Source organism: Polypterus senegalus, chromosome 11 (assembly GCF_016835505.1).
Source record: "Polypterus senegalus isolate Bchr_013 chromosome 11, ASM1683550v1, whole genome shotgun sequence".
NCBI classification, from domain to species: Eukaryota; Metazoa; Chordata; class Cladistia; order Polypteriformes; family Polypteridae; genus Polypterus; species Polypterus senegalus.
In genome coordinates, this window is record NC_053164.1 from 114,430,375 (window position 1) to 114,537,867 (window position 107,493).

The 107,493-nt window shown below is 39.5% G+C and overlaps 1 protein-coding gene across 1 annotated transcript; it reads left to right on the forward strand.

Annotated features, from left to right (window-relative positions):
- Positions 1 to 211: 211 nt before the first annotated feature.
- On the forward strand, positions 212 to 91,617 carry LOC120538598 (cystine/glutamate transporter-like). Its single transcript, XM_039767987.1, has 12 exons — positions 212 to 395; positions 27,843 to 27,969; positions 34,541 to 34,656; positions 37,567 to 37,692; positions 39,754 to 39,853; positions 65,260 to 65,304; positions 69,377 to 69,500; positions 75,111 to 75,214; positions 83,244 to 83,340; positions 83,661 to 83,810; positions 89,582 to 89,759; positions 91,186 to 91,617. The coding sequence occupies exons 1-12, from the start codon at positions 212 to 214 to the stop codon at positions 91,248 to 91,250; spliced, it is 1,416 nt and encodes a 471-aa protein (XP_039623921.1). The 3' UTR covers positions 91,251 to 91,617.
- Positions 91,618 to 107,493: the final 15,876 nt, after the last annotated feature.

The following is a 107,493-nucleotide window of genomic DNA, read 5'->3' on the forward strand; positions in this document are numbered from 1 at the left end:
ATGGGTATCACTGAAAAATTTTCAAAAGTCTGTTCAGTTAGTTTCACAATTTATTTCATATCCTTTTCTCTGCATGTTTTTCAGTTTCTTTAGAAAGCATGCAGTGTGTAGGGGGCCAAGTTTTTTTCAGAGAGAGAGAGAAAGGGAGAGAGGGAGGGGTGGGAAAGTAATTAAAAACACTGTTAACACAGAGAGTAGCTGCCTTCAAGAAATGGCAAGCACAGACACTGTTTACTTGAAGAGAAAAGTCAACCTTCTGGGATCAGTGTGCCTTATTGTAGGCACAGTGGTAGGAAGTGGGATTTTCATTGCTCCAAAAGGTGTCCTGAGAAACTCCGGCAATGTGGGAATGTCTCTTGTCATCTGGTTGGCCGCAGGAATTTTCTCTACATTTGGTAAGTAAAGTAACACTTTGGTTTAGAAAGCTAAGGTTAAATCTCATGCATAAGCCATAAAATATTTCAAAGGTACATACAGTAAATATTTTATGAACATTTTGTAACCTGCTGAAATGAGCTATAAACTTTTTAAAATCTGATTAAAGAACTTGGTGAATTGGCAGTCTTATTTTATTTGTTTTTTGAACAGCAGAGTCTGCGGAGAGAGTGTCATCTTTGTCGAGAGGTTTACTGACCTTGGCAGTGACATTCATGTCTGCTGTTTTCTCTTCCTATGAAGTCTGTAGACGGATTGGGAGAGCATGGGGGGTCATGAAGTTGCTGGAAAGGGGTGTATGGTGCTCCCAATATCCATGTTGAAGGACACGGGTCCAAGTCTTTAGTGCCCTGTCTTGCTCTATGGTTGTGAAACATAGACACTATCCAGTGACCTCAGACGAGGACTGGAATTCTTTGGTACTGTGTCTTTCCAGAAAATCCTTGAGTACCATTGGTTTGACTTTGTGTCGAATGAGCAGTTGGTCATGGAGTCCCGAATGAGGCACATTACCTACATTGTGAGGGAGCGTCAGTTACGGCACTACGGTCATGTGGCGCATTTCCCCGAGGGTGATCCAGCTCGTAAGATCTTCATTGTTGGGGATCCGAGTGGCTGGACAAGGCCAAGGGGTCTCCCACGTAACACCTGGCTGCAGCAGATAGAGGGTCAGTTCTGGAGGGTGGGACTGGACCACTTGTCTGCCTGGGGGTGTTGCCAACTGGGATTCTGAGCTGTTTTGCTGTGTAGTGGGTGCGGCAATGCACTGTACCAGTGCACGCTCCCCAACTTGACTTGACTTGACTTGATTGTTTGATGCATTGTTTAGTGTTGCTGCTTCACAGATCTAGCATCCTGAGTTTAAATTCTGTGCCTGATCATTGTCATTGTGGATATTTCATGTCTGCATGGGATTTCCTCCAGGTACTCTGGTTTCTCTCTCACATCTCCACATGGGTCTGTTAGGTTCAAATGTTGTGCATGAACTAGTTCAAAAGAGCATGTTCATTGAACAAGCTAATTTTTCTAAGAACGGTGAACTTAATGTAACGTATTTTCAAGTGGAGAAATTGAACGTGAGCTAATTCAGTTTAATGTGACATTCTCGATATGGTTTAGGTCCAAATTAAATGTTTTGCTGTACCATTTAATGTAGAGGTGGAGCCAAATCTGAATACAGTATTTGGATTAGCACAGTGTATTTTTACGAATATCAATTTTGTATGAATTTGTGTTTGGAAAAAATAACGTAAAAACAAATAGGCAATGTCTGTGTCTGCCTGCTTGTGCTTAAGCTGCACCCCCGCTGACACAAGCATGTGGTGAAGCTCCGCTTTTGCTTTTAGGAAAACGTTGAACTTCACGAGGCCACTTTATATTTTTCCCTGTTGGCCATGCAACATGTGACGCAAATTTTGACGGGCAGCGTAATAGGTTAGTTAGTTCACCTACACGCTGGTTCCACAATCACCATTTGTGTCACACAGTTGGAAATAGAGCCGTAATTTATATGTATACTTACATCTATTTAATTTCTTTTTTGACCTCAAGGATATTAGCATATATGGTCATGCATGTTTGTTGCTGGGTATAACTCAATAAAGTGTATTTAAATTAAAAAAGTCTTCATAATTATTGTATTTTACTCAAGAACACTGTAATAGCCTAATATAAGGCATGCAAGATTGAAAAAAGTAAACTCAAGGGTCATTTATTCTCACTCCTTAAAAAATAAAAAAATAGCTGAACTTGAATTAGCTCAAAATTGAAATGGTGAACCATGAATGTGAATTTATCTATTTTAATCTGTGCAAACTGAACTTTGAGCTAGTTCTTGTGAGGTGTGAACTGGTTAGGTTAAGGGGCAATTCAAAACTGACCTAAGTGTGCATGTGTGCTTTAGCCCTGTAATGGAGTGGAGTTGTATCAGGGCTGTTTCCCACCTTGTGCCAGTGCTGATGGGATAGGCTGTGGCACCACATTACCCTGAATTAGATTACGTTGGTTTGAAAATGTTATTTTCTAAGTGTTTTTAGCACCTGGTGGGGGTGTAAAACTTTTTTTTTGTTATTTTTTTTGTAAAAAGGGCCATGAATAATCATACAAATTATTAACCTCTCTCATTCTCACATTTCATGTCCAAGTTTTTTCTTTTTCCTGGAATCATAAAATAAATCATTCATGCAAAAATATACAAAATAACATTTTCCCATTTAACCAAAATCAGAGTTATGAGGAGATAGCGTACATTCCTGCAGCATCAGGAAACAACTTTGAACAGGGCAGTAATCCATTTTAGGGCCTAGTAGAAACATCTATGTACTGTATCTTCTTAAATGATACCTAGAATTGATCACACAGTACAATTCATGTTTTATACACAATACATTTACAATACTTGTTACAATATACAGTATAAAGTGAAATATATGTCTGAATATATTACAAATATACATTTGAACTATGTATACTTTATATTGAGTAAGTTTATTCTGTAATCCTGAATGGAATAAACAGCTTTGAAAACCTTGAATTGTTAGCCACTTCCACATGTAAAACCTGGAACATTAACAAGCTATCTAATCTTAGTTTATTCCTAAATCACTCAATGCAGATTTAGAGTCTCCAGGCACTGTAGCCTTGAAATGAAATCTGGCTGGGGCATCAGTCCAGTTTGTGTTGTTCGAAGATAGAAATTGGGAAAGTCAGGAGGACTGTTAAGTATAACACAAAAACTCAAACGTCAAACATGTAAATTATTATAAATAACAAATAGCAGTGAACAGGAATACATATGAATAAATGAAATATTATTGCCAAACAATACAGTTACAGTTGTGCTTGAACGTTTGTGAATCATTTAGAAGTTTCTATATTTCTGCATAAATATGACCTAAAACATCATCAAATTTTCATTCAAGTCCTAAAAGTAGATAAAGAGAAACCAGTTAAACAAATGAGACAAAAATATTATACTTGTTCATTTATTTTTTGAGGAAAATTATCAAATATTACATATTTGTGAGTGGCAAAAGTATGTGAACCTCTAGGATTAGCAGTTAGTTTAAAGGTGAAACTAGAGTCAGGTGATATCAATCAATGCGATGACAATCAGGTGTGAGTGGGCACCCTGTGGTATTTAAAGAACAGGAATCTATCAAAGTCTGCTCTTCACAACACACATTTGTGGAAGTGTATCATGGCACGAACAAGGAGATTTCTGAGGACCTCAGAAAAAGAGTTGTTGATGCTCATCAGGCTGGAAAAGGTTACAAAACCATCTCTAAAGAGTTTGGACTCCACCAATCCACAGTCAGACAGATTGTGTACAAATGGAGGAAATTCAAGACCATTGTTACACTCCCTAGGAGTGGTCGACCAACAAAGATCACTCCAAGAGCAAGGCGTGTAATAGTCGGTGAGGTCACAAAGGACCCCAGGGTAACGTCTAAGCAACTGAAGGCCTCTCTCACATTGGCTAATGTTCATATTCATGAGTCCACCATCAGGAGAACACAGAACAACAATGGTGTACATGGCAGGGTTGCAAGGAAAAGGCAGCTTCTCCCCCAAAAAAACATTGCTGCTCATCTGCAGTTTGCTAAAGATCACATGGACAAACCAGAAGGCTATTGGAAGAATGTTTTGTGGATGGATGAGACCAAAATAGAACTTTTTGGTTTAAATGAAAAGTGTTATGTTTGGAGAAAGGAAAACACTGCATTCCAGTATAAGAACCTTATCCCATCTGTGAAACATGATGGTGGTAGTATCATGGTTTGGGCCTGTTTTGCTGCATCTGGGCCAGGACGGCTTGCCTTCATTGATGGAACAATGAATTCTGAATTATATCAGAGAATTCTAATGGAAAATGTCAGGACATCTGTCCATGAACTGAATCTCAAGAGAAGGGTCATGCAGCAAGACAACGACCCTAAGAACACAAGTCGTTCTACCAAAGAATAGTTAAAGAAGAATAAAGTTAATGTTTTGGAATGGCCAAGTCAAAGTCCTGACCTTAATCCAATCAAAATGTTGTTGAAGGGCCTGAAGCGAGCAGTTAATGTGAGGAAACCCAGCAACATCTCAGAGTTGAAGCTGTTCTGTATGGAGGAATGGGCTAAAATTCCCCCAAGCCAGTGTGCAGGAATGATCAAAAGTTACCGGAAACGTTTAGTTGCAGTTATTGCTGCAATAGGGGATCACAGCAGATACTGAAAGCAAAGGTTCACATACTTTTGCTCACAAATATGCAATATTCGATCATTTTCCTTAATAAATAAATGACCAAGTATAATATTTTTGTCTCATTTGGTTAACTGGTTTCTCTTTATCAACTTTTAGGACTTGAGTGAAAATCTGATGATGTTTTACGTCATATTTATACAGAAATATAAAAAATTCTAATGGGTTCACAAACTTTCAAGCACAACTGTATGAGGAAATTATCTTGGTATTACAGCCATAAATACAACAGTAGTAAGATTTGTCTATAATTACCTTATAAACCCTATAAACCTATCTAAGAGAAAGTACAATGTACAATGTATGACATGACCACAACATTATATGCAAGAGAAGGGAATGGTAATATAGTACACTTTGCACATTAAATCCACAAAACAGTACAACAGCATAAAGAATTACATTCATTACCAATGCTCTAAAAGAACACAATGATTGAATCATTAGCAGTATCACACTACAAAACTGAAGATAACGCGCACATACTGTGAATGACTCAAGCTTGCTCTGATTTTCTTAAAATCGTGCAACTGAATACTACAATTGAAAATTGCAGGATATGTTGCGTAGTGTGACACCTGCTTAAGACAGAAGGTCTTCTCTTGAAAACTGCTTTTGTGTTCGGAGTTAGTTCATTTGAGTCTGTTTCTATCACAACATATTTTAAACTCTTTTTAAACTAACCCAGGTCCTTCATGCTTGTCTCTTGAGAGTAAATAATCAATAATCATTTCTTTAGTTTATAAAATATTTTGTGATTTGTTGTAGATCATATATGATTACATCTTGCCTGAAGAAGGGCCCTGAGTTTCCTCGAAATCCAATAAAAGCCAATAAAAAATGTCATTTTCCTTGACTTCTCATTACGTCCATAATGGCTAATATGGTACAACACCCTAAAATTGTTGATCATTTAAAAGAAAACTTTCAGAATAATTTAATTAAGTTGTTAAAATTGTTATAGTAGTTGCCGTGAAATTGTATTTTTTTACAGTACTTCCCTAATCTAAGATGACTGAAAAATTGATTATTAATTTAACAAATTTTTAACTTGTTTATGCAGTTCAAAATCATGTAATCAGTAGTTTTTTACTGTTAAATACTGTCAGAAATGCATTCATTTACAGTTTAAATATGTGTCTGAACATATGATGAAAAGAAACATTTCAAATCAGAAGAAACAATTTAGTCAATCAAGATCACAACATATAGTTAATATGTCCCCAATTTAGGGTTTGGGTTTACCTACCTGGTGCCTTATGCTCCTGGTCTGTGTTTCTACTTCATGACTTGTTTGTTTATTTCAGATTGCTTGCTAAATATGGTTCCCTTACATTAGCAGTGATGTCTCTGTGCTAAGTTAGGTACAAGAATTAAGAGGTCTGGTGGGCATTACATTTTTTTCTTGGAAATGTGAGCCCAACACCAGCATTGCTATCTATGCACCCTTAATGTGGTGGTGGGGGTGAATCAGGCACATTGGGCAGAAGGTTGTAAAGAAGACCTTTGGGGGGGGCATGGTCTGTTGCTTTGGTTTTGGAGGGTTGTCATGGAGGATACTGTTAAAAAAGGCTGCAAAAAGCAAGAAGGAGAGGAAAAAAAGAAAAGGGAAAAGGTTTTCAACATATACTGATATACGTGAGAAAAAAACAGCAATCGTTGACTATCCATGACCAGAGGAAGGATTGCCTCACCTGCTTACAGAGGTGGCCACCTCAAAGACTTTGCCAGCCGACCCACTCTAAAGTAGAAACGGATGGGACAGTCAGGAGAAATTATAGTGGGTGTGATAAGAGTAATCCTTGCTTATCTGGGGTAGCACCTTTGGAGACTCTGGGGAAAAAGAGAACAAGAAAAATGGACTGATATCATCATTAGTGTCTGCAAACTGCCTGGATTTTGGGGTTTGTCTGGAGCAAAGGGTTTTCTTTCTTTTAAGTTATTTACATACTGTACTTGGTGGGATGTGGGAAAGGGAGGTGTGTTCAAGAATTTGGCTACTGCCATTTATGTTTGTATAGTTTTTTATATACGATTAATTTAATAAAGTTATTTTCACCTTGTATGTTTCTCATGGTTATTTTACTGAGATTGTGTAAGTTATATTATTTATCATATCAGTATTGCAGGAAGGGGTTTGAGTGCATTTTGAGGTTGAACTGCTATCTGACTCACATACACCACCTTTAGTGGTGATGTTTAGCGATATCTGCTGGGAAAGGTCGAAATGTTATAAACTCATAAGCCATCTTAAAGTCCTTAAAGGGCCACATATCTTAGAAAGATTATGGGCAATAATAGGCAGCCTGTTCACTTTTAAGTTCATAATCGAGCTTAAATCTGTCATGTGTACACCGTACTATGAGATTGTTATTTTCATAACACCCACAGACTTTATAAAGATGTTAGTACATTACCAATGAGAAAGAAAAAACATTAACTGAAATGAAAGCTATAATAACAATGTGCTGTGCATTAACTGACAGTATAACATTAATCCTTTTATAAGCTGAGAAAAGATTCTCAAATTGTATCTGCCACATAGCTGTTGAAGTGTTGTAACCCTGATGGTGCAGAAGAATAGGGAAGTACATGTTTTGCAAAGTGCTGTCTCTGTAAAACTAGCAATAGCTGAATTGCATAGCCTAATTTGGATGGGGAACCTGGGACTTTGGGCGTGCTGACTACCGTATACTTCTGCACGTACTGATTTAATGTGTCATCTTAAGCTATTCACAAACTCTGCGTGACCTCAAATTGAACTGACATAATTCCTCTTTTTGTTTAGTAAACAAACTAGTATAAAATTGAGCTAACTGCAATTTTTTGAGTAGGGTGCATGTAACAAACTGAGCTGTCAGGATCTGCTGCCTCCTCTCACCAAGAATAAAGAAATTGCTTTTTATTTTAATTGATGTTTTTGACTCCCATTTTTTTCCGATTCAGCGTCCACAGTTTTTGGTGGCCCGTGCGGGGACAGAGAGGGCCAAGCGACTCCTTGAGCGTAATCATCCAGACAACCAGCAAAAGGACCGATTCCGGCCAGATCAGGAGGACCAACTCCGGGAAAAGTAAGAACTGGCCTGCATCTGCCAAGTCCCACATGAGGAGCCCTTGACCTCCTCTGATTTTTCCTGAAAGTTGAGTGAACTGGTAACTTCCAGACGGGGGGAAAAATTCTTGGTGAGTAGACTGAGGGAATCTGACCGAGGAAAAATGAAACCAGGCAGAGAGTGGACTGGAATGTATAGATAACCTCTCGAAAATAAAACAGTGTGAAAAGATTATGAATGTTAAGTACACTCCCTAGGAAAAGGAGAAGAAGTTTCTTCGTGGCTTAAAAAATAAAATAAAGGAAGAGAGTGGGAAAAATAGATAAATAACTGAACATTTCGTGATCTGGAAAAAGCACTGTTGCGGGAGGGCAAGACTCTTTTCTGTAACGGTCTGAATATATCCTGAACTCTATGGGTCACTCAGGGAAATGATCACCTAGACAACGGTAACCAGCGGCCTTTGGGTGAGATTGTCAGTCCACTAATCAGGTTGATCGTCCCAGTGGACCGGGGGACAGGAGGGACCGGGAGTAAAGTGACAGTTGGGGCTGGTTTAGCAAAAAGAGTGCGGGAAACTTACTAATCATGGGGAAAACTAACAATGGTCAAGATTTCATTAGGAAACCAAAAGCCACTGTTGGAAGGATTATTTTCGGGATGCTAAAAAAATTCAGACAAGGGCCAGAAGGGGGGGCTCGCCTAGACACTTAATGGGGTTAGACTTTAAGAAATCGTGTAAAAAGTGGAACAAACAAATCGGTGGTAGATGGCCAATTGAGGAAACTGAGGATATTTCAGAAATCCAAGAAATTAGAAAGATCCTATGCAGAAACACCCAAGGCTGTTGCCAAAGGGGTCCCTATAGGATGGATATGTTTGATAGATTAAACTAGTAATTAAAGATTGACCAATTGTGGCAATGCAGAAGTACAATGAGACGCTTTCTGCTGAAGTTAAGACACGAAAAGAAAAAGAAAACATGTTGTTAGCATTACAAAAGACTAAGACAGAACCAGACCCAGAAAATAGGCAAAAGAAATTGGAAAAAAAAAGGATCCCCTTTACCCAATCATTCACTCCCCACCTCCTTATCAACCCCCGTTGTCTACTCTTCCTGCTGCAAACGCCCCACCGGCTCCTCTTGTAGCTGATGATCCATCCAGAGCAAACTTTATAACCAGCAGTTTAACTATTACCCCTCTTCTCATTCAGACCCGGATGACGAAGACCGAGACACCCGGTCTGGAGGCTATACTGAACCCAAGCCACATACGTCACTCCAATCCCCGATTTCTAGCCATACAAGAAGCCAAACATCACAATCACACACAGGCTCCCAATCGGGATTTAGCTTTATTTCTCCAAAGCATCAGAATCCCGAACCCAAGTTTTCTTGCCCTTTAATACAAGTCCCCAACCCCTGGCACAACCCTAATCAACCCGCAGGAGCTAACAATCCTCTATGGTCATGATACATCGAAACTGGGACGTCCAAGAATTAAAAGATGTGGTGTCAGAACTGCCAGATCCTAAGGGAGTTGACGGCTTAAAATTCGTGGAATCGCTTCAGCAGCTGGAAGACATGTATAAGCCAAATGCTGTAGAGTGGACGCAGGTGCTGCGCCGAAAACTAGGCACCACCTGGGCAACAGTAAATCATGGGACCAGAGGGGATTAGATGGTCGATGAATGGGCTCATAGAATTCAAGACCTGATGGCTAATCATTCTGGTCTGTGAGACATCGAAGATCGAAACAACGCTGCCATTCCCCCTTTCGTTTCGGGATTAAGAAGCGACATACAGAACAAAGTCCGAACGTCTTGCATAGGTTGGGAAAGTGCTACTTTTGAGGAAGTTAAACAAGATGCTGCGCATGTTGAGAGACAATCTAAACAAAAAGAATCTGATACACAAACTAAACTGATAGCGGCACAGCTTCAGTATTACACCAGGGAATGAGCAGGGGCAGATGATTCCAAGGCCGTGGCCGTGGCAACTCCTTCAGAGGGAGAAGGTGAGGAAGGGGACGTGGGCTCCAGCACTCCACCAACCCTTTTCACCCAGATGCCTAAGTCATCAGAAAAGTCCCACACACCTTACACCTGCTACAACTGTGGTGAGCCTGGCCATTTCCGATGCAATTGTCCAAACAAGCGTCCACCTCCATCACCTCCACTCCCGGAACCCAGTGACATACCCAGGTTCTAGGAATTTGCAGGGACCCCCAGCCATCTTTTCCAGTTTCCTTTGCTCACCCATCATGCTGATGCAGACCCTTTACTGACTTTGATAGTGAATGGCAAGGAAACTGTTTTCCTTGTGAACACTGGAGCTACCCGCTGAACTCTATTGCTATTGGAGGTCCCTGCCTCGAAAGGCACTGTGAAGGTCCTCACTGCCTCAGGACAACCTCATACTCTATCAGTATCCAAGCCTCTTCAAGCTCAGCTCTCCACTGATAGTTCTTCTTTGACACATCGATTCCTGATAAATCATCTGTGTCCAGTTAACTTATTCGGAAGAGATCTCATGACCAAACTTCTTTTCAACTCCTTATCTGAACAAGAATTCTATTGCTCCATTCCTAAGCTCCTGTGCCAAACTCTCCGATCCCCTTGCCCTTCTTGTGCTGCCTGGACCCTAAACATCTCCCCACACACCCTCCTCCTTAAAGCCCTCCATACTTTCCCTTCCTGCCTTTTTCTCCACCTCCAAGTCCCCGACACTCTCCACTGTACTGCCCAATTTTTCCCCACTGAAGGTCCCTTGGTTAGAATCTTTCCTCTCATCAGCTATTTGCCCAGAGAGTCTTTATATCCCTTGTATTTTCATCTCACCCACTAAAGCTGCTGCTTCAGGTCACCTCACACACTTACAGAACAATTTCGATTTAGGAGGTGCAGTCCCTCATGTTTCCCTGGCAAAATCTAACACCGCTCGTTGGGTAGAAATAGGGGAATGGGTTAAAACATGTCAAAATAGGACTGATTGGACTTTTGTTGCACCAGGAATTTTTGTCAACCCTGATCACCTGGGGCCTCATGTATAACGGCGTGCGTAGAACTCGCACTATAACATGGCGTAAGCACAAAAGCCAAAATGTGCTTACGCACAGAAAAATCCAGATGCAGGAATCTGTGCGTACTCCAACTTCCACGTTCTTCTGCTACATTAATCCCGATCAGCGTGAAAAGTAACGCTCGTGCACATACTTTATGTAACGCCCCAACTTCTCCAAGAATTACGCCTCTTTGAATATGCAAATCAATATAAATCGCCCTTAAGCTCAGCCTTCTGTGAAAAGACAATGGGAAAAGCACGGGGGAAAATATAAGAATTTCAGCGAATACCAAGTGGAGGCAAAGGAAAAACATACTATTTGTTCAAATAAACCATGGTATAATCAACAAAAAGAAGTTGATCAAGTGACATAGTGTGTTGGAGAAACATGAAAGCTCACCTTCACAAAAGTGCCGGAAATAAAAAAGAAGTCACATATCAAAGTCGCCGTGAAAAGGCGAGTTGTAGCCCACTGTCTGAGTGTCATATGAAAGCTTATTAGGGTACAGAGAAAAAATGGCACACAGTGGGGAAAAGCACAAAATGTCAACTTCAATCTCAACATTTCCACTTTAATCAAGTAGTTTATTTTGTCATTAAAGTAGAACATCATAAACTTTATCTTAAAATCGTTTAATTAACCAGTTTCTCAAATCACATCGTAATTAAAGTAGCACATTAAATGCTTTGTTTTGTATTTGATCTTCTGTGTGTTCTTTGTGTGTGAATCACTACTTGCTTCTTAAACCGGCTCTCTTCCTCCAACTGGACACAGAATCCATTACATTTGTGATATTTCAGCTCTCTAAATAACTAAAATACTGAGATGTATACGTGATATCATTTTTATGATAATAGGAGTTAAAGTACGTTATTAAACATGTGTTTCACTTCTATGAAATAATTTATTGCAGCAGTACTCAGGGGCGGCTCTAGGCTTGTGGTGGCACTGGGCAGAGGAAGAATCGGTGGCCCCTTTGCCCGCCAATGTCAGTAAGGTATCTTATGCACGATGGATGGTCACGTCCGTTGCAGACACTGCATAGCCGCCTCGTGCTCATGACACAAGCATTTAAATTTTGCCAAAATTTGTTGCTGCGTTGTTAGCTGTGTTGTTATTTTCTCTTTCTGTTTTATATTCAGTATATATTGGCGTAGCCGCCACTGCAGTCCTTGCTTTTCTTTCCCCAAGTAACCTATCACCACACAATCAGCTCTGTAATAGAAGTTAAGCCATCTGTAAGCTTAGCGCCGATTCTTCAAAACGTTTAAGGAACATTGAAATATCTTTGTAGTACATGTTTAATTATTCTATCCTTCACGACACTCCAAGTGAAGAATATAGATTATTTAAATGAAGTTAAAGTTTTATCTGTATAATTTAATAAACATATTTTTCTGCATTTCACCTTAAAAATGATATCGTCATCATATGTAAATACGCGCTTTATAAAGTGGCTCAGGTTGTGCGATATTATAACTATAGTGCAAGTTTACAGTGGGGTGATTGTACTTATAAGTACAAACAGTTCTACAAGGTGCAATTGATTGAGTGCATTTAAAGTTCTTGTTTCTGAACTGCGAGGTCCATACGGGAAAGGCTTTAAAACATTTTGCAGTGGCTGAGACAGCGTGTCCTTAAAGCTGTATACCGATAATTCTCTTTCCGATCAGCTGCTGCTGGGATTCACACTCAGATACAGTGATATAAATACTCCGAGTGGTGCAGTGAGAGTAATATGGAAACTGTGGCAACTCCTAACGGGAGGAGCTGAAAGAAGAAGAAGAAGAAGAAGACGAAGAACAAGAAGAACAAGAACAAGAAGAACAAGAAGAAGAAGTGAGAGTAACAACGCTAAAGCAGTTATGGTATTTGGAATACTATGGCTGTTCCCTGGACCATCATATTGTTACAAGTTAATTACAATCAGATGCCTTACAATAATAAACAATATGCGGTTAGTTTTAGTGTATTTATAAAGCCGCATCAGGAAAATAAGGTGTAACCACACAGGAATAGTAGCACTGCTTTGATGCTGGGTGCCACCAGTCTGCAAAACCGAGCGGAGAACTTGCATACGACAAGGTATGAGGTACTGTGGAAAAGTGCATGGCTTTACGCCAAGTGTAGGTTTTATACATCGCGATTTGAGCATGGAAAAGTTCTTACGCAACATTTCTGTGCGTACGCACCGTTTATACATGAGGCCCCTGGTTACTAAGGTGTCAATCGAAATCAACCTTCCAGTCATTCGTTCCCTTTGTCACTCATCTCCTTCTCTGTATTCCCTGCAAACCGACTCTTTACCTTGGCTGTCCACAATTCCTGACACTCTGTGGTCTCAGGGAAAAAGCGATTTTGGCAGGATCGCAAATTGTGAACCCTTAGTGGTCTTCCCAAAGTCATCCTTCTGTCCTCGCCGTGCACAATATCCTCGTTCTCCCGAGGCTGAACTCGGAATTGCTGCTGTACATGAAGATTTAGTTAGATGCTATTATTCCAATTAAGAATTCTCCTGTTAACTCTCCCATTCTGCCAGTAAAGAAAGCGGATGGATCTTGGCGCTTCGTCCAAGACCTCAGACAAGTCAATTCTGCTGTCTTCCCTGGAGCACCGATCGTACCTAATCATTCCACTATTCTGTCTACATTCCCTCCATCTGCATGTTATTTCTCAGTTATTGACCTCGCAAATGCTTTCTTTTCTATTCCTGTACACCCTGATTTGCAATTTTGGTTTGCTTTTACTTTTCAAAATCGCCGCTGGACCTGAACCGTTATGCCACAAGGTTATACAGAGGCTCCTTGTGTATACGGACAGGCGCTTGCTCAAAACCTGGAAGGCTTTTGGCCTAACAGGGGAAGTGAGTTAATACAGTACGTCTACGATTTATTGCTCTATAGCAATACAGGGGAAGCATTCGCGCAAGATACGGAATCATTATTAACTCTTTTAGGGCGGATGTCGACTTTTGTCGACAGGAGGGGTTGAGGGCGCATGTCGACTAAAGTCGACATCCAGGGATAGAGGGCGATAATCAGCTGTTAATGGCGACAAATCTCACTGTCACGTCACAGGCATTCCCTCTGTGCTTGGAGGAATGCTAGACTCGTTGACTCGCAACTAATCCTTGCGTGCGTGAGTTGCGAAATGTAAACAATGGCAAGATGGCATCCACATGTGATGAGGGAGCGAAGCGAGTGCAAGAAAAGAAAACACTCAGCAGACAATGTTTTGTGCATTATTGCAGAGTCGAGATCTGATTTTTAAGAATTGGATTTTATTGACAGTGATCAGGAGATCGAGCAAGAGAGTGAGAAGCCGGCATCAGCTGATCAAACACCAGCCGATGCTGCGCCAGCGGATCTGCTGCCAGTTGAGCGCCTTAGCTTAGCTGATGCATCTACGGCAAGGTTCGCATGGGATAAATACACAGATATTGATCTGGCTGCTGGAGATCTGGCTGCTGGACTTCACAAGACGGCATGGCTTACTGTTGGACACAACAGATCACCAGCTGCAGTACTTCAGGCTGCTCTCTCCTGATGCTGCTTTTCAGCTACCGTCAGACGAGACAAACAGGTAGGCAGAGAAATTTTTTGAGTCGCGGGTTGTGTTTGCATTGCATTTTTGTTTTTCAAAGTGTAAACCCACAACAAAAGACGAGATGAAGCGTGCTGTGGTATTACAAATAGAGATGGGATAGAATTGGTGATATAACTTCAGGGAGCATTGGTCCAAATGTGCTTTGTCCCCTGGTGGCTTTGGACAGGTTATGCAGCATGGTGATAGGTACGTGCTGCTGCAAAGTTTTATTCACTTCTGTAATAAACAGAAGAAAATCCCATGGGGTGAGCCAGGCTATACTGCCATGCATAAAGTTCATAAAGTTTCAGAAGATGAAAAGAGATGACAATACAGTTTTCATGCGGGCAGAAAACTTGGTGGCAGTGTAATGGCACAATGGCAAAAGGGTGACTAGTCTCTCTACAGTACACACTAACAATATATGTGAGAAAGTGCAGCAACAGATAATTGAAAAGTAGGCACCAAAGCAACACGTATTGTAAGCAGTGCAATGTGGCAATGACTGAAATTGGCTGCTTTGAGCGAGATCAGACTTTGCAGGACTTTGCTGTGTAAAATGTATGTGATATGTATGTGAAATCATAGAGTATGCAGGCTCATACAACATGCAAGACAGTAACATTTGTCAAAAGTAAATATTTTTTATCGATTTGATATGTTAAACAATTGCTTTGTGTTCTTTTTTTAAAAAATGTTAGTTTTTGGAAAAATATTCAGCCCTGGGAGATAAGAAACAAAAAAAAAATTAGCCCTAAAAGAGTTAAGATATCTTGCAGAAAATGGCCACAAAGTCTCTAAAACAAAGCTGCTGCTAATTCAAACCTCTGTCAAGTACTTGGGGCATGACATCACTTGTGGTACCAGAGCTCTGTCAAAAGACCGTATAACCACTATCCAAAATCTTCCAAGACCGGTCACAAAACAACAGATTATATGTATGCTAGGCATTCTTGGTTATTGTCAACAATGGATCCTAAATTTTTCTGTACAAGCACAGCCCTTACAAAATCTAACTCACACTGTTGACCTTCCTCTTTCTGGTCACATACAGTGGAATGAGCAGGCTGATAAGGTTCTATGTGATTTAAAAAATGCCCTACTTTCTGCGCCTGCTTTAGGACTCTCCGACTATTCTCATCCATTCACTTTGTTTGTGGACGAAAAGGGGGGATATATGAATGCAGTATCAACACAACTCCATGGAGAAAAGCAAAGGCCAGTAGCCTATTTTTCGAAAAAAAGACACACGGTGAAAACACTGGCACCAGCCCAGGTGGAGAGGACCATTCCAGGTGTTGCTTAGCACCCCACATGCCGTGAAAGTTGAAGGACTCCTTTCTTGAATGCACGTCTCTCACTGTAAAAAGTGGACTGAATCATTAAGCTGTTGTTATTTTTTGGACTTTCTGTGCTGGGACTCAAGGGATTATTCCCTCTTACCTAGAGGGTAATCTGTGGTATAAGTGGTTGAAGGTTACTGTTACACAATTAAGAACAGATTCTTGTTATGCATGTGCCACTGCTAAACCCTATCTCCTAGTTGTATCCCTTCCCAATAACCTTTTTCAATTGTGATATTTTTAAGGATGCACATAGCTTTTCTAGTTGCCCTTTCAAGTATATCTTAATGTCAGGAAGTACACGCTAGAAATGCTCCTAACTGAAAAGTGAGGATTGTGTGTGTTGTGTTCAGCAACAATTGCTAACAATTTCTAACAAAACTTCCCTGGATGGTTCCATTACCCATGCTTTAGCTGGCATCACCTCCCCATCTATCAAATTAGCAGAAAACTCAGGAATAACTAACCCTCTTGATGAACTCTTCCAAAAATTGTTCGGTTCTTGTGCTGGTTGGATTAAGACAAGACTATATTCACAACAGCAATTCTCATGCTTTTTGGTTGTTGTCTTATCCCGTGCATTCGAGCCCTCCTACAAAGGTTTATTAACACCTCCATTACTAGGGCTTATCTCCTCAGCGCTGACCCTGACTCCCAGTACAAGCTTTTTCTCTCATTCCCCGACCTCTTTCCCAACTATGATGATGCAGAAGTCTAATTAACAAAGTGCACATTTTATGTGCAAAGGGGGGAACTGACAAAGAAAAAACATTATTAACTGAAATGTAAGCTATAATAAGAATGTGCTGTGCATTAACCAACAGTATAACGTTAATCCTTTTATAAGCTGAGAAAAGATTCTCAAATTGTAACTGCCACATAGCCGTTGAAGTGTTGTAACGCTGATGGTGCAGAAGAATAGAGAAGTACATGTTTTGCAAAGTGCTATCTCTGTAAAACTAGCCATAGCTGAATTGCATACCCTAATTTGGATGGGGAACCTGGGACTCTGGGCATGCTGACTACCACGTACTTCTGCATGTACTGATTTAATGTGTCATCTTAAGCAATTTGCAAACTCTGCGTGACCTCATATTGAACTGACATAATTCCTCTTTTTGTTTAGTAAACAAACTAGTATAAAATTGAGCTAAGTGCAATTTTTTGAGTAGGCTGCCTATAGCAAACCAAACTGTCATGGTCTGCTGCTTCCTCTCACCAAGAATAAAGAAATTGCTTTTTATTTTAATTGGTGTTTTTGACTCCCGTTGTTTTTCTGACTTCAGCGTCCACACCAACAACAGACAATGAATACAAAACAGAGGATATCCTAAAGAGATACTCATGTAGTGATCAATAATCTTTTGACATGGGAATATCAATTGTCACTTATTCTAATGGTGTGAGGGCTAATGGTCCATGTACATGTTGACCAAGGTCTCTAATAGTACTGTTTGTCTCTCTAAGGCACTGTGTGATATACAGTGATCCCTCATTATATCGCGCTTCGACTTTCGCAGCTTCACTCCATCGCGGATTTTAAATGTAAGCATATCTAAATATATATCACAGATTTTTTGCTGGTCCGCGGATTTCTGCGGACAATGGGTCTTTTAATTTAAAGTACATGCTTCCTCAGTTTGTTTGCCCAGTTGATATCATACAAGGGACGCTATTGGCGGATGGCTTAGAAGCTACCCAATCAGAGCATGTATTACATATTAACTAAAACTCCTCCATGATATACGATGTGCTTCCCGAGCGGATTGTTTGCTTTTCTCGGTCTTTCTCTGACATTCTCTGCGCCTGATGGATGGGGTGTGAGCAGAGGGGCTGTTTGCCTAGAAGATATGGACGCTCCTCTAAGAAATACCGTTTTATCGCGGTGGCCCAAAAGCACGTATTGATTTTTTGATTGTTTGCTTTAATCTAGAGAGGTTGCTCGCTCTCTGACGTTCTCTGCTCCTGACGGAGGGGGTGTGAGCAGAGGGGCTGTTAGCACAGAGGCTGTTTGTTTAGGAGATACGGAGGCTACTCTAAAAAATGCTGAAAGATTACCTGCACATTGCTCCCTTGTTTGCGGCTGCTTTATCGCAGTGCTCATACTTAAAAGGCCAACAGCACGTATTGATTTTTTGATTATTTGTTTTTCTGTCATGCTCTCTCTATCTCTCTTGACATTCTCTGCTCCTGACGGCTCTCGTTTGAAGAGAAGATATGTTTGAATTCTTTTAATTGTGAGAAAGAACTGTCATCTCTGTCTTGTCATGGAGCACAGTTTAAACGTTTGACTAAAGGGTGTGATTTCATGTCTAGAGGGTTCTAATGATGTTAACAATGTGGGAAAGTTTATAAGGGCTTAAAATATATAAAAATAACCATACAAACATATGGTTTCAACTTCGCGGATTTTCACCCATCGCGGGGGGTTCTGGAACGCAACCCCCGCGATTGAGGAGGGATTACTGTATGTGTCAGTGACAGAATGGAGCTGAGTCCTAATAATAACTTAGAGTCAGCTTAATGCTATTCTGTATTGTTTGAGTGATTCTGAGCTCAACTGCTTTGGGATACCAAGGTGTTGAGCAGCCAGTGAGTATGAACTGCGATGCACAACAGTTGAAATTGGTAAGCAGAGATGTAGACACGCAGTCTTTCCTTAGATGAAGAATTTTTATGGGTGCAAAAAAATGTTGCTATATGGGTTCAGGTTGGGTAATGGGTTTAGGGGTGGCTCTGCTGAAAGTGAGTATTTAAAATGCTTCCATCAATCCCTCCATCCAAGAAACATGCTCTTGTTCATCCAGAGACAGTCATCTTAATCATATTTCTCTATTTTCTGTACAGGACACTTGCCATAGTTTTTTTTTCTTTTCAAGATGCACTCTCTCATGCATATAAAAAGGTCCCTCAGTCCATGTGACTTTCTATCACTTCCGGGTCAGGTAAAAACTTCTTTTCTTCATGAGCCCGGAAGCACTTTATTTCTTCCAACCATGTGACTGGGATTTATTTCCGGGCTTTATGGAAAATAAGCGTCTGTGTCTCCCTGCAGCATTCCCTGGTGACTCCGACGTTATCCAGCAGGGCTGTATATTAAAACTCCATAGTCCATGATGCCCTGCTGGAATTCGGGGCATCTCCACGTTGCAAGGAGGGCTCCACCTAGTGGCCTGGGGGTATTGGCCGGGATGAATGGCCGGCCATATTCCAAATCAGATATTTCCATAATTTATTAATAGTGCTCTAATGTTGTAGCTTTTTTGAGCTCAATGAAGTATCTAGATATACATCTTAATAATGGATTGAAACCCTGAGAAACACAAATTACTAAAATGCACTTTGGCTCTGCATTCACACAATACAGGGTGGTCCAGATCTAATTATGCAGATCCAGATCGTCTGGATGACTTTGATTTATGCGGGGACGATTCCAGTTCGGCGCGAAGATGATTCTTCATTGTGTCAGTCCGCGCATTTCTTGATGGTCCAGGATTTTTTGGATGATTTTGTATCTAATAAACTTAATAAGTTTTAGCATAATGGAAATTGCATTCCAGATCTGGACCACCCTATACAGAAAAAAGGGAAAAAAAACTAGAAAAAAATGGAAAGATATGAAATTAAACCTGAAAACACACACAAAGCAGATTGACTTGATAAGCTGCAATATTATGTAACCCATAGAACAATCAGAATTCATAGAATTCCTTTTACAATACAAAAAAGAAGAAGGAGTAGGATAAATCATAGAACTGTATGAACTCTAAGACCACAGGCTGGCCACTGGAACTAATCCCAAGGGGCCTCATGCGTAACGGCATGCATAGAATTTGCACTATAACATGACGCAAGCACAAAAACCGAAATGTACTTACGCACAGAAAAATCCAGATGCAGGAATTTGTGCGTACTCCAACTTCCACATTCTTCTGCTCCATAAATCCCGGTCAACGTGAAAAGTAACGCACGTGCATGCGCCTGCTGTCCCGCCACAATTCTTCCCAGAATTCCCCCTTTTTGAATATGCAAATCAATATAAATAGCCCTTAAGCTCAGCTTTCTGTGAAAAGACAACGGGAAAAGAACGGGGGAAAATATAAGAATTTCAGTGAATACCAAGTGGAGGCAACAATAGGCAACATACTATTTGTTGATTTAAACAGTGGTATAATCAACAAAAGGAAGTTGATCGAGTGACATAGTGTGCTGGAGAAACTTGAAAGCTCAAGTTCACAAAGTCGCACAGTGCCAAAATAAAAAAGAAGTCACATATCAAAGTCGCCATGAAATGGCGAGTTGTAGCCCACTGTCTGAGCTTATTAGGGTACAGACAAAAAAAAAATAGGCACACGATGTCAACTTTAATCTCGAAACTTCCACCTTAATCATGTAGTTTATTTTGTCATTAAAGTAGAACATCATAAACTTCATCTTAAAATCATTTAATTTACTAGTTTCTCAAATCCCATCTTAAAGTAGCATGTTAAATACTTCGTTTTGTATTTGATCTTCTATGTGCTCTATGTGTGTAAATCACTACGTGTTTCCGTTCTTTCTCTTTCTCCAACAGAACACAGAATCCATTACATTAGTGATATTACAGCTCTCTGAATAATTAAAATACTGAGATCTATACGTGATATAATTTGCATGATGATTGGAATGAAAGCATGCTATTAAATATGGAAACACGATGGCACAGTGATTGTTCATGTCTCACACAAGATGCTGCTGCGCCATACGCGACCTTCGATGAAATAATTTATTGTAGCAGTGCTGTCTCTTTCAAATGTACTAACCTCCATTTCCTGTCCTTACTTTTCTTTCCCCAAATACCCAATCGCCACACAATCAGCTCTGTAATAGACGTTAAGCCATCTGTAAGCTTACAACGACGATTCTTCAAAACTTTTAAGGAACATTGAAATATCATAGTATGTGTTTAATTATTCTATACATCTATCCTTCCAGTGTCGTGCCAGCCTCAGCAAATATACAGCGCAAGGCAGGAACAAAAAGTGAACTTGCTAGCGCTGCGGCACCGTGTCCTCACATGTTTAATTATTAAAAATACAAATTGTTTAAATTAAGTTAATGTTTTATCTGTATAATATAATCAACACATTTTGCTGCATTTCATCTTAAAAATGATATTGTCATCATATGTAAATACTCGCTTTATAAAGTGGTGCAGGTTGTGCAATATTATAACTGAAGTGCAAGTTTACAGTGAGGTGATTGTACTTATAAGTACAAACAGTTCTACAAGGAGCAATTGATTGAGTGCATTTATAGTTCTTGGGATGAAACTGTTTCTGAACCGCGAGGTCCGTGCAGGAAAAGCTTTGAAACGTTTTGCCGTGGCCGAGACAGCGTGTGCTTGATGCTGTATCCCGATAATTCTCTTTCCGATCAGCTGCTGCTGTAATTCCCCACTCAGATACATTGATATAAATACTCTGAGTGGTGCAGTGAGAGTAATATGGAAAAAGATGATCCGCTGTGGCAACCCTTAAAGAGAGCAGCTGAAAGAAGAAAAAGAAGAAGATGGTGCAGTGAGAGTAACAATGCTAAAGCAGTTATTGTATTTGGAATACTATGGCTATTCCCTGGACCATTATATTGTTACAGGTTAATTACAATCAGATGCATTACACTAATAAACAATATGCGGTTAGTTTCAGTGTATTTATAAACCCGCGTCAGGAGTGTGGTTCTAAGAAATAAAGGGTAACTACACAGGAACAGTAGCACCACTTTGACGCTGGGAGCCGCCAGTCTGCAAAACCGAGCGGAGAACTTGCTTACGACAAGGTATGAGGTACCATGGAAAAGTGCGTGGCTTTACGCCAAGTGTAGGTTTTATACTATGCGATTTGTACGTGGAAACGTTCTTACGCCACATTTCTGTGCGTACGCACCGTTTATACATGAGGCCCCAGGAAGTTTTGAACATCCATAGTCCAGAGGTTTTGAGGTGATTGTGGGCTGGGAGAGGGGTGGATGCAGATATATACTTCATTTTATGCTCTTACAAGTAGCAAGAATTTGAGATTACACAGACAGACGGAAAATATTCAGGCTGTTGGGGTATTGGCCTAATACATATCTGCCAGCAACAAACAGAGAGCTTTCTGACAATCCAAATAATATGTGCACATATTTGCTTAGGTCCCCAGAGTAAAAACTTTTCCAAGAGAGGCCTTATCACTCCTTTTCCTTATCTGTTATTGTTCATTTGCAACCTTTGCAGTTTTACCAGTTTTGCAGTAAAATAAACTCATTGCCTTGCTAATAAAGCAGTTGAGATACCAAAATCAGAGATGTTATGTTATATTATGCCTAATATGGTGGCACTGTAATTATCTCTTCTTCCTTACAGGTTTAGGAGTTTGGCACATTTTACCTTTATGTGGATGTATTAACAAGTGTTCTGTTAGTCCTTCCCCATATCTACTGTAAAGTTTTTAAGGCTACACTGGTCTGGTTTGAGTAACTTTAAGCCCTCACTGGTTTTATCTGCTGTTGGCTAGATATACTGTGGTTCCTTGTCATCCTGTAACAGACAAGGCAGGCTTAGAAAATGAATGGATGAATTGACCGTACTGTGTGAAAGTTAAGATATTGAATGAGTTGTATATCCGAGTGAAGACACCCCATGTAATTCACTTCAGTTGTTCATTTCACAATTTCTGAGTCACTGTTAATTGGTTGATGTAATTGTTTAATTGCAATTCATATCACTGAAAGACACTGAAATGTTTTCAAAGGACTGTTCAGTCTCAGTTAGTGACTGGCAGGCTTTAAAGAGACATCCAGTTTTGTTTACAACTTTATAAATTAATTAATTAATTTCCTTGTCCCAGACTTTTTCTAATTTACTTTGGAGATGAGGGGAGTTTTCATTTAACACTAGGCAGTGTATTAAACAGAGAGAGAGAGAGAGAGAGAGAGAGAGAGAGGGATGGGTGGGGTGGGAAAGTGCCCAAAAGCACTGTTAACTAGACAGTAGCTTCATTGCAGAAATGGCAGGTACAGGAACTGTTTATTTAAGGAAAAAACTCAACTTGCTAGGCTCAGTGTGCCTTATTGTAAGCACAATGGTAGGAAGTGGCATTTTCATTGCTCCAAAAGGTGTCCTGAAAAACTCTGGCAATGTCGGCCTGTCTCTTATCATCTGGTTGGCTGCAGGAATTTTCTCTGCTTTTGGTAAGTAAAATAACACTTTTCTCCAGAAAGCTTGGGTTAAGGTTCATCAGCAGCCGTAAAATATAGCAAATATATGTTTGATCTTTGAAAAACCATTTTACAATTATTATAAATGAGTTATGCAATTTTCTTTTTTTTTCAACTAAGGAAAAATACTACTTGGATGGAAGAAACCAGAGGATGGAAGATTTTTTTGGCTTACAAAATGTCCTAGCAAGCGCCACCATTTTCCATATTTGTTTCATAGGCATAGCTAGTCACGTGAATTGTTGATGAATGGACACAGGATGTCATCATGTCACCATTATGAAAGGTGACAGCACATTCAGACTAGCACCAAAGCTTTGGATCGGCTGGTCTAAAAGCAATATTTTTATGAGAGTAGAGAGAAAGAATAATACGTACATTTAGGACACTTTAGCTGACTTTTGGCTTTTGATTTTTACTTTGACACTGTTTTTTTTTTGTGTTGTTTATTTGGAACTTGTTATCGGTTTTCCACGTAGAAAGCCCTTCTGTTTCTAGTTGATATTAAAAAAAAGTTATCAGTACTGCCAGGAATGGGCTAGACTTTTTGCCCCTGGTCACTCTTGTCTAAGGCTGTTGAATGGTAACATTTGCCGTGTCACAGCTGCATGATAGGGTAGTTGAGAATATATTGAAGGAATTCAGTAAGTAAAATAAGTCACTGACACTTTTATTCTTCAGTTGTCCAAAGCAACAATATCTTTATTGACACGCACAGACCCTAGCTACAATGTTCATGCGTATGTGTTTTGCTCAGTTGCACACAAGCCTTTTATACAATTTGCATTACCTTTAGCACCTCACATGTTTGATTAGTATGTACCTCATAAATTCTGATTAGACTCTAAACAAACAACTCTGTTTTCAGATAAACATCACATCCTTGAGAAGCCTGCAAGTCCATTTTCTGACTGTACTTGTCAAACCCAAAGAAGCAGACACAAGCTAAAGTCTGCTTCATTTCCTTCCATTTAGAAAGAGAAAGGGGTTAGGAGCAGGCGCTAATACAGGCATTGCTGCACCCGCCACATGACAAACCAACTCAAGATCCCAGATTAGGACCCGAGTGCAGCCATGCAGCGGGTGACACCTCAGCACCACATAGTTCAGATGGAATGGAACAGTGTGAGGTTTTTTTGTGGTGGCTAGAGTGCCAATTCTGCCACCAACCCCCAGGTTTTTCCCTGCAGGTTGGAGGGCCTACTTGCAGGGCTAAATGCAGAATAACGTCATACTATTTACACTTATACTAATTAATTAAGTAAAGAATTATAAGCATGGGTGTTATATATAAAGATGATATATATAAAGTAAAAATCAAATGCATGAAGTAAGTTATTCTCCATTAGCTTGAGAATCTGTTTATTATTATTATGCTAAGCACTGACAAATTAACAACCTGCCAGGCCTGCTATTCCAAAATAAGAATAAATGAGTAAATATACTCTTCTTCCTATGAGTTATTATATGATCACAAATAGCAAGTCAAATACTAAGCTTGTGATCCACTGCACCTACACACAGACCCTTGGGGGATCCCAGAATTTCCCAAACCATGTGAGGATCTTTCAACCAGACCCCACAGTATAAAGGAAAGTTTTAGTGTGAGTATTTATAGTCTAACCTTTACAATAGACACTTCATTGAGCTCCCATTGAATTTGTAAGTTTGTTTAGAGTTTAGTGTTTTTTTTCTGAGTTTTGGATTTGTGCTCCTGGATTTTCGAGTTTTGCTTTATAGTTTTGTTTTTGTCTTGATCTCAGTTTCAGAAATAATTGAGTCATGTTCTGACTACTATTTTAAGATTTATCCTTTGGAATTTTTTAAAGTAAATGTTCTTAAGTCACTGTGAAAGGTGAAAGACAAATAAAAAGTATTAATTAATCCTATAGACTATGGAAAGGTACTAGAAAAGTTAGAAACATACACAACTTGTCACATAATCCAAACTGGTGAGGCTAAAGGAGTCCCTTTGTTCTCTCATGGTAATATATAAATAAATGCAGACAAATACTTACAAAATAATAGTCCTTTTCTGGTTTTGAATTATGTTTCAGTCTATTGCTTTTTTGCATGAACATGTTCATATATTTGATTCTACTTTACCCTGATTTGCATTGTTTTCTGGGTGTGCACTGTCAGCCATGTTTTACAAAGTGATGTTTATTACCATGTCCCACCGGGTGTGGAGGAGCTGGTCCTGCTGGCTGTACTGTTTGGGCTCCAGCTTTTGTGTGCATACTGACCTATCACATGCCTGAAAAAAACTTGCCACTTTCCACCTTAGCTCTAGTACTGATATGAATATACATGTTCAGGTTATAAAACAGGACATAAATGATCATACAAATTGTGTACTTCTTTGACATTAATGTTAGCTACACTTCAAATATAACTTTTCTCTTCTCCCTACAGTGCTGTCAGGCTTTTGACTTCCCTAGATCAGGGGTGTCGAACTCCAGTCCTGGAGGGCCGCAGTCGCTGCAGGTTTTCATTCTAACCATCTTCTTAATTAGAGACCAGTTTTTGATGCTAATTAACTTCTTTATCCTTAGCTTTAATTAGCTTGACTCAGGCCCCTTAGTTGTTTTTTTCTTAATTAGCAGCCGGACAGTAATGAGACATAAACCAAGCAGGACGTGACCAGTTCACCTGTACCCATCAAACAAAATCTGAAAATAAAGATGAAGGTCTCAGTAAGGCTAAGGTTGCCAAAACATTTTAGGAGTTCTTAGAAAAAAACAGAATATCGGCAGTTTTGGAAATGTCTGCTGTGGCAAAAAGAGATCCAAAAGAAATCTATGGAACTGAATAACGGGGTTAATTAACAGCAAGAATCAGCTTCTCATTCAGGAACTGGTTGGAGTTTGAAGCCCCAATTTAGCTGGTCATCTGTTGGCTCGTTTCAAGTCTCATTTCATGAGATTTAATGAGGAAAAGAATCAATTCAGAAGACTTAATCCTTAAAAACAGCGCTATTAAAATAGAGGGAAAAGACGTTAATTAGCAGTGAATAGTGGGCACTGTTTAGGAAAAGGGTTAGAAAGAAAACCTGCACCCACTGCGGCCCTCCAGGCCTGGAGTTTGACACCTGTGTCCTAGATCTATAAAAATAATTTAGTCTTAATGAAAAAAAATTACCGAATATTCTCAAATACATTCTGCTCAATTCAGGATTGTGGATATTCCAGAAATATAGAATATTGGATATTGAAAATGGATAACAGAGAAAGACAGGAGAGCAAGAGTCACAGCAAGAGCACCGTGAGACTGAACAATGAAACTGAAGCATGGCTAAGCACGGTGACTTGGGTTTGGGCACTGTGTAATGAACTGTTAATTAAGTCCCACTTTTTATACTTTTTTTTGTTTCTTTGCATACCACATTTGTGTACTGCACAGGCTGAGAACTGCTGTTCTTGTGCATTTCTGCATTGAATTTTGACTACTTTTATGTAACAATGGAAAACCATTTCAGTTACCTAAATGTTTATATAAAAATTGGGCAATTTAAAGACAACCTTTAAAATCAGAATTAATTTTTTTAATAATGTCAACCTCGCTAGGTCCAAGGCCCCTGGTTTTAAAAATAAGGAAATATAATACGATATACCTTTAAAAATTAATCACATAATTTAAAGCTTTAACTTTGATAGCTCTCCTTTGAACACATAATCGAATATGACAGCTTTACAGATGTACTTACACTTTGTGCTTTATAGGGTTTTGTAACTTAATAAAACAGGCTAGATGTAGGGAGCAGGAGAGCTGGGAAAAATAGGAGTGAACTGAATGCTCTGAATGATCACAGTGACTAAAGTAGGAAAGAAAGGACTGACATCATGAGTTATTGTTTTTAACAACATGTTTAATGTCATATCAGAATGTTTTGAGTGCAGTTTAAATGAATCAAGTGTAAATGTTCTCATATAAGACATAAGCTAAGTCTGTAGCTATCAATTAAAATGCATATTTTAAGAAGGTACAGTATAGACCAGCTTTAGGAATGAAGAAATATTTGAATTGGTCATTTTTTATTTTATTTTTTTCTTGTTTTCTGTAAGCTCAGTGTGAGTTTAGAGTATTGACAGATTTAGGTTCTTATCATTTTACTCTTTCACAATTTTATTCATTGCATTTGTCTTAATAACTTTAAGATCTAAAAGATTATAATTAGATTGACTCAATACACTCAATACAACTACAATAGAAACATCTCATAAATAGCTTCAAGAACAATTACTAAGACAGAAGCCACACTGGTGCAAAGTGTTTCTGTGTTCGCCCAAAACTTAGTTTGAGTTTGATATCGTCAAAAGATATTTTACAGTTTTGGCAAGATCTGCTACCTGGTGTTTCATGGCTCATCACATAAGAATGAACATCTGATAATACTGTGTTTAGTTTAAAAGATTGTTGTAAGAATTACCATAGATCATTCAAAAGAAACCACTATTGAAATGTCTAAGGAGTAATAAAATCTAATATTGTTTAAAAAGATTTGATTTCTGCAGTGAAATTATATTTCCTTTTTGCTTCCCGAATCTCAGAAAAAAAATATTGGTCATTATTAATCCGTCTGTTTTACTAACCTGCTTATCATTCATTTTAGTATTGTGTGGGCTTTGGTCTTTGTTAAATGTTGCTACAGATGTCATAAAAATGTAAAAAATGTTAACATAACAGACAAAGAGAATGAGAGGAAACAATTCAGTCTATCAATCACCTTTGGTTAGTTAATATTTTATATGCCCCAAAATCATATCGTACCAATGTGTTTTCTGCTTTAACAATATGAATTATTAATTTGTTTATATTTGTGAATATTTTTCCCTTTCATTTACAGTGATGTCCTTTATTTTATGCTTGGTTTCTAGGAGCGCTCTGCTATGCTGAGTTGGGCACATGCATTAAGAAGTCTGGTGGGCATTACATTTATCTTTTGGAAACCTTGGGACCCATGCCAGCATTTCTTCGTCTCTGGGCACAATTTATTCTTATTCGGTAAGTTTCTGTGAGATGAGCATGCAGATAATATATTCTGTATTCTTTAGTCATAGTGAGTAAGGTTTGGCAAGTTTTAAATTTGAGAAAGACTGATAGACTGACATCATTGTTAACACAAAGATTTAGATTTTATCTGTGGAGATAAGATGCTGGTGCTCAATGTGGTCGATGGAAAGAGAATGGTCGATGCCTACCACCTGGTTTATTTCTGGGGTACAAAATGAAAAAGGAATACTCTATACTCTCATGAAAATTTAGAAAAAGATGAAATTCTTCATGTTGTGTTTCTGTACATCAGAAAATCAACCAGCAGGAGTATTTGCTGACATTAGCAAAGAGATTAGTAGAATAAAATGTGCTATTTGGTGTAGTCACACCTTGCATTATTTCTGTTAGTAAAATGCTTGTGAGGATTCCTCAAACATATTTTTTTCCATCTGGACATATGCTGAGGTATCCTTCAAAGCAAAACAGAACACTTTGTTTGTTCTGTGAGTATTACTCAATGATAAGAATTATTTACCATTAGAATCTCAACTGGAACAGATACTTGACCCTCTCAGCCATTCTTCAGAATTGCCTTTGAAATACTCCAAAAATGTGACACGTCTAGAAGGTTCATTAACAGTTAAAAACAAAGAAAAGTAAAACAACACGCAAAAATTTTAAACCTAAATATTGATAAAAAAATTGCTCTAGGAATTCTGCTGTGTGATGTATTTTGGATAGATAGATAGATAGATAGATAGATAGATAGAAGTTTTGTTCGAGTCAAGGGAGGAACTTAGCTTTTTGAAAACGTTCAATTAATAAAAAAAAAATTATAACAAAACAAAAACAACCCCTCTCAAATACACATCACTGTTACTAGAAAGAAAGACAGCTTCTGATATTGCCAAATATGAAAAGAGCAGTCACAGTCACAGTGACTCATTATAATGGTGTGAAGGAACCCCAATAGTGTAAACTCTACTGACTAATTCCTCAGGTAAAGGTACTTAATATTAGTATGTCAGAGACAGGATGTGTAACATTTCACTTAATGGCCATCAAATTTGTCTTTACGTTCTCCTCCACTACTACCTTCAGGTGGTTCAAAGTGCAACCCATAACTGAGCCTGCCTTCTTAATTAGCTTGTTGATTCAGTGGTCCTCTCTTTAAGTGATGCTACCAGCCCAACACATCACAGTATAGAAAATCTTACTGGCCATCACAGAATTGTAGAACATGCAAATGATGTCACAACCCACATTAAAGTAGTGCAGTCTCTAAGAAAAAAAGCCTGCTCTCCCCTTTCTTATAGAGCTCCTTTGTGTTGCGAGACCAGTCCAGCCTGTCATTGATGTGGAACCCAAGTACTTGTAGCAGTGTACCACCTCCACATCTATAGCGACCAGGCATAGAGGCTCTTCAGTGCAGTGGAAGACAATAACCAGTTTCTTGGTTTTGACAATGCTAAGCTGCAGATAATATTTTCTGCACCAATAAAGTTTTCCACCTGACCCATATATTCAATCTCAATACAGAGGTGTCATGCTGTCAATACACCACATTAGTGCAAAATCATCAGAGAGTTTTAGCTAGACATATGACCTGGTGTTACATTTGCAGTGTGAGGAAATAGAAATGGTTTTCCTTGTGATGCTTCCATGTTGTTCCCATCTTCATCAGAGACACAATCCTTAATTAATAAAATATATTCTCTATTTTCATATGCCTGACAGCTTTTACAATATCTAGGACATCATAGCATCATCCATCTGCAAATTTCTGAGCTTACTGGATGGTATTGAAAACACTATAGAAATCAAAAACCTGACAGCTTTGTCCAGATGACAATAGGCTTTGTGATGCAAATAGATAATTGCATTTTCCACTTCAGTCTTTGTTAAATAAATAAAATACAGTAGGTACAAGTGATCGTTCACAAGAGGATTCAGGACCATCCTCTTGAAAGGCTTTATGATGCGTGATGTTGGAATTGGAAAAATACAGGATTTTTTTTTACAGTAGCAGCACATTTTGGAGCCTTAGTGACAGACTGAATATGTGACGGAGGATATCACAACCTCTTTTTCACTAGCTTTGAATGCTCTCTTTTTCCTCATTCAGGAGGCCTTTTAGCGTCTTAGTAATCCAGGGCTTGTTGCTTGGAGAGCAACGAACTGCCTTTGAGTTTATCACAGTGTCGAAACAAAAGTTATTATACATTGTGATGCAGTGACTGAGTTCCTTAATATTGTCCTCATTTTATATGCACATCATTTCCCAGTCTGTCATTTAGAAGCATTCATTCGGAGCCATTTCAGTCTCCAGACTCCATTTCTATTCTGGTGGTAACAGGTTTCCTGCTAATAATGGGCTTGTAGCTGGAAATAAGATGAATCAAGTTGTGGTCAGATATGCCTAAAGGTGCCAGTAATTTACTTAACACTAAAATTACCAAAGTCTCCGAAAAAACTCGTAGTCCCGTCCCACCTTAAATCGCTTCTTAAAACCGTTCTCACCTCTCCGCCAGCCTCCTTTGTCCTGTAAATGTGCTGATAAAAACAAACTGCAAGCAGCCGGCTATTCCATCCCCCCCACTGACTTAGAACGTGCACGAACTTCTTCCAGCTCATGCCTCGATTATCTGGGAGTGAAGTGGAGTTTTAGAGTGGAAATAATAGATTGTTATTTGGAACACACGCATTTCATGTGTATTCCATTTCTACAGTAATCTGTGTAAACACAATGTTAAAACAGAAACTTTTTCATATTTTAGTAATAAATGTTACAAAATGTAGGCATAAACTATAAAATGTGTGAAGCCTGAAGGCCAAAGATCAAATAAACACTTTCATAAAAGGTTCAAACACAGCACATCAGCTTCTGTGGTGTAATGGTAAAGTTCTCGCACTTAGAGTGCAGTGGACTTGCTGTACCTCAAGAGACCTGAGTTCAGTTCCCTGCTGGGGAGAAAATTATTTTTTTATTTAACCTTCGCCGTTCTGCCTGCCTGAACTCCCTGTCTATCTATATAGTAATAACAGTAATTTTATTAATATATAGGAGCTTCCCTGTCTGCCTATCATATAGTGCCTTTCCTTCCTATCTATCTATTAGCTGTTTTTTTTATATATCTACTAGCAGAATACCCGCACTTCACAGTGGAGAAGTAGTGTGTTAAAGAAGTTATGAAAAAGAAAAGGAAAAATTTTAAACGTACTGCGTTGACAGTCAGTTCATGTGATTACGTGGGAGGCGTGATGATGTCACACGAAACTCCGCCCCCCACGGCTTTCGAGCTCAACTCCATTACAGTATATGGAGAAAAATAGCTTCCAGTTATGACCATTATGCGTAGAATTTCGAAATGAAACCTGCCCAACTTTTGTAAGGAAGCTGTAAGGAATGAGCCACCCAAATTTCAGCCTTCCACCTACATGGGAAGTTGGAGAATTAGTGATGAGTCAGTGAGTCAGTGAGTGAGTGAGTGAGTAAGTGAGGGCTTTGCCTTTTATTAGTATAGATTATACAGCACCTTCCCTGTTTATTTATATATCTAGTGCCTTCTCTGCCTGTCTGTCTGTCTGTCTGATTGCATATAGCGCTGAACTTACTGCTCTGTACTATTCTGTCCTCTGCATGTCCTGGAGTACAAAAGAAACACCACCATACAGCAACATGTGCGAACTGGCAAGATCTGGGAAAAAAACATGTGGTCACTGATTACAAACTGCAAGATGAATGAAAGAGACAATATATGTGAAATCATCATCGCACTGATGCAATATTATTTGAAAAAGAACAGCGTCAGATCGGTTGTGAATATGCATCTGATCTGACGCTGTTCGTTTTCAAGTAAAATTGCAATAAGCTGATGCCTTCTGTAACAGTGTCAGTGTGTATTCAAACCCGATCTGACAGTACATATTGCATGTACTGTACTATTTTAGAATAAAAACATACATTTGATTTCAGTGAGTCTGTAAGACCCAGTGTAAATGCAAGGTTAGCTTTTTTTTTTTTAATTCAGTTCCATTCTCTCAGTCACGTTCACAATCTCCCTCTCCCCATCTGACAGTGCTGTTTTCACATAAAGACAAGTTATAGCTTAAATGTGATTTATTTGGAGACGCACTATAGCTTGAATGTTATTTATTTGGAGACGCGCTATAGCTCGAATGTTATTTATGTAGGGAAGAAAGTACAGTGTCAGGTGCTCATTCAGTGTAATAGGAACCATAGCACAGAGAGGTGTGTACACTGCAACAAGTACACATGTCGTAAATGTAGGAAGGGTGTGTGGGGATTGTTAATATTTGAATGTGATGATTTTATATAAGGTAGCACAGATCGGAAATCAGCAGTTATTAGCATTGCACCACGCAAGCTGTCGTATCAACCGCCTACTGTAACTTGCTTTATTTTTTCTTCACTTATAGTCTAGAATAAAAGTGCACTTGTTTTGTTATACTTGTACACCAACATATGTTCCTGTGTTTGAGCAACACGGGCATGCTCAAAAAATAGACATGTAATGCCACGAAAAGTGCAATGCCACGAAAATGCCCTTCAGTTCGCAAGCATTGGTACAAGAATGCAGTCACAAGTACACTGCAGAGCTATAGCACATCCTTATGTGAAAACAGCAGTGTTAGATGGAGGGGTTAGGAGGATAGGGAAGGATCCTCAACACGACTGAGAGAATGAAAAGTGAATAAAAAAAAACAAACAAAGTTAACCTTTACAAGTATCATAGATTACACTGGCTGTTACACACTGAAATCAAATGTATGTTTTTATTCTAAAATAGTAAGAATAAGAGCAGTTTACTTCTTAAAATTGAGTCATGCGGGATCAAACTCATGACCTTTTCATTACTAGTCAGCAGCTGATACCATTATGCTACCGTAGCAGTTGTAGTAAGTGTGTGTCAATGTGGCATGCTAAGGCGGCTTTTTTTCTGCAGTTATATTTTTGAATAAAAGCATACTTGTTTTCTTATATTTGTACCTTTTGTGAAAGTGTTTCTTTGATATTTGGACTTCAGGCTTCATACATTATATATTTTATGCCTACATTTTGTCATTTACTACTGCAATATGAAAAACGTTTCTGTTGTAAAAATGTGTTTACATGGATTACTGTAGAAACGGAACACACATGAAATGCATGTATTCCAAATAATGATCTATTATTTCCACTCTAAAACTCCACTTCACTCCCAGATAATCAATCAAGGCATGAGCTGGGAGAAGTTTGTGCACGTTCTAAGTCAGTGTGGGATGGAATAGCCGGCTACTTGCAGCTTTTCTTTATCAGCACATTTAGATTACAAAAGACACTGGCGGAGAGGTGAGAACGGCTTTAAGAAGCGATTTAAGGTGGGACGGATCTACGAGTTTTTTCGTAGGCTCTGGTAATTCTAGTGTTAAAGGCACCTTTAACATTAGAATAGTGCAGGTCCAGCTTGTTATTTTCTTGAGTGGAAAGTGACACAAACTTATTGAAATGTGTCATTGTTTCTAGTATGCATGGTAAGAATTACTTGGTTGGTGTTGGTTGATAGAGTAAATCATTTCTATTGCTGAGTCCCTGTTTGCAGAGGGAGGAATATAATCATAATTAAGGATGATATAACACATCTGCTTGGACAATGACCAACAGCCAGAATTTCAATGTCCGAATTACAAACTGTAGTTTTATTTGCTTTTACACCATTGATGACCAGTCCCCCTCCTGTCTTTTTTCAACTTTTTTCTTTTTTTTCCTTTTTCTCTTCTGTTTCTTTTTCTGGTTTCTTTGTGGTGGCGGCCTGCGCCACCACCACCTACTCAAAGCATCATGATGCTCCAACATTGATGAACTGAAAGCCAGAAGTCTACGTGACCATCATCATCAAGTCCTTCCATGAAAACCCTAAATACAAAGAGGACTGTTTGATTTATGTTAGGTAGATTGCCCAGAGGGGACTGGGCAGTCTCTTGTTCTGGAATCCCTACAGATTTTATTTTTTTCTCCAGCCTTTGGAGTTTTTTTTTTGTTTTTTCTGTCCACCCTGGCCATTGGACCTTACTTATTCTATGTTAATTAATGTTGACTTATGTTTATTTTTTATTGTGTCTTCTATTTTTCTATTCTTCATTTTGTAAAGCACTTTGAGCTACATTTTTTTTGTATGAAAATGTGCTATATAAATAAATGCTGATTAATTGATTGAACAAAGCACTGGTTCTCTGTCTGCTTGAATAATGTGAAATCTATCCAGCAGTAAAACAGTGCTGAACTCTTCACTACAAAGTTACAACCACATACTGTATTTGTGATGATAAAAATGTTAATTAAAAGTGCTTTTATAAATTCTGCAGCTTCCGTAATTATAGAAGCTTTGCAACCTGTAAAGTGGAGAATACACCCATTTCGTGTAACAATACAGCAGTTTTGTTTCTTAGCTGCCAGTTGCAGTATAAATGTTGGGCAATTTGTGGTCAGTTACTGTGCAAAGAATTTACAAAATATTTAGAAAAACAACTGCATTACCTCTCTAACTTTAAACCATTTGTTGTCCTTTGAACAATCTAGGCCTGCTGCCTCGTCTGTGGTGGCTTTGGCATTTGGCCGATACATTGTTGAACCTTTCTTCAGCCCCTGCTCAGCACCCAAAGTACTTGTTAAAATGGTCAGCATACTTGGAGTCTGTAAGTAGTCATTTGACTTTATTATGATCTTTTCTTCATGCCTGCTTTAATCTAAATATCAATGATATGTACACTGGTCATGCATCTTTATTAAAAATGAAAATGGCACAATATTTGATATAATATCTTATTATTTTTATATACACTTATGTTGTAAAAACACAAAAGAAAAAAGAGAAGTTTTTATTTTCCATTTATTGTCCTCAATCCAACAGAAATTTAAGAAAATGATTACGGTGGTCTTTGTGGTTATAGTTGCTCCGGAGAGCTGTTTGTTCTGAAAAAGTACTACATCAGAGTCAGAGCTCTGTCCTCATCCCCAGTAGGTCTCAGATGAAAACTCACTAGTGCATCATATACACTAGAATCTCTGAAGCATGCAAATTTTTTCGTTGCCCCGGACCAACTTAATTTTTATCACAGCTCTTTATCACCATGCCATTTACCCAGTGATAAGCACTTTTGTTTTGCAAATGTGTCAGTTAGCAGCATGCAGAATGCACTCACCCCTCCTTCATTCAGCTAGCTGAAGTCAACACACAGCAAATTTCTCACCACTCAAGTCTGTTTGGATGTTTTTATCGGGCACTGAGTTGTAGGGAATTATACTGGGCTATTGAAAATGAAGGAGTAGATTTCAAAAATTTATTTCAAACAAACTGTATAAGAGAGAAACACATTCCACACATCACTGGATAGAGGAAAGTTCAAAGTTTGGTCTTATGGTCCTTGAGGTTGCTTGCACTCCTAATGAGCACCATGTGTAGCACGATAAACATCAAAACGGTGAATATATGCTTGCCCATGATGTGGATTTCCTAGGGCTCCATTCAAACACACCTCAGATACGCTAGGAATTTTCATCTGACGTGTGTGGACGAGCAGTGCTTTTTACGTTTGTATATGCAACCTTCTTCTATGAATGTTTTATGCCACTCATAAATTTGCTTATCACGAGGCGGCTGTTTGTTGAACGTCGGTGGAATTCACGTTGCACTTAAACAATGGACTCACACTTCGCAAATTGCAACATGCAAAATGATTTCTCTTGTGGTGTTGTCGCCATTTTACCATTTATTTATTTATAAAGTACTTTAAAAACAACATCAATGCTGACCAAAGTGCTGTACAATAAAAACCCAACATATCAGACACACAATAACTAATGAAAAATGAATGGGTAAATGAAACAGAAACACGTAAGAGCTGAAGAGATTCATAATTAAAAGTAAACAGATAACCAACATATCATACTGGGTTAAAAGCCAGTGAGTAAAAATGTGTTTTTTAAATAAGATTTAAAGACAGCTAGTGAAGGAGCCTGCCTAACGTGCAACGGCAAGTCGTTCCAGAGTTTTGGGGCTGCAACTGAAAAAGTCCGATCACCTTGGAGTTTGCATCGTGCCGTGGGAACAAGTAAAAGCATCTGGTCTGCTGACCTGAGAGAGCGAGGCAGTACATAAGGGTGCAGCAGTTCCGACAAATAAACTGGGGCACAACCATTAAAGGATTTGAAAACAAATGCAAGGATCTTAAAATGGATTCGAAAATGAACTGGAAGCCAGTGAAGCGAAGCCAAATACTATAAACAAGAAACAGCGCTTGGTGGTATTCACTGGTACTTTTAGGTGGGCTTTTAAACTTTGAACTTTTCTGTATCCAGTGATGTGCAGAATGTGTTTCTGTCTTATACAGTTTGTTTGAAATACATTTTTGAAATCTGCTCTTTCATTTTGAATTGCCCGGTATAAGTAGATATTTGAATACGTGTGTGTTTCATAGTGAAAACGCGCCTGTTGTGCAGATTTGCTCAGGTGGTAGAGAGGTACAGCTGCTGCATTGCAGTGAAGTGATTTCTTGGTTCAAATCCTGGGTCTTCCCTGCATTTAGCGCTTTGTGTAGTGAACTGCTGTTATTATCAACGATTCAAGTGTTAAGAATAACCTCTGTTGATTTGTACTCCATCATGCTCTTAGCCTAATCTCACATGTAATGGGAAAACCTAGTAACTGTCATTTTTTTCAAAATTGAGTTTTTTTTAGTTTTTAGTCTTTGCTGATGTTATAAGGTTATAATGGCCAAATATGTCTTCATTTCGGTCATAGCACGATAGAAGAAGCTAGTATGTACACAGTATTTTACATACTGCAAGACAAAAACCTTGCAACGCCACTGACCAATGAGGAAAGACCACCTACCAATGAAACTGTTGGATTATGATCACATGATTTAAATGCTGAAACCGTGTAATTTAAATGTGTTGATTTGTGACAGATATTATAATATTTATATATTATAATATTTAGTAAATAAAAATGTGTTCATGGATTCTTGGTTGAAGTAAGTAAAACTAATTTGAAATGCTTCAAACATTCATATCAGGTAACTTATTCACCATATACACCAAACTGTTATGCCATGCGTACAGTTTTAAACTTGTTTAGTTTTGTAGTGCTAAGTCACTAAAAGTGACTACATGGTGACATCACATGGCGCACACCCTTTACATCACCCATCACGCCAATGTAACTGGTAAAAGGTGAGGTATCTAATAACAATATTTGTTGCCCATGAAAATAATACAGAAAATGGCAGTACACATGACACAAAATGAAATTCAAAATGGTAAGTCACTGACATCACCCAAATTACAAAAAAAACAAAATAATAATATTCTGATGGAAGAACCAAAGTAAAAAAGATTTCATAATGTTCTGACATTCCCCCATGACAGTGTTTGGTTCGCTTCTGTACTACATTGATGGTGATAGATAGTATTTTAATGAGTAAGGACTAGAAGACAAGACATAGTGAAATTCATTGCCTCCTGTTGGATACAGAAACTTTGCCCCTGCCATTTTATTTCTCACGTTTACTTAATCACTTTTATCTTTCTTCATCTTTACCTAGCATTTGCTGTGGCTGTGAATTGCTGGAGTGTCACGGGCACCACACAACTACAGATAGCACTTACCACTGTCAAGATGGGGGCCTTGGGTTTAATTATTGTGCCAGGAATGATCAAGCTTGCTTCAGGTAAAATAAATGTATTGTTTCAGCTCCTGTGATCCACAATTTTGCACAATTTGCAGCATGCATTGATTGTTTATGCCACAACTCAAAAATGTGTGGTGACTCCAAAAGCATGTAGTTGGCAGAATTTTTAATTGACAACTCAGTTTTCTGTGAGTGCTGCCAATTGGTACTAGGGAAAGGCTGAATGAGAAGGTGTAGCTAGGTGTACCAAATACATTTTTATTAGGCCGATGAGCAAGCAGATAGTCAGGACATCTAGACAATCCAATCTTGGCCATAGACATAGCGAGAAAATGAATTCAGACTATGGATGCATTAAATAGGAAGTCATAACCAAGAATAGAACATTTTAATGCACTAAGGCCAAGAGATGTATCCAGAATCATTGTCAAAAAATGGCGTGAAGTAGTCAAGATTCTAAAAAGATACAGAGCCAAATGTTAAATGAAAATCATACTTTAAGGTCAGAAGAAAAAAGATTGCAAAAAGAAAGCTTAGAAATAAATATCAGAATAGCACTGTCTTTTTGTTTTAAATCCAAGATTGGTCAATGCAGACATTTAAGTTGTCATGGTAGTGACATAACCTGTCACACACTCCCAGTTGTCTAACCAAGTTAGAGGCACAGAAACCATCAGCAAAAATGGTGGCAAGGAAAAGGAAAATGAGAAGGTGCCATGGGAGAAGGCAATTCTTTTATAACAGAATCAAAAACATCTGTAAACAAAAATTAAGTTTACTACACTTGATTTGTTGGCCTCAGAATCCCTAAAAAACATATCAAAATAATATTTAGAGACCAAAGAATGGTCGAAAAAAATTTAAATCATGAACCAGATCATGCCATGCCTGGAGTCTATCTGTGAAATTTATTAAAAAGGGATCTGCTTTAACTCAAAAATGGTCTTCATGGCTGTAGCACCGGCAATGAACCAAACATCAAATTCACATGCCATGATGTTGTCAGTCCAATATCCTTTGGATCATATATTGCTTGTTCGCCTCAAGTTTAAATCGAACTAAGAAATGTTATAAACAACTCTTAATTGTGAATCGCAAAATTTTGGAGAAAGTGAACAGAATGGGCCAGGCAATAGGAGGCTCAACTCACTCTTTTGCAGACGACTTAAGGACCAGTATAACTTGGCATCAAAACCTAACTCATCTTTAAACCAATATCTGTAATTCCTGTTTACTGTCCATATCAGCATATTTTGAATTAAAGCAATCTTTAACAATGGCAAAGACTGGAGGTATAAGCATGTTGTTATGTTAACTCTGTTCTGCCTTGTCTGTGTATCCTACTATGGAAACATATTCCTACCATTCAAAAAAAAAACAAAAAAAAAAACAGATTGCATTATTTCATAAAAATATTGTGTTATTATGCAAAGGATATTGCATACTGTGGTCTGTATCTTTGTGCATGCACATGCTCTGGACATCTTTTAATGTCATAATCTATCCCATCTATCCCTCACTAGCCGTCAGAGAACATCCAGCACACACATACACAATGATACTGACCTCTCCAGGCAATACCTTTTGTAAAATAAAGCAGTATTTATTGTGAAATAACATAGTACATTTCCATATCTAACACTGTTTTTAATGCTTCTTTTAAATATAAGAATTGTTGCGGTCCTCTTATGCTGAATGTTTCAATATTAACGATCAGTGTCTGAACTCACGCAATACATGTTATCAATGACAGGCTTTTAAGAGAGATAAAATAGAATTATTTTTAATTACATTGTAGCCTATATTTTTTTTATTCTCAATAATGTTTACTCTGTGCCCTTGGAGCCCAAGACTAAAAGCTTTGTGTTGCTGGTTAGTAGATTGCTTTGCAGGAAAGTTTGCATTCTGGATCAATGCCCATATGGCCTCTACTGTAAGAACCCAAAATATTTCCCCATTTGCCTCTCCCATTAAGTTACTGTGTTTAGGATTCCTGAAAGATTTCTTTACTTTAGAGAAGGATGCGTTTTAAGTAATCATGTAGTAACAGTGGTTCAGCCACCATTTGAAAAGAATGAAATACTGTTTTTATCTTTGTAGGACAAACTGAAAATTTTGACAGTGCTTTTGACACCAGTTCTTTGACACTGGACAAGCTGCCGTTGGCTTTTTATGCAGGATTATATGCTTATGCAGGATGGTAGGTGTCTTTTCTTACTATCTCAAAATGTTTCTTTTTCTTGCTGGTAAAGTTTTTCTTGAATATGTTGTCCTGAGGCAAATAGCTTTAAGATCTCTTGTGAAAAAAGAGCAGATCTATCTAATATTAAGTTATCAGCTGGATTTATTAGATAGATAGACAGACAGACACAAACAAACCCGTAGACAAGACGTCCAGACACCAGGTTCAGTGGAGCGGGTGTGTAAATGTGCTTTGAGATATTTCTGGCGTGTGAAGGTTTTAAAGCAGTGTTGACACTGAACAGAATTCATCAGGGAATGTGTTTTGAGATGGTTAGTAAGGTATCTGCGTGCGTGAAAGTGTTTGTCGCAAATTTTGCATACAAATGTTTGCGTTGAATGGATCTGCATATGGTTGTGGAGATCCATCACACCTGTGAAGTCCTCGTTACAAAATGTGCAATTGAAGGTGAGAGTGGAATGAGTTCGTAAGTGTTTTTTGAGAGCGCAAGTTGTCTCGAAGCATTGTTGGCAATGTCCACATTGCATCATTCGGTTAGTGTTATGTTTTTTCAAATGTGCGTTCAGATATTTGTGCACTCTGAAGCTTTTGGAACAAAAGGTGCATTGAAAGTCCTGTGTGGAATGCGTGTGTTCAGGGGAGGGTGTCTTTAAATGTTTTTCAGGAAGAGGAGAGTGGGCAGGTGACGTCACATTAGTGTGGCGAGCAAGTGGGTGTGCACGCTGTGTGCACATACCGACAGAGTCAAAAGATGTCACCAGAAGGTAATAACATGGGTATTTGAGAGGCATGAGAACCTCGTAATGCCCATGATCCAAAGGACTGCTAAAGAGCAGGGATATGAAGAGATGCTGGGCCGGATTGTAAACTCGAGAAGAGGCATGAGGACGTTCTTGGAAGTAAATGCTGATAGTAGCTGGAAGGATTTGGGACATTGCCACAATTTCTGCCTCGCCACCATAGACTCCGGACGTATTCATGTAATCAGCGTATTGTTGGGCAGACTGTATAACAATGCCTCTGTGACTAAGAACAATGGACACCACGTCACAGAAGTTATCCCAATGTTGGCAAACAAAGCTAACAGCCATGTTACGAAGTTTGCGAGCAACAGTTTCGTCAATGACATTTCTCCAAAAAAACCCGACTGACAGAAACAAACAGTGACCTGAAGCAGGAATTTCTATAACATTGAAAGAAGTGTTGTTTCCATAAAATACATTTGAAGCGGTAGCCATGGAGGGCAAAAGAATAGTCAACGTGGCTCACAGCTGGGTTTGGACCGCAGCACAGACCAAAGTGAGTGAGTATGTGTTTGATGAGCTGTTTGATTTGGCGGGCAGTGGTCTGAGGTGCGTTCCTGAGCACGTGGGAGGAGGGGTAGAGTTTCTGGGCGGGGCTTCGTTGTTCCTTTCACATGGTTTTTCATGGTGGACGCTGTCGGGTGTCGAAACCGAAAAGAATAATGAAAAGTCAACGTGGTTCAGACGTGCATGTGGACTCCTAGGACAAACGAAAGGGGCTAACTGGGTGGTCGGTGAGTTTTTGCATCTGGGCACATGGGCAGGCAGTGTGAATGCCTGGAGAGCGAGGGTAGAAGCGGGCCGGTGAAAAAGGAGTGTTAGTGGGCAGGGAAATGTCTTCCATATTTCTGCAGGAGCATCTAAGAAGACGCATGTTTGTCGTGGATGCGAATTGCTGTATGTAGCTTGTAAAACAGTTTGCTATGGTGCACGCGGTCGTGCGTCATAACCGAAAACTAGGTTTTTAAAGACTGCTTACTTCATTGTGTTTTAACCTCAATTGTAAAGGATTGTTTTAAAGATCCCATAGGATACCCCTTGCAAACCGTTTTACACGCTGCATATGGCGATTTACCTCCGTGAGAAACATGCCTCTATGAACAGTCAACGTGCAGGTACATGAGGCCTCTACGACAGACGAATATAAATGACGCCGTGTCTTCTGTGTCGTCGCGTCCGAGTTGGTGGGCGTGGCTCTGCGAGTTATCGTCGTATCCAATGGTCTTGGAGTTGGTGGCCGTGGCTCCTTCCTGCGTGCGCCATCGGTATCTTACTTGTCGGCTCAGTGAATCCACGCCCCTTCCGGCATGCTTTCCATGGTTGTCTTGCCTTAGTGAATTATATATATAGATTATTTTAATTTCGTAAATATTGAGCACAAAGCACCTCCACCTCCACTATACTCACAATAATCAATAATAACAGCAATAATACACAATCCTCCTCTCCACCCAGCAGCTCTGTAACACTCCCTCCCAACTCCGGATCAGTCTGCTGGGTTTCCCATAGTCCTTTTTATAGTCGTTGACCCGAAAGTGATTCTGTCCCTCAGTCCATTTGATTTCATAGTACTTCCGGGTCAGATAAAAACTTCTTCTTTTCTTCAGCCCGGAAGTACTTCATTCCTTCCATCCCCGTGATTAGGGAGTACTTCCGGGCTATAATAAAAACATTCGTGCCTCCCTGCAGCATCCCCTGGCGGCCCCCACGGCTGTGAAGCTGAACTCCATTGTCCATGATGCCCTGCTGGAATTCGGGGTGCCTCCATGTTGCAAGGAGGACTCCATCTAGCGGCATGGGGGTACTGGCCGGGATAAACTGCCGTCCATATTTCACAATGTGCACTGCGATATTAGTTGCAGGGTTCGATTATGCAGCCATGTGCGGTAGGGCTGCTTTGTGTGAGATGAGCTTGATTGCTTTGGTCTGAGAGGTGTAAAAGAAAAAGGAGACAATAAAAAAGGATTTTAGGGTGTTGCAGTTACCAGCTGTCAGCGTCTCTCTCTTAGACATAAAATTTGGCAATGAGAATGGCTGAGTTTTCCCTTTCACCATCACCTCCCTTCCTACTTTTACCCGGTGAGCCTCTGATTCTGTGGACTCGTTGGCTACAATCCTTTGAAGTCTGTCTCACTGCCTTGGGGCTTGAGGATGTTTTGGCCGCTTGCAAAAGGGTGCTACTTGTTCATTGCTTGGGATCGGAAGGGCAGCGAGTGCTTGGGACTTTGGGACTGGCTAACACATACGATACTGCAGTTACACTTTTGAATGCCCACTTCTCTGCCCCACAAAGTGCTCTACTACAGCGATTTATTTTCAGACAGCACTGTCAGCTAGCTGATCAGTATGTCGCAAACTTAAAAGGACTAGCTAGCTCATGCAAGTTCAGGGGTATTACAAGAGGAAATGATCTGCGACCAGCTAATCGAATGCACTAGCAATGATAAAGTTTGCGAAAGGCTTTTGCTTGAAAAGGATGATTTGACATTACTAAATGCAGTCGCAATAGCATTCAGTGTGGAATCTGCAGCTGTTTGTGCAGTGGAGCTTTCAAAACACTTTGCTTCTGCCTCTGCATCAAACAGTTACGCGCAGCACTCGCAGATAGATGATTCCGCAGCATCCGAATTCAGAGCAACAGACAGAGAACAGACAGTGCAGTTTGTTCAGCGCACAGGACAACTTCAGCAGCACTGTGGAAACTGTGGATCACGATCACACACAACCAGAGCTCAAAGCTGCCCAGCACATGATCAGACCTGTCGCAGCTGTGGTAAACAGAACCACTTTGCTAAGGTATATCATTCTTCATCAAACAGACTGCAGCTATAATTCACAATGTGATTTCAGGACCAGCAGCTTTCAAGTCATGCACAGTCAGTTTAAATGGTGTGAACATTTCCCTCTTGTTAGACACTGTTGCTACAATGTCCCTCTTAAATATACGCACATATAAACAGTTTTTCAGTTCTATGGCCTTGTCTCGACCTACCACAACTGTCAGTGGTTATGGGGACTCTCGGATCTCCCTGATGGGTTCAGTCTACCTCACTGTTCAGTATGGCAAAGATGTTCTGCCTAATGATTGCTTTCATTTTACAAAAAAAAGGGGCAAATCTGATGGGGTTAGATCTGTTTCTTGCCTTGGGATTTTCTCTCTTAGATAAAAGTGGCATGCAAATCTTACAGGTAATCTCACTACAACAACAAAAATGGCCAGGACTCTTTACAGGTTTGGGTTGCCTCACAGCCTACACTCACAAGCCTTTACTCAACCCCACTGCCACACCACTTATACAGCCTTTATGACGTATCCTGCTGGCCTTCTGAGATGGGGTGTCCACTGAGCTGCGGCAGCTACTAGCAGCTGGCATTATTGAACCAGTCAGTGACTCCCCATGGGTCTCTAACATCGTAGTAGCTAAGAAGAAGTCTGGTGGCTTGCACATCTGTGCAAATCTTCGTGCAGTAAATAAAGCAATAATTCCAGACAAATATCCACTTCCCACTTCAGAAGAACTCACAGCGCAGTTTTATGGTTCTATCTTATTTGCTAAATTGGATCTCAGGCAAGGCTATTTGCAAGTGCCCCTCCACCCCAGCAGTAGAGACCTCACAGTTTTTGTGACACATGTCATGTTTTGTTAAGTACTGTTTGGGTTATGTTCAGCACCAAACAGCTTTCAAAAAGTCATGTCCTCAGTGTTTGATGGCATCCCTGAAGTGGTCATATATTTAGACGACATTGTTGTACATGAGGCCACTGCTGCTGTTCATGCCAAATGTCTTCACATTGTCTTTTCAGTTCTGTCTAAACACAAGCTCACATTGAATGCAAAGAAGTGTGTCTTTGCAGTGCCAGAGATAGAATTTGTTGGATTTCAAGTATCAGCTGCTGGCATATCTCCACTCCAGTCAAATGTTGATGCAATCCACCCCATTCCGGAGCCTACATCTGCAGCTAAGGTGGCTTCCTTTCTGTCAGTTACTATTTGAAGATTTTGCCCCAGTATTCTGTTACTACTGCACCATTGCGCCAGCTCCTGCGGAAGGATGAGCCATGAGTGTGGTCTCCTGATTGTGCCAAGGCTATTCACCTCCTGAAATCACAGCTTACTTCCCCTCCAATTCTAGCCCACTTTGACATCTCTAGCCCCACGTTTGTCACCTGTGATGCATCTGCTATAGCAGTCGGGGCCGTGCTGTCACAAAGTCAGGGTCAAGTGGAGAAGCCCATAGCTTTTGCTTCTCGCGCCTTCATTGAAACAGAGCGGAAATACTCAGTGGGTGAACATGAGGCACTGGCATGTGTCTGAACATGTGAGAGATGGCACCTTTACCTGTATGGCAGACATTTCACACTAAGAACAGACCATCAAGCTCTCACTACCCTGCTGTCAGCATCTGGCACTGGACATTGCCCATTGAGGTTACATCGCTGGTCTGACCGTCTTCACCAGTACCACTTTACTCCCCAGTTTACTCTGTGGTGTGAAAATGTTATTGCAGACCTTCTGTCTCGCTCAGTTACGACTTCAGCCCAGCCTCCTGACTCTGACCAAATGGAACATGATATTGTCCAGATGATGCACATGTCTCTTCAGACTACTACATCTCTCCAAGAACTCAAGGAGGCCTCTGCACATGACCTAGTACTATACCAGGTATGCCACTTTATCAGGAATGGTTGGCCTAGCATGGCACCTGAAGATCTGTTACTCTTTGCTAGAGTGAAAGAATAACTCTTCTGCTGGAATGGTTCTTGTGTGGCACAAGGGTTTCGTAATGTGCTCCGTGCCGTGTGTTGTCAATGGCACATGAGGGCCACTTAGGTATAGTGAAACTAAAACAAAAATGTCGTCACTTGGTGTGGTGGCCTGGCATAGACAGGGACATTGAGATTCTGGTTAAAGATTGTGTGGCCTGCCTAGTAAGTGGCAAGACAGGTCTCCAGGCCCTTCCCCATTGCAACCTATTGCCTGGCCCACCCAACCCTGGGAACATATACAGATGGACATCTTGGGAGAAATCCATGGTGTCCCTCACCATCAGCGGTATTTCGTTGTTGTGTATGACTTACACTTGAAATGGCCAGAGGTTACTGCAACTGGCACAGTTACATCCTGTGTCATCATTAACATTCTGGAATCACTGTTTTCTCGCTGGGGTCTCCCTAAGATCATTACTACAGATAATGGGCCTCAGTTCACCAGTAATCAATTTACCTCATTTCTGGAATCAAAAAGCATTAAACACTGCATATTACCATCCACAGTCTAATGGAGGGGTGGAACGTTTCAACCAAACACTAAAAAATGCCCTTAGGGCACACCAGGCAAGGGAGTGTTTTTTTGATCAGGCTCTGCTTAATACCCTTTTGCACTACAGATCATCCCAGCATAGCACAACTGTAGTCTCGCCTGCTTTCCTCATGCTAGGTCGTGAGCTTGCCCTACCTCTAGACAGACTTCGTCTTTTTTTCGGTCAGAGTATGCCCTGTGCCCTCCCTTCAATTCCTCACATTAAGCACTCTGTCACCAGACAGCAACACAGAATGAAACAAAGGTTTGATCAATCAAAATGAGTCAAGTAGGTCAACATAGTAGTCTCGGACTGGGTAAGAGTTCGAAAGCCTCATCGTAATATCAAAATGGCCTCTTTCTGGACCTCACCAGTACAAGTCAACCGACAGCTTGGCTCAGCCACATTTGGTCTTGCTGACGGTTCTCGGTGGCATGCCACATGTCTTTGTAAGGTGTCACCACCATCATCTGTTGTAGAATTTCATCCTGCTGACAAAAAAAAAATGTAAATTCTTTGGCCATTCCAAACACATGGCTGGGTGACTCTGGGTAGCACAAAATAAAGCCGAGCCTGTTATTCAGGCCCAGGAGCCATCTCCACTTCCCACTCAGTTCCATTCTCACCCTTGGCACATGCAGGATTTTGTTACTACGTTTCATGCTTAACTGTTCTGTTATATACTTAGATTTCTTTGCTGTTGGTGGGAGGGGGGAAAAATGTTATATATGTGCACTGTGATATTAATTGCAGGGTTCGATTATGCAGCCATGTGCGGTAGGTCTGCTTTTTGTGAGATGAGCTTGATTGCTTTGGTCTGAGAGGTGTAAAAGAAAAAGGAGACAATAAAAAAGGTTTTGAGGGTGTTGCACTTATAAGCTGTCAGCGTCTCTCTCTTAGACATAAAACAATGAAGATACCTCTGACTCTAATTGTGACTGTTCCATTGCTCTATGAAGACAGAACAACACTCTGTTTGCATGCAACAACCCTTTACTTCCATAGTCCCTTTTAAATATTTATGCATGCTTTTTCAAGTATACAAAGAAAGCACAAAACACGGCACTGTCGCAAAGCTGTGCAGATATGACACTGACAACCTTCTCTGAGTAATGCTCAAAAACAGGTGGCTGCAGCATTTTTTATTATATGATGGTGATTAAATGCAATGGCTATTTACATAATTTTAAAACTTTTCCCATTGTAATTCACACCAGTTTTCTCCTCTTTCCGTAAGGTAGTCTTTCTCCTGTCAGTACTATATCAATCCTCAATATTATCAACTTTTATCCACGAATTAGGATAAGTGCCTATGTGTCTGTCTGTGTGTCTGTCCACTTGCTATGTCTCAGTCATTCCAAAAAATGGATGCATTCCATTTATCTTTCCAATAGATCACACATCACAAATATTAACACTGCTTTTACAACAAACAAAACATTACAAATGGCATATCAGAGACATCTGTATTGCATTTGTCATTTCAACAGATGGGGCACCGCAAACATTTGTAGTAATGCATTTTCCTACTAAAAATATTTGTGATGCGCCATCTTTTAAAATGACAAATGTGATATATTTTATTACTACATGTATTATACACTCTAATAGTACACTTCAAATATTAACACACAAATTATATATATATATATATATATATATATATATATATATATATATATTTATATATAGTGGAGACTAGGGGGTACTGTTGTTCTTCAAACTCAGAATACAAGTGCAGTCACACAGTAAAAAGGCTTCAATAAACATGTTAGTATTAAATCCAATACCTTATACAGGTTTCAATACTCCTTTAACAGACTTTCCTCCACAATAAATCCTTTGTCTCTCCTCCAGGCAAGCTTTGTCCACCTCTTCCCAACTCAGCTCACATTGATGATGTTGGGTAGTTCCTTTTATCTCAGGACCCGGGAGTACTTCCGGTGATAAATGGTTACAGACTGGCAGCACTTCCAGATCGGGCAGAACCTCCTTCGAGGTGTGTAGCTTTCTTATAGCTCCCTCTGGTGGCACCCACACACCCTGACAGGGTTGTTCTCTGAGACTACATATCCCAAAGTGATCTGAGGGTGCTCTGAATGGGAGCTCTGCCCAAGAGAAGCTGGCTCCTAGTGTACTGGGGGAATAAATAGCCACTAGAGATAGTCCTTCCCTGTCTTTTCATTTTATCCCAGCCAGAAAATACATCTGGCCTGGATGCCTGTTCCTTCACCTGGGGCTTCCTGTCCAGGTAGAGAACCTTTCTCTCTCAGTATGCCCATGCATCCACCTGGGACTTTGCATTTTTGTAAGGAAGCTTCCCATCTACTGGTCAGTATGCCCGCCCATCCCGTTTATCACTGTGGTATAGCGGGTCTGTGGCTCTGAACAAATGGCCAGTTTTTAAAATAATCCATGTGGCCATGCCAGTCTTCATGGATGCAATAGTGCAGCTGCAGGGAGTTGATGAGGTAATTGGGGCGAGCTGCACCTGCACGTGAGGGTGCGATCGTTCTCAATTAATTAATCGGCTTCCTGTGGTGCGTGATTGAGATGCTGCAACCACAGAGCCGTATAAGACCGGCACAAGAGATTAGAAGAGAAACGAAAAAAAATTAAAGAGGCTTAGAGAGCATAGATTATTCAGAGGAGTGGGTTTGATCGAGGTGGAGTCCTCCCTAGGGATCCGAGAGATGACTACGTGTGCGAGAAGGAAGACCGGAGGACAACCAACCCTGAGCAGTCTGACAGACGCCGGTGGAGGCAGCCAAGTCAGGTCAGTAGTGTGAGGACCGCGGCGAATGAAGTCTCTCCAGCTGAGCAAGCCTTGGGTGAGTTGGAGAGACTAGGAAGGAGCTATGCTTGGCTGGTGTGGCCCCAATATGGCCGTAGGTTTTTAATTCATGTTTTTAGCCTGGTTTTAAACTTTTGGATTTTTCATTGGTTTTTATGGATTATTTATTGGAACATTTTGGAGCACTGCACTTTAGTTGGACTCTGATTAGTTTGGTTTTTGTTTGTAATAAAAGTTGCACCTCTTTGCACCACCCCTTGCTCAGTTTGATTTGTCCCCATCAGACCAGCTCATCCAGTTACATTACTGATGGTGTTGGGTTGGAGAGGCTCCCAAAAGGGACGAGGGAGCATGGAGCAGGACCCACACCATTACAAGCACTTAAAATATATGTATATATTGTAATTATTACAAAATGGATTAAATTCATTTTTTTCCTCAGAATTCTACACACAACACCCAATAATGACAACGTGAAAAAAGTTAACTTGATATTTTTGCAAATTTATTATAATAAAACTTTTTTCATAACTAAATGTGGAAAAAGTGATGCGTTGTGAATACTTTCCGGATGCACTGTGTATATATATATATATATATATATATACAGTGGTGTGAAAACTATTTGCCCCTTCCTGATTTCTTATTCTTTTGCATGTTTGTCACACAAAATGTTTCTGATCATCAAACACATTTAACCATTAGTCAAATATAACACAAGTAAACACAAAATGCAGTTTTTAAATGATGGTTTTATTATTTAGGGAGAAAAAATCCAAACCTACATGGCCCTGTGTGAAAAGTAATTGCCCCTTGTTCAAAAATAACCTAACTGTGGTGTATCACACCTGAGTTCAATTTCCGTAGCCACCCCCAGGCCTGATTACTGCCACACCTGTTTCAATCAAGAAATCACTTCAATAGGAGCTGCCTGACACAGAGAAGTAGACCAAAAGCACCTCAAAAGCTAGACATCATGCCAAGATCCAAAGAAATTCAGGAAAATATGAGAACAGAAGTAATTGAGATCTATCAGTCTGGTAAAGGTTATAAAGCCATTTCTAAAGCTTTGGGACTCCAGTGAACCACAGTGAGAGCCATTATCCACAAATGGCAAAACATGTAACAGTGGTGAACCTTCCCAGGAGTGGCCGGCCGACCAAAATTACCCCAAGAGCGCAGAGACGACTCATCCGAGAGGTCACAAAAGACCCCAGGACAACGTGTAAAGAACTGCAGGCCTCACTTGCCTCAATTAAGGTCAGTGTTCACGACTCCACCATAAGAAAGAGACTGGGCAAAAACGGCCTGCATGGCAGATTTCCAAGACGCAAACCACTGTTAAGCAAAAGAACATTAGGGCTCGTCTCAATTTTGCTAAGAAACATCTCAATGATTGCCAAGACTTTTGGGAAAATACCTTGTGGACTGATGAGACAAAAGTTGAACTTTTGGAAGGCAAATGTCCGTTACATCTGGCGTAAAAGGAACACAGCATTTCAGAAAAGAACATCATACCAACAGTAAAATATGGTGGTGGTAGTGTGATGGTCTGGGGTTGTTTTGCTGCTTCAGGACCTGGAAGGCTTGCTGAGATAGATGAAACCATGAATTCTACCATCTACCAAAAATCCTGAAGGAGAATGTCCGCCATCTGTTCGTCAGCTCAAGCTGAAGCAATCTTGGGTGTTGCAACAGGACAATGACCCAAAACACACCAGCAAATCCACCTCTGAATGGCTGAAGAAAAACAAAATGAAGACTTTGGAGTGGCCTAGTCAAAGTCCTGACCTGAGTCCAATTGAGATGCTATGGCATGACCTTAAAAAGGCACTTCATGCTAGAAAACCCTCAAATAAAGCTGAATTACAACAATTCTGCAAAGATGAGTGGGCCAAAATTCCTCCAGAGCGCTGTAAAGACTCATTGCAAGTTATCGCAAACGCTTGATTGCAGTTATTGCTGCTAAGGATGGCCCAACCAGTTATTAGGTTCAGGGGGCAATTACTTTTTCACACAGGGCCATGTAGGTTTGGATTTTTTCTCCCTAAATAATAAAACCATCATTTAAAAACTGCATTTTGTGTTTACTTGTGTTATATTTGACTAATGGTTAAATGTGTTTGATGATCAGAAACATTTTGTGTGACAAACATGCAAAAGAATAAGAAATCAGGAGGGGCAAATAGTTTTTCACACCACTGTATATATATATATATATATATATATATATTGTAGCGACCTGTGGTCGAGTCTTGAAGTTTTTAAAGCCGATTTCTGCCGTGCACCTCTCCCAAGCTGTCGGCTAGCGGATTGCCAGCGTTATGCACGCAGCTTTACCCAGCTCTCCAAGTAGCGAGCACTCGTGTCCCATACACCGCACGACTACGAGTGTCTCGGCAGCACGCAGCTGTACCCAGCTTCTTAAGTAACGAGCACTCGTGTCCCATACACCGCACGACTCCGAGTGTCTCGGCATTAATTGCTTAGATAAAATCTTAGCAATGAATAACAGCTCTGTCCTGTTGTATCTCTTTATTCACAGATAGCCAGTAAACAAAGCTCGACATTATTGCACTGCCATGGTCAAGGTCATGCACGAAGACACATTTCACATAACCGGTACTTTTACAAAATAAATAACCCCGGACGGCGATGACCCAAACCCACCCAACTAATTGAACACAAACACAACAATTATTTACAAGTTAAGACATTAATAAATACAACAGGAAAAACATTATAAAAAGCAGTGAACGTACAACCTTCCCACAATGCATCACTCCGGCAGCGCTGACTGCCGTGTCGCTACATAGCCCCTCCCAAGAGGGTTTAGTGTCCTCACAACCCTAGTCGTTACATTCAAAGTCTAATAAATATCCCGGTCGGCGAACACGCTTTGGCCTGCTTGACTCGCCACTACTCGTGTCAGGTTCAGTCTGGAGACTTTCAATGTCTGTCTCGACACCGAGTGTGGAGGTTAGAGAGCCACTTTGAGTTCCAATTCCTGCTGGTGCTGGGGCCAATGGGTGGTATGGTGCTAAACGATCTTTATGTAGCACCACCCGCCTGCCCCTCCAGGCATTCGACTCAAAACAACTTCGAAATCATGTCCAGAATTTCTCCCGGTCCCTGCCAATGGTGTGTCAGTTTTGGGGACAACCCCCGTTTCCTTTGTGGGCAAAAGACCCACACTTTGTCCCCTTGCTTGAAAGTTGGACCATGAGCCCGAATGTCATATGCCCGTTTCTGACGGGCTCCAGCTCCCGCTAGTGCCTCCCTGGCCAGTTGATGCACGGTGTTCAGTCGCTCTTTTAATCGCCGGAAATAGTCCGCCTCGTGACCGCCAACAAGCTCAGGTTCAGGGGCGAGCCAAACACCAAGTCCACCGGCGCACATCTCTCTTCCGAACATCAGCCCCGCCGTGTGCACTGACTCGATTCCTGAACGGCCGCCCTATCGCCCACAAGACCAGAGGCAAATGTTGGTCCCAGTCTCTCTGGTGTTGACTAGTGAGGATGGCAAGTTGGGCGCCAGGGTGCGGTTAAACCGCTCGACCAGTCCATCGCTTTGAGGGTGAAGGGGAGTGGTTCGGTCTTCTTCACCCCAGCCGCTGACACACCTCTTTAAACAAACGGCTCTCGAAGTTCCGCCTTGATCGCTGTGCAGTTCATTCGCACCCTGAATCGAGTGAACATTTATCCAGCAATTTTGGCGGCTGTGGAGGCACTTTGATCTGAATGGCATATGCCTCCGGCCATTTAGTAAAGTAGTCCATCGCCACCAAAACAAAACGATTTCCTGCCTCGGTGATAGGGAAAGGACCCAGTACATCTACCCCAATCCTCTCCATGGGAGCCCCGACAAGATACTGTTGTAGTGGCGCGTGAGAGCGTTGGCCAGGTCCTTTCTGCGCGCACAAACGTCACAGCAGTGGACGTGCATCTCCGCATCTTGTCGACATCCGGCCAATAGAATGCTGCCGCAGCCGACGACTGTCTTTGCATTTCCAAAGTGCCCAGATCCAGCTGCTCCATGAACCCAACGGAGGACCGTTGCGTAAAGCCTGGGGAACCAGAAGTTGCAAACGGTCAGTTACCCCCTTGGTGCCTGCCATCTTCTGTAGATCACACCATCGTGCAACTCCAGGCTGCCCCACTGAGAATGTAACAACTTGAGTTCCGCCCCTGGGAAGACACGGTTTGCCAATCGGGGCATTCCTGGGTCTCCAGCCAACCCCTTACCTCCTCTAGCACTTGGTCGTCTGCTTGTAGTTGCCGTAACTGGTCGATGGTGAATGGTTCCCCTGCTCCATCAGTGTCCTCAAGCCCGCTGCTGATGATGATGGTCCCATACCCCTTTCTTCTTGCCGGCGGCAATATCGACAGTCGCCGAGGACGCATGGTCGCCTGGAGAGGGCATCAGCATTTGCATGCTGCCGTCCTGGTCGGTGTTGCACCTCGAAATCATACTCCTGAAGTATTTCTATCCACCTTGCCACCTGGCCCTCAGGTTGCCGGAAGTTTAACAGCCATGTAAGGCTAGCATGGTCAGTTCGAATTGTAAACTTAGTGCCCAAAAGGTAAGGCTTGAAGTGTCGTACTGCCAGGATTACTGCCAATAGCTCCCGCCGGGTAACGCAGTAATTTTTCTCCGTCGACTGAGGCTGCAGCTATAGTAGGCCACCACTCTCTCTCCGGTCCCCTCTGGGAGAGTACTGCGCCAACCCCACATTACTAGCGCCAGTGTCCAAAATAAAGGGTTGGTTGGGGTCAGGGTAAGCCAGGACAGGTGCACTGGTAAGAGCAGCTTTTAGTTGTTGAAAAGCGGCGCGCAGTCCTCCGTCCACCCAAACTGTTGGCCCTTACTCGTCAGTTGGTGCAAGGGGCTAGCAATGGTTGCAAAGTTTCTCACGAATCTCCGGTAGTATGAGGCTAAGCCCAGAAAGCTCCGCAGCTCGGTGATGTTGGCTGGTGGGGCCAGTTGCTCACGGCAGTCACCTTCGCTGGGTCGGTAGCCACTCCACTCGCTAACCACATGTCCCAGAAACTGAGTCTGTCGGGAGAGGAGGTTACATTTCGGGTTCAACCGCAACCCGGCGCTACTGAATGGCTGTCAAGACTTCCCTTAAATTGTGGACAGCCTGATCAAAGTCTCTGGCATGGATTAGCAAATCGTCCAGATAGACCACACATCGGGTTCGGGGAATGTCTTTAGGACCCGCTCCATCAGTCTTTCAAAGGTGGCCGGTGCGTTACACAGTCCAAACGGCATCACCTTGAATTGCCACAGCCCTTGTCCTATGGTGAATGCGGTTTTGTGTCGGTCCTCTGGTGCCAGTTCCACTTGCCAATACCCACTGCGCAAGTCCAAGGTGCTGAACCAACAGGATCCAGCCACATAATCCAATGCATCATCGATGCGTGGCAGTGGGTATGAGTCTTTTCGAGTGACTTCGCTTAACCTCCGAAAGTCCACACAGGCGCCAACCCCGTTTTCTTCCGTACCATGACCATTGGTGCAGCCCAGGGCTGTCCGAAGGCTCAATAACGTCGTTGGCTGCCATCTCACAAATCATTTCCTCGGCAGCTTGACGCTTCGCAAGAGGCAATCGGTGGGGGCGCAAACGAATGGGAGCGGCATGGCCAGTGTCTATGTGGTGTTTCACTAAATTCGTTCTAGTACAGTCCTCCTCTCGAGCCGCAAAAATGTCCACAAAGTCTCTCAATAGTTGTTGAAGTTGCTCCTGCTGTGGCGTTCAGATGTTCCCCACTTCGACGCCCAATTCCTCTACAGCGCAACTGTCTCAGCTGATGGGTGGTCGCGTGAGGAAAACCGTTGGGAAGCACTGGTCTGAGCTGCAACATTCTCCTGGGGTCCCCTTGAGTCTCTGCATCTTCCGAACAACGGTCGGGAGCGGTGAGCCGTGGTATCCAGGCAAATCCAAGCCAGCAGCCCTTCCAGGACGGTTCCAGCCCGATTGGAGCGACACAGTCTCATTACCTAGGCAGAGGACGGCCCTAGACACATCAACACATGCTCCCCAGTGGGCCAACAAGTCCAACCCAATAATGCACTGGTCTTTAATGTCCGCAAGCCAGAATTCGTGGTTGGTCTGGCTCGTCCCTACCACACAGATAACAGTTTCTTTCCGGCATTACTGTCCGCTCACCCGTAACCGCGCGTAGTTCGCTATTTGTGGGGTCCAGCCCTCGGAAGAAGACTAGCTGTTTCTGGCAACACTCCTTTTTAGCAAACAAATAGTGGACCCGTGTCCACTAAGGCACTGCATGGCCGTCCATCAATAGTGCAGTCTAGGTATAGTCCAGTGGAAAATCCACAGCCCAACTTTGAAGCAGTCTTTGTTGAGGGGTGCTGAAAACGGAGCGAGGGTCCCCTCACGGCCTCACCCGATGTCGCTTCCCTGCGGTGATGCTGTATGAGGCAACGGACTTGGGGCAGGGCAATCCCTGGCAAAGTGCCCTGGTTCTCCGTGATCGAAAACAGCAGTCCACTCGTTGTCTCTGTCGGGGTTGATGTTGATTGGGCGGCTGACCTCCACTACCTCAGACAGGTCCCCTTCCGCCTTCGCTCAACGGCTCTTGTTAGTCGACTCGGTCGTGGCGTTCGCCTTGTCGGTGACTCAGCCTGTAGTATGCCTTCAACCCGCTCAGCCTCTTTTAGTGCCTCGCTCAAATCTCGGGGTAACGATAGACAGACATGCTGGCGAAGACGTTCTGGTGTGAGGCCCCACAGGAAAGCATGAAGGCCGAGTTCTTCCCTCACTGCTGTCGAGAAAGTAGGGTAACCTTTTCGTATATACCCTGACGCCAGCGGCAAAGGCTCCTATACTCTCACCTTCATGCCGACGCCGGCTAGTCAGCTTGTCTCTGTTGCATTCTGCTGAAGTTCTTTGTCCAAAGCGACGGGTGAGAGCAGCGGTGAGAGCCTGAAGATTACGACACTCTTCCGATGACAGATCAATGAGTACTTGAAATGCGGGACCCTCCAAGGCAAGGGCCAAGTGTGTCGCAGCTTCCTCGCGGTTCCACTCATTGTGTATCGCGGCCAGATCCACTTGTGCGAGGTATGGTTCTAAAGGAGTCAATCCGCTGTATCTCGGCAGCTTAGCAGGTGACGGTGAGAAGCGGACCGTGCGACTGGTAACCTGGGGTATCGCGGCAGCCGACGGCCCCCTCTGGCCGTGCTCAGAAGATCGCAACACTGTCCGGGGAATACTGGTACCATCAGGCCGGTCTGCCGCTTTTCTCCGCACAGCTCCGCTGATCAGGCGCTCTAACGTAACGCTGTTCTCTAAGATGGCACGCTCTAATTCTTCAAGACTCTGTTCCATAACGGCGTCTTCTAAACAGCCTGGTCTCCCACTTCTGACACCAATGTAGCGACCTGTGGTCGAGTCTTGAAGTTTTTAAAGCCGATTTCTGCCGTGCACCTCTCCCAAGCTGTCGGCTAGCGGATTGCCAGCGTTATGCACGCAGCTTTACCCAGCTCTCCAAGTAGCGAGCACTCGTGTCCCATACACCGCACGACTACGAGTGTCTCGGCAGCACGCAGCTGTACCCAGCTTCTTAAGTAACGAGCACTCGTGTCCCATACACCGCACGACTCCGAAAGTGTCTCGGCATTAATTGCTTAGATAAAATCTTAGCAATGAATAACAGCTCTGTCCTGTTGTATCTCTTTATTCACAGATAGCCGGTAAACAAAGCTCGACATTATTGCACTGCCATGGTCAAGGTCATGCACGAAGACACATTTCACATAACCGGTACTTTTTACAAAATAAATAACCCCGGACGGCGATGACCCAAACCCACCCAACTAATTGAACACAAACACAACAATTATTTACAAGTTAAGACATTAATAAATACAACAGGAAAAACATTATAAAAAGCAGTGAACGTACAACCTTCCCGCAATGCATCACTCCGGCAGCGCTGACTGCCGGGTCGCTACAATATATATATATGTGTGTGTGTGTGTGTGTTTGTGTAAATATGTGAAAATAAACACATACACACACACACTAAACCAGTTAAAAGTCTGGACAAACCCAGACCCCAGGATGGTGGCATTAGAGGCAGAGTTTCAAAGGAAAGGCCCTATCTGAAGAAGGCAAAGAAAACAGAAAGAAAACACTGGACAGAAAATAAGTGTACTGTGGTCAGCATCCTGGAGTTATCTTTTCTGTGTTGCAGATGACACTGGTATTTGGCATGCATTGGCATGCATTTAAGGAAAAAGCCAGCTAAAGACCTGCAAGGGCTTTTGCTTCTCAAACTACAAACTCTGATGTCCTTATCTTCTTGTGTAATTGTGTACATTGGCCTCACAATTCTTTTAGTATTATTGTTAGCTCCAGTTTGCTCCCTTCTCTAGAAGTAATAGACAAATGTATGTGAAATCTTCTATTTCTTGTCAATCTTTCTTATGGAATATTATTCAGTCAGCAAAAAAATTTTAGACTGACGTGTTTCTTGGTAAAGCTGTTTCATTTTGGCCTTTTCTGAGCTTTGGGAATCCAAGAAGTTTCCAACCCATTGGACCAGAAAAAAAAAAATTTTAGTGGTGCTAAAGGTTGTTCCAATAACTAATTAGCATTTAAAATGACAAATTAATGATAAGCTAAGGGTGTTTATCATTAGGACACTGAATGAGTGGCTGCTAGAAATGGGGCTTTGGAGTCATTTATGAATAATCACAAAATTAGTCATTTCAAGCCATGATAGCTATTAGAAGCACTTGTAATGTCTTGGATAAATGTTAAACCAATTTAATGGTATCCTGATAGAAACAGGAATACATTTCTATTAAAAATATAAAAATGTATGAGTCTGTTATGACTATTGTATACAAATGCAAATGATTACAGTGATAAAACAAGCATTTTGAATTGAGCTTTAGCTGTGCTTTCCTTTCAATTCTTTTTCTCATTGTCTGCTTTTAGCTGTTTTGTTCCAAAATACATATTATATATTTTTCCCAGTTGCTAACACATAGTTTCTACAATACTATACAATTTTCAAAGTTCAAGCTGAACATACAAATTGAATGGAATTCTCTCTTGTCAATACGCATGCCATGAATCTTTCACACAATCAGGTGTTCCTCTTAAATGGCACTCTATAAATTAGTTTCATTCTCACCCTGTTTTTTGTTTAGAATAGTGGATATGAAAACACTCTATGTTGTTGAATACATCATTGTCTTCCATGACATGTGTTTGAACTTCTGGAGTTTGAAAGCATTTTTTGCCAGTACCATATTTTTAATTTTGTCTTCTTGTACTTGAGAAAAAGAGCACTCGTTCTACCACCATTTGGTCTTCTGTGAATTCTTCAGAGTGAAGAGAAAATTGATTACTCTTTCTCTACATAGACAAGCCATAATTGAGAAAAAATATTATAAGTCTTTTCTGTTTTCATTGTGAAATGTCCTAATGATTCCAGCAACAATATAGTGGCTCAGATTGGGCTGGACTCACTGCCTAGCTTCTTGGCATATTCAAGCCTTGGTTGATCACATTCTCTCCCAATATTGCTCTTATCTCTTATTAACTCCAGATCTTATAACTTCATCCGTGGATGTTACAATTATTGATCCCAGGTGCTCATGTAGCTAAACAGGTAGCCCGATAGAGGAGCAACAGAGGCAGAAGAGGTGGTGTCCTGAGATGATTCAGAAAGCAAGGACTATGACAGCCACTGCCTGGAATATGTCTATCTAATGTGTGCTTCCCGGCAAACAAAGTTAACAACCTGCATCTGTTAATACATACTAAAGCAGACTTTTCTTTTTTATCTGCTTTGTGCTTTACTTAAACATGGATGAATGATATATTCCTGACTCTGCATTGGACTTACCTGATTTCACACTGTACTGAGTGGACCACATTACAGAACTGTGCAGCAAAATAAAGGGAGGAGGAGTGTGTTTGTACATTAATCAAGGTTGTTGTGTGACGGTTCTTTATAAATCATGCTTTTCCTGACCTAGAATTGCTTATTATAAACTGTAAGCTGTTTTATTTTCCATGCAAGTTTTCCTTAGTAATTCTAGCCTGTGTTGACACCACCAGTGCTCATGAAGTGTAGTGGTGACTCACTGATGTAATCACTGAGATTGAAAAACACAGCCGAGACTCGCAAATCGCAATTTTGTGGTTTCTTTTTTTTATTTTATTGATTTTATTTGAGGAAAATAACATTCTGTACAATCAAATCAAACTTAACATGCCCACCCGAGAGAAAGGGAGGAGAGCCAACAGCAAGAGCAAATCTTCAAAAACAACAAAGAAGATAAAATAAATACTTATAAATACTTCTTCTAAAATTGTATCAACTAGATCCTTCCACATTATAAAAAAGTTTTCCACACATCCTCTAGGTGAGAATTTAATTTTTTCCAGTTTCAAATAGTATATACAGTAACATCAGTTACCCACTTGCTTATAACATGTGAGCTGGGATGCTTCCAATTGAGCAAGATAAGTCTACGTACTAGTAGTGTGGTAAAGGCAATCACGATCAGTTTGTCCTTGTACACTTTTAAGCCCATCTGGGAGTACACTAAGCACAGCGATTACAGCGCTTAGTGGGTAGGAGTGATTGTGACACCAAGGCTGTCTGAAAGGCATTTAAAGATTTCAGTCCAGAATGATGTTAATTTGGTGCAGGCCCAAAACATGTGGCCCAGTGAGGCTGGATCTAGACTGCAATGTATACAGTTTGAATCTTTGTCTGGAAACATTGTGGACAATTCTAAACAAGATACATTTGCTCAATAAAAGATTTTAAGCTGAATAACTGAATACTTTGCGCATATGCAGCTAGAGTATATTATATGCATGGCTGCCTTTTATTCTTTTTCTGAGATATTAAGTGGAAAATCCTTTCCCCACCATACCCTGTGATATTTTAAAGAAAGAGACTTTAAAATGTTTTTATATATTATTTATTGATTTTATATATTATTAACTGATCAATATTTCTTCTGGAATAGACGTGGGTGGTAAGTGAGGAAAATTGGACAGGTTCCTTTAAGTAAAGTTTCTGATTTGTAAGTAGTAGGAACATTGTGTTAATGGGAAGTTTGTGTCGTAGTTGTTCATAAGATGCAAAGACATCCTCTATATACAATTCTCTAAATGGTTTAATCCTGGACGTATTCCAAACATTAAATACTGTGTAGGTTTAAGACGGTAAAAAAGGGTGATTATCATGTAGAGGTGCAACAGATAAAAAATTCTCAGCCTTAAAGTGCTTTCTGAATTTGTTCTATATTCTGAGTGATATATGGACAATTGTATTATTAGTATATTGACGATAATTTGTATTTTTCTCTGAAGCACAAAGCAGGGCATGTAATGAAGTACAGGAAGATTTTATTTCTTTTGTGGACCAGGCTTGTGCATATTCATCAATTTGTGCCAATTTCCAGGCCTTTATACCTTGTATATAGCATCCATCCATTATCCAACCTGCTACATCCAAACCACAGGGTCATTGGGGTGTGCTGGAGCCAATCCCAGCCAACACAGGGCGCAAGGCAGGAAACAAACCCCAGACAGGGCGCCAGCCCACCACAGGGCACATGCACACACCAAGCACACAATAGGGACAATTTAGGATCGTCAATGCACCTAACCTGCATGCATTTGGACTGTGAGAGGAAACTGGAGCACCTGGAGGAAACCCACGCAGACACGGGAAGAACATGCAAACTCCATTCAGGGAGGACACGGGAAGCGAACCCAGGTCTCCTTACTGTGAGGTAGCATTGCTACCCACTGAGCCACTGTGCCGCCCCTTGTATATTTGCACCCCAGAAATAAAATTGATTGTTTCATAGTGCGAAGCCTCCTTCTGCTTTAGGTCTGCTGTGTGGTTTCTTTTTTTTATTGATTTTATTTGAGAAAAATAACATTCTATATAATCAACTCAAACTTAACAAACCAGAATTCAACCCCCACCCAAGAGAAAGGAAGAAGAGCCAACAGCAAGAGCAGATCTTTATAGAGGCACTTGCCATCTTTGTAGAGGCACCTTTTGGATCTGTGGATATTTTGATTCTAAATTGTCCCTAGTTTGTGCTTGGTGTGCGGGTGTGTCTGCACCCTGCGGTGAGCTGGCGCCCTGCCCGGGGTTTGTTTCATGCCTTGTACCTTGTGTTGGCTGGGATTGGCTCCAGCAGATACCCGTGACCCTGTAGTTAGGATATAGCGGGTTGGATAATGGATGGATGGATATTTTGAATTCCAAATAAATTATGTTATTGTTTAGTCTAATTTCATAAAGAACAATATTTTTTAATGTATAAGGGAATGCTGTGAAACAGAAAAAGAAGCTTGGGAATGATATTCACCTTGACAGTATTAATTCTTCCTGCTAATGTGAGTTTTGAGGGCAGACCATCTGTTCACATCTTGTATAATTTTTTTCCATGCTGATAACAAAATTTTGTTGAAAAAGATCTTTATATTTACTTTTTAGGTATTTAAACTGATCTGCTAAAATAAGCGAGTGGATGTGCTAGAGAAAGGCACACTTTTATTCAAATTAATATCTTTTGAAATCCTGCTAGTGCATTAAGGACTGGGACTGGGTGATTTTAACCATGTCAGTTTTAACCAGGTCCTTCCTAAATATCAACAGCAAATAAAAAGACCTACCAGACCAGAGATGGAAATATTCTAGATCACTGCTACAGTATGCAGCTACTACCGTTTTTCCCAAATGCTTAAACACTAGATCTTGAACAGTCAGCTAGATAACCACTTGCTCTAATTCGGTCCTGAAAATTGTCACACTATTCCCAAAATTACAAACTGTGTTCCTGTCATTGGTGTCATATCAGAGATTGGTTGCACCATTTGAGCAGATTTCAAACACAAATCCCATTGGTAAAGCACACTTATCATCATACAGCCAATCTGAAAACATTCCTTTCTCTAATCAAACACAAGATATCAAAACTTAAGCTCAGCTAGCACTCAGTTCTGTACTGTAGCTGAAAACGCTGTCAAATTGCTTCACACTTGATGCTAAACTACTGACTGCAGATAAATGAAGCTGTGTGTGTTTGGTGTGTTATTTTTGGATGAACCTAAAATGGATAATAGACAAGGAGCCAGACGAGAATAAGGAAAAGGAAAGCAAAGAACTATAATATCAGATCATAATCATACTACTGTGGTTGACCATGTGCTTGCACATTGTCCAAATCTCAGTTGTTATACAGTAGCTTCCATAGTCCATTCCTTCAGATCTGAGAACAGGTAAAGCACTTTACTTTTATGGCATTTAACAGACTTACATTGAATAATTACAGGGACAGTCTCCCTGGAGCTGTAGAAAAATGTTCACATTGCCAGTACTGGATTGATCATAACCAAAAATGAAACTGTACTATGATCTTCCACTGTGTTATTTCTACATATTGAATGCAGCTCCCAGAGATGCATTGTGTGTGCGTGTGTTTTGTGCATGTAGAAGTGAAAGGTGACCTCATAGTGCGGACAGATAATGACTCTAATAGATAGTGGGGACAGATAAAGGCCAACAACATTATTCACTTATGGGAAATTCAGAACAGAGTCATTGAAGATCATTCCAGGGTATTCATCAAATCACTATTTCTACTATTGTCTGCATAGTATGTTGTAACAACCTGAACATGAAGCAGGTATACAAAGTTATTTTTGAAAGGAATTCAGACCAAATGAAGACCTAATGCCGGCAATATGTACAGAAATGATCATTGCACCCTCATACAGTATGTAGTACCAAGTCACGATACAGTAAAAAGTACAACACTGATTAAGTGTACAGGCAAAGTTCAAACTTTATACTGTACAGTGTGCTTATCTCTGTTCTTTTATTGTAGAGAATTTTTCAGCTTGATGCCAAGGACATGCCATATAATTACATTTTTGTTGAGGTGGCTGGATTTAACCTCACTAAAAGAAGGAGAAGCCGCTACAACATTATTGGGCAGCATACTATTGTGGAAATCCCTGGGCAATGGAGAGGCAATGTGACCATGTGTGCAGCCATAAGTGAATAAGGTGGTTCTCCAACACCATACCATTTGGAACCTTTGCAACATAGCACATCTGTTGAATTTCCTAGATCAGCTTTTTCAGTGTTGAGCGACTGAGATTTATGCATCTGGATTTTTTTGTGTGTATGCACATTTCTGCTTTTGTCCATACGCCACATTTTAGTTTGAATTCTACGCACGGTGTTATGCATGAGGCCCAAGGACCTTATTTCGACTTCCACACTCAGGCACTGTTCAGACCAGTTGTCTACAGTATATGCAGACATTTTCAAGAATCTCTGGATCTGTGTAGTGTTCCTACATGCTTCAAGACCTCCACCATCATTCCAGTAGCTAAAAAAAAATCAAAGGTCACAGGCCTAAAAGATTACATACCAGTAGCTTTAACCTCTGTGGTAATGAGGACCTTTGAACACCTTATTCTAAATAACCTCAAGAATGCTACAAAAGACTTCCTGGACCCATTTCTATGGATGATGCATTGAATTTAGGTCTGAACTTTATTTATCAATACCTTGATAAGCCAGGGGCATATGTGAGGATCGTGTCTGTCGACTTTAGATCTGCTTTCAATACAATCATCCCAGAGCCTCTACATAAGAAACACCCCATTCAACCTACCCAATTTAGTCTGCAATTGGATTCAGACTTTTTTACAAATAGGAAACAGTACATGTGGTTGGGCAAACAGATGTCTGACCCATTGACCCATAGTACTGGAACACTACAGGGATGCGTCCTTTCCCCACTATTCTTCTCACATTATACAAATGACTCTAGCTCTGGTGATTTGTCTGTCAAACTTCTTAAATCTGCAGATGACATAACACTAAGCCTCATTTCAAGCAATGATAAGTCCATATACAGACAAGAGGTGGAAAATCTGACATTGTGGTACAGCTACAGTTTTTTTCCATGTGCAATTATTCTAACTAATCAGGTCTGAGCTTCAACTCAGTATGTAGAAACATCTGCATACTAGACTGCCTAGACATTTTAATCCTACTATCTCATCATTTTGTGTTTTGCCCTTGTATGCTGTATCATATTTAATCATTTTATATTCTTGTATTTATCTTTTCCATTGTGTGTTGTCCTTGTATGTTGCACAAACACTATGAAGATAAATTCCTAGTACACATTAGCATATGTGTCCAATATGTGTTCCTGACAATGCAAAGTATTGTACAACACACACAAATCAGTAAAAAATGTTTATTGTATAATAGTATTCATATATGAAAGCACAATGAAAGTGAAAAGCAAGTGGGAGATTGCACAACTGCACTGTAACAAAAAGATACAAAGGCAAACCTATGTACAAGACGAAGAAAACACAATATAGACTAGAAAATAATGTACGAAACACAAATAAACACCAAGGCTAGTATTCTTTGTTGAGCATCAACTCTCTCCTCTGTGTTAGGCCACGTAGATCCTGTCAATGTCATATCTTATGTTTTACCTTGCAAAGCACTGAGGGAAAAACCATCTTGCATGCCTCATCCACTCTTGACAATCGTCAACTGGGTTATGTTAACAAGCAGCACCCATTGCTCCCAGAAAGGACATTTGGTAATGAAGCTGAAAATCATGAATCTTTCACCACCACAGGTGGGCAGCAGACCACTCTCTCACTACACTGGAGTGATGAAACCTGATGCTGTTCCAAATTACTCCAGAATTTGGGAAGTCAGGCCTCGCCTCTTCTCTCCCTTTCTCAGGGATAAGAGCGCTGCATAGGTTACACATGGTTATGTGACTCCCATGCTTCCCTGGTACATTCACTGTGGATGCCCTGTGATGTTCCTACCATATTTGCTGATTTTGTTCAGGTTGAATTCAGCCCTTTCCACATGCAAAATTATGTCTGGGGGGGTCCCTTGATTCCATCTCTATCACCTTGTGCAAAACACCTCAAAGCAGTTCACATACTGTAAACTACAAATAGTGTAGAACAGCATTCCAAAAAACAAGGCAGTAACGGCTAATCCACTATAAGAATGGAAGGCATTATTCATGTATATATTCCTCAAATGTGTTTTACTTTAGTAAAAGCAGGATAATGTACCATAGTGGGGCACATTCAAAAGTGATTTTGCTTTGGAATTGAACACCTGCCTCACCGCTCATTCATTGGTCAAGAGTTCTATCTTCAATTCTATTTTATGAAAAACTTAGTTATCTCTGAATTTCTCCATTAAAACATAAGATAATCATTTTTTGTCATTCATCACAGCAAACATTTTGGTGCAAATAAGAAGTAAAAAAATATTGTTTTTGTGTGTAGGATTCCCAAAATGATACAGCATACAAAAAGGAATTATGGTTGACCTGCATGCTTGGCATGCACCTTAGATCTGAAGACAGTCTTTGATTTTACTATGACATGGTAACAGAATTCTATTTTATTTTAACAGGTATGTCTTGAATTATGTCACAGAAGAAGTCATTGATTCCAAAAGGTATTGAGATTTTTGTCACTATTTGCAAAAAAGATCTTAGGAAGATCATACCTAATTTTTAGTTGATCAGCATACTGATCAAATAAAAAAAATGACATGTGCTGGTCAGTTTACTCACTAAGCTAGATACAGTATTGTATTTGGTACTGCTAAGAGAACTGAATATGAGGCAAATTAAACACATACAGGGAAGCAATTTCATGTAAAATCTTTCTGTTACGGAATGTAGTGGGTCTCACCCTAGGATTGTATGTTTGGTTTATTTCATTTTTGGTTCTTTTTTCTGATTTTGTTTCATTCCTGTTAATTGTTCTCTAATTATTAAGTATTTTCTTGTAGTGTCTTTTGTTAATTTATTTATGCATTCAGTTAATTTTGCTTTGAAATGATTTATTACACTTAAGGCTGCAAGGGCAAGACCACCTAATTAGACTAAAAGAACTAGGCGTCTTAATTAATCTTTTAGGTTTTAAAACATTCGACAGTAAATTCTTTGTGCTATTCACCCTGACAACACCCTGAGTTCAATGACAGTCTGCAAAACACCAACCCTGAAAGCCACTGAAATGCCTTGATTGTTGTAGTGGCTCTAATGTGATGCCCTTTTCCAATTCCAATAAGCAGAATGCACCCTTACAAAACAAGACAATTCAGTTACTCTAATGTAGTGGTGTCCAGCTCTGGTCCTGGAGGGCTGCAGTGGTTGCAGGTTTTCATTCCAACCCATTTTCCTAATCAGTGACCAGTTTTCACTGCTAATCACCTTTCTTTTCCCTTCATTTTAATAGCCTTGTTTAGAAGGATTCAATCCTCTAAATTGAATCGTTTCTTCATTAAATGGTAGCCAAACAGAAATGAGATGTGAAACAAGCTAATAGATGACCAGCTAAGTTGGCGCTTCAAACTCCAACCAATTTCACTCCATCTAATTTCTCATTTAGAAGCCTATTCTTGTTGTTAATTATGCCCGTTATTTAATTCCATGGCTTGTTGCTGCTCTCATTCTGCCACAGTAGACATTTCCAAAACTATTAATCCTCTTTTTTATAAGAACACTGTCAACATGTTTTGTTAACTTAAGCAGATCAACATTTATGGAGACCTTTAACTTTTTTTACTTCTCTGAAGGGCACAAGTTAGCTGGTCATGTGTCAGCTTGTTTTGTGTCTTGTGTGATTATTTTTTTACTACTAATTAAGGAAAACAGAAACAATTTACGGGTCTGAGTCAAGTCAATTAAAGTGAATACAAAAGAAATTAATTAGCAGCAACTGGTCACTAATTAATAAGATGGTTAGAAAGAAAACATGCAGCTGCTGCGGCCCCCCAGGACCGGAGTTGGACACCCCTGCTCTAATGTGTGAGGCTCTTCTCATACATTATATACTTTTTTTCATTTTTTCATTATTATTACTGCTATTATAAATATTGTTGGCTGTCATGTTTTGTTTTTTAATTTGCCTTTACTGTCTCTGAGTTTGGGTTCCCAGAATACATGTGTAATACATGTAAAAACAATAATAAGTTTCCTGTCAGTTTTATCTTTCTTCTGACTTAATCAAACTCAAGAGAAAGAAATTGATTAAAGCCTTGACCCTCTTTTTGCCACAAAAGAGGCATGCATATTTGAGAAATGTGACAAAATCCTTAATTGATCAAAGAAAATTATTATTAAATCAAGAGATGAAAGCTTTCATTAATGTTGTATGGGTTAAATTTAAATGAAATGACCCTTCTATGAAGAAGAGATCCCTCACACTCAGAAGCCTAATGTGTCTCATTTTCTGATGGTACTGCCTCGATGTGTGAAATCTGAACTCAGTTCACATCCCCTGGAACCATCCATTCATTTTCCAACCTGCTGAATCTGAACACAGGGGTCTGCTGGAGCCAATCCCAGCCAACACAGGGCACAAACCAATCCCAGGCAGTGTGCCAACCCACCGCAGGACACACACAAACACACCTGGGCCAATTTAGAATTGCCAATCCACCTAACCTGCATGTCTTTGGACTGTGGGAGGAAACTGACGCAGACACAGGGAGAACATGCAAGCTCCTGTGGACGAAATCTCAGACCCGACAGCAGGTGCGGTTATAAAGCAGCTTTATTTTCAGAGTCACGGTGAGAAGAGTTTCAGAAAAGCAGACAATCAAATATACATGACAGCGTCAGGGCTCTTCTGAACCCCGTCTGTTGGGTGGGGTCCAGTTTTATACCCCTAGAATGCATAATTTAATATCATTATAAAGTGTAACAGTCAACACATTTATTATACACAAACCTTTAGCCCCTTCAACGCCCCTTATGCAACTTGATTTCTTGGCTCCTTTTGTTATGGCGTTCAGATGTAAGCTAAGGGAAAACGTGATAAGGCAGACTCATGTGTGGAATGCTCAGACCTTGAGTCCTTTGCACAAATATTTTTCTGTTTGCTAAAACAAAGCATGCTATTACATGGTTTTGTAAAGCTTACTTCTCAGACATGAATTAGTACAAGGGAATGAAGAGAACATTCGTCTTCCACACTCCACGCAGGGAGGACCTGGGAAGCAAACCCGGGTCTCCTAACTGCGAGGCAGCAGCACTACCACTGCGCCACCCCTCCCCTGGAACCTCTAGGGACAAACTTCAAAAGGAGAGTCATCTGACCAAAGAGAACTTGATTAAGTAGCATTTATTTGTAACCTAAGTTAAATCTGGTAAAGGTTTATTGAGAAGGATAACTGAGTTTGCTGGCATTTTGATATTATGGAAAAATCACACAAGAGACTTCATTCTCTGGTGTGGATTTGTTTTCACTTAAAATTCCCATCAAGAGAGCAACAAACAATTTGTGAAATGTAGCTCATATATTTTCAACAGTACATCTGCTATACTTCTCCATTTGAGGTCTACACATTTCAGAGGAAAATAACAGTACCCCTGTATCAACTATGATACCCTACATAGTAGGAATGTGGTGCCAGACTACACCTTGGATACCTTGTAGTTTATAGACCAAACAAGATGAGACGGAGAGAGAGATGAGACAAAGACGAAAGTGTTGTGGAAAACAAAGGTGCAATTTATTAACTAAAAAAACTAATCCTGTGTCATGCGGCCATTTTCACACTGTCCTTCAGCAATGACACACAATCAAAAATAAATGGGAAAGAACAACGACAGAAACAGTGAATATAGTGTTTACAGTTCATTTAAAAAATAAAGAATAATTAAGAAACATGCAACATAGTCATGTTCCTCTTCCTCTATCACATTCAGTTCAGCAACATACTTTAGGAAAAACTGAAGAAATTTACAGTATATCCCCAAGCCAATTATTTCTTTTATCAAAATCCTTCAACAGATGTACTCCTTCTTCTCATTCTGATGGTCAACTGGCAACCCCTGCTGGTGAGAAGCTCTTTTCATACTGGCCTTAGAATCAGCCAGCCTATCTCTATCCTCATCTACCCCTGTTCACATAATCGAGGCAGACACAAGCACATTCACGCTATGCAAATTCAGAAAGTATGCATTTTTTGCCAAAATATTAACACTTACTTTTGAAAAAGGCGGCATGCCTTGTAAACAGTTGAATGTATTTTGACAATTCCTTGCTTTTGAAATGATGACAGGACTATTGACCAGTGAGTGAGGGGAGATAGATAGTTTTTTTGCATGTGTGTGCCCATTCCTTTCTCGGTCACAAGAGTGTTTTCAGAAAGTGGTTTATTTAAAAATATGTCTGCAACGTTATGAGCAAACGATTGGATGACTTTCCATGTGGATTATGCAACACCAGTAACATGAGATTTTTTTCATGAATGTGTTTAAATTTTTTGCTGTTGTGCTGCATTAGTCACCTACCTCCTTTATTAATGAAAATATGACCTTAAAAAATTTCTTGACTGTCATTATTAAGCTCATTGGGCAAGCTACATTTAAAAATCATGTACTGTACATCTGGGTTTTAATAGTTTTATCACTCCATGCCCTGGTGAATCATTACAGCATCTGCAATAAGTATTTATTGTGACTGGATTAATATAAGGTACACTTTTGATATTATTTTTGATTTTTTTTTAGAAACATCCCTTTGTCAATCATATTATCCATGGTAACAGTGACAATTTCTTATCTTCTGATGAACATTTCCTATTACACGGTGATGACATCTCAAGATGTACTGGAATCCAATGCGGTGGCTGTGGTTTGTGAATTCACTTTTAATAAACATGAACAGATAAATATTAGAATGACTTTAAAGGTCTGCCTAGTGGGACAGTGATTAGCACTGCTGCATCACAATCTCTGTAGACAGGAGTAGTAGTCCTTTTACATTTCAGATTAATTGGTCAGTCTAAACCAGCCTGGTACAACTGAGTGTGGGTATGCTCATAAAAGTGCTCTGTGGAGGACTGGTATGTTGGCCAGAGTTAGTTGCTGTTTTCCACATAGTGCTGCCAGAATAAACTCTAGCATCCCACAACCCAGAAATTGAATGAGACAGGTCCTGTGAATGGATGGATGGATGGATACATTTATAGAATAACCTAACTGCATGACAACAGTAAACCTCCCCAAATGTTACACATTTGAATGAAGGAAATTTCAAATAAATAAAAACAAAGTTTTAATTAACAGTACCTGTAGCCCATACTGTGCAGTCTAGAATAGGCGCTGGTCTTGATTTTGTATAGCTCTTCTAATGGAGCTAATAAAGCTAACGCCCTGGCATTACTTTGTGACCTATGAAGGTATGGGTGGGTGAACTATGGTCATATGTGAGTCATGAGGTGTATTCATGGGAAACAATTTTTTCAACTACTTTAAACAAAAGAAAACAGATTCACAAAATATAATTGATTTTTGCAAAATGTTGCAAAACAAATCTTTTCAAATTAATAAAATTCTGTTATGTAACAGCCAAGGTTTATTCCATGGCTTATGTTTGTTTTTCTTTTTTGTTTATTTTATTTTTTCATATATTAGTGTACTTATGTGTTTTTGTTGATATTCGCTTTTTTATTTATTATTTAGTATCTATGTATTGTGCTATGTTCTTTTGTGTTCCTTTTGTTTTTTGAGTGGAACCCAAAGAGACGGGTCCACTCTGATGTCACCACCGAAGCACCACCTTCTGCCTCTTTTTTCTGAAGCCCAAAGCAGGTCCTTCTGTGGTTCATTGTCACTTGGTGTGTGCTTTATTTATGGTGAGCATTCATTTTTCTAGCTTCTTGAATTATTGCTTTGTGTTCTTGTATTTTGCTCTTGTTTTATGGATCTGGATTTGTTAGCCTTGGATTGTCTTTTAGGCAAATCATTTTGCCTTATTTTGCCCTTTTTGTTCCTCAATTGTTTATATAAATAAATTCTTATTTTATAAGGATTCTGTGTAGACTTGATTCTCAAGCCAAAGGTTTTGTATGGTTTTCCTTTCACTTAAGATGCATTTTGATACATTTTGGGGAGTTAGCAAGTTAAGTGTGTCTTAGGTGAAGTTTTTTTCTAAGCAGGCTAGGGAGGCTATTTTGCTATTTTGAGTGTTGTTTTGTCACAACAATATCTTTTGAATGGTACATTTCCAGTGCTTAGATTCTAGTTGACTTCAATACTAGTCTGAATACTACCCATTGGTTTTTGTTAGTGATAACCCTGCCCAATGGTAAATATATGTGCTATTGTACTGAGACATGGCCTTCAGTGCCATCTTTCTTTCTCGATCTGATCTTCTTAGCCACATATTCATGTTCTGCATGCATGTTTCTCCAGTCATCTTTTGCTTAATATTGAATTAGCCATATTAGAAGGCCACACTTTTCTTACTAAAACTTCTGACCTTCCATGTGACTGTGGTTCAGCTATTAACTGCACATGTTCTCAAAACCACTTACTTTCAGCCCTGATGGCCAATGTACAGTTACACAATTCAAATCAGCTCATGCCTGCTTATCTTCCATGTATTCAGCTGATTGATGGTTATCTGCTTTAAATGCGTCCACACACATCATTTTTAGACATCCTCAGGTTGGCCTTTAATGTTCAGATGTTATCCAGTAAGCAGCATATGGATGAAACTGAAATAATGTGTCAATATCTTTATTAGGTAAACAGTATGATCCAGTCATTGAAAATGTCACAACTGTTAACACCTTGTTGGCTTTTTCAGGATGTTTTTGTTGATCAGAATCTTTTTCTAAACAAAGCACCCCAGTGAAACAAGGCATAGATTTTTGCCCAAAAAGAGACTTGATCTTTTACGTAGATCACTGCCAGGAGATCATGGGTGATTTTCAAAATCGTTGACTTACAATTTCCTTTGGAGATGTGGTGTTTGCCAGCTACTAAGGTACAAAACTTGTTAGATCGTGTGGATCTTTAATACAGTATAAACTTTAGTATAGGTACAATCCCTAAAAAGTTTCAAACCAATATGGGTAATGAGTTACTCATTTGGTAATTTGAAGACAAAGAGTTAAATATTTTATTATGGGTAATAAATCTTTCTGCAGTGAAAAATATATTATGTGTGGTTATAGTTTAGAATGTGCAGAAAACATAAATCAAATCTGTAGAAAGCATTTAAAAACATTAAACAACGCTAGTTACTGTTGCGAAAGTTCAGATATTTTCAAATAATTGTTCAATGAAATTTTACAAAGGGTTATAAGTGGAATTTTTAGAATATTTTTTTTTCAGTTTCTGAATATCTTCAAAATCCAGCTGTTCAGAAATGAAAAGAATAAGCAAGTTAAAGCAGTAACTTGTAGATGTGGGCACGACTGAAAAAGTGGTACACGAAGACCACTTAGATACTGTAGATAGATAGATAGATAGATAGATAGATAGATAGATAGATAGATAGATAGATAGATAGATAGATACTTTATTAATCACAAGGGGAAATTCACATACATTAAAGTCCAACCTCAGGATGTATAAAAATGGTTTGTGTGGAAGCATTTAAAGCAGATAACCATCAATCAGCTGAATACATAGAAGATAAGCAGGCATGAGCTGATTTGAATTGTGTAACTGTACATTGGCCATCAGGGCTGAAATAAAAAAAATAAGCATATTTAGTTAAATACACTTTTGGCATTATATTTTAACAGCTGAAAAACTGTTTTCTTTAATTAACACCAAACTTTAGAGTAACACCTGATGGTTAAATGTTGTGCCGTTCAAAAACAGATTGTGATATCTTTCATTACACTGCTGATTTATCATCTTTTTTCAGCTGAAAGAACCCCATCCTACTCTCCAGAATTTAGTGAGACAAGGAAGTCTTTTTAGCACATTTACAATTTTCTCTGAGGAGCAGTCCAAAATCTTTTCTATAATTTGGCAAGAATTTATTAATACTGTTGTAAAATAACAGGTTTGGTCTCTGTTAAACTTTCTAAAGTCTCAATATATAAAACTCTCCTAACCAAGTATGAGATATGTATTAAAACTAGTCAAACATGTGGGATGTAACACTGCTTTGCACCTTATACATTGCTACACAATTCATTAAATGAATAAAAAAATATAAAAAAATAAAAGTCACAATCCAGTAGAAGCATTTCTGGATTTGTTGGTTCCATTATGATGTACGGAAGTGGCATTGGTGGAATGTTGTATTGCTGTTTTACACTGTGCTGACGTCAACCCAGAACTCTGCTGCTTTTTCTTTTTGCCAGTATCATGTCTGGTACAAAAATAAATGCATTACAATTTATTGGCTCTACTACTCTGTTGCGTTGTCTTTTGGATTTTTTTTTGTTTTGTTTCTGTATTCTTATTTGATTATAAATATGTCCTTACAGTTTTAATATTGTAGCTCAACCTATGATAAAAGCATATGATTTAAGCATATTTGTTATATTATAAACAAGCGTACATTTCCTAGATTTAAATACCTCCACATCTTATTTTTCACAATGAACTTTCAATCACAAAATGTTTTACAGTTTGAGTTTATAACAAGTTTTGATTTTGATTTTTTTTAGTTAATTAACCTTTTTCACACTTTGTTCTGAAGCTCTGTTAGCATTCTGCTCTTGTAAAAACTATTAATTGCCCTCTCTGTCTTTTTCAAACATTTTGCTATGGTTTGCAATGTATAACAAAGAGCACAGATAGAAAAGAAATCAAAACATGCCAATAAATACTGAAAATTGCTGTTTTGGTTTGTTAAGGGAGAGTTAATATGTGAAACATTCAAAATGATCCATTTAAAATGCATTGTAGATTGTTTTTGTATAGGACGATTATTTACCACTATACAGTAGCCCTGTAATTATCATTAATTCTATGTGAATATACTAGAGGTATTTTCAATAATTCAACTTTTTACACTCAGATTGTACTTTTGCCTTTTTTTCCATGAGATGGACACTCTATCTACTATATAATAAAACACTAAGGTCTGGGTCAAGTATGTGTGTCGAGTCCTTCAAAGCAATCAGATTGGTCAGTTTGGCTTTGGCAATGCAACAAAAGTCGAAGTGCAAGTGTGAGACAAATTAAAGGCGCAGGCTGAAAGAGTCACAGAAAGTATAAAACCAAACAGCAGGTGAGAATATGCTGTACAGTAAAGCCTTTGAGAGGGGAAGTACCGGTAAAGAGAGGTGTAGACACACGTGAATACAGAGAAAAGACACTAAAAGTACACATAGAGTAAGACATAGCAAATATTTTTAAATGATTCTATTATCTGCCTGGTAGGTACTGTGACTTATATATGTATAATGCAAAATGTACTGATTTACTGACTCACTCATCAACATAAACTACCATTGCCCGTCCAGTTAATATTCTGAAATTTGGAAGTATAGTACATCAAGGGCAGAGATAGGTGAGTCCTCCACTGAGTCCCCTGACTTTGCTTCCTCAAATGAAAGTGTTTTGGTGGGATTTATGAGGCCCTCAAAGTGGTCCTTCCACTGCTTGACTATATCATCATGTGAGTTCAGGAGCACTCCATCCATGCTATAAACTGTAAAAAAAGTCAGAACATTATGCAAATAATAGCAGAAGGCATGGTATTAATTTGTATTGTACACAAATACTTTGATACATAATAGCATCTCTTCATGCTAGGGAAGTTGTCATGTGTCAATAACAATCTTCCTGGTTTCCTCATTCATCAAAATATGAATTTATACATTATTATCTGTTTGTGTAATTAAATTCACAAACTAATTCACAAATTAGATTTGTGACAGATTTGTGCATTTCAAAGCTGTGCCAGACTATGCCGCATGATGAAACTAGATCAAACAATGAAGAAAAGAGTAGATAGATGCTGACAGTCATAAATAAGGGTAACTGGCCATTTCTGAAGGATGGCAGGATGAGGTGATTGGAACTGACAGCTATGAGGTATGCAAGTGAGTACAATAAACTGATTGATCTGCTTTGTCTCATCATTGACATAGGGATCAAGTGGCTATTAATGCTTCTGTATTCAAATACGCATTTTTTTTATAATTAAATCCATCCATCCACCCATTATCTGCACATACTTTGTCCAGTCCAAAGTCACATTGTGGTCTTTGCTTATCCTGGCAATTCAAGACAGAAATCAACCCTTATTATGCCAAGCTTTCAAAGGCTATAAACTGGCTGAATTCTTGACAATTAACCTAAAATGTATCTCACTAAGAGTACCAGCAGAAAAACCCACCCTGACATTAGGAGAACATTCAGATTTCACACAGACAGTGACCAAGCTGGTTTTGGACCCAGAACTCTGGAGATATGGAACAGTTGCACCTTAGTATTTAGCAGGTTTCCATTGTTTTAGTTTTTTTCTTTTTGTAATCTTTTTCAGAGCTTTGCTGACAGAGCACTCCAAGGGTTCTCCTCTGTCATTCCAATCCTTGTTGCTATGTCCTGTATGGGATCTCTTCTGGGAAGCTGCTTTACTACTCCAAGGTAAAAATATTAGTTTTCAAACCATTTTTATCAAGTGGGGAGGAGTGTAATTTAAAGATGTGAGTTTGATGTTTAGATCTAAAGTAGCTTTTATGAAATGGCACTGCTAATAAGAAGAGCTAAGAATTACTCTGCTTATAAAGAATAATTAATATATAATAATAGTAATTCTTTACATTTATGTAGAACTTTTCTCACTATTCAAAGAGCTTTTCAAAGTGAGCGGGGAGTCACTTTTACCAACATCAATGTGAAGCATCTACCTAGGTGATGTGATGTCAGCCATTTTGTACCAGTTTGCTAACCACACATTAGCTGTTAGGTAGTGTAGGGTTAAGCAATAGTCAGCCACTTAGAGACAGCAGATGATTAGTTGGCCAGAATGACTAGGCTCTGATGAGCAATTTAGCCAGGACATCAGGATACACCCTACTCTTTCTGAGGACCTTGGTTTTAAATCTGGTCCACTGGATCATTGGGATCTGCATTCAGACCACATTCAAGCTCCCCTTCCTGACCATGCCAACACTTTTTCCGGCAGCAGCCCAAGCTTTTCCTGGTTGGTGTCCCATCCAAGTACTGGCCAAGCCCAAACATGCTTATCTTCAGGTAGATTACCTGTTCTGAAGTGCATGTGGTATGGAAGAGTATTTCCAAAGTATTTATATAAAATCAAATATTTTAGAGGTTCAAAGGGGTAAAATAATTCTACAACTCTCTACTGAAGGCATATGGTTTCTATGGCTCTGAATAATATTTACTGAGTTATGAAAACGATAAATGGATTTTACACTGAAGATGACTGCATAGTTTTACAAATTTACCCTTAGTGGTCAATAAATGTGCTAGAGGTTTAAGAGGAAAAACTGCAGGGAAACAGTTTTAGTCTTATAAAGAAAAAAAATTAGTGAACATACATTTAAGAAAGAGGTTATCTGCAAATATGTGCTGTGACTCAGTACAGCTCCTTGAAGCCAAAGTCAAAACCCTATGGTTATTAAATGCTTGTTAAGAGAAGATAACTAAAACTTAACTTGTGGAGAGGAGTCTCTCTTTCACTTTGTCTTTTAGGGTGGAGACACCTACTCTCTATCATACTTATTCCTAATAGTAGTCATTTAATTGCTATATATGTAACCAGATAATCTGTTACCATTAAAACTTTTTGAGTCAAAATATATTCAGCGTTTTACTTGAAGTCATCTTCCTAAGGTAGCTGTTCTTCTATTAACTTTAGCTTTCAGCAAACACTTGTGTTTTTCTATTTCCATAATCAGAATTTGTTTAAATATGGTTTATTCTAAATATAATGCACTGACTTATATTCCTACTTATTTTTCTCACTAAATTCAAATGCTAATAAAATGCAACATGCAGTACATACAAATTGTCACAGATGGCCAGGGTTCTTATCCAGTCGGGATGCCTCTTCACGGAGAGGACCTGGGGAGCAAGCGTGGGCAGAATAGTACTCTCCCCCGGGATGTTAGATGAAAGCCCCCATGGCTTGCAGTATTGCTTTAGATTCCCACAGGGCTTCATGGGAGATGGAGTTATCTACAGGCCTGTTGGGATCCAGGGTTGCTGCAACAGCTGTTGTACCCTCTTGGGCGGGTTTTCCGCCACACCCGGAAGCGCTGCTGGAAGTAGGTCAATGACCACCTGGAGCACTTCCGGGGACATTATAAAAGGAGCCAGCAGTCACCACTCTGGGAGGCAGAGTCGGGAAGAGGAGGGAGACAAAGCTTGCCGAGCAGGAGTGGAGGAGAAAGACAGAAGAGAATAGAGAAGGAAAGTATTGTGTTTGTGCTTTGAGACTATGTTGTGTACTCGTGGGAACAGGGAAGATGTTCTCCATGAGGGAAGAAAAGAAAAGAAAACCTTGTGCTTTTTATAAGTGTATCTCCTGCGTCTGTCTGTGTTGGGTTAATCGCTGGTATCTGCTGTCACAAAGTATATTGTAAATATACAGTATAAGTATAAACTTTTTATGTTTATGTTCCTTGAACTTTTGTTCTCTTTCAATGTTTGTTCATAGACCTGAAAGACGATCTATCTATCTATCTTTGTAGACCTCCCAGTTCTGCCTAATCATCTTATGATGTGATATTTTGTAGTAGTGTATTTTATGCGATTTTGTAACATCATTTAATGGTATGATGTTGGCTGTTTCACTAGTAATGCCATTGTCTCTGTTCCACCTGGAAGAAAATGTGAAGTATTTTGGTCAATGTATAAATGACATAATTTGCCACAACAGGAAAAGAAAGATGAAAGGAAAAGCTTAGTAACAGGCAATCATATGATTATCACTATTATTAATTCCCATGTGGTCTAGTGGTTGTGATTTTTTATCTAGATGATTCAGATTCAAATTCACATACAGTGAACCCTCGTTTATCACAGTTAATCCGTTCCAGACTCTACCGTGATAAATGAATTTTCGCGAAGTAGGATTCTTTATTTATAAATCGAATATTTTCGCAGTTAGAGTATAGAAAACCTGTTTACGACCTTCTAAATACGTTTTTTAACATTATTAAGAGTCCTCTAGACATGAAATAACACCCTTTAGTCACCATTACACTCGTATTACCCAATATATTAGACAAAATAAGAGAAAATAAGACATATTAGACGTTACAAATATCATATTACTAGGCGCACTCGCCTTTTAAGGTGACCGACTTTTATCCTCAATTTTTGTGCGCTCCATGTGTACATCATGCATGTAAGTGTAGGGAAATGAGAACATCAAAGTGCCCATTCAGAACATCTCCCGAAAACCTAAGTTTTTTTTTATCTACTCAAGTGCCTGTCCAAAGTCGTACAATGTCAGCCCGAATCTGTACCGCTAAAGACGGAGTTTCATGCACTAAATAAGCTATAGATGAGAATAAGCAAGCACCATCTCCCCTGATATTTACTACGCGGTGAGGCATTTGTACTCCATCAACATTAATTATTTCCAGAGACATAATTTTGTCTATTTTTCCAGCACATCACGCACAAAAGCAAGGGAACGATGAGAGCACCAGAACTCTGCTCACATTGCGTCGCTTCGTACCTCAAGCCGCAAGTAGTAAGTCTGTAATAAGCGGAATACCGCTACGCTTTGCACTCACGGGATGGAAGAACAATCCCGAACGCTTTTATATAGTAGATTATTGTACTGTACATTTAATTACACACAACCACTAACCTATGAAGGCACGACCTCAGTAGGAGAGTCTTCAGAGGTGGTGCAGTATCTTCAGCAGGTGCGTTGTTGTCTTCAGTGAAGAAGTACTAGGAGTAGGCAGTGGGTGTCTGGGTGCGCGGCTGAAGAACATCTTGATAGGCAGTTGCTGGCGCTGTGTTTTCATATGCGTGAGGAGGCTTTTGTAGGGTATTGCCATCTTTAATCTTATCCAAGAGTTTCACCTTCTCCTGGATAGTAAGCATCTTCCTCCGGCGCTTAGTTTTATTGTCAGAAGGCTTATAAAAAGCAGCACGTTTAGGAGCCATTGTATGGCTTAGATAAAAGTTCTCAGAAAGCGCATGCGTAGTGACGTAAGCGTGTATGAGAAAAAAATTGCGATAGAGTGAAGCCGCGAAAGTCGAAGCATGATATAGCGAGGGATCACTGTATATATAAAATAGCAATATTGGCTTGAAAACCTTTGTTTTATCTAATGGCTGTCATTTTATTCATTAATCCAGCATCGTGAGTTTGAGTCAATGTAATTTTAGTGTTTGCATGCTCTATCCATGTCTGTGTGGATTTATCTCCTAGTACTCTGGTTTTCTCCCCGCGTTCCAAAGACATGCATGTTAAGTTAATTACAGATTCTAAATTGGGTTCTTGTTGGAGTGTTAATGAGTGAGCCAAATGATAGAAAGGTGCCCTGTCCCAGATTTGATTCCAAACTTGCAACTGATGTAGTGAAGATTGCGAGCCTCCCATTTATGTGAATTGAAATAAAGAGGTTTCAGAATTGTTTAACTTTTAAAAAGTATCATGGCATATTTTAGGTAACCAATCAAGTGTTAGTGACTTGGTCATGAATTGTAGTCATAAATATGGCAAATTGTTGTATGAGGCCTCCAAACGACCCGTAAAACTGACCATGACCATCCCTGACCTGCCCAGAAGAAACTCACCTAAATTCAGCCAGGCCCCAATTACTGCTGGCTTTAGCCACAAAAAAGGAGAGAAAAACGTTAACCTCTGACTTGTATAGCAGACCATATTTCACAATAATCTTTAGAAAACAAAGATATATTAACAAGAATAGAAAATAATGAAAAAATGCTTATCAGAGCAAAAAAAAAAAAAAAAAGGACAAATAATTTTCCAGTAGGCACTCCACAGTTAAAAAGTCCCAATGCATCATCCAGTAACAGTATTCCCAAAACAGAAGCAAAATACAAATACCAGAAGAAAAGAATAAAACAACCTTAATGTTCTGCTGACCATTCTCACTTTTCTGACTGAGACACCACCATGTTTTTCATTTAAAAACAAATACATTTCTCCCTTTTCACCTTTCATCCACTGTAAAACTGAAAAGGAAGATTTTTCAAAACACACTCCATAGCTGGATACTCTTAAAATGCAGCATCAATGTTGTTATGTGGACAGGTGAAAACTGAGTTTTCTGAAGATGATACTCTAATCACACTCTGGATTGCTCATGCTTATTTCGTGGCCTTTTCCTGATTATCTCCCTTTACAATGTCTCATTCACTGATTGGTTGCTTTCCATGAATGTAATGCTCTTTGCCTGTAAGTATCCAAATGTGTTTTGTGCAGTTTGAATACTGCTTACATGTGCAAAATGCAAATAATTTACCTTTTGCTACATTTTTGTGATCAATCTAGTGGCCAACTTTGTTCATGTTGCAGTGAAAATTCAGAACTCTGTCAAAATCAGATTGTAATGAAATCAGTTAACTGCCTTTTATCAGTTGTTATTACTTAAGCTTAATATGTCCTGCATTAAAATTAACAACAAGGAGTTTAACAAAGTGGATGGGTGTAGAATGCAGCCAATCCCACAATATTAGTGACCTGAGTCCTAGGAGAACCTGGGCCAGGTACAGGCCGCTGTTGCTGCAGGGAGTATCTGCAGTGGTAAGGCGCTGAAAGCATAAAAGAAGCAGGCAGCAAATAGGAATTTCAAACCGTACTTGATTTCATTCATATTTGCCCTCAGGTATAGAACTGCTTCAGTCTCTGTGTAGATCAACATGTCAGTAGGTTAAACAATGATGGAAACCAATTCCTTTGCAAAACAATAGTGTATATATATATTCATTGGTGGAACAGTAATATTCTTGCTAACTATCAAGAAATACATATAACCATTTGTGCAAGGTAGCCCAGACACAGACAGGCAGACACCGATGGTTCAAGCACCAACACACGTTTATTCATTTTCTCTATATACAAGTGCACACGCTCAACCCAGTGCTCCCGCACCAATCACCCTCAGTCCAGGCCTTTTCCTCAATGCCTTTCTCTCTGACTGCCTCCACTCTTCTGCTCCCGGCTTCGTCCTCTTCCACCCGACTCCAGCTATCGAATAGAGGGAGGCAGCCCCTTTTATGCTCACCAGGACGTGCTCCAGGTGCCTCCTAATAAACTTCCACCGGTACTTCCTGGTGTAGTGGGTGACGTGCCGGCGTGTCCCTGGTATTCCTTCCACCAGCACCTCTGGGTGTGGCGAAAGTGCTGACGTCCAGGGCTTCTCAGGCATCCGGGTGCCCCCTGACGGTGACCACGGGCCCCTATAGGGTTCAGCTTCCGTGCTCTGTTCCCGTGGTCCCCATACCAATCAGGGCAGCTGCCATCTTGTTGTCCAGAGGAGGCATAGCCCCTCTTCCGGTTCTGGGTACTGCCCCCAGCCACGTGCCACACACTGTAGGTTGATTTGAGACTAATATCCACTGAACACAACAATTTTTAAACCAAGTAAGAACAAAACATTTCCTAAGGAAGTAGATAGTTCTGTTACCACAGTGCTGTTTGTTGCTGAGATACCAATCAAATCAGTTTGCTCTTCAAATCAGGTGACTCTTTTGAGAGAAAGGTAAATATTATAGTCCTGTAGATGGTTATTAACAATAACCTGTAACAGCATTACTCAAGAAATTAGCCTCTCCACTTATCATCCCAGTATCAAACTGTACCCGTTAACCTATTGACTCTTACATGTTTTTGTAAAAACAACACACAGAAACGTCATTTTTTTTACACCAGTTTTAGTCCATTACAAAAGTAAAGCTAAAGACACACATAAGTATGCACGCATATAATCATTTACTGTTTAGTTAGTTTTACAGATGTTGTTTGGCAAACTCCAATTTCTATGAACTGCTTAAAATCTATCAATCAAATGAACATGGAGCTTATGACTTTTTTTAGTGTCGCTTTAACATTTGCTGTTTTTATTTGACAAGTCGACCACTTTTGTAACCAGCACATTGACTTGACATGGAGGCAATTCACTGTGGGCCACTTTAATAAGTTCTATCTTTTTCTATATGCTGTGAATGCACTATAAGTGTTCTGCATGTGCTGAATTAGATTTTAATAGGGCTCTAAATTTTTCACTACACAGTCCCTTGAAGGTGTAATGGGCAGCCACGGCCATTATCTGGCTGGGATGCAAATAGAATGGAAGGACTGGGGGAGAGAGGATCGCTGAGGCAATACCCCCCTGGGACGCTAGAGGGCAGCCCTCCTGGATGGCTGTGGCACCACGGATTCCCACAGGGCACACTGGGAGCTGGAGTTTGGTACAGCCCTGTTGGATTCCATGGAGGCCACCAGGGGGAGCTGCAGAGCCCTATCATGGACTTCCACCATACCTGGGAGTGATTCCAGGTCATCCTGATGAACCACCTGGAACACTCCCTGGTGCTGAATAAAAGGAGCCCTCTCTCCGCCAGGCCAGGAGTGGAGGTGGAGAAAAAAAGAAGAGGAAGGAATGTGTTTGTGGTGCTTTGTTGTACTGTACTGTGGGCGAGCAAAGAAAAAGTGTTCCAATAAACATGTGTGGCAAACTTGTGCCTCTGTGCCTGTCTGTGTCTGGGTTTGGGGAGCTGTACGCACCCCGGTGGTCCACAAAGGGTTTTCTGTCTGATATACACATGTCCAGTGTAGGCAAAGGTCTACGTCACATATGTTTTTGGGCATTTCAGTTCAGACATACTTTGTAAATGATGCAAAAACTCCAGTACAGAAGGAGATAATTTTTGTTTAAAAATTCCTTTTTTAAATTAAAACATTGTAGTGTGCATGTACCCTGAATATTAAGTGAGAAGGAAGACCCAGCAGAAGTGATGTCAGGGTGACTCTGTCTCCTGTGGCTGCACCATTAAAATACACAGAAGGGCCATACATTTAAAGTTATAGGATACAAAAGATATAGGATTACCAAATCATAGACAAACATGAAAGAAATTACATTAAATTGTGAAAAAATAATGACAGTAAGACATTAAATACACCAGGATTTAAACCTTTACATAAGCGACTCAATGGCTTCTCAAACTTTTTATGGCCTAAAATATATGAAGCAGCTCTAAAATGACTACACAATGCTAAAATAACGAGCCCTGAAACCAGATTCCCATCTTTTCTTGTGTTAAGTAATGCTTGTGCTTCCAGAGTTTAGAGGCTTTTCAAACTGTGGATAGAGTGTAAATTATTTTTGACTGGTATATTCTATACAATAGGCCAAAACAAGCACTGTGCAGAAAGATCTCTGTATAAATATATAAGTATTCTTCTTAGATGATGGGACTCCTTCGCTACTTTTTAATTTTGTTTTTTCAAAATGTAGGAGAAATATCCCATGAACATTCACACCATTTTATTTTATTTTATTGATTTTATTCCTATTGTTCATATTTCTCATTTTTGTTGGCTACACCACATTTATAGATCGGTTTAAAATGCTGTTCAGAATTCAATGATGACTTTTTCTTGTAATTCTTATTCATGTTCTTATTTCTATCCTTCACTTATTTGATTATGCAGGATGTTGTTGTCAGGCTCCAGAGAAGGACAGTGGCCTAGTCTCTTTTCTATGATTCACATTCGAAGGCACACTCCTCTGCCAGCAGTGCTTGTAATGGTAACAGCTAACTTATTTATAATGTTGGTGGTCATTTCCACTGATCAAAGGCTTCATCTGCTGACTAATTATAGGAAGTTTAATATGATTAACATGCTTTTTGTTAGAACAGATACCTCTCACTAAAAGTAGCCTTGGTTTATTTAGATAACATTTTCCTTTGTGGCTTCAAAATTAATTTTAGTTCTAAGTCAAGAGCTACTTTTTCTAAAAACCTCATACAAACTGCTATTACATTCTGTTTTTTGTTTATGCACTATTTTATGTCATTAAGATAAGGGATGTATGCAGAATTAATGTTCTTACTCACTTCCTTGCAGTACCCCATGATAGTCTTCATGATCTTGGCCGGTGAACTCTTTGGACTGTTAAATTTTTACAGCTTTTCTCGATGGCTGTTTATGGGCTTGACTACTATGGGCCTCATGGTCCATCGATATCGGAAACCAGATCTTCCACGGCCTTTTAAGGTACTTGTTTTTATTATTTGTTCTATAAGTTTTCATTTCCGTTGCCTAATACTTTAAAAGCAGAGTAGGAAATGTGAAATATTCTTTTTCTTTCCCCTCAAGTAAGGTTATGGTCAAGTACATTTCTGTCTTTACATTTGGAAAAGTCATTTTCACCATTTGCACTCTGGTTGGTTTTAATCTGTTACTACAAAGACATAGCACAATAATATGAGAAATTCTCTGACTAACTCTTGAGGTGATACAATTATTATTTAAATAGGTGAGAAGTGTTTTATTGTGTACCATACGCCGCATAATCAGGCCGGTTTTTAAATGATTTTTAAGCACAGGGAGAAAATTAACATTTGAAAAATCGGTAATGTAATAAATCAGCAAGAAATGCAACATTATAACAATGCACGGAATGAACCAACATACAATCGTCCGTGACTGAAAACTGGCAGACCAATCTTGTTGATGTGAGCGAAGGAAATGTAGACGCGCGCCTTCTGTTCTGACAGATGCATCGATGATATATTGCTGGAAGATTTTGCCACTGGAATGCAAGACACTAAATGAAGATCTCATGGCAAGCCTGAAAGCATAAAATTGGAGCTGTGTGACTCGTATTCTTTTCGCGGTTCGCTTTTACTCAACATGGGTTAATTGTAAGTGCCAGCCTGGATCTCTGAAAGGGAATAGTAGTGGAAAAACCATGGGGTCACAATTCATATTGAGAACAGAGATACGGTTGCAAGCATCTCCCCTTGGATATATGCAAATGTCGCGTTGTGCAGGAGGTTCCCCGTCTTCACGTATAAAGCAGCAACATCAGTTTGACAGGACGGGGCGTTATACCTTCTCATATCCAGACCTGGATTTTCCATGAACACCATTCGTACAGCAGTAACAGAGTAACCGTGAGTGATAATGTCATGAATTTGCATGTAAGACTTTGCGAAGGGATTAACCTGGCGTATCATGTTGTCTAGTTGAAGCAACAAAATGTCAGTGCAAGCGCTATTACATTCCTTTTGCAAACGTTGACTGGTAGCCTCAGCAGAATCGAAGATATATAGCTGACCGTATTGTGGTGACGTGTCAGGATTGTTATATAAAGGAGAGACCTGGTGATAAATTTGACCGTGGATTCTGAAAGCATACGGTCCTTGTCCAGATGGTTGAGCGATGTGTGCGCCCATTGACACGAAAGCTAAAGCAGAATTGTATTCCCTGATATGATCACAGTAATTACGGGACAGTGGGTTCTTGCCAGTCAAGAGGTCTTCCAATAAAAGAGGGGGCTTGGATAGCGGTGGCAAAGACACCTTGCCGGCATGACAACACTTAGTGTAATGTCCGGATTTGTTGACCTCTGCTGGCCAATGCAGAGTATTGCAAGAAGCACATAGTGCGGTAGGTAGGCCAATGTTATGTTCTTGGATGTAAAAGGCGGTATCTTCTTGAAAAGCTGCAGAAAAGTGAATGCAATGTTTGTGTATGAACGATTTAGTGCTGTGTTGACACTGAAGGGAATTGGAATGAGTTGTGTCGAAGCATTGCTGGCAATGTTCACATTGCATAATTCGTTCAGTGGAGTGTGTTTTTAAATGTATGTTGAGAAATCTCTGCACTCGGAATGTTTTTGAACAAATCGTGCATTCAAAGATCTTTTTGGAATGTGTTAGTTCAGTGGAGTGGGTGTGTAAATGTGCTTTGAGATATTTCTGGCGTGTGAAGGTTTTGGAGCAGTGTTGACACTGAAAAGAATTCATCAGGGAATGTGTTTTGAGATGGTTAGTAAGGTATCTGCGTGCGTGAAAGTGTTTGTCGCAAATTTTGCATACAAATCTTTGCGTTGAATGGATCTGCATATGGTTGTGGAGATCCATCTCACCTGTGAAGTCCTCATTACAAAATGTGCAATTGAAGGTGAGAGTGGAATGAGTTCGTAAGTGTTTTTTGGGAGCGAGTTGTCTTGAAGCATTATTTGCAATGTCCACATTGCATCATTCGGTTAGTGTTGTGTTTTTTCAAATGTGCGTTCAGATATCTGTGCACTCTGAAGCTTTTGGAACAAAAGGTGCATTGAAAGTCCTGTGTGGAATGCGTGTGTTTAGGGGAGGGTGCCTTTAAATGTTTTTCAGGAAGAGGAGAGTGGGCAGGTGATGTCACATTAGTGTGGCAAGCAAGTGGGTGTGCACGCTGTGTGCACATACCGACAGAGTCAAAAGATTTCACCAGAAGGTAATCACATGGGTATTTGAGAGGCATGAGAACCTCGTAATGCCCATGATCCAAAAAACCGCTAAAGAGCAGGGATATGAAGAGACGCTGGGCCGGATTGTAAACTCGAGGAAAGGCATGAGGACGTTCTTGGAAGTAAATGCTGATAGTAGCTGGAAGGATTTGGGAAATTGCCACAATTTGTGCCTCGCCACCATAGACTCCGGACGTATTCATATAATCAGCGTATTGTTGAGCAGACTGTATAACAATGCCTCTGTGACTAAGAACAACGGACACCATGTCACCGAAGTTATCCCAATGTTGGCAAACAAAGCTAACAGCCATGTTACGAAGTTTGAGAGCAACGGTTTTGTCAATGACATTTCTCCAAAAAAACCCGACTGACAGAAACAGTTACCTAAAGCAGGAATTTCTATAACATTGAAAGAAGTGTTGTTTCCATGAAATACATTTGAAGCGGTAGCCATGGAGGGCAAAAGAATAGTCAACGTGGCTCACAGCTGGGTTTGGACTGCAGCACAGACCAAAATGAGTGAGTATGTGTTTGATGAGCTGTTTTATTTGGCGATCAGTGGTCTGAGGTACGTTCCTGAGCACGTGGGAGGAGGGGTAGAGTTTCTGGGCGGGGCTTCGTTGTTCCTTTCGCATAGTTTTTCATGGTGGATGCGGTCAGGTATCGAAACCGAAAAGAATAATGAAAAGTCAACGTGCTTAGACGTGCATGTGGACTCCTAGCACAGACGAAAGGGGCTAACTGGTTGGTCGGTGAGTTTTTGCGCCCGGGCACATGGGCAGGCAGTGTGAATGCCAAGAGAGTGAGGGTAGAAGTGGGCCGGTGAAAAAGGAGTGTTAGTGGGCAGGGAAACATCTTCTGCAGGAGCATCTAAGAAGACGCATGTTTGTCGCGGATGTAAATTGCTGTATGTAGCGTGTAAAACAGTTTGCCATGGTGCACATGGTGGTGCGTCGTAACCGAAAACTCGGTTTTTAAAGACTGCTTACATCATTGTGTTTTAACCTCAGTTGTAAAGGATTGTTTTAAAGATCCCATGGGATACCCCTTGCAAACCGTTTTACACGCTGCATATGGCGATTTACCTCCACGAGAAACATGCCTCTATGAACAGTCAACGTGCAGGTGCAAGTGGCCTCTACGACAGACGAATATAAATGACGCTGTTTCTTCTGTGTCATCGCATCCGAGTTGGTGGGCGTGGCTCTGCGAGTACTGTTGTATCCAATGGTCTTGGAGTTGGTGGGCGTGGCCCCTTCCTGCGTGCGCCATCGGTGTCTTACTTCTCGGCGGCTCAGTGAATCCACGCCCCTTCCGGCGTGCTTTCCATGGTTGTCTTGCCTTAGTAAATTATATATATAGATGTTTAGAGCATGAAGCTCTTTTATCTTCAATCATGCAAAACAATTTAAATAAGTAAAAAATTTTTACACATTTTTATTATTTTACATTTTGTATTATTACACAATAAAATCAATATTACAAATCCTCAATATGTTAGAAACTCGTTTTCATCATGGGGCCAAAAAATGTTAATTCAAAAAAAAAAATCTCTTTTTTTGATGAGTAGATAAAAACTCACGAATTGAATCAGTCTATATAAATGTTCAGTGCAAAAATTGTTTTTTGTTTTCTAATATTATTTTACTTAATTCAATCTTGAGTTATCTGAATGGGATGTTAAGTCCAATTTAAAGAAATGTTTAACAAACCTGTTATCAGCTCTAATCAGGAGCAGGCCGGGGCACATTTACTTGTTTCCAAAACCTAACCCTTCAAGCCTGTTGAATATGTGTTAAAATTCACTAATTTCAGTAATTTTTGTTTGTAATATGAAGATGTTTCTTGTTGTTAATCAGATATGGTCTTATCAAGTAAAATTCTCCTGCTTCACTGGCAGATTCTGCTCTTTGTTGCGGATGACTGTCCTGCATCTTTCTGTTGGACCAGGATTTGGTGAGGCTGTTCAATGACTGCCAAAGCATACTGAATCTATATATATAAAAGCCAACGTGTGTGTGTGTATATGTATGTATGTTCCAGCATCACTTCCGAACGGCTGAAGCAATTTTCATGAAACTTGGTACACATGTTTCTCAATGGTAGACTAAAAATACTGTAGGGTGAAATCAACCCTAACTCACCTTCTTCTGGGTTGAGTGGGGGGTGATCTTGCAGTCTTGTATGCATGTTATCATCCAGTTGACACTCGGAACGACCACCAGAGGGAGAACTGGAGGTGACTGCCAGCATTCCTTATGTTTAAGCACCACTGCGCCGCTGTTGCTTTTGAAACTAAATAGAGTTGGCCAGTTCCGAGCGTGATGACAACATACATACAAGACCGCAAGACAAGCACATTAGTGAGTTTTCATTGTTTGTTAATTTATTTTTATTTTTAAAGTTGTGTTTTTTTAATTATATTTTTCTCAAACAATTAAGTAAAAAAAACACTTTATTTTTCTCCCAGGCAACATCAAGTATTTCAGCTATGTTAGCTAGTATATATTAAAGATATAAATAGCTATATATGTAAGTCTTTAAATTTGCTTAATCAAAATAAATTTTGCTGTGATCTTTTAAAGTGTAGCAAGGCAGGAACTAATACTTTACAGAGTGTAAGTCTGTCAACTAATTCTTAAACAAATTTAGGTGTTACAACGACACATGACTGCCTTCTGTGGAAAATGTCAAAACGTTTAACAGAGTGATGGTATCCTCCTCCTTGACTTTGACTGGATAACCACCCATACTCCAGCTGAATTTGAATGCTGAAACATGCATGCTATTACTTGATGTGATGAAAGAAAAAGGAGACATATTTCAAGTGTATACAAAATGTAACATTTATAATATAATATTTAAACTGCATTTGGCCTTGTAATCTAATACAATTTCATTCTTTACTTGTAAGAATGACAAGCTTTTTGACGTCAAGTTATAACTTACATAATATACTTAAACCCTCTTATTTCAAGGCATCATTTGGCAGAAGGCAGGAACCAACTGTAGACAGGATGACATGTCATCACTCATGCACACTTGCACAAGTTAAGAAAAATTAAGAAGAAACAAATATGGTTTTAACCATTTATTTATGTGTATTTCTGAATGATTTTGTTTTTCACATTTTTTTTCTCTCTATGCATTTTGTAGTCATTGGAAACAAATTTCTATCAAAGCAGCAAAAAGTTCAATGTGTGAAGGATTCCTAAATAAGGCGTCACTCCATTACAGGGCTCACTCAAACAAACGCTAAGTAATGATAGACCAATTAAGGGTCACCAATTGACTTTACCATACAGTAAGTGTCTTTTGAACTTGAAAGCAAAACTGGAGCTCCCAGAGGACTCCCACACTAGAACACACTGCCACACTCACATTTATGGGTAATTTAATACAGTTTTCTTAAACCGGTTCAACTATTAAAGCAGAAGGTTGTTTTGCTAATAGCTCAGCTGAAATGTAAATGAATTGTGTCATTTTTTCAGGACACTAATATGTTTCTCTCTCTTTCCTTTCACAGGTACATCTTTTCTTCCCTGCTGTTTTCACCGTTGTATGTTTTTTCATTGTGGGGATGTCCCTCTATTCTGATCCATTCAACACAGGCATCAGCTTTGCCCTCACACTGACTGGTATCCCAATTTATTTCCTTGTGGTTCAGAAGCAGAGACTGCCTTTATGTGTCATCAGAGCTTTTCGTAAGTAGAAACAAGGTTTATTCTGAGATAAGAAATTCTGCCGTAGACTTTTTTATTTTGTAATTTCATTCACCTCCTGGTGCAGCAATAAAAATCAATCTTCACCAAAATTGTGAATCAGTCCTGCCTGAGGTTGCAAAAGCCTAATAAGATGCCATAAATAAGAACCATTGTTCAGTTCATAGTATAGTAGTACAGAATTACTTCTGTTGCCATGCTACTTTAGGTGAGTTTGTTGGATTTGTTGCGCAATTACTAAGTGTGATGTTCTCCCTTTGTTGAAATGATTTGTTTCTTTCGGTATTACTAAAACTTTTGTTAGGCAGTCCTACACTTTCTAGTTAACTAATTTATCAGAATATTCAAATAATTCTTAATCAAATACAAAATAATTAACAGATAAGGTACATTTTGTAGTAGCTAAGTAACAAAACAAGCTGTTTTAATATAAAAGGAAAGTGTGTTTAAAAAGAATACTTATAAACATTGCAAGAAAAGTTCTGCTTTATTCAGAAAAGTTTTCCGCCTTTCTCCTACAGTAATCTATACATATAAAGGAGAATTGGGATCTGAGAGACTGTGTTTGTGTGTTTGTGGAGGGATGGAGAGTTAAGGCGGGTGGGGGAGTCACGTGAACATCTCCCCTCCCATTCACGTCATTTCATTCACTTCATTTCGCTCCGAGCTGAGCTCCGCAGCTGACGCAGTCTTGCCGTTCTTTTTCCTTACTGTTTAGTCCTCTCTCCTTTACTGATTTACTGTTTACTAGACGCAGTACTTACTGAATGGTATTTTTTCCTTTAGTGTTTCTACTTAGTGTTCCTTAGTGTTTAGTAGACGTGGTGTGCCTGTGTTCCCACCGGTGTAGCGGTTTACTGTTACTTTCAACTTCGTTTTTGTACTTTAGTGTTTGGTAGACTTTTACTTTATCTCATTTACTGTTGTTCCCGGTGGTGTTGCCGTTTTTCCCGTTTCTATTTTTTATGTAGCATGTTCACGAATTAGTCATAGAGAAAATTTATATATTTTGGCTCCAGGAGGATAAACGAAAAATGTTGTATATAAAGAAGCTCTATAAGTCGTATGTAGATACATAATTATTCCAACTACAGCGACTACAGCAAAGCGCACGTGGTCTGCTAGTTATACTATAAATAATGTAATAAGAAATACTTAACACAGAGTCAATGATTTACTTAAACAAAAAAAAGTGTTAAAACAGTGAATATTACAAATATTAGACTTGTATGTGAACATTTACAGGCAAAAGTCTTTAAAAAGTTTTACACTTTTCACTTTAAGCAGTTCCTAATCAGACTTAACAATGATCTCACTTCAAGACAGCAGAGAAGCAGTGCTCTGTGGAGGAATGGCCTTTCACTTCTGTTGATGATAAGTCTGACATGTTGGTTTTATTATTTTACAGACATCTTCACTATGAAGCTTCAGATCCTCTTGGAAGTGATGCCACAGGAGGTGCAGACCTACTAAATCTTGAGCTGATCGCAGCTTTACCTTCAGAAACTCATTTGGGCTCTACAAAATAATGTATTTGTAGCATACTGTACATTATTGAAAAACATAACTACTATAAAATGGTAAATTAAGAAATTTTTGAAATGGTCTGTAGTAACTAGTAGGTGTATCACAGTATTTACCAGTTTTTGCAACTATGCATTTGCTGTAAGTAAATAAGAGGTTTACATGTGAAATAATAAATAAAATATTGTTTCATTGAAAAGGTAACATATTATCACCACTGTTACTGACATACACATAAATCATTTGATCTGTTCAAAAATTTCCAATTTTAAATGCAAAATTATTCAATAAATGATACAGATTCTTCGACTGTCAATCAATTATATTTGTGATGTTGTAAATCAGTTCTATTTAAGATGTTTAAGTGTTAATTTTGACAATACATTTTGACTTAGTTTAATTCTTAGTCTTCCGACTAAATTGCATTTTAGTTTTAGTCACATTTTAGTCTTTTAATTATTGTTCGTTTTAGTCTAGTTTTAGTCAACAAAAAAAAAATTTAGTTGAGAAAAAGTAAAAGTAAATTAGTCAAACAGCCCAAATCATATCATATTTAACATACGACTATGCACAGAATATACTGTACCTCTACACTATTATAATAACATCTACACAAATGAGCCAAACCACATGTAGTGATTATGGAACATAAAACAAAAAGTAGGTGTAGAAAGGATTTGCTCCCAAAGATCTTGGTCAGATAAAGGCAATTGTCATCACAATTATCTGGATTTCAACATGCCTTAGTTATGCTGCTATAAGATTTGACCAAAAAGGCTGGACCAAGCAGCACATATTTAATCTCAGCATAGGGTTTACAAAAGATAATATCATCATGGACTTTCTGATTTATCAGACCATGCAGACATTTTAAATTTATTTTCTGGTAATTTTTTTCCAGCATCTGAAAAGTACTGCTTAAATAATACAGAAAATAAAAATTCAAACATTATAGTTGTACTGATGAATTAATGAATTCCAAAGTAATTAAAGATACTTATTTTTAAACAAACCCTTAAAAGCTGTTTTAATAACAAAATACTTTTTTCAGAGAATCACTCTTTTAGGTTTGCAACATTTGCTATTGTAAGATTTATATTTATATTGCTGGCTTGTTAAAAAAAAAAATCACCAAAAAGTAACTCTTAATGGATGAGTTGAATTTATTTACATTACTAGCAAAATACCTGCGCTTCGCAGCGGCGAAGTACTGCATTAAAATTTTTATTAAGAAGAAAATTAAACCTTTTTAAACCGAGGGAAAATATGCCAATAATTATTTGTTAAGGATCTCTTTGTATACCATGTTGTCAGTTCGGCCCTCCGGTTGTAACATGACCAAGCTGTGCGCTGAGCTTACTCTTTAATTGGTTTCAGTTTCATGGTTTGTTTCAATTACGACAGTATTTTCAGGATTTGTTGTGTTGAAGTGACATTCGGCATCTGTCAAGCGTTGTAAGCACACAACCGGTTTCATCGATAAAATCACATCCAGCTTTTGAGAGTTTAAACATTCATAAACATCAAAGTGTCCACTACTGAAATCGTCACCTGTGAATCTAAGATGTTTAAGAGGCATTGTCGGTTGTCGAAAGGTGTAAAATATTTGGCCATTTCGGTACACTTGAAAGCGACAACCGAACAATTCAGCGGCAGCCATCAACTCACATGCAGAACCATAGGTGAAGGGCTTAAGCATTTCACTCTTCTAGTGCTCCTGTGTAGTATAATTATCTCCTGTACCGTCATCAGTCCACACCTTGAACCTGTCCCAGTCATTCAATACATAAGACACAATGTTCCTCCGGATATCAAGAGTGAGCCTGATATGGCCGTGCAATATGTAACAAAGAGAATGGAAAAGGTAGGTGCCATCTCCAGGCATGGAAACCACTCAGTAAGTGACAGTTCTTTGATCGATAGTGATCACCTCGATAGACATGGTAATGGGGGTTGGAATGATGAAGGAAATGGGTACCTGAGAAATGTAAAGTAAGTCTAAAATACCTATACAATAACTATAATTGTAATGAACAAACAATAAAACAGTGGAGAAGCCGTGGATTAAACAAAAAGGCTTTAGTTATCAGTAGGGAGACGTGAATCCCGTGACGAAGCAAGGAAGGGAATGTAGAGACCGGAGCGACAGACGGTCTTATATAGGCAGGCAGCCAACAACGTGGGAGGCATTGGGATGGGGGACCCAACGCCACCTCACACGGTGACCGAGCTGCAGACTATGGACGTATATATGTATGTAAGTAGGATTCAGTTAGCGTTTGGAACCCGTGTACCAAATTTCTTGAAGATGGGCCCATAAGTAACAAAGACTGTTGAAAAGTTCAATATGGCGGCCAACAGTGGCGTAATACCACCGAAATAAGTAAGAAGCTGCCTACCAAATTTCATGAACATGGGGCCATAAATAAGAAAGTTCAATATGGCGGACGTTGTTGACCGTTATGACCATTACACGTAGAATTTAAAAATGAAACCTGCTTAACTTTTGTAATTAAGCTGTAAGGTATGAGCCTGCCAAATATCAGCCTTCTACCTACACGGGAAGTTGGAGAATTAGTGACGTTGGAAAGTTTAATATGACAGTGGCGTCATACCACCGAAATAAGTATGTACATTGGTTTCGGTTAGCTCAGGAAAGCCACCTACCAAATTTCGTGAAGATGAGGCCATAAATAAGAAAGTTCAACATGGCAGACGTTGTTGACCGTTATGACAGTTACGCGTAGAATTTCGAAATGAAACCTGCTAAACTTTTGTAAGTAAGCTGTAAGGAATGAGCCTGCCAAATTTCAGCCTTCTACCTACACAGGAAGTTGGAGAATTAGTGACGTTGGAAAGTTCAATATGGCGGCCGACAGTGGCGTCATACCACCAAAATAAGTATGTACATCGGTTTTGGTTAGCGCAGGGAAGCCGCCTACCAAATTTTGTGAAGATGGGGCCATAAATAAGAAAGTTCAACATGGCGGACGTTGTCGACCATTATCGACCGTTATGACTGTTACGTGTAGAATTTCGAAATGAAACCTGCTTAACTTTTGTAAGTAAGCTGTAAGAAATAAGCCTGCCAAATTTCAGCCTTCTACCTACACGGGAAGTTGGAGAATTAGTGATGAGTCAGTGAGTGAGTCAGTGAGTCAGTGAGGGCTTTGCCTTTTATTAGTATAGATTCCAATATTTTAGAAATCTTGTAAAAGAACCTTTGCTGTGCTGTTTCCATTGTGTCTCACGTGAGCGATTAGACATTGTTATAGCTTAGCTTAGCCTCTGTGCAAATCCAGAATTACTTAAATTACCTGTAGTTACCTACATTTAGTTACCTGCATCAAGATTTAACAAAAACATGGATAGCGTCCATGCCTCGCTACCATATAGCAAAACAGGTAGCATCAGTACTCTAAAGACTTGGACCGTCTTTCTTTTGCAGAGATACTGGAGAGCCACACACCCCTCTCTAGCGACCTTATGACCCCCCACTCCCCACCCCCGTGCCCTCTTAATCCGGCTACTGATTTCATAGGAAGAGTCATCAGAGAATGTCACTGCCAAGGTAAGTAAACCTCTTGACAAGGTCGAGACTCTCTCCGCAGACAGACACACTGATGATGGCTGTGCCTAAGAGGTCATTAACACTAGAATTACCAGAGCCTACGAAAAAACTCGTAGATCCGTCCCACCTTAAATTGCTTCTTAAAACCGTTCTCACCTCTCCGCCAGTGTCTTTTGTTAATCTAAATGTGCTGATAAAAGAAAAGCTGCAAGTAGCCGGCTATTCCATCCCCACCGACTTAGAACGCGCACAAACTTCTCCCAGCTCATGCCTTGATTGATTATCTGGGAGTGAAGTGGAGTTTTAGAGTGGAAATAATAGATCATTATTTGGAATACACGCATTTCATATGTGTTCCGTTTCTACAGTAATCCGTGTAAACACATTTTTAAAACAGAAACGTTTTTTATATTGTAGTAGTAAATGAGAAAATGTAGGCATGAACTATATAATGTATGAAGCCTGAAGTCCAAATATCAAAGAAACACTTTCACAAAAGGTACAAATATAACAAAAAAAGTATGCTTTTATTCAAAAATATAACTGCAGAAAAAAAGCCGCCTTAGCATGCCACATTGACACATTCTAACTACAACTGTCACGGTAGTGTAATGGTATCAGCTGCTGACTAGTAATCAAAAGTTCATGAATTCAATCCCGCATGGCTCAGTTTTGAGAAGTAAACTGCTCTTATTCTATTTTAGAATAAAAACATACATTTGATTTCAGTGTGTAACAGCCAGTGCAATTTATGATACTTGTAAAGGTTAGTTTTTTTTTTATTCACTTTTCATTCTCTCAGTCGTGTTCAAGATCTTTCCCTACGTCCCTCCCATCTGACACTGCTGTTTTCACATAAAGATGCGCTGTAGCTCTGCAGCGTACTTGTGACTGCATTCTCATACCAATGCTTGCAAACTGAAGTGCCTGCGTGCACTTTTCGTGGCATTACACGTCTATTTTTTGAGCATGCCCGTGTCGCTCAAACACAGGAACATATGTTGGTGTACAAGTATAACAAAACAAGTGCACTTTTATTCTAGACTATAAGTGAAGAAAAAATAAAGGAAGTTACAGTAGGCAGTTGATACGACAGCTTGCATGGTGCAATGCTAAGAACTGCTGATTTCCGATCCGTGCTATATAATTATATAAGATATCATCACATTCTGATATTAACAATTCCCACACACCCTTCCTACATTTACGACATGTGTACTTGTTGCAGTGTACACATCTCTCTGTGCTATGGTTCCTATTACACTGAATGAGCACCTGACACTGTACTTTCTTCCCTACATAAATAACATTCGAGCTATAATGCGTCTCCAAATAAATCGCATTTGAGCTACAGTGCGTCTTTATGTGAAAACAGCACTGTCAGATGGGGAGGGGGGAGACCGTGAACGCGACTGAGAGAATGGAACTGAATTAAAAAAAAAAGCTAACCTTTACAATTATCATGCATTTACACTGTCTCTTACAGACTGACTGAAATCAAATGTATGCTTTTATTATAAAATAGTACAGTACATGCAATATTATTTGAAAACGAACAGCGTCAGAGCGGGTTTGAATATACGCACGATCTGACGCTGTTCGTTTTCAAATAATATTGCATTAGTGCGATAATGTTTTTACATATATTGTCTCTTTCCTTCATCTTGCGGTTTGTAATCAGTGACCCCGCGTTTTTTCCCTGATCTTGCCAGTTCGCACATGTTGCTGTATGGTGGTGTTTCTTTTGTACTCCAGGGCATGCAGAGGACAGAATAGTACAGAACAGTAAGTTCAGCGCTATATGCAATCAGACAGACAGACAGACAGAGAAGGCACTAGATATATAAATAAACAGGGAAAGGCACTGTATAATAGATATATAAAAAAACAGCTAAGGGGATAGATATATAGATAAATAGGAAGGAAAGGCACTATATGATAGGCAGACAGGGAAGCTCCTATATAATAATAAAATTACTGTTATTACTATATAGATAAACAGGGAGTTCAGGCAGGCAGAACGGTGAAGGTTAAAAATAAATAAATAAATTTTCTCCCCAGCAGGGAATCGAACTCAGATCTCTTGAGGTACAGCAAGTCTGCTGCACTCCAAGTGACAAAATGTTACCAGTACACCATGGAAGCTGTTGTGAAATTCTTGATCCTTTTATAAAAGTGTTTATTTGATCTTTGGCCTTCAGGCTTCACACATTTTATAGTTTATGCCTATATTTTGTAACATTTATTACTAAAATATGAAAAAGTTTCTGTTTTAACATTGTGTTTACACAGATTACTGTAGAAACGGAACACACACGAAATGCATGTGTTCCAAATAACAATCTATTATTTCCACTCTAAAACTCCACTTCACTTCCAGATAATTGAGGCATGAACTGGGAGAAGTTCGTGCACCTTCTAAGTCAGTGGGGGGATGGAATAGCTGGCTGCTTACAGTTTGTTTTTATCGGCACATTTACAGGACAAAGGAGGCTGGCGGAGAGGTGAGAATGGTTTTAAGAAGCGATTTAAGGTGGGACGGATCTACAAGTTTTTTCGTAGACTCTGGTAATTCTAGTGTTAAAGACCTGGATCTTTGTTTTTATCCAGGACACTCACAAGCCCAGATACTCAGACTCTTTGCTCAGTCTCTTGAGAGCATTGATCAGAGCCTCCATTGACTCTGCAAAGATCACAGTATTGTGAGCAAAGTCACCAACAGAAGTCCCACAGCTACTGGACTCCATGACCCTGCCCAACACCCAGTCCATGCAAGCATTGAACAGAGTAGGAACAACAACACAACCCTCACGAGTCTCCAGAATAAATTGGGAAAAACACAGAGGTTCTACCTGTGCTCTGCACAGAACTCACAGTACCAGTGTACAGGCCGGCCAAGATATCCAGCAACTTTGGGGGGCTCACTCATCTCCGTAATAGAAGGAAAGATATCTTGCAGTGCCAGGAGGACAGCCTTACCACCAGCCTGGAGAAGATACTATAGATCTCTGCAGCCTTTCCTCCCCTCAGCTGGTTTACCACCTGTGCAATCTCAGTGAGACCAAGTGGTTCACAGCTAATTGGAGGATCAGCCTCAAAAACCATGGACCCAGAAATGTCCAACATCCTAGCTGGAGGATCAGCTTTAAACAGCTGCACAAAGTAGACAGCCCAGTGGGTTACAACTACAGAGTCCTTTGTAAGGACCATTTCATCACCCTCCCTGACTGCTTCTCTCAAAGAAACAGATGTGCGTAATGCATTGATTCCTCTGTAAGCTGGACGTGGCAGGTAGACCATAGATGGTATGTCACTTGCTCACAGATTCCTCTAACAAACACCTTCTTATCTGCCCTTAGAGCCCTTGCAGCCATCCTTCTTAGTTCCGGGTACAGACTGAAATTGCCATCAAACTGTGCGCGGTGACTCTCTTGAGGATACCCAGGGTGCTCTACAAAATAGAACACCTCTTTCAAGGAACACCGGCAACACCAACACAACCCTCAGCAACCTTCAGTGTCTTGTCACGGAAGGTCTCCACCATCACATTAGGATTGGCTTTTGCACCCAAGTCTGAAAGCTCTTCACACAAACTATGTGTAAACTCATTAGAAACTACCTGATCCTGGAGTTTGGCCTGGTCCAGCCTCATTCTCCTAATAGCTAGATCTTCAGAGTAGCAACACTAAGTCTGTGTTTTATTAAACCAAATAGTACATGATGAATCCCCACAGGAGTAAATGGAAAAAAGTTGGATGAAGAACTGCTGGCTACTTTGTCATTTGCATCTTATTGCTAATAAGGAGCCTTTAAAGACACTGAATGCAGCTGTTTAAAACTGAAATAAGGAATTAAGGTCGGGGAACATGAGACCACTAAAATTAAGCAGAAAAATGCCACTTGAACAATAATTTACTTCTCATTAAAAAACTGTCTTCAAGCAAAAACCTGAAGCTACTGCAGCCCTCCAGGACCCACGTTGCATACCCCTGCTCTAATTCAACTGTGTTAATATATCCTAACTAAGTTCTGTATTTTTTTATGACTATCAAAGTATTATTAATACATGAAATGATTAAGTGGGCTCTTAACATGACTACAAATTCACACACCTTGCTGTGTTTCCTTTTCCCTTTACTTTACAATTAGAAATGCAACAAGATTGAGTGATCTCTGAGTCCAGAGTCTCCTGTCATTTTCTGACTGTTGTTTGCCTCTGGTGATTTAGCTATTATCACTATCTCTCTGTTTACTACTAAATGAATTAAAAGAAGGCCATGAAAGAAGCAGACTCTCATACTTTAAATGTGTTTCCACAAAACTATCAAGACAGGCATATAAAGAAAAATAGACAGAGAAAAGAGTAAAATACACAGAAAGATAAACAGATAATGTGCTAGGATTCTAAGCTTCCTTGAACTGATATTTCAGACCTTGAGCTTGCTGCATCTTCTTTGTTTTGTGTTTTTTGTTGATGCTAAAAATCTCAATTTTAATTTTTATTTTGCTTGTTTGCCTCTGAATCCATCACACATTGGTGGACAGAAAATTGGATGTATTTTTACTTCTTTAGTGAAGCTGATCATAAAATTTGCATTGTAAACATTATTTAAATAAGTCACAAAGTGGATAATTGTGGAAAAAAGACTGTCAAGAGGTATGAACTTCTTGTGCAATTGCTGAGAATAGCAAATGTCAGCCAATTTACCATGGCAAAGAATACATAAACATTAGATGTTACAGCACTACGTATGGGCACATAGTTATTAGAAAAAGTGAGTAAAGTGCTTTCAGAAAGTATTCAAATCACTAGCCTTTTTTCACATTTTGTTACATAGCAATCTCATCCTAAAATCTATTCAATTCTTTTTTCAATCACATGTCTCGACACTGTTTACCATAATTAAAAGGTAAAAATAGGTCTTATATAGTAAATATACTAAAAATAAACAACTGAAATGTCACATGTAGATAAGTCCTGTGTTGAAATAACCAAGGCAGCGATTACATAACAGCCTCAAGTCTTCTTGAATATGATGCTATAAGCTTTGTAGACCTGGATTTATGGATCTTCACCCCAGTAGTTGTAAAGCTCTGTGAAGCTGGATAAGAAACTATAAAGCACCTCTATTTTCAGTTCCTTAAAGAAATGTTTGACTGGAGAAAAGACCAGGCCCTGGCTGGACCACTAAAGAGAATTCATACATTTGTCCTGAAGCCACTACTGCATTACCTTTACTGTGTGATTCAGGTCATTTTCATGTTGCAATGTAACTAAGATAACACAGACACATGAAAACATTATTTATGAGTAATATTCAAGTTGTTAAAGTAGTGGCCTAATATATGTATCTGCCTGCACAAATACTGAACCTTCTAACAGTCCAAAGAAAGCAAATGTGCTTAGGTCCTGTCAGAAGGACAACCATCTCAATGGCACTCTGTAGTAAAAGGTATAAGACAGCCTGCTTGGAGTTTGCCAAACGGAATTTAAAAGACTCTAAGGTATGAGGTTAAAGATTCTTTTGAATATAATTGGATATATTAACCCCTTTATTGGGAAGATTTTTCCCTTCTTGGGGGAATGCGTCTATGGATGCAATTGTTTCAGATCGGCGCTCTGCATGGTTCTGCCATCTAGTGTGATTTTTCTGAGCTTGGTGGTCATAGTGGCACAGTTACAGACATCCTTTACTTGGGTGAAAGTTTTATGGTAGTTTCAAGACCAAAGAACCCCTAATGGTACTTTTTCTTTCACTTGCCCTTAGTTACATTTCTAAGGGAAAAGGATTTAGTTTTGGCATTTATTTTTAGTGGTCTTTCTTTCAGCAGTGTACCTTTGCAGTTTTTATCATGCGCAATGTTACAAGCATGTTTTGAACATTTGAAATTTCTTTGCTTACCACTCTTACTTTGCGAGTGGTAATTCAGTTAGTAGTTTTGCCCATGTTTTGGTGTTTTATAAGTTTCTTTTTTGAGATTTGTTCCTTCTGTGTAGCAATTAGACGTTTGTTACCCATTATTTGATAATGATGCATATGGTGACATCGGACCAGTTTCTCCAAAGATGTATAAAATCAAGCCTTTCTTTGACCACTGCATTCAAAAATTTTCTGGAAGTTATACCAGAGGGAGATGTTTTCGATTGATGAAAGTTTGCTGCTATGTTCGTTTAGGGCGGAATGAATACATTGCAAAATAAAGATCATGTTTTGGGATGGAATCCTGTTTGTGAGGCAAAAAGTGGATATGTGTGGAATATGATGATGTACACAGGAAAAGATTCAGAACTTGTAGACGATGTAGGAGGGGTTAATGTGCGTAATTTTACAAAACCATTGCGGATTGTGCTAACACTTATGGAGAAGCTACTGAATCAGGGTTATCTGATAGGACTAGATAATTACTACAGCAGTGCCGAGCTGTATGAACTTGATGGAAAGTGATGCGGTAGGAACAGTAAGGTCAAACAGAAAGGACCTGCCAAAATCTGTAATGACAAAAAAATTGAAATCGGGAGAAGTTGCCGCTGCATTCAGAAATACTGTAAGTTAATGGCTTTAAAGTGGAAGGAAAAGATAGATGTTTGCATGCTGAGCAGACATCTGATAAGAGATGTATAGTGTGTTTATCACACAAGCAGAGGATGGAAACAATATACTGCAGCAGAGCCTGCAATGTTCCATTCTGCGCTGCTCTTTGCTTTCCAAAATGGAAAATTTGTACATACTGTAGTGTAAATAACTGTACAGAATAACTAGCATGAAATTAGCTTATTGTTGCTAACAAAAAAATGTTTAAATAATTTTATTTGCAGTTTAAAATTTCAGTTTGCATGTCAGTTAGATAATATTCTAGCAGAATTCAACCATTTCTATCAACAGATAAAAAAACTACCACTAGGGAAGTGATTACTGAAAAAAGGGCCCCCATTAAAGGGGTTAAGAATTGTGATAGGTAGAATGTGTATCTTTATAATTGTATTATTGGTATATTAAAATGGTAAATGAAGATTTACCGAATGTTATATTTCTGTTTTTTTAATGTTTCATTTTTGCTTTTGACTTTAACTATTGTTTTTGTTATCTTTTATCTTTCTGCTTCATAAATAAGCTCATGTGTGTGCTGTTGATGGGTAGTTTTGTGGGCAAAAGGAGCAACAAGCTATGGAGGAGAGAAACTAAGGTAGACACCAGGCATTGGGAAGGGAGATTCCCACTAAATGCTTCAGTGAGTCCACCTTCTGGGACAGTGGTCCTTGTGTTGAGGACTTAGAGGGTGCTAAATTGACGGTGAATCGTGAGGGGTGACGTGAACATAAGTAGAACATAAGAAATTTGACAAATTAGAGGAGACCATTAAGTCTTTCAAGCTTGATTGTTTAGCTAATCGGTAAGCTTTCCCAGTATTTTACCCAGATACTTCTTAAAAGGTACAGAGGAAATATTTAAAGTATACTTTACTTTTTACCTGCTTGCTATGACTTCTGTTCTTCTGTCTTGACCAGATCTGTACCCCATCCTTGGTTTACTGCCAGTCATGTTTTACACAGTTATGCACTACATTGACCTCCAGCCTTTGTCTGTGAACTGCCTGTAGGAAAGGCGACTTGAACTGTATGCACTGTGCATGCTACTACTTCTGTGGTCAAATCTGGTGTGCCTGTGCCCAACACATACCTAGAACATGAGACCAAGGTACAGGCTGAAGAAAATATATTCTGTCAAGGGATGACATTCATTCATTTTGTAAAAGTTTTGTTATTTCTCAGGCAGTGATGGCTGATTTAAAAATGTATCTCCCCTACATCTAATTCTGGTGTAGTAAATTGTTGGGAAAAAAATTCTGTACTTACTGGCTGTGGTGCTGCTTAGAGCATTACATACAGTGTTCTGTCTAGCAAATTATGGAAACAAATGCCTCTCTGGCTTCAGCCCTCTATTTTACAATGTCTGTTATTTAGCTGAAATCAAAATCAAACATGTATAGGAAGAGAAGCATCAGGTTTTCAGAGAGGATTGGGAATAGGGATTTTTATTCATACCTATTGAAGGTGGTAAATCTATCACTAAAATATGGCAGATCTATGCCTCAGTGCAAGAGATCCAGTTTGACAAGATACAGTAGCTAACCATCTTTGCTGGAAACTTTCCTATTGCTTGGAAACTTAGAAGAGGCAAATTCAAGGGGCTGAAGAAAAAAAGAAACATATTGGAATAAGTGAAGAAAGCTGCAACTACCTTATATCAGGTTTTGTATGAATTAATAAAATGAATGAAACTATAGTCTACAGAGATTACAAGATGATAAAGAATTGCTTAGGTGTGGTATGATACTCTTTCTATAACAAAAGGGACTGGTAACAAAAATGAAAAAAACATTGCAAGTGTCAGATTTCAGTGCAAAAGGGTATTGAATATACTGTGCCTAGACAAATGGCCAGTGCCACCCCTAGCCAAACTGGGTCCTACCCTGCCCCTCCCTGAATTCACTACATTTATTATTTCTTTCAACAGCTTATTCTGAACAATAAATATGCACACATTACAAACTTAATAATAAATTTTAATGTCAAATACAAATACTTTTTTTTAAATAATGAAAACTTAAAAGTGAATGTTTAGGGGTTTCTTCAGGTTTTTTGTTGTATATCACAACAGCACACATCTACATTTTCTAGAAGCAAAGTAATTTATTAGGTCATCATACAACAGCATCTGTTGAAGGTCTAAGTTGATGCTGATGATAGGCAAGATGCTTATATGTTCTTGTGCCATGGATGACCTCAAGAATGGCATGATGAACTTACGTTTTAAAATACTGGTAACTGGAAGAGATACAGCAATCCGGGGGGCAACCCATAGATTTGGACTTCAATTATATTGAAAGGCAATGATATATCAATTAATCTGTTTCCTTTATAAATGAAGGCCTAATTAGTTATAATAATAATAATAATAATATAATGGAATCAATTGGGAATCAATGTGCTTTTTGTTCCTTGATATAGTCAACAGTATCACTTGTGACATGTTATACAATAACAACAAAAACAATTGTAATAATAATACTACATCTACTACCAATAATAATAAAACGAATAAAGATAATAATGTAAACTACTACAACTACTGCTAATGTATAAAGTGCTACTACTATTAAATATAAAAAAATAAAACTACTACCACTACTGCTACTGCTACTGAAAGTGCTTAATAAACTTACATGATGCAGTAAATACTGGGTCAAAATGAAGTTGAATATTTAGAAATCTAAAAAATGAAATCAACATGTGAACACATCAGCTACACTTATGAATTTATCATTTTATCCTCCCAATGACAGCATATAGCAATACGGCATTAAGTACATCAGTAATGTTGGCTACCAATAAAGTGAACCAACAGTTGAAGTTAATCTGAGCTATTTGCTCTTTTTGTATGGCACTTTCAATTAAGCCAATACACTCAGCATGTCCATCAATGCCAGCAGCCTTTAACAGAGGTCCCGAGATCTATATGGCAGTAATAAATAATTCTTGCTAGTTAGGTACTGTAACTTGACATATCTGTTAAACACTCATTATCAAAAATATTACTCATAATGCTACTCAATTAATCCAGTAAACTGCTAGCTTTAGTATAGTGGCAATTAATATTAGCTTAGCTTAACATTAGCTAGCTTACTGGAAGTTGGACAAATTAAAATTTCTAAACACAACAGCAAGTTCAGCATGATCTGCTTTCATTTTTTTTTTCTTTTCTGTGCTCCTAACTGCTGTTTACTTGAAGCCATCTCTCTTCTCCTTAATAGCAAATTGTCACAATGATGTTAATCTGATGAGTCATAAAACTTCATAGAGTCAAGCTGCTTTTTTAAGGCGGTTAACAATTCTCTCTATATATAAAAAAATCCTGGAATGTAAAAGATACTCGGAAGTTCTCGAAAGACATTTTAAAGACCTGTGAGACAAAAAAGACTGGCCACAGAGCGTTTCGCCGGGACCGTAAACACAAGACTTGGTGTCAAGAGATTGTCCCAGGGCATTCTCGCCGGGACGTGGAACATAAGATTCTTGCACGACTCGCCCTTCTTATCAAATAAGAGCGCAGCCAGTCAGCAAAACATTCAGTCATGTAAAGTCACGTGGCACACACAGTTCCTGTGCTCTCAGCAAAGACGAAAGAGCAGTGCGGAGAAAAGAGATCCAAGGCACGATACATATGCAGAGAGAGGTACAGAGTATGAGAGCAGTAACAGTCAAAATTATTGTAGCGTCCCAGCCAAGCAGAAGCCTTTTTTGTTTTAAGTGACTGTTAGGTCCGATCGAGGCAGGGCAGAGTACAGCACGGCATACTGATAGCCGGGTGCTGATTGATACGGTAAGGGGGAGGCGAGACCCGTGGGAGGAGGGGTTGGAGAGGGTGCTAGAAATTTGTGTTTGGGGTCATGCAGTCAGTGATTGTTAAAGTAGAACTTTTGTGACACTTTATTACGTCAGTCGCAACAGTATCAAAAAAAGATAGCACAGATTGCATTGACGCAGACAAAAGGAAATTAGTTTAAGTCAGAGAATTTCAAAAACGGGGTTTAACTCACATGCATTTATTGGTTACTTTGCAAAAAAAATGATTAAGTGCTGATGATGTAGATCGTTTTGTCTGTGCTGAAATTCCAAACAGAGAAACCTATCCAAAATATGGTACAAAGTCATTAAACACAAGTCTCACAGACCTCATTTAAAAGATTCAGCATATTGGGACATGCAAGATTCCAAATATTGTTTTTACAGAAGTTCTGAAATAAAAGTGAAACTAATGAAGTAGCAACAATTCAAAGAAAAAAATCTTACAAGTGTGCATCCGGAAAACCAAACACGGGGGTTGGCGAGCGAAGCGAGCAGGGGGCGAAGCCACCTAGTTATATTATAATTCAATAATTTTACATGATACACCTGGTCACACTATGATTAAGAATAGGGTTGTGGGAGGAGGTATCTGACTCAAGTCAAGCAAACCAAATGTCAAAAATGTGCAATGCAATTGGCTTTCCAGCAGAACTCCTGAATTGCAGAGGTCTGTGAATACCCAACATCCCCCATCAGTCCTCTGATCACAGGCCCCATCCACAGTGCGTGATCGATGTGTAAGAAGGGGTGCATTTGGACATAGCAGAGTATAAAATACAGAGCTCTCAATTGCTGAACGTATTAATCGTGTACTGGACAAATGCCTGTATATGAATAATTGTTCCAATTACTAATATGTATAAGAGCCATTATTACATATTTTGAAATCCCAGAGGAACTGCAAACTTGATTCCTCTCAAAAATTAAAGAAAAAGTCTCTCTAAACTTTGTGGGTAAGTGCACCTCCTCCATTATGACACAGTGAAAGTGTTCAGGCACACATAATGATTCAGAGTCCACTAGTTACTTAAGAAACACTTTCAGAGTACAAAACTATCCAAGTCAGCTTCAAATGGTATGGGCTACATGCCAGACATGATATGTGTCAGCGATGTGCATTGAGGTTCATGGCTGGTGAGGAACTGACCCTTCAAATTTAGATTTACAAATATATGAACACCAAAGAGTAGCTTATTCACTATTCAACTGGCAGCATGCACATTGACTACTGGTTATGTTTCATATCTCAGCATTTTTTACACACACAAAGGTAAGGCAGATTTTTGGTTAAGAAAGAACGTCACATTTATAGCATGTCGAGAGAGAGTGCATTATCTCTGCACCCTGTGTTGTAACTTAGCTGTTGCAATTTCACAATTCATACTCATTCAATACAAATGAGTGTAGAGAATGGTGTACAAAAAAAAAACAGATTTCAATTTTGACCTTAATAGAAATATTTAGTTGTTTTTAAAAGCTTTTAATTCTGATGGTTTAATCAATTTTAATACAGACTGTTCAACAAAAGGATAACAAGAAAAACAAAATAATATTTTATTTAAGGTCAAAATTTAGTTTTCAAATAATGGATTTTTTTTTTCTTAGTCTGGCCCTATTTTTTATAAAATTGAAAACCATTTATGGTCTTACATTTAATTGTAAATCAAGTCCATGCGCCTATCCTTCTCCACGAAAATCTCTGTCAATTTCTTGTAAAACTCATCCTTTTTTATTCTTTAGTGTTAAAAATCTTAATCTTCTATGTTGGCAGTCATTCGGAACAAAAAATAAAAATAACTAGACTGCTGCAGTGCACTTGACTTTGTTTTTTTTGTTATTTTATTTTGCCTTACACAATTTCTTGTATTAGGAATTTGTTAGTTTTCGCATAACCCTTGGGGACAGAGTTCATACAGCACCCCTGGAGCAATTACAGGTTAAGGGTTTTGCTCAAGGGCCCAGCAGAGTAGGATCTCTTTTGGTAGTGACAGGGACTCGAACCGGCAACCTTCTGGATACCAGCACAGATCCTTAGCCTCAGAGCCACCACTTTCTGATATCGCTATCTTACTGGCGTCTCTGCGTAGAAAAACAGCAGCAACAAGCACCTGTTGGGGTCACATGCGCCCCCTTCGGGGCGGCACTGTACTGTCTGTCTCACCTTGTGCCTTTTCACTGCGGTTTTATGTAATTCATTCAAGATATTACTAAAG

Bases quoted from the DNA above. Each gene is read 5' to 3' on its own strand.
- LOC120538598 (XM_039767987.1), top strand. From the start codon at position 212: ATGGCAAGCACAGACACTGTTTACTTGAAGAGAAAAGTCAACCTTCTG. The intron at 75,215-83,243 runs GTAAAAATATTA...TTGATTATGCAG, and splicing joins AGCTGCTTTACTACTCCAAG to GATGTTGTTGTCAGGCTCCA. The intron at 89,760-91,185 runs GTAAGTAGAAAC...ATTATTTTACAG, and splicing joins ATGTGTCATCAGAGCTTTTC to ACATCTTCACTATGAAGCTT.